The following is a 117,787-nucleotide window of genomic DNA, read 5'->3' on the forward strand; positions in this document are numbered from 1 at the left end:
CTCTGTACACACAGGATAGACAGGGTGTGCTCTGTGTGTGTGCACAAAGGTTCCTTCAAGCGTATTTGCATATACGTGCTACATGCATATGTAGTGTTGATGTGAACGAGGCAGGGAGTCAGGAAGGTGCCAGGGGCTGCCAGCAGCCAAGCCATGCACACCACCCAAGCCCCACCATATTCCACGCTGATTTGCCACGGCTGAAGACTGGGCACAGCCATGCCTCATCACACAGCTAAGCCTCTCCCTGTCATGCTCCAGACACTGTGACCTCTCCCTGGAAACCAAACCCTGCCTCCTGGGACTCTGCCATCTTCAGGTCCTGCCCTGATCACCACCCCTACCTCACCAAAGGACGACCCAGCCTGGGTGGGGGTGGGGGAAATGCTCACTCTTGAGCTTGCCCAGGCTCACGTCTGAGTGGTACTTCCTGCGTTTCAATACGCCCTGCCCTTCTGTTTAGCTCTACCTGCATCTCCCGGTCGTATTCCCACAGGTAGGAGGACGAGCACCTGGACAAGTCTGGCTGGGGGCTCTCAGAACCCGGCCAGGGCTCTCAATCCCCACAGCATAGTTTGGGCTCTCCATCCCCACTGTAGTAGTAGTAAGACAGATCGGTTTCAGGACATTGGCCTATGCGATTGTGAAGTCGGTAAGTGGGAAATTTTCAGGGTGGACCAGTGCCCTGGAGACCGTTTCAGTCAAGTCTCAATGCTTCCAGAGAGGCTGGTCTTCTTTCCCACTAAGATCTTCACCTCACTGGCTGAGGCCCATGCACAGTATAGATGAACGTCCTCTACGTCAGATCTACTGATTGGTGTCTTCAGCTCATCTACAAATACAGAAACATCTAGAGTAAGGGTTGACCAAATACCTGGATAGTGTGGCCCAACCGAGTAGACACAAAAAGTGAACCCTCCCAGTCTGTTCCTGGCATGCAGGACGAAGGTGTCTGGGTTCTGGGTCCTGGGCTCTCTGGCCAAACACTTCCCTGCACTGCCGTTCCGACGGAACCCTTGGTGAGGTTTCCCGAGGGCAGGTCAGCTAGGGGGATGGATGAGCAATCAGGCGTTGTAGACAAGGGAAGGGGTCCCTGTCTTCTTCCACATGCAGCTCTCTTCCGAGAGATGGAAAGGACATTCAAGGAGAAACATTGGTGGCACGTGTGTGGAGTTCAGGATGCAAAAGGAGCCTCTTCTGTTATGTTTATCGTCTAGAAAATTGGTTTCATCACTAAGTTTTTCATGGACTCAGAATCTGATTCTCAGCCAAGCGTGGTGTTTCTTTGTCCTGCTTCTGACTGGGGGCTCTCTCCAATGGCCAGTATTTTAACTTAAATAGCACAGGTAGAAACATACTTGATAGTAATAGCACAACTTGATTAATGGACCAGTTTCTCATAAAATTTATATGGTGGACTTAATTTTTTCTGAAAACTATGTGATATCTCAGCAATTTAGAAACAGAAAAAAAACCCAAGTAGACCCCCACCATTGCAGCACAATGATTTATACTCTTATGTAATTCCTTCCAGTTCTTTTCCATATATATGTTTGTTTGCATAAATTATTACAATATACATTTTTGTATCCTTTGCTATTAACATTCTATCATAAGTACATTTCCGTGTCTTTTGCTGTTACTCTTATGGAGACACAGCATTCCATCCAAAGAATGTACCGTAATTTAATTAACCGATTCCTACGGATGCATGTTGAGCTGGCTTCCCATCCTTTGCTATTATAAATCACACTGCCTTCGTTTGCTTTCCTGGAGGATAAATTTCTAAAGACAGGAGCGCTGAGCCAAAGGACAGGGTATTTTTATGGGTTTTCATGCATAGTATTTTTGTTGGATACGACTGGATTGTGGGCATTTTTCTAAGATTTTTGTTTCTGCTGATGTTTCTTTTGCTCTTTTGGTAATGACCTTGCATTGCCACCTGTAGTTTCCAACACAGACCCCTGCAGCCAGGGCAATACAGAGATAGCCATCACAGCCCCCTGATTCCTCAGTCATCTCTTCTCATAAAAAATGTTCTTTGAGGCTAAAAATGTCCCTGCCTAGTCCCAGCTTGAAAGAGATTTATAGCTTGGAAAATCTGAGTACAATCTCCACAGCCATTTTTCAACCGAGAACGGAAAAAAACACGTTTCACACTTCAAAAGCAATTTGGGATTTATTTTTGGTTCTTTGATAATTCGAGGAGATTTTGCAATGCTTAGCGTCTCATTGCTGCTCAACATAATTGAGGAAGAGTCCCGAGTTAGAAGATTAAGGAACGGTAGCTAGAATTCACAGCAGACGTTGTAGAAGACAGAAATTAATGGTACTATTATCTCTTGAAAAAGCCTTCAATTGTAACTTCTGCTGCACTATTTGGAGTGTCCTGTCGTACATCAGTGGGGCACAGTTAGTTCTGTTTTGTTGGGTGGACTCTGTTGAGTATGTTTGCAGTATAAGGAAGTAGTGTATTTAAAGTCTGGTGTTAGACTTGATGCTAAACTTAAATATGAGAAGGCAGAGGAGTGAATCCTCACTAGGGAAAGTTATTTATTCTTGAAGTCGTGTTTGGGGGACGTCTCTTTTTGTAACTGGCTTCTTTCCCTATGCTTTCAAGGCTCATCCACACAGTAGCTTGCATCGGTTCTTGGTCCTGTTTATTGCTAAATAATATTTCACTGGATTGATACGCCACATTTTATTCCTTCACCAGCTGATAGACATTTGGACTGCTTCCGCTTTTCAGCGATTATGCTCCTATGAATATTCATGGATGAGTCTTGTGTAGATGTATGTTTGCTTTTCTACATAGCTAGGGGTGGAATTACTCTAAGTTTAGCTTTTTAAGAAATCGCCCATATGTTTTTGTGGCTCACATATGGAGATAGATGAGATCATGCTTAGGTGTGGACATGTCAGCGTGGGTGAGGGGAATGACCCAGGATGGGGACAAGAAAGTGAGGTGGCGAGGTCTTTCATCCGAGGAACTCCTCATGTGGGTGGCTTTTCATAATGGATGGTTCGGTTTGGTATTCTCTTCTCTCAGTTTTTAAGTAGATTTGTATAATAGTGAAATTTTAGCAGGAGGTTAATGGTCTGAAAAACGTGGTGTGGTCCATTTATGAACCTTCTGTAATCCTAAATGCCCAACCTACTCGTGAAGACTAGCTTTTGCACTGGAAAACAAATATCACGACTCCACCCCCAACTCTCTCAAATATCTGATTTGAGCCTTTAATGAAAGCAGTTTCTGTACCCGCCTCCGGTTCGATACTCGCTGAAGCTCCAAAAGAACTCATGGAAAATGCATATTATGAAAAAGCTATGCATAGGATTAAAACATTTCTGTGTGTCCCAATAAATGTTTTAATTCCATTTTTCAATGCATGCTTTGCATTTCCATCATGCTCATGGTCATTCTTTGAGAGCCAATGAGGAGAATCACCAAATGTATGATCTCTCCCTGAATTTTGCTGCGTATCTGAAGCTTATAATACAATTGTTTTATTTTAAATGAAATTGCTTTAATAACATGGGGGGCACCGTGTTTGAAGTATTTGTGAAATGGACATTTAATAAATTGGAGGAGATAACTGTAAGCATTTATGTTACCATCCAATGCTTAATTTTTTTACTGCTAAACTTCTGGATATGAACATCTTAGGAATTCAATATTAATCTTGATATTAAACCTATGACAGTTAATTTATATGAATGTTGGCCATGATGATCCTTTGCCTCGTCTTTAGGAGAAAGATGATAGTAGCTTGTGTAATTATATCCCTAGGTGGCACTAACCACAGAATTGAAGGTTTGGCTTCCTCCTGGCAAACAAACCTCGGGTTTTTACTTGACGCTCGTATGGCTCAGTTGTATAATCATGCTACATGTGAAGGGTGGAAATTAGAGTGTAGGGTTGCTGACTTATATTCCATGAGCCGAGTTTTCCTGTGCCAGCCCAGAAAAATCTTACCCTTGCTGAAGTGTTCAGTTTTCTTTTTTCTTTCTTTCTTTCCATTTTTTTTTTTTTTTTGGTGTGGCTTCTACAGACCCTGTGAGTGATCCAGGAGGTAAATTCTGGAACATTCCAGCACAAGGTCTAATTACGAACGTAATGATTGGTGAACATTTTAGAGCAAAAATCTAAATACTAAACCTGGACCTTCTTGCTTTGAAATTAAAAGGTCACTAACCCAATGTCAACAGTTTTAGAGAGTTTGGGTTATATCTGTAAGAAATAATCAAAGCCAGCAAGAAAAAACAAACCCAGAGCATTCCATGGCTTCGAAGTGAAGAAATCCAGTTGTCTTACGTGTTGTACTTGACATGATTTGACATGCTTTTTTTTCAGTCTTTGGTTTTTGAATAATTGCTTCTTGCGGAAAGCCTCTATTTTCTGTACTCTGTGGTTACCATGCTGTACTTGACTTTGAAAAGAGTCAAAGGAACGTATCCTTGTGAGAAATTGCTGCTTTGTGGGGTACAAATGAGAGGTTTCATGATCTTTGAAGCCAGGGAGGCCAAATCTGGCTTAGAGACTCCATCCCCAGGCTGCGGCTTCTGTTCCTCATTGCTCTACTGGATCGAACTGTCCTCTCGTTGGCACTGAAGAGCTAGGGCAGAGGCGGGCTTTGGAGAAGTGCTTTTTCTCATCTGGCTTCAGAAAGCCCTGAGTTCCTGCTGACTGTGGCAGCCCAGAAGGCAGGCAGAATGGCCACTGCCCCAGACCTCCCTAGAACAGGGTCTCTCAAGGACTGCTTCCCCCGAGGGGACTTGTGACATTCACTGTAGACATTTTGACTGTCCCAACTGGCTGGTGTGTGTCTCTGTGTGTGTGTGTGTGTGTACTGTTGCCATTTAGTGGCATTTAGGGCTGTGGCTGGGCTGTGCACAGGCCAGCTCTGCACACAGACAGAACTGGGTGCAGACACGCTGACCTGAAGAGACGACTCCTAATGCCAGGTGCGAATTTCACTGCTGTGCTGTGCACAGGGGCAGAGCAGAAAGAAGAGCCAGCATCTCTCTTCCCGAAAAACGTTCCCTGGAGTTGGCACCTTACGTCTTGGCACTGCTCTTAAGGAGCGAGGCTGGGAGAATGAGAAACACGAAGCGAGCTCCCTACCTGCCAACGGGAACCGCACACGCGGCCGGTGCCACAGAACGTCTGCTTCCCCCTGTACCGCTTAATGCTGCTGGCAGGATCCTACAGGCCCCGACTTATTTTTTTTCCTCCTTTATTTGTCAAATGTTTCATAAGATACTTTTGCCCCAGGTTCACTTTCTTCTTGAAAAAACTGTGTTTTTGGTGAGGAGTGATTCTTTAATCCTTCTTTCTCGGGTGGGAAGTGCTTTGACAGACAGAGAAAGTCATCCAAAGTCACCGTGTCCTCGGGTCTCTGGGGGACCTTCCTGAGGCTGCGCACTTTGGTTTTCCTTAGCCACGCCCATAGGGTGAGGGACTCTTTGTCATCTGGCATCAGCATGGCCATGTAGGGCGGGAATCAACCCTTGTCTGTGAAAAACCTGTGTAACCCAGGATGGCACTGCCATGCCCGAGCCCCTATGCACACCATGGAGTAGCAAATATCCCCATCAGAGATGAGTCCAGGAGACGAGGAGTGCCCGAGGATTTCAGAGAGAGGAACTCTTCCCACCAGAGATGCTCAGCTGCGACTGTGACACTCCTCAATTGTGCGGTAACGCAATTGAAAACAAACTCTTTCTCCCACTTAGAGAATTGGGCCGGGCGCAAAAACAACACAGACAGTCATCAAAACCAACGTCTAAACACCACTTGAGGAAAGGCTGTGCTAGGCACATGCATTTCCAGGTCCTGGAGACTTCCCGGATGTCACTGACTTCCCAGAGAGGCACCCCCAACGCTCACTCACAAGGACTCAACTTGAGGTTCTGGAGCTTGGCCAGGGTCCCCAGTTGGTCACTGAGCAACACGGGTTGTTGACCCCACTCCCTGGCCCTCTCCCAGATGGACCCTTTGGAGTCGCTGCAGTAGAAGGTACAAGTGGAAGAGGAACTGGAAAAGTCTCCCAGGAGGTAGAGGACTTTGGGCAGGGAAGCGAAGAAACATGTTAATTCCATGGCAATGGAGAGCTACTAAAGGCGTCCACATGGGATACAGTGGCCAGATGGGAGATTCACTTGGGAAGAGTAGCTGAGAAGTGAGCCCCAAACGGGGCTGCCTCAGAACCCCTGGAAAACATGCTCAAAAGAGAAATTCCCAGCTCATCACTGTTGGTTTGGCCAATGGATGGCCAAGTGGGACCAAAGTGTCTCCACGTGCTTTGGGCTGAGTCCTGGGTGTCCAGTTCTCTTTCCAGAGTGGGAAGGACTTGGGTGGAGAGAGAGAAGTGGCTGCGAGGTCAGACGAGGGACACTGCCTGGGGTTGGGAGTGACCACCTTGCCTCCAGAGGACATGGGTGGAACTCCAGTGCCTTGATCTTTGCCACAGCCCATCCTCCCACCCCTCTTGGCATTGGTAAGACGTGGACGCCATGGCACAGCTCTGAGATACCATCTGCAGGCTGGAATAAGCTGCCTCTGAGTATGAGCTCCTGGTGGTCTCTGAAGAAAACTGGGACTGGTTTATCAGTGGTGGCACCTGCTCGCCTGGCTTCTCCATATGTGTTGTCCTCTCAGAAGCAATGACAGAGAAGGGGCCCCATCTGTGCTCCTTTCTCTCCACCTGGAGACCTGAACACAAGGCCATCTGAGTTCTGTGCATTGCGTTTGCCTATTCTTCTGTTGGTCCATTTGTTCAATCAGTGTGCGTTGAACGCCTGGGTCTCCCTGTGGTCACAACAGTCATTTGTTTGCTACCCAAAGCCTTCCTTAAGGAGGACAATATTTCTTCTGCCTTTAAAATCCATGCCTCCTTCACCACATGACTCTTTCATGTCCTCTTTCGCCATTGGTTGACATAAACACAAACGTAACCACTAACCAAAGCAATGCTGGTTTTAGATTGGGCTCCAATCTTGGTAGACCTCTGCCACCCTCCAACCTCTCCCAAACGTGGGAATCTTCAGAACGTGACAACATAGGTTGGTTCCCTCTCTTCTATGGCATCTAGAATTAGCTAGGAACCATCAGGCGTCCTGGCCAAGGGGACCATTCATGCATGCAGAACTGGCACGCATCAGTTAGCGGTTGAATAAGGACCACTTAATTGTCTACCTTTTCCCGGCTCAGAAATGGGCTGGATTGACACAAAACACTCAGAATGCCTGCATCGTGTCTGGCTGCTCTCTGTGTGACTTTGTTAAGCTCTTGCTGTGTGTGTGTGCGTGTGTGTGCGTGAGTGTGCACGCGTGTGTGTGTGTCCCTTCTCCTAACCAGGTGGGAAGCTCCTTGAGGGTAGCAGTGCCATCCTTCTCCTGATCTCCCTTTCTCATGGAGCCCAGCACCATTCCCCACTCATCTTAGATGCCCAGTATGTTGCGGATGATTGGGAGAATAATAATTTAAAACTTGGTGCCAGAATGCCCTAAGATCATGCCCAGGAGGGGCTTGACTTCCCCTCTTTAAAATAGCAATAAAAAGCACATTATACATTTTCCCCTTCATCTTCCTGTCTCCTTGGCCAGGAAAGGATGTAGTATTTCTTTGGCGAGACACGTTTGGCCCTGGGGTGCCTGTGGGCGTCAGCTTTCTTGCTACTGCAGTTCTGAATTGGGAGCCAAGGTTATCTCACTGCTCTCTGGGACCTGGCAGCTGGACGGCCCCTCCTCGGCTTCTTCAAAGGAAGCAGCCTCCTCCATGGAGTGGAGATGAGTGGCCTCCTCACGTCCACGTGGGAGACGAGCTTTGGATGCAGAAGGAGGCAGGGTTGACCTCATCTCCTCCGGCAGCCCTCGGCACATCCTCGTCTGTGACCTTGACTGTGACACCTGACAACCTCCAGCCATGTGCCAGGTGGCTTCTTGGGTGCCAGGGAGGCACAGAGGCTGACCCAACCGGGGCTACACTGACTTACGGAAGTCCTCTCCACTGCTAGCCCTGCTGGGTTTTATGGCAATAGAATATCCCTCCCTTTCTAGCTCATTTTTCTTTTATGGCCCTCAGAGGCCTGCACTGAAGTCTTTGGGACTTGAGGACAACTTGACTCAACACCCAAGGACTGGAGTGCGGCTGCGCGTCTCTGTGTCGGACTAAGGACTGCGAACATTCATTATGAGAGTAACACACAGCGTGGGTTGTGCACCAGTCACTGTGTGAGTTACCTTTCATAATCCTCTGAGACAGATGTTATTAAGGTCATTACCATCTAAGAAACTGAGACTCAAAAATTGGATAATCCTTCCTGAGTCACACACCTGGTAAGGGGCCAAGTCAGGATTTGAACCCATGTCAGTCTGACTTGAAGCTCTCGTCCTTTCTGGGCATTTGACTAAAAAACCAGTGAATGCCATAAATACTATGGTGAAGAGAATTCTTAATCTACCAGAGAAAATGAATGCTTCAGCAGTGTAGGAACAAAATTTATTGCTAGCCGATTGATATATTAGTTGCAAATCAGATTACATTTTCCATAAAGCATTTCCTAAAGGAACAGTATGTGGCAGTGATGTTAGCAAAGTATGAATTATTTTAGTGCTTGAGAGTTATTAAACTACTTGTCATTAAAACGAATTACTTATTCGGACTTTCTTCGGCCTTAGACTGGCAGTTTCCTGGAAGTGCTCGGAGGTAGCACTTACTGTCATTTGCTAGTTCTTTGGTCCACAGGAACAATCAGCTTGACTTGCCAATGCGCTAACCTAGCCCTAGCTCTATTCATCAAACGTTCTGAAGGTCGGAGCCCCCGTGTAAGAAGTCACCTTGACTCCTCCCTGTTCTATCGCGTCTACGGGTTTGCTGAGTTTCTGTCTAGGACTCGCCTGGCATGGAGTCTGTGCTCAAGGAGTGTTTGTTGCATCAGTGAAGAAAGGTCCTCATCTGGGACATTAACTAAAAATGTTGAGCAGAACAGGGCTAGCAACACACGGCTCAGGAGGGGCTTTGGTCTTTGTCGTCACCTGGACGCTGGCTGTGTGGCCGTCGGCAATGACCTGCGCATCCTGCAGAATCCTGTGCCCTTGGCCACTTTTAAAGCTCCCTGGGTAAGTCCAGGACAGAATTGTCACCTTCTGGCTGGCGCCATGGCTCACTAGGCTAATTCTCTGCCTGCGGCGCCAGTACCCTGGGTTCTAGTCCTGGTTGGGTCGCCGGATTCTGTCCTGGTTGCTCCTCTTCCAGTCCAGCTCTCTGCTGTGGCCCAGGAAGGCAGTGGAGGATGGCCCAAGTGTTTGGGTCCTGCACCCTCATAGGAGACCAGGAGGAAGCACCTAGCTCCTGGCTTCGGATCAGTGCAGCACGCCAGCCACAGCGGCCATCTAGGGGGTGAACCAACAGCAAAGGAAGACCTTTCTTTCTGTCTCTGGCTCTCACTGTCTAACTCTGCCTGTCAAAAAAATTGTCACCTTCTTCTTTTTAAAAATATTTTATTTATTTATTTGAGAGGTAGAGTTACAGACAGAGAAAGGGAGAGACAGAGAGAAGGGTCTTCCATCACTCCTTTGAGGTTCACTCCTCAAAGGGCCCCAGTGTTGGGAGCTGGGCTGATCTGAAACCAAGAGCCAGGAGCTTCTCCTGGGGCTCCAACGAAGGTGCAGGGGCCCAAGCAATTGAGCCATCTCCTACTGCTTTCCCAGGCCATAGCAGAGAGCTGGATCAGAAGAGGGGCAGCCGGGACAGTAATCATCCCATATAGGATGCCAGTGCTGCAGGCGGCGGCTTAGCCTACTGTGTCACAGCACTGGCCCTGTCCACCCTGTCTTGTTGGTCCCATTGCTCATATCCTTCCTTCCTCCATCCTCATTCCCCTCCTCTCTCCACGCTCTCCCCGCTCTGTGGGAGCCCATCCTCTCACTGGGCTTTGTGACTACAGCTAGGATACCATGGCCCCCCACTCCATCTCTCTTCCAAGTTTCCGAAACAGATTTCCTGAATGTCTTCCGATCGCCAAGCACTGAGGACCGAACGTTTTCCAAGGCAACGTATTATCCCCTCCTACCCTGAACTTGAGCCTCCTTTTGTGTTTTCTGGCTTGGCCAGAGGCATCGCCAAATCTCCTAATCTAGAATTTCATCATTGGCCAGTGTGCCTCTCTACCCTTCATCACCGTCTCGTGAGTCACTCGGTCCTCCTGTGGACTCCATCCCAGGCGTGCCTCACAGACAGCCCTTCGTCCTCCTGGACTGGGTTTCTCATCCTAGTCAAGTCCATCCTCCACCTGGGAGGCTCACGTGACAGCGATGGGTCAGCAGCAGTTGCCAGTCTTAGAGTTCTCCTGACTGGAGGCAGCCCGTGGTTGGCTTTGGGTTTCTGGCAAACTTGTGATTAGAGGAGTTTTGCATCAGGTATTAGATGGGCCAGTGAGGAAGTGCCTGGGATAGACTCCTAGTTAGGCAGGAATTATAGAACTGACCAAGACACAGAAGCAGCCCGCAGATCCTGGGCCGATCTCTGCCCTGCCTCCCACAGTGGTCCTCTGGTCAGCATACAAAAGGCTGGGGAGGGAGAGGAGGCTGCTCAGGGACGCTTGCATCCCTGCTCCCTGGAGCCCGAGCCTTTATCCCTGACTGGGCAAATGTCTTCTTGGTGCAAGACTTGCTTTCTTTTTAGAAGAGCTGCAGTGCCACTGTGCATAACGTGTGAGAGTGCGTATGTGAGTGTGTGAGAGTATGCAAGCGTGTGTATGTCTGGGTGTGTGAGAGAGAGAGCTATTGTTTTAACCAGCAAGTTCACGGTGAGGAAATCCCAACCACACGGCCAGGAAGAGAAAGGCTAGCTTAAAATATGACCAGGATCTCATCTGCTGGCAAAACTCGAGGGACTACTTGCACTGTTCAAGAGAAACGATCAGTGCTCCGCTTAGAATCCTAGGCTCCCTCCCTGTCTCCCACGGGATGGACTGTGATCCTCTGTCCTGAGCTCAAAGCCTGACCGCTGGAGTGTGGCCCACTCTCCAGCCTGGTGTCCTGCCCTCCCTCCCCTGCAGCCACACTGGGTAACAATGGCTCGACTTGGCATTGGAGACATCTCGTCCTTTGAACAGTTTGCTTTCTTCTGCCACCAGGTGCATGCCCACTCCTTGTTCTGCTCAAATGTCAGCCCCGCCCTGAACTTCCCCTGGCTCCTTGTCGGCAGATACGCAGGGTGCCAGCTACCCTTGAATTTCAGATAAGCAGTTTTTTAGTGCATGTCCCAGATAGTGTACTTCTCATACTTACAATCGATCACAACTGGGTGTTCGTACATTGCGCTGTGTCCCCGCCTCTGACAGCCCTTCTGACAGCGTTCCCAGCATGCATTGGTCACAAGGCTCTTACAGCTCCTCTTCTAGTTATTTTGCCAACTGTCTTTCCAGCCAGAATACATATCCCCAGGCACGAGCTATGTCCCTTCACCCACCATTTCTACCATGCTCTCTTTGCCCAGCCACGTACTAACAGCAGGCTACCGAGACAGAAATGGTCAGCGAACTGGCAGACTGGCCCCTGGCCAGCTCCGGTGCACTGCCTGTCTGGTACCGGCCGTGGACACCCCTGCTCATCCTTCTCACCTTGGGTACGCCTGCCCCCCACTACGATGGCAGCGTATGTGGTCTCTTGGCTCACAAAGCCCAGTATGTTTACTATCTGGCTCGTTACAGAAAAAGGTACTGGCCCCTGGTCTAGCGGATCTTACAGTCTCTGCAGAAGGAAGGCAGACATAAACAAATAAAGGTAAATTCATCTTTCCTCCGGAGCGTTCACAGCGATGTGTGGTCTGGCCGTGCCGGTGGGAGACCCAGCTGATCCTCATTTCACAGCCTGGAGAAATGCACCCCTGTAGCCAGCCCTCAGGGGACTCCTCACGCCAAGGTCCACGCACCGCTAACAGCAGCGCCCACCGCCCTGCCTGGTGCATGGTCAGCCCTGAGGAAGGGGTGAATGGCTGGGGAGTGTTCATTGATTGGAACTCCATTCTGTTTTCTTATTTAAAGCCCCTGGCACTGTCGGTGCCATGAAGTCAGGTTTCAGCCTGCAGTCCTGTAAGAGGCCTTGGCGAGACTTGAATGTGCACGTGCACGTCCGGATCACTCCCCTCGCTGTCCCGCAGCGCCATGTCTGACTCATTCTTGGGATGGGTGGGTGGCTGCCTTTTGTCCTTTGTATTTATTTATTTATTTATTTAGATTCATTTACTTGAAAGGCAGAGAGAGAGAGAGAGAGAGAGAGAGAGAGCGAGAGAGCCATTTTTCCCCAAATGGCTACAATTGCCCTGTCTGGGGAAAGCCCAAGCCAGGAGCCAGAAACTCCACGGGGATCCCTCAGCTGGGTGGCGGGGGGCCCAAGGCATTAGTAGGAATGCTGAGTTGGAAGCAGAGCAGCCGGGACTTGAACCTGCACTCTGACTTGGGATGCCAGCCCTGCATCTGCTACGCCACAGTGCTGGCCGCTGCCTCCTGCAAGGAGCAGGAGGGTCCAGTGCCGGGAGCTGTCCTGGGTGGCACCACTCACAGTCACACAGTCACAACAAGCTGGCTGGTTCCTCCACGTCCCCACACTCAGAGAGCCTTCTGTCTTCTTGTGGTGCCATGTGATGGGCCGACAGAAAATAAATAGAAGTGAATTCAACCCATTAGTGTTTGGAAGGCAAATGTTTCCCAGTGAAAATAAAGTCTGAGACTACATGTTGAGACAGATGTTCACACTTGCTACTCTTGTTAGAGCACTTAAGAAAATAAATTCAAGATAAGAGAGGCATGGGTGCTCCCGGGGTCTGTGTGTGTTTCCCGCTCTTGCAAACCCTTTGCATAGCCTTCAGGACCCAAAGGGAATAAAATACTGAAATAATAATCCTGGCCATTCCAGCTGAAGTTTCTTTGGAGACAAATAATTGGGGCCAATGGGATTCTTAGCAATGTGGATTAACTGTGTAGCTGACGACTTTCATTGCCCCCTTTATTTCACACACACACAAGGATCCAGCCGGAGTGTCCTCTCCGTGAGCTGGTGAGAGTGGGAGCCTCGACTCTGCCTCGCGTGGGCAGTCGCGCACGGCCGGTTTGCGCTTGCTGCTCCGGCGGGGACTCGGGCCGCCCCGCAGGCTTGCACAGTCATCTGGACTTTTGACCTGTGATTGACATCAGCTCTCCTAGTCACGCCTCTTCATCTGTGCTCTGAAGTTATCAGTTGCAGACGTGTTTATGGGAGTGATTGTGAAGACTTTTTTTTTTTTTAATTTTTTTGACAGGCAGAGTGGACAGTGAGAGAGAGACAGAGAGAAAGGTCTTCCTTTGCCGTTGGTTCACCCTCCAATGGCTGCCACGGCCGGCGCGCTGATCTGAAGCCAGGAGCCAGGTGCTTCTCCTGGTCTCCCATGGGGTGCAGGGCCCAAGCACCTGGGCCATCCTCCACTGCACTCCCTGGCCACAGCAGAGAGCTGGCCTGGAAGAGGGGCAACCGGGACAGAATCCGGCGCCCCAACCGGGACTAGAACCCGGTGTGCTGGCGCCGCAAGGCGGAGGATTAGCCTAGTGAGCCACGGCGCCGGCCTTGAAGACATATTTTTAAATGGAATGATGCTGCATAAGAAAGTCAGCTTTGGGGGATTTTTTCTTTCTTTTTTAAAGGGAATTCATCTCCCACATTCTTATCAACACTGTTACCTTTTTTTAAAGAAATTTATTTACTTGAAAGACAGAGTCACATACAGACAGGGAGACAGAGAGGGGAGACCTTCCAGCCCCTGGTTCATTCTCTGGATACCAGCACCAGTCAGGTCTGGGCTGGGCTGAAGCCAGGAGCCAGGAATTCCAACTGGGTTTTCCTCGTGGTTGGGCCATCATCGATCCAGGTGCGCTAGCAAGGAGTTGGATTGGAAGCAGAGATGGGACTTGATCCCAGGTGTGCCAAGTGGAGCCTTAACCCCCTGTGCTGCAAGATCCATGCCAAGGGTGTTTAAGTAAATGTGGACTGATTTTTGACAACACCTGGAGAAAAAAAAATGAAGATGAAATACCACTATGCTTACTATCTTTGAATATTTTTAAAAATCCTGTGCTTTATAATCTGTTGGATTCATGTATTTTGTGTTTGCTAAATTAATTTTTTTCCGTTTTACGCTAAGCTTTCCCATGTGGGAAGTTACTCGCTGTTAAAACCCTTCTAGGCCTCATCATCCTGTTTTTGTGTTTGAGTGCTCAACGTGACTTTTTTTTCCTTTCTGTATTTTTGTAATGACTTAATGTTCCTATTTTTGTGCTTCTTCATTTATAGAAGCACACCAGGGAGGGAAACCTGAATTAAAAATTGTCTTCTCATACTTTTTTTTTTTTAGAAAGGAGACTTAGAATTGGTTACTAATTGCACCAGCATGGGGCGTATTAGCAGGGAAGCCCTGTGTAGGTAAATCATTCCAGCGGGCCACATGCATCTCACGTGCAAGTCTGAAGCTGCCGGAGAAAAACACGGATTTTTCTGTCACTATGCCGAGAAGGGATCAGGTGTGGTCGAACATCTCAGACACAAAATAAATACAAAAACCAGCCCCTCATTCAGCTGCTTTTCATGAATAAACCTCCATCCATCATAAATTGCTGGAAAGCTGGCCAGATGTTTGCAGCCCGACTGTCGTCTAGGTCACCCCTGCGGGCCTTGCAATTTAGCTAATTTCACTACTTCAGTAGCTTGCTGTAATTAAAGACTCAGTAGGGTGTGTTTTTAACGCTATTAAGTCATTACGGGGTTTTTAGGGGTCCAGGGATATTCCTCGGTGCTGTACCAAAGGCAACATTCGCCGAGCACAAAGAGACCAGTACAGCTTTTTCAGAACTGGAGGTCCAGGTCCGGGTTATGGAAGGCAGCTCCCTGACATCAGTTATGAGATGGGGGGGGCGGGGAGCTGCCGGGTACACGGTGCCTTCTCTGCCCCTTCCTGGTGGGGAGACTCAACAAGACTGCGCTTGCTAATCAAAGCAGTGCATTCTTTATGCTACAAGTGCCTTTTAAAAGACATGCTAGGTTGGTTTTCTTTTTTTTCTTTTTTTTTTTTTTTTTTGCCTGAGTGCTGAAACCTGTTTCTGAGCCCAATTTACCCAAGTCCTGTGAACAATAAAGGCTCAATAAAGCATTTTCCCCACCTCGCTGGTTTGAACTAGCACACGGACAGGGCTCCACCAATCTTTCAACAGCTCAGTCCTGGGAGTAAAAGGCGCGGCAAATGGAGAAAGACAGGGGCTGAAAGAGAATCTCTGAGCTGAAAACAGAGGAATTAAACCAGCACCCCAGTGCATCTAAGGGACTGAGCAGGGGAGGAAGGCCAACCACTCTGGGCTCTCCCCCGCCCCTGCAGGGGGCCCGGCTCTCCTCGAGCCTCTCCACAAGGCTTTCCCCCAGCACCAGGGAAGAGTGTGCCTGAGGATCTTCCCCCACCCCTGCACCATTGATACTACTTAAGTGCTACCGTTGTGAGCCTTTGGAATTGAAGACAAAACTGGTAAACCAAGACAATGGTTTTAAACCCCCAACTCCCTGTTCCTGCAATCAGGAGAGAATTGGGAGCCAAAAGAAGGTGCCAAGGGACACTCCTGGAGCTACTGCAGGAGCCCCAGCACAAGACTTTAATGGGAGACGACCAGTGAGGTGGTGGTCAGGGCTCAGGACCCTTCTGTGTGGCCTGATGCTTGGGACCCAAACCACTTATTTGCCCAGATCTGGAATGCTTCAGGCACCTTGAGGGAGCCCAGAGGAAAAAAAGCAGAATTGTAAGAGAGTTGTAAAACCCTACTTAGGCTTCAAGGCCAAGGGTACGGTCTGACTTGGTCCCAGACTGACTAATGGTCCCTGACAGCAAGGAAGTATTTGCAAAGCTCAGGCAGCCAGGTGAGGACAATATTGTCTTGTGTCGGCCTGGGAGGGATGCATACCGTGAATTACATCATCAGGCCAGGCAGTGTTCACTGTAGCAATCCAGGCATGCGGCTGGAGGCAAATCCAACTGGACCCTGGACTGGCTTTGGCAAAATCAGGAAATGTTGTCCCATGGGTGCTCGGCCTAGGGCTAAATCCACCTCATGGGCTTGTCATGGGGAGGAGTGGCCTGACGTAATAGAAACCTTGATTTTTGACTTGATCCAATTAGCCAGCCTGGTTTGCTGAGGTCCTTTGGGGACGTGGAGATTCTAGTGACCAGAGGCAATGGAAAGTTCCTGTTTTGAGCTGGAAGTATACCAGATGTTGACTGTAGGACTGGCTGTCACTGTTGATCCCGCTTCACATGAGGATGGCTCCTTGCAGACGTGTGGATTAATCAAAGCCAACTGGCCGTCTCGTCTTCACTAGACAAATAGACCTGGTCCTCTGGTCTAGTCCTTAACCCCATCGAAAATAGCCTTTAAACAAGCTTGACGGAACGCGAGGGTTATGCAACCTTTACTGGGTGCCTACCACGTGTCAGGCGCCAGGCCTGGCGTGGCAGATCACGTGAGGCAGTTTCCTCTCCAACACAGGCTTTGGGACAGCCCGCACGATGTGGCCTTGGCTTGCCTCTCCACCGAGATCTTGTGCCACTCTGTGCCCGCTGTGCTGTAGTCACCCTGGGCCCAGGGCCTTGGTGCATGCTGCCCTTGCTTGGAGCATTCTTGTTCCGGCTCTCCCTGCAGCTGCACTCACCCCAGTCCCTCGAGCAGTCGATTCCCTGCCCGGAGATCTGAGAGACGCAGCAGTAGCTACCAGACCTTAGCCCGTTTCTTCCCTCCAGCCCTCCTCATACTTAGCAACTGTTGCGTGTTGGTCCAGCAGAACACGGTGGCGATGAGCCTGAGTTCTAGGGTCAGACCACAGCGACACAAATCTTGGCTCTGCCACTCCCTGGCTCTGTCTTAGCCTCCATGCCTCAGTTTCTCACTCAGCAAAACGATATTGAAAACAATCGCTTCCTTTTCATGTCGGTTTAATTAAGTCTATTCATTTTTCTCTTAAAACATGAACACATCAAAGAATAGAGACAATGTGTTATTTCACAGGCACTACCCCTAACCCTGGCAGTCTTAAACTATTAAATTTTTATCTTTAAGTGGAGCAATGTACAACTGTAAAATATGAGGGGATTTTTCTTGCCTATAAAATACATAACAATAGCCCAAATATTGGGAAAAGGCAGTTGCTTTCCAAGCTAGCCAAATGTAGCAAGGCTATGAGTGCAAAACATCTGAATTTAGAAGATTCAACTTAATCCCTGAAAAATCAGCCATGTCTAGGGTTTACTAATTTCCTAGTTCTGGGTAATGAGAGGAGACCCGGTGGCTAATGCTTCTGATAACCCTAAGGCACCAAATCTCACCTCAGTTTCCTTATCAAAAGCTGGGGAGGAGAATGGAAACAGAAGCCAGTGATTTTTTTTTTCTTTTAATTAGAAAGTGGTATACAAGAAAGGGAAAAAGTTGTTGAAAATAGATAATTGTTTTGTAAGAAAAGGCATTTAACAATCTCCCTCCAGCGTGGCATCTAGTGGCAAGTAGACGAGTGGTTATACCAGAAACCGGGGTGGGCGAGATGGGCAGAGTTTGGGCACCCGGTCCAGCTGGAGTCAGGAGGCAGGAGTGCCTGTGCTACCGCGCCGTGGGGTGGCTGTGGCAACACTACTGCACTGCATATTTCAACAGAGTGAGAGGAGAGGATTTTGCACATCTGGCCACAGAGAAGGGGTACATGCATGAGGTGATGCATCTACTCTCTACTAGACAACGTACACCTGTGTCCAAACATCAAACCGTACTAAAAATGTACAATTATTATGTGCCATTTAAAAACAATTAACAAAGAAGGCATGTGTTTAGAGTATCACAAAGGCAAATTGTGTGGTGAAAAGTGGTCATTTGGTTAAGAACTGCGTATGGGCCAGTGTTGAGGCACAGTGGGTTAACTGACCAGTTGCAATGCCTGCATCTCATGTTGGAGTCTCAGCTGCTCCACTTTTTTTTTTTTTTTGACAGGCAGAGTGGACAGTGAGAGAGACAGAGACAGAGAGAAAGGTCTTCCTTTGCTGTTGGTTCACCCTCCAATGGCCGCTGCGGCTGGCGCACTGCGCTGATCTGAAGGCAGGAGCCAGGTGCTTCTCCTGGTCTCCCATGGGGTGCAGGGCCCAAGCACTTGGGCCATCCTCCACTGCACTCCCGGGCCACAGCAGAGAGCTGGCCTGGAAGAGGGGCAACCGGGACAGAATCCGGCGCCCCGACTGGGACTAGAACCCGGTGTGCCGGCACTGCAAGGCGGAGGATTAGCCTAGTGAGCTGCGGCGCCGGCCAACTGCTCCACTTCTGGTCCAGCTCTTTGCTCATGTGTCTGGGAAGGCAGTAGGAAATGGCCCATGTACTTGAGCCCCCGCCACCCATGTGGGAGGCCAGAACAGAGTTTCTAGCTCCTGGTTTTGGCCTGACCCACTCTTGGCAGTTGTAGGCATTTGGAGAGTATACTAGCATATAGAAAATCTCTCTCTGTCTCCCCCTGCCTTTTTGCCACTTTGCCCTTTGAATAAATAAATGGATGAATGAATGACTAAATAAATATTAAAAAGAACTAAGTATTAATTGATGTAGTTAGTATGTGATTGGATGGCAGCTGAATATGAAAATATGACCTATTTCTTTTACCTTTAGTTGCATACTTTCAATAATCCATGTTGTGATTCCTGAATTTTGCATTTGTGCTGCATTGTCAGATAATGGGGACACTCTAGCATTCTCTGTCTGTGTCGTTAACTATCCGGTAGCCAGTGTCATTGGCGATCTCTGTTCTGCTGAATTAAGGAGTTTGATTAATTGAGATACCAGCTGTACTCTGCGCAGATGCTAAATATTCAGGGTCTGTACCCAATAAAACTCACAGAACACTACATCTCTGCTGGGCAGAATTCTGTTCTTAACTCAAATTATTTTAGGTGCTTGCAATTTCTTACAGTCAACATGCTGGACACGAGGAATCACGGGTGATGTGCAGTTGTAAGTAGCAATTTCCAGTTGCATCAGGCAAGGCTGTGGCTGCTGAGATTGGATCTAGATTACAGGGTGATGGAGACGTTAGTGCTGAGCAGAGTGACTGCCCATTTTATTCGCATTTTATACAGAAGGGGTTGCAGATGGTGCAGCAACTTGTACAAAGCCATTGTGTGTAAGGGAAAGTGCTGGGTTTGCCCCAGGCAGTCTGGCTCCCTAACTTGGGTCTTTAAACCACCGCACTGGCTGACCTTCCCTTCAGGTGGCCCTGCTGGTTTGGTCAGCACAGTGTGCTGAGGATGGCTGGTGGGTCTCTCTCCACATGTGTACACATGTGTACGCATATGTTTGTGTCGCTCAGACCTTTACCTGTGCAACTAGATTGTCTTCCTCGCCTTCTGGCTAGAAACCCAAGATTGGTTATTAAAGACTTTGGGTTAAATGTTTCTCTCCTCTGGGTGACTTTTTTTCAAATGCACATATCCTTGGATGGGGCCAGTGTGTGGCTTAGCAGTTAAGATTTCCCACATGGGAATACTCCTGTGCCCCCTACCTGGCTCTGGGTCCTGATCCCAGCTTCCTGCAAATGCAGGTCGTGGACAGCCATGGTGATGGCTCAGGTAACTGGGTCACTGCCACCCACGTGAGAGACCTGGACTGGGTTCCCAGCTATCAGCCTGGGCTTGCCCTGGCCTCAGCTGCTGCAGATATTTGGAGATAATCCTGGGAAGAGTAACAACTTGGGAGTTAAAACTTCAAATGCCCCAAGATAATTCATTTTTGAGTCTGACTTCTTCAGTCTATAAAACACTCTTTCAGTCAGAGGTATCTTAAGACCTCAGAAATGCACTTTAAATTCATTAAGCTGAGTTTGATGACAACATTTTAGACCTCCAGTTAAAAAAATAAAACAAATATAAATTACTTAACATTTATTATGGGCTATGAAAGTGTGATCTATAATAAAAGGAATCCAAACAATTGCTTTCAACTCAAAGACAGGTTTGCAAGAATATGAGAAATTATGATGCCTGCCGATTTTCATTGCTAGGTTCTAAGCATTGGTTTTTCATAGAATGATGGCTTCTCTTTACAGTTTTTCAAGTGTTGCAAAGTAAACGCTATTGAAGTGGATCACAGATATGGAACAGTAGGCAAATCACAAGTGTGTAGCTTGATCAACTTCTACAAAGTGAAAAGAGCCATGCAAGCAGTACAGCTCTACATAGCACCCAGATAAAAGAAATACACCAGGAATAACCCCACAGAACTCTGCCTCCATTCCCTTTACAGGAATCCCTGCCCCGAGCCAGTTACACTCACGTTATTAACATCAATTAAAGTTGCTTGCTTTTGAAGTTCTTTAATTAGATTAATATAATAAGTGCTCTTTGGTGTATGGCTTCATTCTTTTTAAAAATATGTATTTACTTATTTTATTGGAGAGAGAGCAAGCAAGCTCCACAAATGCCTACAGCAGCCAGGGCTGAGCCAAAGCCAAGGGCTAAGAACTCTATCCAGGTCTCCCACATGGGCACCGGAGTTCCAAGTACTTGGACCATCACCTGCTACCACTCATAGTGCACACTGGCAGGGAGCTGGAATTGGGAGAAGAGCAGGAACTGGCACCCAAGCACTCTGATATGGGACGGAGGTGTCCCAAGTGGTGTTGTGACCACCTGACCAACGCCAGCCCCAGTAGGATTTCTTTCCAGGGGTGAAATTCATTCATGCGGTAGAGCATTGCGTCATCTGTCCACTACAGTACACTATTCCATTTGGGGTTCAGTGTTCCATATGAGTGGTTTCCAACACATTCATGGAAAACACACCTAACCTATTAGTTCCATTTTCCATGGGAGTTTCTATATGTCATTAATATATAGATATCGTTTCTAATATAGTAAAGGTAGCTTGGTGTTTTGTTATGACCACTTATACCCTTCCGGGTTTTGTTTGTCTGTTCCTGTGTTGTTGTTTAGTTTTTGTTTCTTCTGGTTGTTCTGTTACTGTGAAATATGTGATATTCACAATTACAGTCTCTATTAGAGTATACCGTGGTTGTGGATTTCATGTTTCTTTCTTTAGGCCTATCTGTTTTAGCTGTATATATTTTAAAGCTGTTATTAGATACATACAGATTTAGAATTATATCTTACTTTTGAATAAACATTTTATCATTATGAAATATGCCTTTTTACTCCGGGTTCTAGTCCCGGTTGCTCCTCTTCCAGTCCAGCTCTCTGCTGTGGCCCGGGAGGGCAGTGGAGGATGGCCTAAGTGCTTGGGTCTCTGCACCCGCAGGGGAAACCAGGAAGAAGCACCTGGCTCCTGGCTTTGGATTGGCGCAGCGCCGGCGGTAGCGGCCATTTGGGGAGTGAACCAACGGAAGGAAGACCTTTCTCTCTCTCTCTCTTTTTTTTTTTTTTTTTTTTGACAGGCAGAGTGGATAGTGAGAGAGAGAGACAGAGAGAAAGGTCTTCCTTTTGCCGTTGGTTCACCCTCCAATGGCCGCCACGGCTGGCCCGCTGCGGCCGGCGCACCGCGCTGATCTGAAGGATCAGGAGCCAGGCACTTATCCTGGTCTCCCACGGGGTGCAGGGCCCAAACACTTGGGCCATCCTCCCCTGCACTCCCTGGCCACAGCAGAGAGCTGGCCTGGAAGAGGGGCAACCGGGACAGAATCCGGCTCCCCGACAGGGACTAGAACCCGGTATGCCGGCGCCGCAAGGCAGAGGATTAGCCTACTGAGCCGCGGCGCCGGCCAGAAGAACTTTCTCTCTGTTTTTCTCTCTCACTGTCTATAACTCTACATGTTAAATAAAAAAATTTAGTAAAAAAATACCTTTTTAATGATATTTCTTGACTTAAAGTCAACTTTGTCAGGGCCGGTGCAGTAACGCAGCGGGTTAAAGCCCTGGCCTGAAGCGCTGGCATCCCAAATGGGCGCTGGTTCCAGTCTCAGCTACTCTTCTTCCAATCTAGCTCTCTGCTATGGCCTGGGATAGCAGTGGAAGATGGCCCAAGTCCTTGGGCCCCTGCACCCACATGGGAGACCTGGAAGAAGCTCCTGGCTCCTGGCTCCGAATCAGCACAGCTCTGGCCGTTGTGGCCAACTGGGAAGTGAACCATCAGATGGAAGACCTCTCTCTCTGTCTCTACCTCTCTCTGTAACTCTGTCTTTCAAATAAATAAAATAAATATTAAAAAAATCAATTTTCTCTAATGAGAGTACAGCTAGTTTATTTGGCTGATATTGCATAGTACATTCCATATGTTTTCCCCAAAACTTAATATACATTTATATTCAAGATGTGTGTGTTTGTGTCTTCTTTACCTTGTTGCACCCTTTAATGAAAATTTGTAGACCATTTACATTTAATGTGATTATTGGTGTCTTTGGATTTCTATCTATCTAGCCCTTCATTTATCAATTATTTTATATGTTGCCCATCTATTTCAAGTGTTTTTAGAAACTTTCAAAGCTATGTTCTCCTCTGTTGGCTTACTATTCGTACATTCTTTCCTAACATAGATACTACAACATGCATCTTTGATTATTAGAGTCTAACTGAAGTGTGCAGTTTCCCTCCAGACAAAGCTAGGAACCAGGAGCATCGTGAAACTCCGCTTCGCCCCCTCCCTGCTCTGCGGCCCCGCACCTTCAGTCCACCTGCCTGTGGCTGCCCGGGGATGCTCTCGCGGTGGGGATCCGGGTTCCTCACTTCATGACCCTTCCCGTTTCTCTCCCTGTCTCCCTGCATTGCTGGATTTCCATCTGGGATCATTTTTCTTCCACTCCAAAACACAACAAAAACAGTCTCCTTTAGTATTTCCTTGAATGCAGGTCTGCGAGTGATTAATTCTCTTAACTTTCGTTATTCTAGAAATGTCTTTGTTTTGCTTTCAGGTTTGTTTTCATTCTTATACCTTTTTTAATTGAGGCAGGGTTTACATACAATAAAGAGCACAAGCCTAAAGTTTACAGCTTGATTCACTTTTATGTATTTACACACCTGTTAAACCACCACCCAGATTAAGACAGGGAACATTTCCAGTGTCCAAGAAGCCTTTTTTTTTTTTGTCCATCTGATAATGTGCCCGCCTCCCCGGCCCCCACCAGGTCACCAGGCACTCTGACTTCAGATTCGTGGGTTAGATCAGTTTTTCTTATTTAAGCAATAGAAATATAAATGCAATTATACATCGAATACTCTTGTTCCTCCTTTATGCTGGTTAATAGTGTTGGTGAGACTCGTCTATGTGTGTACAGAAATCGTTTTCAGTTTTTGTTGCTTTAGGGTATTTCACAGAATACTGTTCGGCTGATGGTCGTTTGGGTGTTTTGCAGGTTTTGCTTTTGTAAATAACACTTCTGTAACTATTCTGGCTTATGCTTTTGGAGGACGTGGTGCAACTCTTCTGGGTATAAGCCTGGGAATAAAACTGCTGGGCCATGTGGTATCTGTGCCTTTAGCCACAGCAGGTGCTGTGGAGGCGTCTCCTTGAAGGCACTGCATTTCACTGTCGCCAGCAGTGCCCCACGCCCTCCTCAGCACTGGCTGTTGTTAGTGCTGAATATTTCAGCCTCTCCGGCGAGTGTGTCTGTGTCTCTCTGTACTGCTACTTTGCATTTCGCTAATGATCAATCATGTCAAGCAACTTTGCATGTACTCATGTCTGCCTTTTGTGAGTGCTTTTTTGTCGTGTCTTTTGCCCTTTTAAAAAATTGATTTGTAAGTCTATTTCTTTCTTTTTTTTAAAGATTTGTTTTATTTACTTGAAAGACAGAGTTACATAGAGAGGTAGATCCAGAGACAGAGAGAGAGGTCTTCTATCCACTGGTTCACTTCCTAAATGGCTGCAACGGCCAGAGCTGAGCCAATACGAAGCCAGGAGCCAGGAGCTTCTTCCAGGTCTCCCACGAGGTGCAGGGGCCCACGCACTTGGGCCATCTTCCACTGCTTTCCCAGGCCACAGCAGAGAGCTGGAGAGCTGGGTTGGAAATGGGACTTGAACTGGCTCCCATATGGGATGCTGGCACTGCAGGCTGGGGCTTTAACCCACTGCACCACAGCACCAGCCCTGTAAGTCTGTTTCTTGTTGGATTGTGGTTTTCTTATAATCTGAATACAATTCCTTTGTCACATGTATATATTACAAATATTTTCCTCCAGTAAGTTGCCTTTTTACTCTCTTCATGTTTTGTTTGCATGAAGGGAAACTATTAATTTTAATGAAGTCTAATTTATTTATCTTTCCTGTAGTGGTAGAATTTTTATATCCCGTTTAAGAGAAATGTTTGCTTACTCCAAATCATAATGGATATTTTACGATGTTTTCTTTCAGAAGTTTTACTGTTTTATCTTTTTATTTATTTATTTATTTTACTTGAAAGGCAGAGTGACAGAGAGACAGAGAGACAGAGAGAGATCTTCCATCTGCTGATTCGCTCCCCAAATGGCCACAACAGCTGGGGCTGGGCCAGACTGAAGCCAGGAACCAGGAGCCTCATCTGGGTGTCCCACACAGGTGGCAGGGCCCAAGCACTTGGGCCATCTTCTGTCACCTTTCCAGGTGCATTGGCAGGGAGCTGGATCGGAAGTGGAGCAGCCAGGACTCTAGCCATATGGTGATGCCAGCATTGTGGGAGGTGGCTCAGCAGGCTGTGTCACAATGATGGGCCCCTCTGGATTTGTATTTAGGGTGCAAAGTCCCCTTTTGTCCCCCATGAATGCCACGAGGAGGTGCTGCTCATGGACCACAGCATTGGTTTTCTTCTGCACTGCAGGAGCACCTGTCACAGACCACGAGCTGCTGGAGTGTGTGTCTGCTGTGGTCTGTCTGTCTATCCCTGTACCCATACTTCCCATGCTAAGTGCGGTAACTTTAGGATAAGCCTTGCTGTCCTGCAGTGTAAATCTTTCAAATCTATTATTCAAGTTTGCTTCTAGGCCCTCAACTTATATTGACTTGCATTCCAATATAAAATTAGAATCAGTTTGTTAACTTCAACAAAAATACTTACCGGGATTCATTTGGAACTGACATTTTTAACTATGAAGTTTCCCAATTTATGCACATGGTAGACTCTCTATTTACTGAGGTTTAATTTCAATTAGCAATTTTTAAAATTCTTTTCTTATTAATTTGATTTATTTGAAAGGCAGAAGGCGGAAAGACCCAGATAGACAGAAGTCTCCCATCCACTGATTCATTCCCCAAATATGAGCAAAGCAGAGGCGGGGTCAGGCCAAAGCCAGGAGTCAGGAACTCAATCAAGTCTCACACAGGAGTGGCAGAGACCCAACTACTCCAGCCCTTCCCCACTGCCTCCCAGAACGCACATCCCAGCAGAAAACTGGAATCAAGAACTCAGCTGGGACTCAAACCCACATGCTCTGATACGGGATGTGGGTGTCCTGAACACTGTCTAAATGCCCACCTATGTTGCTAAATGCCCACCTGTGTTAACAAAGTTTTGTAGCTTTCACTGCAGAATTTTTACAAATCTCCTATCTGGCTTATTCTTAAATTTTTACAGCTGGTTTACTCCTTAAATGCCCACAAAAGTCAGTGTGGGACAGGCTGAAGCCCAGAGCCTGGAACTCAGTCTGAGTCTCCCACGTGGACGGCAGGGACCCAAATACTCGAGCCACCACCTGTTGCCTTCCAGGTGCAAACTAGCAGAGGTGGCGTCAGGACTGGAGCCCGGCAGCCTCCTGGGACGTGGCTGCCCAAGCATTGTCCCAGCTGCGGGATCGCATGCCAGCCTCCAGTCCTCACCTTTGGAGAGTATTTTTGCACAGGAAATGCCAGTATGGCGGTTTCCTCCAGCACACTGAAGATTGCGCGCCCTTTTTTCCCCGACTGCCTGTGTTTGTCCTAGGAAGTCAACTGTCTTACCGGTGTATTTTTTCCCCCTTTTCAAAGATATCGTCTTTTCTTTCCCTTTGTGTGCGCTGAGGTTTTCTGTTTGTCTTGGGTTTCTGTTACTTGGCTGCAGTTCGCCCAGGCATGACTTTCCGCTGCATCTACCCTTCCTGGGTGCCTATCTTTTGAGTCTGTGGCTTCATGTTATTTTCCAGGTTTGGAAAATCTTTAGCCGTATCTCTTCAAACACTGCTTCTGACTCATTCTCCTCCCACCCCCTTTCTGGGACGCCCACTGCGTTCGTTTGGTACCTTTCCATCCCATCCCGTGTGCCTGTCCTGTTGGCTTCTCTACTGCCCACCCTGTTTTCTCTCTGGTCTTCATTCTTGGCTGTTTTCCGTTGTTTCTCTGCATACTCTCACTCTTCAGCTGTGTCTACTCTTCCATCAAAGCCCTCGACTGAGTTCTTAGTTTCAGTTAGTTTATATTCTAGAACTTCCACTTTTAAATATATATTCCGGTTCTCTTTCCTTGAACATAATCCATTACAATTATTTGGAAGTCTGTGTCTGATCGTTCTCATATCTGGGTCAGCACGGATCTGCTTTGATTGTGACTGTTTTGTCTCGGTTGACTCTTGGGAGGAGGAGGCCCGTGGAATTGTGCGCAGGCACGTCTGGATGAAGTCTGCAGAAGCTGCGTGTGACGCTGCCTCCTCCAGGAGGAAGGTGCCCCGCCCCGGGCAGGCAGCACAGGAGTGGATTGCTGCGTGCAATCAGGGACCGGGCTCCCGCTGGTTCTTCCCGTTCCTGGGACGCCTCCCCCTGGGGTTCTCAGGTGAACGCGTGAGGTGCTGCTGGGAGCCTCCCCAGCTCGGTGGGCTTGGCATCATCTTCCCACCACCCCGTGAGAGTCAACGGCTCTGGTCTGTTCTTAAGCCCCATTCTATGAGCTTCTCACCTAGGCAACTTAACCAGCAGCTGCCTCTGGGGGAGACAGTTGAAGGGGGCAGGGAGGGGGGTTGCTCGCTCCTCTGCCCCTAGCTCCGCTCCTAGGTCTTGCACCCAAACCCGGGCTGCCTTGGGAGACCCGCGCTCCGCGTTCCGTCTCCGCAGCCCTGAGATCGCCTAACGTCTGCTGGCTGCTCTGCCGCTTAGAGCTTCTTCCCGCTTTGCTTCTAGGCTTCTTGCCTCCCGTCCCAAACTGGCCAGTGCTCCAGCGGGAAAGGAGACGTGCGCAAATTTGGGCTTGCCTCGGAGAACTTCCTGCTCAGGTCCTGGCTATCTTAGCAGTTTTCCAATGCCTGTCTTCCTTCCTTCCTTCCTTCCTTCCTTCCTTTCTTTCTTTCTTTCTTTCTTTCTTTCTTTCTTTCTTTCTTTCTTTCTTTCTTTCTTTCTTTCTTTCTTTCTTTCTTTCTTTCTTTCTTTCTTTCTTTCTTTCTTTCTTTCTTTCTTTCTTTCTTTCTTTCTTTCTTTCTGATTGTTTTATTTATTTGAAAGAGAGAGAGAGGTCTTCAATCTGCTGGTTCACTCCCCAGCTGGCTGCAACGGCTGGAGCTGGGCCGATCTGAAGCCAGGAGCCAGGAGCTTCTTCCAGGTCTCCCACATGGGTGCAGGGGCCCAAGCACTTAGGCCATTTTCTGCTGTTTTCTCGGGCCATTAGCAGGGAGGTGGATAGGCAGTGGAGCAGCTGGACTTGAACCAGCACCTTTATGGGACGCGGGCTCCTCAGGCAGAAGCTTAACCTACTAAGCTACAGCTCCGGCCCCTCTGATGCCTTTAGAGAAATCATTTTATGTTTTATTTCACTTTTCTTGGGGAACACTCCTACGAGCTCTCCTACAAGTTACTCCGCATTTTACCATTTTAACTTTTAATAAACACATGCTACAGACTCTAACTGACCCAAAGAGAGAAGCAAAACAACGTGTAATAAATAGAATGAGCTATGACTACTGTACGTGTGTCGTCTCCTTAGATTTTTAGGCATAACAGCGTCTGGAACGCGCCCATGTAAACCGCCTGTAGTGAGGGCTTGCACCTTATTGTTGCTTGTGTTAAGGTTGAAAAGCCAGGTGGACGTGCTACTTAGCTCTACAGACGACAGACGTTCGGGGTCTGGGAATGCAGGAGGGGCTGGCACCGTGGCTGGAGACTGCATCTCTGTTATGGCCCTACCAGAGGCCAGGCTGTCGTGGTGTGGGCACTGACGTGAATTGCAGATGAACGCCACTGCTTGGGGTCAACATCCTCCTCCTTTCTGTGAGGGGAATAGCTCAGGGGCCCTGCCGGTCACAGCTGTCCACTTTTGCTGTCCTCAGAAGGCAAAGCTCCCTTTCAGATAGCCAACATTGTAAATAACAGTCATAGGGGTGCAGTAGGTTAACCTTCGCCTGTGGTGCCGGCATCCCATCTGGGCGCTGATTCAAGTCTCGGCTACTCCTCTTCTGATCAAGCCCTCTGCTTATGGCCTGGGAAAGCGGTAGAAGATGGCCCAACTGCTTGGACCCCTGCACCTGCATGGGAGACCTGGAAGACGCTCCTGGCTCCTGACCGGATTGGCATAGATCCAGCCATTGTGGCCAACTGGGGAGTGAACTAACAGATGATAGACCTCTCTCTCTGTCTCTCCCTCTCTCTGTCTGTAACTCTGCCTCTCAAATAAATTAATAAAATCTTAAAAAAAAAAAGGTCAAATCAGAGCAGAAAGGGTGGGGGTGTGTCTGTCTGGTTCATTTCACCTGTAGAAAACGCCTCTGTTGGATCTATCAGAGCAAGGAAGAGGCCGATTCCTCACTTTTGGTCCTTTCAATAAATACTACATATTAACCATGGGTGCGCGGAGGGATAATGCAAGGAATCTAAAACATTGTCCAGAGCAGGCTGAGGAACTTCGCACTCCAGGGTGCAGCTAAGACGGGCTCACAGGTCAAACTGCCTGCTCTTCAAGTGTAAGGAATTCTCCTAGAAGGGGAGTACTATGGAAGGTTTGCCCAGCGGGAGAGCTGTGAGGACTGTGATATGCGGAGGGATCCGGGAGGGCTTCCTGGGGGAAGCAGCCCTCCCGGCGATGCCAGTGCCCAGCCGCTCCAGCCACTCCTTCTGCTGGTGGAGTGCGCCTTCCTCTGCTTCACCGTTTCCACCGCTCCTTGCTCCCCATGTCGATTCTGCGGTCTGAACAATGTCTGCCGCTTTAGCATCCCGTGGTTTAGGCCTGCGCAAGTCCCTGTCAGTGCGGTGGATGTTCTGCCGTGTCCTTCCAGGCCTCCTTTCCCATGGGGCACATGTCTTTGCCCTCCGCAAGGAGCTTCACCTGCAAACATGGCCCTACCCTGCACCTCCGCGTCTCCTTGGGGGTCAGCAGTGCCAGGGGCTGAAGGCAAAGGCAAAGGCAAGCAGAGGGAGAATGAGGCCCGGGCACCACTGCTTGGAGCTTTGAAGGGATTTCAATGAATTAGTGGCATTGAGAGAAAATTCTTTTTAATCATTTCCTCCCTTTTTCTTGTTGGCTCTGTGAATTTTTCCAGAAGGCAATGGCCAGAACTTTATGGAAACCAAATGATACTTTACATGAGAGAAATAAAAGACAATTGATTCAGAATATTTATTCATCTCCTCTCTGTAGCTGGGTCGAGAGGGTCCCCCACCCTTTTGTCCTTGGAATCCCGGGGTGGGGGTTGTTATTTAAGGCTGATGTTAATTTGTCAAGTCGCTTAGCCTCAGGAATAGTTCTGTGGATAGGCGAGGGCTCAGCAAGGGAGCACCCTGGACAGAGAGGGAGAGCAGCGTGCGGGGGAGGGGGAGCAGGACGATGAGCCCATGTGGAAAGCAGAGACCAGGAAGGACTCTGCTCCTCTCATCCGCCAAGGCCACAGAGCAGGAATTCGCGTGAGTCAGTTGAGTTGGCTGTTGGAATCCTTGTGTATGACGGTCAGAGACTACTCATGTACCACACCTGGCAGCCAGTGGATGTCTGAAGTCCTGTTCCTTACGTGGAAGAGCTGTTGGGGTAAGGGCTGCCCCCTTCAGGGGATTCGCAAGCCTATTGTCGCCACCCGCTGGGTTTCAGCAGCCTCCCATGGGGGCTTCGGGGACATGATGGAGAATTGGGAGCTCCACCAAGGAGATAACCGAGGGATTCCTGCTCGCGGGTGGAACTCTGCTTGGGGGAGGATTGCCACGGTGCACTTGGTTCAAAGTTGAGCCTTGTCCTCGCTGTGTCCAGCACTTGAACTAGCGCAGAGGAAGGTGTTTGTGGCATCTATGGCGTTAGGGGTCACACACTGATTCTGAGAAGGGCCACATAGGAAGTGTGTCAGGCTTTGCAGGCTGTATGATCTCTGTCGCAACCACTCATCTCCATTTCTGCAGTCAGGAACAGAGGTGACGTGAAAACCAATGAGTAAGCCGTGTTCCAGTAAGTACTCAACAGGAAAAGTGGACATCACATTCACCTGTCATGAGACATTCTCTTCTCTAGATCCTCCCCCTGCAAGCATTTAAAACCATAAAAGCCTGTCTTAGCTTGTAGGCTGGACAAAAGAAGGTAATGGCTGGACTTGGCCTACAAGGTCCAGTTTGTTGCCTCCTAGCATGGAGAGTAGGAGGTGTGCAGGGAATTTTGCTACAGTTAACAGACTCAATATACGCAAGAACCTTCAACAACTTAAATCATGGACCGAATCTAACAAAACAAAGCATGATAAGACTCATTCATTTAGCAAGTACCCATTGGGCATTTACTCTGTGCCAAGCACTAGCCTTTTCATTGGCAGCCCAGTAGGAAGCCATGTAGCCAAGGCTTTGTCCTTGGGAGCTCGTGTTGTCCTGTACTCGGAAGACCTTTAGTCCTCACAGCTCAGCCTGGGCCTGTAAGTCTAACACTGCTCATGAAGACAGAGCGCAAGCTCTACTCTTAGGTTCAGAGGACCAAACCTACAGATAGAGGGTGAGACCCAGAGCCTGTCTGGGGTGTCAGCCGACTCAGTATGAGTCAGTGGTGTGTTGCAGCTGCATCGAAGGTACCCTGATCTGGAGCTGTGGTAAGAGAAATGAAGTGTTTGAGGCCACAAATGTGATCTTCTGCTTCTTCTCTGGGCTGGTCAGGCCCTACCCTGAGGTTGAGGTAGCACTGATGTGAGCCAATAGGTGTCTGTTGAGGGTTTATTCTTATGTTATAGAGTGAGCACTCTGTAGTGGCTCAGGCTGTCCTGTTGTCAAAGGCCCTCCCTTCATGTATGAAGTGATGGGCGGAGAACCAATTGAATTCACAGGGCTCAGAAAAGCACGTGCATTGCAAACTGGCAATGGTTCCTAAGAGCATCTGCGAAAGAGGGTGGCAGTAGGACATAGCTGTGTCCTGCCACCTTGGGTGCCCCAGGACGGCTACTGGCAACAGAATGCTGAGCAGGATTGGTCATGGTTCTACCACTTTTGAGCAATTCCTATTAGTGATGAGAACATTTTAGAAGTAGAGGAGGCTCTACGTTATCTGCTAATGGGATTATTTACTGTTGAGTACTTTCTCATTTTTATAATGCAGTGGACTGAGACATCCATAATTAGGACCCTGAGATATTACAAGCACCATTCGAGGGTAAATAGTGTTTGATATAATCTTGTTATGAAATACATGACACTATGTTTCAGTTGTTTAAAAATGGAACCTTTGATATGATAAATATAACTCTTTATTAACCAGAATGTTTAATTACCAAGCCACCCATCCAGGCTGCAGCTACCTCTGGTCCCAGGTCACTGTTTTCCTTCTGCATGGCTGTAGGAAGTTTTGCTTAAAGAGGTAAATACATCATCTCTTGCCTGCACAGACCTGAGATGCAACATTTCCAACCGTGGATCTTCTGTAGGGACTGGTGAATGCGGGCACTCGGAATCTTGGCCATTTGGGAACTAACATATTCTACCAGTTCTAAGGTATAGGGCCCCCACCCCACCCCTGCCTCACTACTTCTAGAATCACAAAGCTTACAGGTGTTTAACCTCCCTTACAGGTACTCTACCCCCACTTCCCTCCCCTCCCCTCTTTCTCTTCCTCCCTCACCTCCTCCTTCACTCCCTCTCTCCTTCCCTCCTTTCCTTGTCTTTTCCTCTCCTTTCTTATCTTTCACATAAAACTGTATCTTTCAACTAATACCATTTTACACTTGATTTTTTAAAAGAATTTGAAAATGAACCCTCATCTTAATGGTGGTAACTTGGGTTCGCTTCTGTGTATGTGTTGGGAGGTCCTCAGTGGCCAAATCTCCCTCATTCCCTTCCCAAAGCTACCCCTGGTAAAAATAAGAATATTCCTTAATATGGAAAATTGCTGATTTCTCTATCCCCTATAAAATATTAGTAAAAACATCTTTATTTTTATTTACTTGTAACAAGACCTCTAATAAAAAGGAATAGGGTGCTCGCTGGACAAATGCGACTTTAAGAAAAACTCTTGTCCCGATGTCAGCCCACTGCCCCGCCTGTGTTAGAAACCCAGTGGCGCCGCTCCAGCTTGAGACGGTTTGATTTGGGGGTATCTTTGCATTCTTGGTTGAAACGGGCTCCAAACCTCCTTTCTTCATCTGCACACTTCCTCGCAATGCATAAAACAGGCTGGATGCTAGTAACATTTTTATTTTAGATCAAGGTTATTTTTTGGTCAATTGCTAACTCATGGACTCACTGGATCTGAGTTCCCAGCTACTCTTTTCATCTAAATCAAGACCAGAAGGCTCGCTGATTTGCTGGTAAAAGGATTATTCTGCACTCGGTCTGGAGGTAGGGAGACCCATCCTCCCTGTTAGATCTGGGGGAGCGAGCCGCAGGCTCGGTGTGACTGGCGATTTAAATGCTTTCGACACATCTTCCTTCTGGTTTTCATTCTGGGTAGCTCTTTACAGAGTTCAAAGTCTCTCGCTTCCAGGGCCGTAGAAACTCGGTGATATATGACTGTCTCTAAGTTTGTCCTACTTTCTGCTTTTAACAGTAATCAAACCTCATTCCTCAATTTAATTTGGCTAAAAGGGCTTGGATTCTAACATTACAGGCTTTCCTTGTGATGTCAGGGAGATGTTACCCTGCGTTTTTCTGTCTTCGTAATGGAAGGAGTACAGAAAGCCAACAGGCTTTTAGAGAATAGCTCGTTTTCTTTGTATTTTTCTTCATATTTGAAGTCATTTAGTACACTTTAATTATCATCCACTTTCTTTCCTGCATGTTCAGCCCAAAGGTTTGTGTAGGGATAAGTGGAAAGTAAAAGATACACCCATGGAAACTTTCCCTTAACCGCATAGTCTGCAACCTTCAATCACGTTGCTAGATCACATTTCAGTGTCTATTTGGGGAAAAGAGCAGAATCTATAATTTTAACACACCAGTGTGTTGGTTCTTGTACCCCAATTTGTTATGAGGCGGCTTGGCCCTGTTGCAAACACAGCAAACAAAACATGCAATGAGTTAGGATGGAGACACTAGTGTCAGTTTTGATATTGGGGTATAAATACACCATGCCATTTTTTGCATGAATTGTTACTGAATATTTCTTTTTTTTAAACTATAGAAGAATATTTATTTATTTATTTATTTGTGAGGTAGAGTTTCAGAGAGGCAGAGGCAGAGAGAGAATCTTCCATCCACTGGTTCACTCCACAAATGGCTGCAACGGCCAGAGCTGGGTGGATCTGAAGCCAGGAGCCAGGAGCTTCCTCCAGGTCTCCCACGTGGGTGCAGGGGCCCAAGCTCCTGGGCATCTTCTTCTGCTTTCCCAGACCATAGCAGGGAGCTGGATCAGAAGTGGAGCAGCCGGGACACAAATGGCACCCATGTGGGATGCCGACACGGCAGGCAGAGGTTTATCCCAATATGCTACAGTGCTGGCTCTAGTTAGTGAATATTTCTAAGAGGTTTGGGGGAAATCTAAGTTTTCCCCCAAACCCAAAGGCAGACCACCCCTCTACCTTTCCTAAGAGTCTGCTAGTTTCCCTTCTAGGAGGAGATCCCCAGCCTGGAAAGAGCTGGCAGTCAGTTTGGGGACCTTTATTTTTCCCACTGAAGATCTTGCTGGTGTATGTGGAAGCCATTCATTCCCCTTAACCATTCTGCCATGAAGACGATTCTTCCCCGTTGGAAACAGAGGAATCAAATCCCCTCTCCTCCCTCCCTCCCTTCCTCCTCCCTCCCTCTCCCTCCCTCCCCCAGGGTGGCATCGAGGGGCAGGGCAACAGGAGCATACATCCCCAAGCAATTTCTCCCACTATCATGCAAGGGTATAACTTATGAACTCTTTATTTAATTTTCATGCTTAAAATAATTGTTCTCTTCTCACAAAAATAATATTTGTCGTAGAAATAACTAAAAAACCTCAAAGTATAATGAAGACAATAACTGTCTCCAAATTCTCACTTTCCAAATGCTAATGTGTTGCTGTCCCACTTCCATCTTCTTTGTTTTTTCCTTAGTTGAAGTTAATTGGTAAAAAAAATGTATTTTTTGCATTCTGCTCTTTTCACTTGACAAAGTCTTGTCTTTCGTGTGCTATTAAAGCCGTTTATAAATGAGACTTTTGGTGGCCACATGCAAGGCCACTGCCACTCGGTTGTGTCTTCTCAGTCACCACACCATGGCTGGATGTTAACAGTGGATCCAATTCTTAGTTCCATTTTTCAGTTACTGTGTCATGAGCACCTCTGGGACCAAGCTGCTTTGTCAAGATTTTACCTCTGAATCTCAACCTCGTGCAGGAGCTGACGAACGTTTTTGTAAAGGTCCAGGCAGTCAATAATGGACGATTTCGGGTGTGCAGAGCCCCAACAGCCACAGACAGGGATACAAAAACCAATGCACACAGCTGGGTTTCAATAAAACTTTATTTACCAAGGCAGGATTTGACTCTCAGGCCCTGGTTTGCCAACTCTTGTGTTCAATTGCATTCAGAACCTTTTTGAGAATTAGGCAATGAACTACAAAGCCATTGTTTTATTCCCTCCCACTGAGTCTTTTATAATCAATAGGTCCAAAGTCAGCCCGAGGACACAGAATCGTCCTAAGCCCACGGCTCTCCTGGCTACACACCCCAGGGAAACCAACCCCTGATCTCTAGCAACTAAAATTGGTACATCAATTACCCACAGGTCACCTGGCTTCACAGAGAATGCCTGTCCTGGCCCCACCTGAGTGTGTACCTGCGCCTGCGTGGTGGCTCCAGCCAGCCAGGTAACAAGCTCCACAGAAACATTGTGTTGAAACCAGTCTGACGGTCTTCCCAAAGCCAAACCCTCCAGTCCTCAGTGGCCGGGTCCCACGTCCCCAGACCCAGCTCCCGTTGAAGTCCGAAGGGAAAGAATTGACTGAGGTTGGCCGAAGCGCTGACTTCCGGGTTTGCAAGCTCCTGTGCAGCAGCTGCAGGAAGGGCCTCCAAGGGGAGGACCCTGCAGGCTAGTGAGCTGCCCCAAAATTCATGCATGTGAATGTGTGTGCGCGTGTGCACGTGTGCACCACAGCGTCGTGGGGGAGAGTTTCTTGCTCGTGGAAAAATCCAAAGCAAAGTCGGGCATTCATGTATTTCGTCGGTGATGAAGGGCGAATCGTTGGTGTTAACCACCCTCAGTCAGCCACGTTCACCCAAGGTGGGCAGAGAACTTCTGGGTGATGGTGATCTGTTAGGGCCATGCAAAATGTTTCCTAAAATCCCGGGAGGCGGTCCCTGACCCTGCACCCCGGTGAAGCCAACCAGGACATGGAGGAAAAAGCCAGGCCAGGCTTTTCCATTGCAACCCCAGAGGTGATTTTTCGCTTGTATCAAGGTTGTGTCAAGTTCTCTGGCTGAGAGCTTCAACTGATTTCTAATTTATTGTTCATGAGGAGAAGCAAATCTGGGGCTTATTGTATTTTGTCTTGAAGCAGACACTGCAGCAAGGAGCAGGATCGCGGCCCACCCACTCGAGGGGTTGCCAGCGACAGATTTGCTTCTTTATCCTTAAAGTCAGCTGGGGACTTCACAGGGCAGAGGACCAGGGCTGGGGAAGAATGCACACTTCATAAAATGGACGAAGATCAGATTTCCCTCTCGCCGGCCGCCTCCCGCCTGGAATCCTCTTGCTGCCTTCTTGAAACGTCCTGTGATTTATAGAACCCCTTCCTGCGGGCCGAATGCCTTTTGATTAAGAAGTGAACCACAGCTCGGCAACCGCACGCACAGCTGCTGTTTGAATTATCCAGAACGCTCACGGCCATCCTCCCACTTCGCTGTGTGAAGACATGGTCTCCACGCTCAAAGTTGCTCCAGTGCAGGCAGGAACTGGGTGGCCTAACAGCCATCGCTGCCTCGCTTCAGCCTTCTGTGACCCACAGGGTTCCTCCAAGAAGGTCTGTGGGCTTCTGAAATGGGCAGGTGGCGCTCTACGTGGCGAGCTCTGGATTGCTTCCCACCTGCAAGTCCGGTGACTATTTGCAACTGGAATCCTACCGACAGCATCTCAGCTACCTTTAGCATTGTGGTTTTGGGGTGCCCTTGGGGGACTCTATGGCGGACCACGTGCAGGGTCTGGGGTGCAGGTCAGGGTGCAGCAGGGCTGTGTGGATGGCTGAACAACAAAGTGGCAATTACCCCAGTGGCTTGGATTTCAAAGAACCGCGAAAGAGAACGTGATGTCTTCGTGGGTGGAGCACAGGAGAGGAAGGAGGAGACACACTCGTGTGGAACTGGTGGAGCATGTGGGACGTGACCAGGCTACGCCTGGGATGGGGCATGCTCAGGGGTGACCGAGGGCCTCTGTTCTCAGCTCCCTCTGAGTTAGGTCTCGGATGCACCCAGAATTGCCAGTTGGGGGCCCTTCCTCTGAGACTGACAATTTAATGCAAATCCCTGCGGCACCCGGGACGGGGCTCAGACTGAGGCACCCCGTCCAGGAAGATAATAAGGGCACCCCCTGTTAGCCCTGGGCTTGGAAAGCTCAGGGGAGGCAGGTTTTGAGAAAGAGATAGGTGCTAACCCAACCAGGGGACGCCAAACCAGAGCCTGCAGCTGGCGCCCTGCAAGGCTGCCTTGGTGCTATCATCACAGCACAGAGGCTGTGTGGCCCCAAACTAGCAACAGCTGCCCTCTGGCCTGTTCTAGAAAAGGCTTGTCAGCTCTTGCTCCAGCAATAGGGTCCCCGACAGTCGGTCCTCGGGAGAAGAACACGTGTAGCCAGAGCACGTGGAGGCACCGGGCACGGGGCAGGCGGAACACAAGACAAAGAATGTCGGGTTGTTCTTTTGCTTTGTTCCTTTGGAGCGTCTCTCCTTGTGTTTTGCTGTGGGTTGTGGGTTATAGCCAGGGGTGGTGGTTGACAGGTGCGGGCAAATTCATCTCGTCTATTCACTGCCACCCACCGGGCTGTGGTCCAATAAGAAGGAGCCCCATCCGGAACTGGGGCAAAGCCTTGTTAAAACCGCCGGCGGTGACTCACACACTGAAGGCACTGCCCGTGTGTGAGAGCCAACAGGACAGGGCACACCTGGCAGTGGTATCCTCTCGGCCACTCCCCACCAGGCCCCCGCACACCCCCACCTGCCCTGTCTGCAGGGAGAGGCCCAGGGCAGCCTCACTGCAGAACGCAGGGCCCAGGAGCGCTGCCCAGAGGGTCATGCAGGAGCCTGGATAACACAGGCCGGCCCCAGGAGGAGGGTTCTGTGACGTGCCCAGCGACACCCGTCCTGGGGCGGTGACTGCACGACCCTCAGAAGCGGTTCCAGGCCACTCCGATTTTTCCAGTTCCATTTCCTGAAACTCAGCAGAGCCTGTGAGGCAGAACTGGCCCACCTTCTGGGCCCCTGAGCAATCGGGTGGGCCGCTGGGTGCTCTGTGCTTGCTGGGATAAGCGAGGGCCCCGCGCAGGGGCTTCCTCCTCCCTGATTCAGAGCCCTGGTTCCCAAACGGGCAGGTGGGGATGTGATCCCACTGAGCCTCCTGTTCACTGTTCTCGGATTTTTCTCGTTAGATTGTAGAGTGCTTCAGGGTGGAGACAGCAGAGATCATTTTGTAACCCAATAAAGGACTGTGTAGGGGCCGACATTGTGGCCCGTGGGTAAAGCCACCGTGCCGCCTCCAACACCTGCATTCCATATGAGCACCGGTTTGTGTCCCAACTGTTCCGCTCTGATCCAGCTCCCTGCTAATGGGCTGGGGAAAGAGAGGAAAATAATCCAAGTGCTTGGGCCCCTGCATCCACGTGGGAGACCTGGATGAAGCTCTTGGCTCCTGGCTTTGGCCTGGCCCAGAGCTGGCAATTGTGGCCATCTGGTCACTGAAACCGCACTGTGGGGTTTTAGACACAATAGCATTGTCTTCATAGCATCACCTCGCCTGCCTCCTTTCTGGAAAAATCTCAGGGGGTGGAAGGGGGAGTCCTGAGCCATTTTTCCATAGCCCTAGCCTATGATATCTGTGTCCCATGGCACCAGTACATTTTGGGAGTGAGTATACTCACCAGGGAACACTTCTTAGCCCAGTCTCTGGGCTTGTCAGGAACACATCATCTGTCAATCAAATTCTGTCCAGCCCTGCACATGACTTCGTGCAAATCCAAGAGCCCCCTCTTCCTCTTCTTCACATTCCGCTGTGAGTTCCCTTGGCTCAGAGTTCCCATCATCTGCCCCGTAGCTTCCAGTCAGGACAGGTGTCTGGGAGTCCTTCCATGAGTCTGATCTCTGGGACAATGTAGGGTTAACAGGAAGTTCTAAGGGGAGCAACTACTCCTCCCTGAGGTCTCCTCCCCTCTCCTCCCCTCCCTTCCCACCTTCTCTCCCTTTGAAAATATTTACATATTTATTTGAAAGGCAGAGTGATAGGGAGAGAGAGAGAGAGGGAGAGAGAGAATCTTCTATCCACTGATTCACTCCCCAAATGTCCACAACAGAGTCAGGAGCCTGGGACTCCATCTGGGTCTCCCACGTGGGTGCAGGGGCCCAGGCACTGGGGCATCCTCTGCTGCTTTCCCAGGTGCATTAGCAGGGAGCTGCATTGGAAGTGGAGCAGCTGGGACCCTGTGCTCTGGCATGGGATGCTGGTGTTGCAATTGGCAGCTCACCCCAACCCTGCTAAGATCCTTTTCCTGACCTTTAAAAGTTGGAAGGAGTGGAGCTTTTCTTGTCTACAAAATGGAGACTTGAATCCTTGCCTGGCTTGTTCCACCAGACTTTCGAGGGATTAATCTTTCTTGTGAAGCACACTGATGGAAGAGTAAACAAGGGGAACAGAGAAAGATGCATTGAGAGTCCACGGTGATAACGAAGGACGCAAGGGGTCCGGCACTGTGGCGTAGCGGGTAAAACTGCTGCCTGCAGTGCCAGCATCCCACATGGGCGCCGGTTTGAGTCCCAGCTGCTCCACTTCCGGTCTAGCTCTCTCCTATAGCCTGGGAAAGCAGTAGAAGATGGCCTAGGTCCTTGGGCCCCTGCACTCACATGGGAGACTGGGAAGAAGTCCCTGGCTCCTGGCTTCGGATTGGCACAGCTCCAGCAATTGCGGCCAACTGGGGAGTGAACTGGCAGATGGAAGACCTCTCTCTCTATTTCTCTGCCTCTCAAATAAATAAATCTTTGGGGAAAAATAAAGGAAGTGAGGGGTCTGTGAGGGAAAGATCACAGTGGGAGACACAGGTCAAGAGGCAGATTCTGTTCTCTGTGGGTGAGCTGATCATTCCTGGAAATATGTGGCAATAGGGTCAAGTGTAGTTGGGCAGAACAGGTAACAGGTGTTCTTTGGTGCTTTTATTGTCTTGTTATGTGTGTGACACTCTTCAGCTCACACAGAATAAACACATATCCTGGTTATTTAATAACAAAGAAAAGGCCACATACCAAATCAAGGTGAAAAGACAAATAGAAGTGAGACAAATACTTCCCTTTGACAGGTGGCAAAGGCACCACGAAGGGCAGGTCCTGAGGACTAAGGTGAGGGAGTTAAGGGATTAAGGTGAGGGGTTTTGCTGCAATAAGGAACTTTCTAGTTGAGGTCTGGAGCTGAGGTTGCTGTTGAGTCTTGGACCTCTCCCACCACCCATCTTGGTAGCAGTGACTGGGGGACAGGGGACGAGTCAACTACAGGGGGAAGGGGTAAGTCGATGGAGGACCCAGCTGTCCACAGGAAGGTGGGGGTCCAGCCTGTTGGGTGGGGGAGGCTCAAGTGAGCTGCCAAATAGAAGGGGGTCAGAGGGCACCTCTCTCCTAGTTATGTGGTTATGAGTTTTGGAGCAGGGCTCAGAGCCCAGGGAGTGGGGGTGAGTCAGGAGCTGGTGGGGTGGAGCCAGGAGAGAAGACAGCAACAAAGAAGCCAGGCTGCCACCTTGAGCCTCTTCCAGACTTGTGGCTTTCTGAGCCAGCTGGTCATGGAGCAAGGGTCCCTGGGCAGAGAGCATCACGGGCTGGGGGACAACAGACCCTATATCTGGAGAGCCTCTTGGACTTGGGGTTAGCAATCACTGGCCTGATAGAGAGCGGCCTTCTTGGGGCAACTTTTGGTTTTTCAAATAGTTTGGGTCCCTTTTCTTGTTCTATGACCTGGATGATCTTTAAGACAGATAGTTTAGTTACATTTCAACAACCCCCAAACTTCTAAGAAGGAGATGAGTGAGAGCCCCCTGATGTCTTCTTCCTGGTGCACTTACTGTTGAGGACTTGATAAATGACTTCCATGTCACAGTCACATCTCATATTTTCTTCTGGCCTCTGTATCAGCCCTCCCCCCCTCACTCCACCCCAAATCTCCTTTAGAACCTAGTGCACCTGCTTGCTGCTGGAACTGTGGGAGAACTGCCCACGTAGGAACGCAGCTGACTTGCGAAGCTTTCCCTGATAGTCTCGCAGTAACCAGAAACACATTCCATGATCAGGGAGAGAGGCAGAGAGAAAATACAAGCTATGAAATTCATCTCATATTAACAAGGAGGACCTAATAAAGCATTACTTTGAAAAGAGATGGTTGGGCCCAGTTGGGTCAGGAGCCATTCTATCCTCTGGCCCTCATCTGCCCTGCTCTCCCCAGTCTTCTTTCAACCCAAGAGCTGACTTTACCCCTGCAGGGATTTATATTCTCAGGGTGAATTCTAGGGGAGTAATGCCTTCAGCTTGATTTAGCACATGCGATTTTCTTCCATGAGAAGAAATCTTACTCAAAAATATTCTTTCTTCTGAACCTTCCAATTGGGTACTTTTTCCATAGCTCCATCCTGACTTTCAGCCCTTTACCCTCTTGGACTGCAAAGCAGTCTCTTCGAGCCTGGTGTTTGCTGACAGATAGGAGCGACGCCTCCTTGGGTCCCTTGTAGGCTGAGAGATTGCCCACAAATTTAGGCCGAGGAGGTTGAGTTGATCCCTACTGCTCCTAACCAGATTTCTGGTCCTGGATCCACCAGACATTTCCAGGAGGTAGCCCTGCGAGAATAGGAGAGATCCTAGCTCCTCAGACGTGGTGCAGGACAACGGAGTCCTGGAACACTTGAAGAAGGCTGTAGATTTTCTCTTGCCCAGATCACTCCATGAAAGGCAACACCCCCTAGAGCACCCTACGAACACCACCCACTCTGGCCTTGCAGTCCTGTGGCAGGGTGCCACTGCTGGTCCATTCCCACCCTGCTCCCACCACGTGGCTCAGCAGTGTCGTCTCCCAGTGGAGGTAGAAAGACAGGGCTAAACGGGAGGGTGGGGCAGGCCAAAGTCCCACCAGGTCAGGAGCGCAGGTCTGCTGCCTGGTGCACGTGCCTGCCAGGTGCTGCAGCTGCTTTCCACCCTCACCAGCCAGGCTCTGTTTTCCTCCTTCCCTCCCTCCCACCTTTCCCTGCCCCCGCTTCCTCTCTCTCTTGCTTTTTAAAGTATTTATTTGAAAGGCAAGTGACAGAAAGAGAGAGGGAGAGACAGAAAGAGAAAGATCTTCCATCTGCTGGTTTACTCCCCAAATGTACACAACAGCTATGGCTAGGGCCAGACTGAGATATATGTGCACACACACACACACAGGCACGCACCCATATCCATAAAAATCCATATATGTGTGTGTGTGTTCTATTATACTGTAGTGTAATCTCTCTCTCACTGTCCACTATCATATTGTAGTGTATTGTTCCTAGGGCCATGAGATCAAATCAAACATAGGAGACAGTGTTGTAATCAAGATAGTTGGTAAACTGTCTTGAGACGCATGGGGCTATTGCCAGTGAAATGAAGCATACTCTTTTATAGTCAACATGTTTTCTAATAAATAGGAGTATACTCTCAATTAGTGATAAAAGAGAAGTACAGTAAATACATAAACCAGTAACATAGTCATTTGTTGTTGACATAGTCATTTGTTGTTGCTATCAAACACCTTGTATTATACATATTTTATGTGCTATACTTTTATACGACTGGTGGTGCAATAGGTGTGTTCACACCAGCCTGCACACAAACACAAGAATAACCCTACTGTGATGTCCTGTGATGTTATGACAGCTATGCTGTCCCTGGGTAACAGGAAGTTTTCATCTCCATTATAATCTCATGGAACCATTGCCATGCAGGTGGCCTATCATTGGCTAAAATACCATCAGGCAGTGCATGACTATAATTAAAATGATGACAAATGCTATGAGGGCAAATATAGGAAGCAGTGAAAGAAAACACAGGGAATCTATGTGGACTGGGCAGTCAGGACAGGCCTCTGTAGAGACTGAGAAGTGGGCACACCGGGGAGAACACTGCAAGCAGAGGGAATGGCACATGCAAAAGGCTGGAAGTGGGCCAGTGTGTGATGCAGCCAAACTCAAGGGAACCAGTGGGTCTGGGGCAGGGCTTCTTCGGGAGGAAAGTGGGGTGAAGGGAGCTTGGAGAGAGAGGCATGGGTCAGATCAGGCAAAGCCTGGGGAGCAACTCTATTGTTTGCCACCAAAATCTTTGGTACTTACTGTTTCAAAGGGCGAATCCTACTTTCCCATCCGCTAAGTGCGGCCTGTACTTCATCACGAGAATACGGTACGAGGGATGGCATGTGCTGCTTGAAGTTGGGACGGAAAACACTGCAGCAGCATCTTGTCCTGCAGCACCGGCAACAGAGGCCAGCTGCCATGCTGTGAGACACTCAAGGAGTCCCAGGACAAGGGCCACATGGCTGAGACATGCCGCCCGACAGCTATGGGAGGGTGCCATGCGGGAAGCAGATCAGACAATGCCCTGACTGCCACCTTGTGAGAGACCCAAAGCCAAAACCAGCCTGCTGAGCCCCTCCTGAACTCTTGAGCCACAAGGACTAGAAGAAAGCAAGTAATTGCTGGAAGCTGTGAAGTTTTGGGGGTAACCGGTTATGCAGCAAGAGATAACTGATGCAGCTTGGTAGGCTGCGGTAAGGAACTTCAAGGTATGTGAGTGCAAGGGGAGTTCCTGAAGAGTTTTGAGCAAGGCACGTACATACTCAGGTTTATTCTCTGGAAGGGTCACCCTGGCTGCTGCACGGAGGAGGGTCTGGAGATAACAAAGGTCAGAAATGAGCACTTCTGAGGCTGAGTCGGTCAGAATGCAACTGGCTCTAAGAGCCTGGAAGTCTCAACCCAAACGGGTTTCCACACTGAGGACATTTATTATCTCGTCTTTTTAGAAGCCTGCTTGTAGGGCGACACTCGAGGTAGATAATTCAGTGGTTCACCCACGTCATTAGGATCCTAATATTTTTTTGTCTTCACCCTGTCTGTCTTGGGTTGCTGGCTTTGTCTCAGGCTAACTTTTCTCATGGGGGCAACATGTCTGTCATGGTTCCAGCTGTCACATCAGAAATGACCCAGTCCAGCTGAAACAAAGGCTATGTCTCCCTAAATATCTCCTTAGCAGTGTGGGAGGCTTTCCCAGAAACTCTCGGCGTGTTCCCACCCACGCATCATGATTGGAATGGCATCATACACTCGTGGCTAACAGATCCTTGGAAAGGACGGGCTCAGGCTACATAGGCTACATGGAGTAGGATCGTGGCAGCAGATGGAAAGAAGAAGGTGGGTTTGAGATGTATTTTGTAGAGAAACAAGGGGAGGTAAGGGAATCTTGCACAGCATTTAGGGTCTGGGCTTGAGCAAATTGGGACATGGAAGTACTTTTCTAGAACAAGAAGCTGAAGGTGGCAGCTTTGTGTGATGGGAGAGGTAAAGACTTGGCTGTTTCTATGGGCAGGGCTCATCTGGCTGAAGTTGTTAATTCCTATCATATCCTTGAAGGAGACACTCCTTGGTTTCAGAGATGCATTCACTAGTGATAAACGTCTATGTCACAGCAAACTCACCAGGGAGGACAGTTACAGGGAGGCCTTTCTAACTCAACCATAAAGGCCCCAGTGACTTTCCAGCAAGGCTTACTTTAATGATCCCTGTTAAAGACGTTAATTGATAATGTAAAATTGTAGCATGGGTTTCAATCAGTGTCCTTGGGTGACTTCTCGGTGGCGAATACTTTTGTTAACTCTCCCAGCAGCCAGACGCATTGTCTTACAACTTCCATGAATAATAATGATACCAGCACTCACCTTCAGGTTATATTTTCTATTTTTAAAGCTCTTTGCCACATTAATGGATGGATCCATAAATATATAAAAGCCTGATCACATTATCATATACTTACATTCTTTTAAATACAGTTAGGAACAAAACCCCACGTGATAACTTATCTGACAAGTTTCCTGAATACCCACTGTGGGAAGGCTCTGAGACTTTAGTTATGACGGATGATCAATAAACATTGTTGACCATTAAATGAATAGACTTGGACTTATTTAGCTAAGGAAGTGATAATGGAAGTCGAAACTCCATGAAAAATGGCATTTTCCCTTTTTGCCATAATTTCCATCTCTAGAAAGAGGGACTATCACACTGGTCCTTGAGTCCTAAGATTTTCTAGGAAAACAGAAAGAGCCTGGAGCTGATTGGGTCTCATTGGGCGAAAGGTCCTTTTCTATGTAGGGGTAAAATGTGGTTTTCACCCAGGGTAGAACCTTTAGATCAGCGTGAGACTTGGAGGTCCTCAGAAGGAGTCCCAGAGCCAGAACAGAACTGAAGGGAAGGGTGTGCTCGGCTGGTAGTTCCATGCTGAGGTCTGCAGAGCAGCGGGATCCCCTCTGCCATGCTGAAATTGTTTTAAATGTAATTAAATTTTCTTGAATTCATTCCTTACAGTGAGAAATAATGCGGTAACTTATTTGTTTTTGTTTTCACTGTCTATTTCCTACTGAGACATTGAAACTGGTCCAGAGAATGAACTTAGGGCATGTTGGTTGTCTCAGTGGATGAAAGCCACCGCACCATTCCCCATCCTCATCCACTTGAAGTTTTTCTGTCTTCAGCTTTCCTTTTCCTGGATCCAAGTTTCCTGGATATTACATAGTAAAATCTTGGTTGGGACATAATCTTTTAAAGTTGACAATTAAGATCCATTCTGGACTGCAAGATCCAGGGACTGAATGTTGTTCGAGGGGCTTGTGAAAAAGCTTATGGGAAAAGTGGAATTAAAAGATAAGTCTATTTTGGTGCAAAACTACTACTTTTATACCCACGCATAGTTTTCCCATTACATGTGTCTTTCATGGACTATTTGAAGGCTGCTTAAAACCAGTCTCCCAAGCTTGGATAAAAGGAGTTCTTTAGAAACTGGTTGATCAAGATATCAGGCATGCAGACACTCAGGGAGAGCCCTTCCTCCACCCGCATCTCCAATAACAGTAGAGCTCCAAGGCCTAGGAGGAGAAGTGTGTACCTCTTTACTGAAATAAAACTCACCAGCCACAGGAGGCTGACTCACATCTAGGCAGAGGTATTCAGCTCCAGAGTGATGTGGCTTTGTGTGTGACTGAATAGTGTCATAAAATTGTCAGTTGTGCATGTGGCTTGGAACTGAAGTTTGCTGCCAGTTCACACCCTTGGGACATGCCCAATGGAGTTGGCTTTGTGTATTTTTAAGAAAAACCAACAACCAAAAAAAGATGCAGAAAATGTTAAGTAATACCATGTGCTCTCCACCCATTAAGGATGAGAACAGGCGCTAATGGCAAGGAGGTGGCTGGGTGGACACAGTTGGAGGCAAGAGCTAAGGATGGTTTATTGCTGCAAGATTCTGGTTGCTTTGCTCTTGAAGCTGTGTGAAATGAATCAGGATAAATGTGATCAAAATGAAGAAGATGCTTTTGTTATCAAGCATCTTTGGGATGGTTTGGCTCACTTTTCTGCATTCAGTGGAAGACAGCGTTTGCACTGTTTCCGAGGGTGCATTAAGCTCATACAGTATGTGTACTTGATGGCTTGTCTGGAACTCAGCACAGTCTCCAATACCAAAATTGTCAGCAAACTGGCAAGGTCAAAACGCCATGTTGAGATCCCAGGGATCTCACTCTGTAGAGACATCTACTGGAGCAAGAGCCAGGGTGGAGCATTGTAGTTATCCAGGCTAATAACTAAGCCAAGTTATCTTATGTTGGGGAGCACTCAGAAAACTGACAAAAAGACTTCAGAGATATCTTAAATTTTTTTTGCAACTTATTTTAGACTTTAAGGAAAGTTGCAAAAATAATGGTTTCAATATATCCCTCAACTAGCTTTTCCTTAAGTTAGCATATTATATAACTATAGTATAGTTATCAGAATAAGATTCTGTTCTATGAAGGTACTTAAAATATTCATGGAAATATGAAATTCAAATGTAGGAGTTGGGGGTAGTTGTTTCCATGAAGCAGGTTAAGCTGCTCCTCAGGATGCCCTTGTCCCTATTAAAGTGCTTGAGATGTAGTCCCACCTCCACTTCCAGTTGAGCTTCCTCCTCATGTGCACCCTGGGGGGCAGCATGTGATGGCTCAAGTACTTGAGTCCCTGTCACCCACGTGGAGACCAGATAGAGTTCCTGGTTCCTGGCTTCAGCCTGGCTCAGCCCTAGCTGTTGGCATTTGGGGAAGTGAACCAGTCTCTCTCTCTCTCTCTCTCTCTCTCTCTCTCTCTCTCTCTCTCCCTTTCAAAGACATTTTCTTTATTTTATTTATTTGAAAGGCAGAGTTAGAGAGAGAGAAGGGGAGACAAGAGACAGAAGGAGAAATCTTCCACCCGCTGGTTCACTCCCCAAATGGTCACAATGGCTGGAGCTGAGCTGATCCAAAGCCAGGAGCCAGGAGCATTTTCCTGGTCTCCCACTTGGGTGGGGCCATCTTCTGCTGCTTTCCCAGGCACATTAGCAAGGAGCTGGATTGAAAGTAGAGCAGCCAGGTCACGAACTGGTGCCTATATGGGATGCCAGCATCACTGGTGGCGGCTTAGCCTGCTATGTCATAATGCTGGCCCTGTAAAGCACCCTCATTTTAACAAAGCTAAAAGATATTTTTTTAATTTCACCAGTTTTCCCACTGGTGTCCAGATCCATGTTACATTTCATTGTTATTTTTCCTCAGTCTCTTCTATTTTGTGACAGGACCTTAGTCTTCTCTTCATTCCCTTGACACTTCTGAAGTTTACTGATCAGTTATTTTGTCAGCTATTTTCTCCTGATTGCAACGAGGCTATGCACATTCGACAAGAACATTATGGAACGGATGCCATGTTCTTAGTGCATCATATCAGAGTTCCTGATGTCAATGTGTTTGGTTACTGGTGATGTTGACCTTGACCTTGGGGTTAAGGTGGCTCCTGTCAGTTTTCTTCCCTGTAAAGACAATATCATTTCCTTAGCAGGTAATAAATGTCTTGAGGGAGTCTTCGCTACTAAGCAAGTTCTGTTTTACTTCTAGTTTTACCTGCCAATTTTTGTCTGCAGAAATTTTTACTGTGGGTTGTGATCACCTGTTAATACCATGCAGTTTCCTATTCCCCTTTTCCTGCTACACTTGTTATCTGGAATTCTAGTGTAAGGAACAACCATCTTTCTCCTCCATTATGAGATTTAGTAATATAAGTAAGCAATATTGACTCAAGACTCTTTGTTTTATTTTAATGCTATCATGATTTGTGGCTCAAATCATCCCAGTTTTGGCCATCAGGGGTTCTTCACCCTGGATGTATGCTCCTTCAGCATTTTTCAAGAACTCCCTGATTTCCCAGCACCACAGTTGTTCTCTGTTCAACTTGTATTCTACTGGCTCCAGCCCTGGAATCACTGGGTGATTCAAAAGGGAATAACTGTGGGGCACCAGGCTATCATTTTCATATTGAATTTCAGGTCCAGTTCATTTGGAAATCAATGAACCTGAAGGAGACTAGAGGGCTTATCACTTGGTACCCGAAGTCTATCATGGCAAGTCAACAGATTATATGAATGGTTTACGTGAAAGCTTGGACCAAGTTGTGAAGATTGAAGATATATTTTACAACCCAGGTGAAAGAGAGGGCCCGGGGCATGGAGAAACAGCAGCTGACTGTCTGGAAACCTGGCCTTTCTACCCACTATGGTCTGTGTGTCCTCAATCAAGTCACACGGCAACGCTCTGCTGAATATGTGACTCACAGACTGACTGTGGAATCATACGAGCCTCACATGAAAACGCTTTATAAACTGCACAATGTTATAAAAATGTGAGGTGTTAGTGTTACGGCTTCTATAAACACTTATTCATCATGATCACGATGGAGTTAGAACGGACCTAAAAGCTCATCCTATTTAACACCTGTGTTTTACAGGAGGTGAAGGGGAGCCCCAGACATGTGAAGTAATTTGCCCAAGGCTCTGGGTGGCAGAACTGATGAGAACCACGGTCTTCTAGCCCTCACCAGGTGTTCCCTTCATTACAACCTCACCAATTCAGCAATTTTTTTTCATCACCAGACCCTGGAGGAGCTATTATGTTTTTTTTTTTTTTTTTAAAGAAAATACCTAATTCTAAAATAGAACTCAGGTAGACTAGAAAAATAGAAAGTTTTACCTTCAGAAATGTTTCTTTTTTTCCCTGTGCTCATTTCCACTGTTATACTTGGCTCTTTAATTAGGACAGGGCTAATGCATTTCTGCACCAACCAGCACGCGATAAGGTATCTGTGTTCTCAGAAAATTGCTATCTGAACCTGGCCCTGGGAAGTGAGTCTAGTTGTGCTGCTGTTGGGGACTCCTACACACTGTGGCCATGATGAAGTGAGGCCAGACAGCTGCATGTTTGGAAATATTTAGATAATTGCCTGCCTACATGGTTCCTCTGTTTTGATCCCAGATGTTTGAAATCACAGAGATGGGTCACCCTGTCTAGAGTACAGAAAAAGAGGGTTTTATTTTTACATCCTTTATTCTCACAGTATCTCAGAGCAGAGCTAAGGAAATACTGGTTGAGAAGGGATGAGCATTCAGCGACCTGAGTTTCATGGTGTCCTGATTCTCAGGTTTGCCCTGAGAAGGGGTGGAGAGCACTTTATTGAGACTGGGTGCTCAGTACCCTTCTTCCCGCTGGGCAGTAGCATTCTCATCCACTGGAGATTTGGACAGATGTTTCATGATGTCAACCAGATGTGGCATTTGCCATGGTTTGAACGTCCCCCCGTGACTCAGGTTGAAATTTAATCTTCATTGTAGAGTATTAAGGGGTGGGATCTTGTGACTGGGTCACGAGGGCAGGACCTTCGTGAGTGGATTGATCTGCTCATGGGTTAGCAGGTGAACGGCTTATCTCATGAGTAGGCCCTATTACAAAAGCCAATGCAGCTTGGTCTCTTGCCATGTGATGTCCTGGCTCATCCTGAGACTCTGCAGAGCCCTTCCAGGAGGAAGGCCCTTCCAGGAGGAAGGCCCTCCCCGGATGCAGCCTCTCTGTCTTGGAAGTCTCATCCTCTAAACCCATGACCTGAATAACCTTTATCTTTCTGAGTTACCCAGGCTTGGGTGTTTTGTTACAGCAACACAAAATGGACAAAAATAACATCCTATCTCTGTGGATGGTAATTGTGCAGGACAAATCATGATCTGATCTGGATCCCAGGACTTTATGATCAGTGAACCAGTAAGTTTCTCCTTTGAATATATCAATTCAGGTCCTTGTCTCGGGGACTGTCTGTCCTACCTGACTATGATGCAGGCCTGGGCATCACCCTTCAAGGTGATCAGGTAATGCGTAATGAGTAAGTTAGTCCATGGATAAATATAGAATGGGTCTGAGTCTAGTTTCAGCCTTTTCTTTCAGTGGTCATTTATCAGGATACGAGAGAAAAATGGAGGACAGAATGGTTTATTTCTGAATTATCAGTGAGCAGACACATAACTCAAAAGAATAAAAGGAAGACAGGCGAAGTGTCTGAATAATTCACCAACTGTATAATTAGCTTGAATGGTGCATTACCAGAAATTCCACTGCTCAGGATCCCTTTGTTCATCCAATAGCTACAATCTGTCTCATTCCATTACATCAACTTTGTAATGAGAAGGGAAGGAAGAAAAAAATCAGTCCTCATTTGGGAACGCTCTGCTGCACCCTGGACACGAGGTTGTGTGGCAAGGCCAGCAGGGGCACAACCTCTGAGGTCCCCCTGGGGCTACTGCTTACAAGATCCTGCACTTGGGTTAATGCCTTACTGTCACCGACTTGAAGTTCTTAGTAATTTTCATTGTTTAAAAAAATTTATTTTCATTTTATTTGAAAGGCAGGCAGAGAGAGAGCTTCCACCTGCTGGTTCACTCCCCAAATACCTACAACAGCCTGGGCTGGGCCGGGCCAAAGCCAGGAGCCCAGAACTCCATGCAGGTCTCCCACATGGGTGGCAGGAACCCGAGGACTTGAGCCATCATCTGCTGCCTCCCAGAATGCCCATCAGATGGAAGCTAGGGAGCCAGGACTGGAATCAGATTTTCCAACATGGGACACGCATATCCCTAGTGGTGTCTTAACTGCTGCGCTGAATGCCTACTCCAGTAATTTTTGAGCAGTGATTCCACCATTCACTTGGAAGGTCTGCATGTTTTCTCTCTGTTGACCCTCACATCTGCCCAAGGACCTTGTGGCATTCCCCTTCTCTCCAGAAAGAGGACACGGATGTGACACTGGCCCAAGGTGACACAGCCAAGCTAGGATTCGGGCTCAGCTGTGATGGGCTCAAGAGCCTCTGAGCTTGCCCCTGCCTCCTGCGCTCACACACAGGTAACAAGGAGAAGAACTGCACTCAGGAGGCCACATCCGGTGCTGGGGAGATAAGCAAAGAGAGCGTGAGACTGGGTGAATCTGAGGATTCTCAAGCACTGGATGCATTTTCCTTGGGCTGGAAACTGCTCAAGGTCTTCCCATCCATTCGTCTGGATGTTGTGTTGAGGGCCTGCTATTGAACAAGCACTCACATGCATCAACTCCTCCAACAGGTACTCATGGCACCTCGGCTCTGTCCCAAGCCCTGCTCGAGGCCGTGAGAAGGGGGCAATGAATAAGATAGGCAAGATGTCAGCTTTCCTAGAAATCAGGGTCCTGTGTGTGTGTCAGGGTTGGTGGAGAACAGAGTGAGTTGGCCACAAACGGGACAGTTTAGGGTGTGATCAGTAAAATGAACGTAATACACGGGGTGTTTAACCAAGACAAAGTGAGTAGGGACCCCCTAACAAGGAGAGGATGTCGAAGCTGAGATCTGAAGAATTCAGCCATGCGGGAAACCGGATTTTACACATCTTTCTGGGAGAGGCAGGGGCTGGTCTCTGGGACTTTGGGGCTGTGAGGAATTCAGCGTGCTGTGTTCGTCCATGCCTGGCTCTCAGAGGCAGCCGCTGTTACCCTCATTTGCAGATGAGGAAACGGACACATGGAGAGGTCAAGGAATTTGCCAGCATCGCAGCAGGAGACTGAGAATTAAATTCTGCTGCAGAGCACCACGGTGTCGTCGGTCCTTCCACTCCAGCCTCCCTGGGGCAACAGTCCCATGAAGGAATCTGTTTTAGATGGCGACAGCTCTGGACGGGACACAGGAATCTGAGTAGAGACATCTCTGGCCACACAAACATTTATTACAAATTTGCAACACATTTTCCAGTCTTCTTTTTCTACTTTTTTTTTCTGCAGTGAAATTTGTATTTTAGGGGACCTGGAGATCCTAGTAGAAGTTGTAGTTTGAATTGGGCTGGAATGGGTGTGAGCTAAAGCGTATGTCCAGTGGACAAACATCCCACGTCCCCTGAGTTCAGCTGCTCCTTATTTTGAAGCTGGGAGTTGGAGTGTCCTGGGAGATGAGGATCTCAGCCCCCAAAGGTTGGCCAAGGTCCGTCTGGAAGCAGATGCAGCCAGCAGCACTGATGAGGGGGGTGGGCGCACGGCCACCACGGCTTTGCGCCAGATCCTCAGTGAGCCCTGCCCAGGAAGCTGGAGGAGGCTGCTGGCAGGTGTGACCCTGCCCATGTTTAAGCGAGAGGAAAAGCCACTGCCACAACTCCATCCTGCTCTGCGCCTTGGAGAAGAAATCTTCGCATTCACTGCTTGGCCTGAAAAGACCAGCTGGGTTTTTAAATGGGTAAAACAATAATTATGGGTATTTACGTCTAAGACGCATTCCCTAAGGTGGCAAATATTAGCAGTCACCACAGAAGATAAGGAGATGATCTAGAACTCCATTGTGACCCTGGGATGTAGCTAAGTGCATGAAAATTTGCATTTCTGCTTGTTTCAAACCACAAATTTCATTGCATTATAGGTGTTACGTTTAATTATTGGGTCAGACCACTGCTTTATTGCTTTTGGTTGTAAGATTTATTAAATAAAGCATGATTAAGATGTGATTTTTAAAGTTAGCTATAAAGACTCATATGTCATAAAGTTAGAATGGATTTCAGTATCTAAAAATAGCCATTTTAGATAGTTTCAGCAAAGTCATCATATTTGGTATTTTAAATTGCAATGCTGGGCTAATGACCATATCCCAAAGCTGCCACTCACCACTTTTGGTGTAGCCAAAGTACAGGAAGGAGCTCTAGAAGTGGGTAAGAGGATGTCTGGCAGGAAGCAGTCCATCTGTCCGTAGATGAGCATTAATTAAAAATAGCAAACATACCTGCAAATACGTGGTCCAGTTTACATTTCCTGCAGACTCGGAGGGCTTTGTGTCCACCCAGATTTCCAGTTGGATGATCTGTTATGAACCCATGGCCTCTTTTTAGGACAGTGCATTGCTTGAGGGTGTATTTAGACTTTCTCGATGTTTCCTACCCTTCTGGAGGAGGGGGCGTGACGTCAAGAACGTACTTTACTGACGTGTTTGATCATCTCCCACCTGCCAACTCCACTGCTGTCTTCATCATTGTTACTGTCAGGTTTGCCTTGCATGGCAGGGGCTCGTCATGGTGGCAGGGAGAGTTGGCAGAACTCCCACCTCAGTTCTCTGTGCCCAGCTGGGGTCTGACTCTGGCCAGGTTAGAAGTGATGCCTCCAGGGGCAGCCGGCGGGTTCCTTTCCCTCTCTCCTTCCTCTTGTAGCCTGAACACTTTATTTGCTGTGTCCCAAGTCCCAAGATGCGAGCCAGTTCTGCGGATGGTGTCACGGTGATGTCCTGGCAAACCAGCACTACCTCCTGAACCGAGTTTGCAGTAATTGCACTTGGTTAGAATTACACACCAGACTTAGCACGTGGGCAAGAGACCTGTGTCGGTTCAGGCTTGTGCAGCATCTAGTTGCTAATTTTCACACACGAGATGAGGCTCACTCCCTCCCAATACCCACGCACGTGCAATACCGTATCCCACATCAAGGGGCAGCTGACAGCACCAGGGCATCCTTGGGCACACAGGGTCACAGTAGAGCTCCCAAACCGGGCCCCTGGCAGAAACAGCAAAGTTCTGCTGAGCTTTCAGGAAGCAAATTGGCAACAATAACAAATTGGGTCAAAAATAAATTTTCCTGCACGTCTCTGCAAGTTGCTTTCTTTCCTTTCGTGGGGAAACGGGAGAATTTGCAATAAAAAATGAGGGCTCTTCGTTTCAGCAGCGTTTAAACACACACCTGCTCTGTAATTGTTCAGGCCGTGAAAACACCATGCTCAGCAACCCCAGTCCCAACTCTGAAATTCCCACGGGCTTTGTGCCTTTGTGGAGTGGCCCAGTTCCTTCCCTTTGGAGGATCACAGCGGGAGCCTGAATGACGCCCAAGGTGATTCTTTCCCACGAGCTCTGCTGTGGTTGCAAGAGCCCGGATTTAGCCGCGTGGCACGGGATAAAGGCCATTTGTCGGCACCCACATGTTGATAGCACCCACCGCTTTCTGCTCCGGAGACATCCGTTTTCATGAATTTAATCGTGCCCTTCTGCTTTGCAAGCTAAAGCCCAGGCGGGGACATGATGGGAGGAGAGGGCAGAGGGTGGTTTCCTTGTTTCTGGGTCAGTGGACGATGCCTTCCCTTTGCCATGCCTGGCAGGCAGCTTTGGTGGAGGCTGGGTGAGCGCTGACGTATCTGGTAACTTGAGGAAGAGATGGCGCAATCAGCTATCTGCCCCACTACTGCCCAGCGAGCTGTGTGCCCAGAGTGGCCATCTTGAATTGATTGCTCCCAGCGCCGCAGTCGGCAGCAAGCTCCGTGCCAGTCCAGCGTGCCAGCAGATGGCTCCAAATGAGGTCATTGTTTTGACAGTTTCACAAAAGAACCCCAAACAGCCTGGACAAAGCCTCACACGTGTTGGATGGCCCCAAACAGTCGTGCGATGAGAAATGAGCTTGGAACCAAAGCTTTGGGAAATGTGAAACCCCGGGGAGGGTGTCTCTGTCTCAGCCCCCCCGTGGAAGCCCCGAGCAAGGCTGCAGAAGGTCAGCCCCGTGTGGCCCCAGTCCCAGCGTGTCCTCCGGCCTGGGTGTCGGGCCTGCCTGGGTGGCACAGATGATCTGATTAGGGGAAGACAATGATTTCCAGGCTCGGGGATTGCACGCCTCTTGGCGGTCTGGATGCTGATGCTGGAGACACACAGCTGGACTGCCCGCTGGGACCCCTTATCACCACGTGGGGACATCCGCCAGGCACCGCTCTCCCTCTGAGCTCTCTGGGAGGATGAGTGCTGCGTTTTCACTTCCAGAGCGCGTGCCCCCACGGAAGAGGCCCTTGATGGTTATACTTAAGCCGTCAGTGCTGGCCAGCCTCCCTGATGAGCCCCTCGGGGTCATGCCTGAACCAGGGATGTTTCTCAGATCCGTGAGCCTACTGGACTTGGGGCCAGATGTGGTCACCTCGTCTTCCTCCAGCTTAATGTGGTAGAAAGACATGGTGCCAGGGGCCAGTGATACGGGGCAGCAGTTAAGCTGCCGCTTGTGAGGCTGCCATCCCCTATCACAGCAGCGGTTCGAGTCCCAGGCACTCCACCTCCGATCCAGCCCTTGCACCTGAGACTGTAGTGGAAGACCCAGATGGAGTTCCAGACTCCTGGCTTTTGCTGGCCCAGCCCCAGCCGTTGCAGCAATTTGGAGAGTGAATGAATAGATGGAAGAGAACTCTCTTTCTCTCTTTTGCCCACCGTCTCTATAACTCTGCCTTTCACATCAATCAATCAATCAATCTTAAAAATGAGAAGAAGAGGCATGGGGTTGAAGCACGTTTCCTGCCCTCACGTTCTAATTCCAGAAACTCGTGGAGGCAGAAAACCAGACCGAGTCCCAGGTTTCCTAGGGTTGCAGTGACAAATCCTCGCAAAGGGAACAGCTGAACACCACGGAAAGTGAGTCTCTGAGACCAAGGTGTAGGCAGAACCGGTTCGGGCCTGCGGCCTCCGGGGACAGTGGCTTTACCCTGGTCGCTGCCGGCTCCCTCCTGGCTGTGGCCGGCTGCTCACGGGCCTTGGCTTCCCGCGCTTACCGTAGCCTCGTTCCGACCTCTGCGTCCCCCTGCCCACGGCGTCTCCCCTGTGTCTCTGTGTCCCACGTCATGTGGTCTCGGAAGAACACAAGGAAGGAATGGAGCCCACCCCGCCCTGCGGACATCTTAGCTGACGATATCTGCAGCCTCCCCTGGTTCCAAAGAAGGTCGCGGGCACAGCTGCCAGGGGTAAGCACAGCAGGGACTTTAACCTCTTCTGGGGAGCTCGGCACGAACCACTCCGGCCGGCCATCGCCCGCCATCCGGGTACTTCGGGCAGAGCCGGAAGTCTGCGGGCCGGCCATCGCCCGCCATCCGGGTACCTCGGGCAGAGCCGGAAGTCCGCGGGCCGGCCATCGCCCGCCATCCGGGTACCTCGGGCAGAGCCGGAAGTCCGCGGGCCGGCCATCGCCCGCCATCCGGGTACCTCGGGCAGAGCCGGAAGTCCGCGGGCCGAGCTTCCTCTTCCGGGGAGGACACTGACCACCAGGGTCCGGTCGCGCTCTCTGGTCGGAGGACCCCGTTCCTCGGGGCAGTCGTAGCTGAGATAACAGCCAGAGGTGGGACTCGGTTTTGAGGTCAGATTTCCCGTGCTTTCCAGATGGGGCCGGGTTGCGGAAGTGAGCCTGCAACTGAACATCGCTAAGACACAGGGACGGTTTACTTGTAAGCCGGCGCACGACTGTTTTTCGTCGGCCTGCGGGGAACCGCGGGCTCAGAGAAGGGCTCCGAGGCTGTGCAGAGAGGCGAGCGGGAACCACGCAGGCGCCGGGCCCGCGACCTGGCCTGGGAGGCAGCTAGGGGCTGAGGGCCGTGGGCGGGCCCTGCCTGAGGCCCCGGGTGCTCTCAGTCCTTGTTTGCCTCTCTGCTCGGTGCAGGGGTGTCCACCGCCTCGTTTTTCTTACTCCTTTTCACAGCCTCGCGATGCTGGAGCCCCACCGGAAATCTCGCCCGGGGATGGCTTGTCACGCAGTCGGCGTTCGGCCACGCCCCTGCCTTTATTCTAGGAACTTCTACCGACGGTGCAGTGAGCCAGGCCCTGTGTGTCAGGTGCCACCGACATGAAAACGAGGATGACACCGGCCCCTCCCTCCGTGCAAGGAACCCGTGTCCAAAGGAGTGCAGCCTGCGGAGGGCAGGGATGGGGGCCTGCCCAGCCCGGGGGCCCCAGGAGGACTTCCCGGCGGAGATGACGATGGCGTGAAGGGAAGAAGGAGCAGCTGTCAACTGATTGGACGGGTGAGGTGTCCCCTGCGGAGGGGAGAGTGAGCAGGAGCAGACAGGAAGCGCGCTGTGGGGTGTGCGGCTGGGTGGGGTCGGGGTGACTCCTGCGCTAGTGATGGCGGTTGGTGGAGGCAGGGATGGAGTTGCAAACACGCCTTCTCCCACCGCGTGTGCCCCCTAGATGTTAAACTCGGTGGTCTGGAGAGCGGGGCTACACCCAGCTGGGTGATTTTTCTCACTCTCCCTGTAGCTTGTGTACAGCAGGAAAGGTTCAGATCCTTGTTCGCAGGCTTTCGTGGTGTGCAGATGCTGGAGGAATGGTGCTGGTTTGTCATCTGACATCACTGCGAGAGAGATCAGGGACAGTGGCAGGTGTGACGCCTTTACAGGTGGGGGGAGGGGCTTTGTGCCAGCGGCCAGGCCGGCAGACCACACGTGGCTTCCCCTGTGTGTGGCTGTGGTGCGGGGAGGTTCCGGCACAGGGACTCTGCTAGGTAGGCTAAGCCTTGCTCATCCCCTTACCTGGGTTTTGACCATCACGTTGGCCTAGGGAGAAGCGGAAGCTTCTAACCCTCCCCAAGTTGCACTGCGGAGGTTTGATCTGGTCTTGCCCTGTCTGGTCGGGCATCCCCTCCCTTGCAGAAACCTTGGCTACGCCCCCAGGCCCTGTGGGACTCCCCTCCTCCCCCCACACACACTTCCTCCAGGATTCCCTCCAGAATCCTCGGAGCACAAAGGAATGGGCATGCCCCGTGTTTGGAATTCGCTGTGGTTTGTTTGCAGTAATAATCACAACCCTTGGCCATGGCAGGGCTGCTGAGAGCTCGGGCCCAGAGGTGACTGCAGTGAGTGTGTGCACCCCCCCACCAGTGTCCACCTGTGATGGACGTGAACGTGAACCCTGAGCTCTCCCAGGCAGTGAGTGTAACTGTTGATGGCTGTGGCAGCTTGCTGTGAACCTAGCGCCATGTGCAGGCGGCTGCTTCCAGCCCGTGACTGAGTTTGGTGGGGATACTGAGACTGAGGAATGTAGGACCCCAGGGTGGGACCCCACGGTGGCCCTGACTTCCTGATACCTGGAACTGTGCAGCAGGTTAAGATCCCTGGACCCCGCCTGCCTTCCTGCCCTGACCCTCCACCGACAGACCGGGCGTGATCATTTCACTGGCTTGCCCAGCCTCCGCCTCTTTCCCCACCCCAGGAGCTTTCTAGAACAGCTACTCCTCTCTCTGTGTCCACTTCTCAAGTACCCAAACAGACAACTCCCCACCTAACAAACCGGCAAGGAGGGATTGTTCTGCCTGTTTCCTGGGGCTCGTGCCTCGTGGAGAGCGGTCCCCCTGCTCAGCTGTTCTTCCTCCAGACTCGGGGTCTCGCAGCGTCTTTGTTGCCTTTGCCTATCCAGTTTCTGGAGCAGTGGTTGCTGAATAATTACTCCCCCCAAAGGGATGCATCCACATGTGCATCACTGGGTTCGTTGGGACCCCAGTGCCCCAGGAAGCCTGCTTTGTCCTTCCCGCCCCCAGCGACTTGCCCACCTCTGGCCTCCTGTCGCTGTGCGGTCCGTGTGATGGTAGAGCCGGGCGGGCAGCGGCGTTCCCTGCTGCATGCAGCCTGTGTGTTGTCGTCCTAGGATGAGCGAAGTCTGTCCAGATCTGACTGGCAGGGCTGGTGGCCGTGCTCTCCCCACACACTCTGCACAGCTGGAGACCCCCAGCTGCCATGTGACAAGGACTCTGTGCTCGGTTTCCCAGCACTGCTGTCTGCCCCCAGATCTGTACTCAGACACCAGATGAACACTGTATCTTGTAAAATTTGCTGGGGGCTGGCTAAAGGAAAAGGCGTTCGAAGGGCCTCTGTGGGGTCCAGTGATGAGCAGAGAGGTGGAGACACCTGCGCCCAGAATCAGGCTGCCGTGGGACAGGGGCCAGCTCTGCCTTGCTCACAGGCGTGTCCCTGGGTGACCAGCATAGCGCCCAGCCAAGAGTCAACAATCATTATGAATCCATCTTCATATGCTAAGTAAGTTGTTCATTAATCTTTATCTGTGGAGGATGTGAGTGATTGCCAGAGCTCAGGAGGTCTTGAAGAACCTGTGCTATGTGGGTAGGCACCCCCCTTGGCCTCCAGGACTGAGCCGAATGCCCCTGCACCATGGCGCCACTCTTGGTGACTTTGGTCACTTTTTCCCAGGCCACTCACCTGTGTCTCCATGAATGGTTCAGACGGGAGCACTGACCCACGTAGTTAAAAATCATTAACCTCCTGATCTTATTTAGAGGAAGCATTGGAGTAGAGTTTTGCTAAAAACTCATCAGGAAGACAAATTTTTTAAAATTATCATCTATTTAACTAAAAGGCAGAGTTCCAGAGAGAGATCTCCCATCTGTTGGTTCACTCTCCAACTGGCTGCAGTGGCCAGGGCTGAACCAGGCTGGAGCCAGGAGCTTCTTCCAGGTCTCTCACATGGGTACAAGGACTTGGGCCATCTTCTGCCGCTTTTCCAGGCACATCTGCAGGGAGCTGGAACAGAAATGGAGCAGCCAATAAATGAACCACATGGAATGCCAGCATTGTAGGCAGCGGGTTTACGTGCTACATCAGATTCCCAGACCCCAAGATATGTTTTATTTTATTTTTTTATTTATTTATTTTTTTGACAGGCAGAGTGGACAGTGAGAGAGAGAGACAGAGAGGAAGGTCTTCTTTTCCATTGGTTTACCCCCTCAATGGCCGGCGCGGCTGGCGCACTGTGGCCGGCACACTGCACTGATCCGAAGGCAGGAGCCAGGTGCTTCTCCTGGTCTCGCATGCGGGTGCAGGGCCCAAGCACTTGGGCCATCCTCCACTGCACTCCTGGGCCACAGCAGAGAGCTGGCCTGGAAGGGGGGCAACTGGGACAGAATCCGGCGCCCCAACCGGGACTAGAACCCAGTGTGCCGGTGCCGCCTATTGAGCCGCGGCGCCGGCCCCCAAGATATGTTTTAGAGAGAGGAGTGCCTTCATATGAAATGGCACTGGTGGAAGTCATGGAAGAGTGTGAAGTGCCTCCCATGGCAGCCACGTGGTGCCACTCCTGCTGCTGGGTAAGAACGGTTGCAGCTGCTTCATCAGTCATACGACCATCATCCCCGCTTCACAGATAGAGAAAACTGAGGGCAGAAACCCCTAGAAAGGGTCAATACAAGCATATTAGCCCATCCCTTTCCGGCTGCAAAGTTCAAACAACTCTCAACATACTCTACAGAAGCTATGAGTCTTTATGGAATTCAAGGATGGTGGGGCTGCCACCTAGCTGATTTCTTTAGGATTTTCTGCTGCTACATGAAGTCCTTCCCAGGCTGCAGCATTGAATATAGAGGCTGGGAACATCGTGGTCCATGCTTTTGTTGACAGAAGAGCCCTGCTTCATGTTTTTTCTTTTATTCAAGTTCCCTGGCCACTCAAGCCTGGGCTGTAGTTTTACAGTGACAGTCAACATAGACATTTAATATGCCCTTGGTCACTGAGTATTTCCACTCACACTCGGAGTCCTATAGGCTCTCTTTGCTCCTGGAAGGGATGGTTTTAGTTAAACACATTCTGCTCAAGAGACCAGCACACAGTAGGAGGTGTTGCCTTCTCCCATCTGTGAGTGCAGGTGGGGAATCCCACCGCTGCAGGTGCTTGGGGAGGACCCCACCCTTCCTGACCACAAGTGCACCGAGGTCATCTGCAGCTTAAAGAGCCAGCTTTCTAAGTGAAGTCATCCACTGACACGCCTCCCAGCTCAGTGGTATAGGCTGGAAAGTTGAGACAGACGTGAAGCTCTTCCACAGAGCTTTGGGTGTAGCGGGGGCAGCCACACCCACTAGCCGGGTCTCCGTCAGTTTAGGCTGGTCGAGGAAACGCAACCAGTCTAGGTGTGTGGGGGGTGGAGGGCTTCAGTCTGAGGGCAGGGCTTGTTGAGTGTTCTAAGAGCTGGGGTTGCCCTTCAGAAATGAGGGGAGCTAAAGCCAGAAGACTGGGGAGGCAGATGCTGAGGACCCCACGTTTCTCTAAAGCTGTCGTCCTCCCGTGGGAGGACAGGCAGAGTGGACAGTGAGAGAGGACAGTCTGCAGTGGCGGAATGGGTGCTCCCTAAGCTCTGGCTGAGGAGCCAGCGTGGAGTCAGCGAGTGCTCACGTGTCCACTGAAGTCACCTCCAGAGGAGGCCTCCACTGCAAGTCCACACTGCAGGTCTCATCGGCAAGGGCAAGGGATTCTGGGAAGTGTAGCTTCCCAAGCCTTAGATGGGTAGAGGCTGCTGCCACGGTGACAAGAGACCATTCAGCAGGAGGCCTTCAAGTTGGCCTCTTACTCCTCCACTGGCAAACCTGACTCCCAGACAGCAGGTCTGAGAGCACCTTCCTGCTCCTGCCTTTCCGCCTCCGGCCCATGGTCTCCTGGGAGCCCTCGTTGCCTTCCTTTCTTCCTGATCCTGCCCCTGGGGGGGGAGCCGTGCTGCCCTTGGTCTTGGCTGAGCTCTCAGCTGTGGGCTGATTTGCTCGGGGCTGCCATCAGGTTGCAGTTCGAGGGACCATGCGTGTCTTCGGGGTGGGTGGGTGGTGCGTCACAGCACGCCGAGTGTTCCTCAGGAAGGCCAGTTCCCTTCTTGCCTGTGGCAGGTACTTGGTGTTTCCATCCATCCCGGATCCACTCGCCCCTCTCCAGGGTGTGGCAGCTCCATTCTCCTTGGATACCTTGCCGCTCCTATTTCCTATCCGTGTGTCGTGAGCTTGGCTGGGTTGACCACTAATTTGTTCCTGTCCTGCCCACCCTTCCCTCTGCTTCAGGGGTGGTCACGTGACCTGGGCTTGTTTCCAGGCTCTCTGGTCACCGTGAAGAGCACAGGCTCAGATGGGTCCACATGGAGACTGTGGGCGCTGTGGGAAAGAGGAGCTCTTGCTTGCTGGGGTGACCAAGGTGGGGGACGTAGGCCTGGAGACAGCAGAGGCCTCTTCGTCTCTAAGAATAGAGAACTTGGCCAAAATGAAGTTGGGGCTGGAAGGAAAGTTCTGATAATATCTGATAACATGTGGGGCCACAGTAGAGTCTGTGGCATCTAAGGCTTCCAGACATCCGTGCCCCGGGTTCAACCCTCATTCTCGGCGCTCAGTCCCGTAGATTCTGGAACCAAGAGAATGATGTTCTGAGAAAGTCAAAGAGGGGACTTAAGATTCAGAGCAATGTTGCTAAAGGCTGTGTCAGGACAAGGGCAGGAGCAGGTCTAGAAGCTGATCAGGACCCCAAGTCCGAGCGCCACGGATCTCCCATGCCCTTGAACCTTTCAGTATCTTCCTTGTTTGTGGCTTACAATCTTTATAAACACCTACTTTAATAAAACTAGGCTTACCTCAAACCTTAGAATTTAAGATATGCAAAATATGTTCAATATTCTTTGCTTTAATAATTAACGGTATAAGAACATTCCAAGAAGTGACCCCACATGTAGTAAGATAGTGTTGGATATCCTCTATGATTAAATGGCCTTTATGTGCTTAAAACACAAGGTCTGGGCCGGCGCCGTGGCTCACTTGGTTAATCCTCCGCCTACGGCGCCGGCGTCCCTAATGGATGCCAGGTTCTAGTCCCAGTTGCTCCTCTTCCAAGCCAGCTCTCTGCTGTGGCCTGGGAGGGCAGTGGAGGATGGCCTGAGTGCTTGGACCCCTGTACCCGCATGGGAGACCAGGAAGAAACACCTGGCTCCTGGCTTTGGATCGGCGCAGCGCCCGGCTGTAGAAGCCATTTGGGGAGTGAACCAACGGAAGGAAGACCTCTCTCTCTGTCTCTTTCTCACTGTCTGTAACTCTACCTGTCAAATAAGAAAATAAAAAAAAAAAAAACACAAGGTCTTACTAATGTTTAAAGTAGTCAAGAAAGATTTATTTCAGTTATGGGGCTATGGTAGGCTTGGTGATTTGTCCTGTGAATATCGTCACCATTTATTACTGTGTTTCTATTAAAATTGTATTTCTAGTAACAAGTGAATTTTTAGAATACATAAACTTTTAAACGTTCAATATCAAGAAACTGTTCTCCCTTCCTAAGAACTGTCTAATGTGTAAAATACATTTGAATGGAACTTTCTGGAAGAATTTTACATGTTCTTTTGGTTATTAAAATAAGGAATTTTTTAGTTTAGCATAAAAGACTTAATCTGTGTGTGCTAAGTGTTCAAAGTTCAAGTTCAATGTTAAAAATGAGCCAACTGTGCAGGAAAGCCTACATGAGCATGTTGTTGACATATGGTAACGTCCAGTGTGTGGTCCGAGGTGAGGCTTGTGTGCTGGACAGACCCCACAGAGCAGTGATGGGTGTGGTCAACTACACGGTCCAATCACAGCAAGGGGCTTTGCTGTTGAGCCAAATGCTGAGGACATGGACATGTTGGAGCAGTCTGGAGGAGAGCAGGGGGCTGCTGGGTCATGGGAATCCATGAAAGATAGCTGAAGGGCCCAGGAATGTTTAGTCTGGGACGTGCAGGGCTGGAAGGAGACACACGGTCATCCAGGGGGCCAGGAGTCCCCTTGCTCCGAGTGCTTCTCAGGGCAGAACAAAGCCCAGGAGTGGCCTGGGGAGCAAGGCAGAGTGGAAGTTTGGGGGAGATCACGTTGCAGGAGTTGGCCTGATCTCACGTCCGAGACACTCAGTGGCACGGGCAGGAGACCTCCAGCTCCGGGGGGCCATGCTTAGGTTAGGATCCTGCTTGAGAGATGCGACACCCTGGGTAGAGTCCTCATTTGTAGATTAGGACAGTGACGGCATCTGTCATGTAGGGGTCACTGCAGGGTTGGTGGAATGGAGATGGAGTTGAAGAGTATGACATGGTGAGCACAGGGATGGTATACCACACAGTGCCACGCACAGGAGGCAAAAGTGTGCAATTAGTTGTTTGTTGACTGACTAATGGACTGAATGGATGGATGGATGAAAGAAATGAATGGATCATGCCTAAGATCTTATCTCTCTTTGAGTTTGGTGTCTTGTCAAACACAGAAGCAGTTGTTTTCTCTTTGGTGTACATCAGCTTTGTTTCAAGGGCTTTAAGATATAAGTGCATGTGTGTGCATATGTATGCATGTACATATATATGTACCTATATATGGGGGTATTTGTGTAGTTTTTCCTGTATATGGAAAGTACAGGAAAAAATAAACACACACATGTGTTTATCTTAAAACCCACAAAAATATGTATAAAGTATATCTACATATGTAAGTATATATGTACATATACAAGTATATGCCTATATGTGTATATATTTTATATATAAGTGTGTATATACATACATACATATGGAAAGTATAGGAAATTCTTTGAAAAATCGTGGTCTCACCCTTGAGAAATAACCACTGGTAACGTGTCCTTCCAGGTCTGTTTTCATACATCCCTCTGCGTAGTTGGATCACACTAGGTACAGACTTTGTGTCTCAGGTGAGTTTGGTTTGTGTCTTTGGCTCAGCACCACATGATAATGTGATTACTGTTTGAGGTGGTTTTTAGTGTTTGCTTGTTCGTTGGCCACTTCAGCCCTGGCCACTCCTAGAGCCCCTGCACTGTGGTGAGATCTAGAAATAGAGGCGAATTGAGAGGCCCTTGGGCTCCACTTGGCACCACAGGTGGCGTAGGCGTTGGGAGCATAACTGGATGCTGAACAACTAAAAACCCCGGTGCTTTCCGACTCCAGGGAAGTGCTTGCCCCAAATGTGCCTTACCCAGAGTTACCCCGTGCTGCCTCCTACCCTGGCACTAGAAAAGTGTCCCCAGATAACCAGTTCCTCTGCCTCCGACACGGCTTGGCCCTCTCCCGTACCCGCCCGCCTTGCTGGGAGCCGCCGCTGCACACACTGAGCTACCAGACGCATTCCCAGACGCTGCTTAATTACATCCTTTAATCATTAGCCGCTGCATTTGCATCGCTCCCTAATGCTCTGTGCCACAGTCACTCGGGGGAGATGCCAGCTGCCTGTCTACCCAAATTACCGCCTCAATTAGCGTTCTATCAGATTTAGGAAAGGTGGAATTCTGATTTTTTTTTTTAACACACTAGCATTTAGCTTTGTTACGAGGCAAGTCTTTGAGCCTGGAAAATATCTTTTGTCTAAATTGTTGTTAAACCTAGATTTGAGATGGAGCTCAAATACAGACTTGGCTTAATCAAACTCGCTGACGAGAGTGGCATCGTCCAAGGGTGCTGGAAAGTGGTACCTTTCTAGCTCTGTTTCAGTCGCAAACCCTGTGCTTCCTTCAGGCCCCATGTGTGCTGTGTGTGTGGCTCCGGGGGCAAAGAAGCATTGAAGACACAGAAGTGCATTTGCACGGGGTCACAAGTGGCTGAGGACCTCCTCATTCCCCTTGCCTAGCTCTCGGTTTCCTCATCTCTAACGTCGGCCTGCTGCTCTAAGGGGGTGTGAGGATCAGACGAGGCGGTCAGAGGTCCGTGCTGCATAAGGAGCCCTGGGCGTGAGAGGGGCAACTGGCAAGAAGTGTGGAGGCCAGGCAGGGACCAGAACCCCGCCTCCCTCGCCCGCCTGTGGCTCAGCAGGCAGGGGCATGGGAAAGGTGGGGCTGGTGTCAGAATCTGTATCTTGCCAATGAGGAGACATCCTTGGACCCCCACCAGGCCTCCCCAGCGCCCTCAGCTCCACGCCCACCCTCGTGTGCCCAGTAAAGAGTTTCAAAGCAAAACACAAAGTGAGGCTTGTGCGTGCCAGGTCTGCCAGCCTGGTTCTGTCCTCTCTGCCCCTGCGAAGCCAGGAGGCTGAGACCTGGGGCTCCCTGGGTGCTCCTAGCAGTGTCTCTGTCCTGCTCTCTGCCTCCTGGGCCTCTTCAGAGCCCCCTGCAGTCGTAGCCAGGGCTGCCTGCCCAGTGCCCAGGATGTGGTGGTGGCAGGTGAACAGGGCCCTTGCACCGGGGAGCAGAGGAGACACTGGGCAGCACCCAGCACAGGTGCAGTCCTCAGCAATACAGAAGGATTGTGAACTTCACTTGCCTTTACTTCCTTGCCGTTCTGCCCTCTGAAGCCGGGCCTGGCTGTCCTGTCTACACGGCAGACTCCCAGCCCCGGCTGCCTTTGTGGCTCCGCCCATTGGATGTCCTGTCTCGCACTCAGGTTGCATCTCCTTGTTCATTCTCTGGCACTTTCCCTCCTGCCTTCCCCAGAACGCGGGCTCCATGAGGCTGTGTCCTCTGCTGGGTACTCAGCCCTGGGCTTGGAGGGGCTCAGTAAGTATTTGTTGTACATAGATGAATATGAGCAACTTCTAGAATCTTCCAAAATCGGTAAGTGATAGAGTCTGCCTTAAAGGCCTTTTATTCACACAAAACCACTTAATTGGGGGGTGACTGGCCTCCAGGTAAGACGACGAGGGAGCAGTCGCTCAGGCTTGCTCTGCACCCGTCGTAGGAGACGGGGCCTGTTTGTTCTGCAGACATCTCGGGAGTGCTGTCTGTGTGTCAGGTACTGTGTTGGGCCCCTGAGATTTGACGGAAATGAATTGGTCATGTCTCCACTGCCCGACTGCTGGGTGGGACGGACAGGTCAGCAGACGTTAGAGCAGAGTGTGCAGTAACTGAGGGCGTTCCAGCTGCGAAGGACGTCTAGGAAAGGAATCAAATAACTGACCCTGGAGGGGTCGGGGAAGGGTTTTCCAGAGGGGACAAAGAGGACTCCAGACATCTGGGTAAACGGAGGAAGGCACAAAGACCTGATGTCATCAAAGGGCCGGACCGCTATGTGTGGCGGTGCAGGCTGTGCACTGCACTACTCTAGGGGTGTATGTGTGGGGGGCATTCACAATGCAGTCCTGAGAGAGGACAAGGCAGGTTCAGAGAATGGAGAGAAATGCAGAGGAGCCTGAAGGAGGGGCGGATGCTACAGGAGGGAACTGGCCCGCGCAGGGGCCACGCACCTGAGCGCAGCAGGAGGTGAGGGGCCTGGTACCGCTGAGGAGCCGGAAGTGGACGCTCTGCAGCAGAGGGCTGATGCGGCAGCAACCAGAGAGGAGAGGGCTCAGCGTTGATGGAGGAGGGGGAGTGGGCTGGGGGCTGGGGCTGGGAGAGAATCAGCACATTTCCCCAAGCTGGAGGAGCACCTGCAGAGAGCAGGCGAGCGCACCTGTGGGCAGGTGGGGGCATTACGTGGAGAAGGCCGAGGTCAGGGCTGTGGGCTTCCAGGCTGGAGTTGGTACAAGGATGACAGAGCAGTACCCACAGAGGAGAGCGGAGCAAGTTTCAGAAGGTGCCTCTGTGGTCCCCAGTCCAGTGCTGCAGCAAATGACCTGGAATGGGGACTGAGAACAGACCTTGGCACTGTCCGTATGGGGCCCTCTGGGGGAGGGTTGGGGGGAGTGGGGGTCAGGCTGGGAGGAGCTGAGAATCGCTGCTTCTGGCCCAGCTGCAAGACCTCCTCACTGGTTAGAGGCGGAGGCCCCCACGCTTTGCCTTTCTTCCCTCCCTGTGCCCTGGCATCCCCGGGGGTGGGAATGCATCAGTCACGATTCTATCACTCAGCCATTCATCCCTCACAGAATGCATCAGTCCCCATGTGCCCGGCTGTCGCGGGACGCCACCAAACAAGACTCAGGAGAGTCACCGTGGCTCTGCAGACAGGTCCCACCCTCAGTCCACCTGGCACCATCGTAAGCTGCTGTCCCAGCCGTGCTTCTGGCCATCCTTCACCAAACAGCTGCCTCCTCCCATCACAGAAGCCTCCAAGAATAGGAGCAGTGTCCCCAGCACTGGCCTGGCAGCAGGTGACTCCTACACGAGTTTTCCAGCGTCAGTGATGTAGAGATGGCCAGGTTCATTCTGTCACAGCATGCATTTGCCAGTCCATTCCATGAAAACAGAATGAATAGATGTGTCATTTTCTTGTCTGAAAGCCAGACTGGAGATGAACTTGGGCATCAGACTCCTTACGGCAGTCGGCCGAGTCAGTCATCTCTCTTCTCCCCCAGGACGCTGGCGGCGAGGAAACCAGTTCAGTAGGGTTCTGTGTCTGCGATGAAGGCGTGTTTGACTTGCAAGCTTCTTTGTTTCTTTCCAGGGTTCATGTATCTTCAGCGTGGGCTCAGATTTGTCCTCCTTAAGCACCAGGGCAGCTCGGAGAGAAAGGCAAACCCCTGACAAGACAGTGACCTGGTTTTAATGAAAGCATTTCACAGGACTTCATTCTCTTCAGTCCTTTACCTTAATTCGGCACTTTGACAGTGGACACACACCAGGAAGCAAAGTGGGGCGGGTGTGTGTGTGTGCGCGCGCGCAGATGAAACCAAAGGACTGTTTCAAAGCAGGTGTCCGGCCACCTTCGATTGCTGCTGCCTCCCCGGCCACAGCCGCCACGAGGTGGCAAAGCCAGGGACAAGCCAGGTCAACACAGAACCTTGAAAGGGGAACACGCGTGGAGCGGAATTCCTCCTGCAGCCCACGATGGCGTGGATCTGGCGAAGCCATTTCCCACGGTTTCCCAGGTAGGGAAGACAGACAAGGATCCCGGCTGCCGCCGAGGAAGATGGAGGGGCCGCCGTGGGGCGTCGGAGCTCGAGGCGGCAGTTCTGTGAACACGTCCTGGTCTGTCACACACACTCCACGTGCGGTGCCTCCCCGTGATGAACTGGAGGGGTGGTCTGGGGCCATCTGCAACCTCCTGGTGCTGAAATCCCCATCGTTCTCCTGGCGGCTCGCCTCCCAGGCGCACGCACACGTGCCGGCCCGGCCTCACCGGCCACCGCACCTGCCTGGTGGGATTTGTCTTCCCCCGCCTCATGTGTTATCGGTTCTGTGTGTCGCTGGGCGCCGCTGATGTGAGCTTCTCATCGCCCAGTAGATCCTGAAGGCCTCGGCTGGGCTGCAGACGCCGAGCCGCTCAATCACACTGTCGTGGGCCAAGACTTCAAAGGGACACTTTCCAGGGACAGCCCCCACGTTCATAAAGGGCGCGCTCCCCAGAGAGCCCCAGCCTGATACTGCTGGTGACCAGAATTCTGGCCTCAGTGAAGTAATTTATTTCCTCTTCACAACAAGTAAACAACCCGAAAAAATGCCGGCTTCTTACTGTACATAGTAACGTTGTGTTTTTTAGGATTGATGGAAAGTGATCATTTGTTGGGTACTTGTTGGTCCAACCACCAGGTTTCTGTAATTCAGTCACAGTGGATTGGCCTTGGGAACAGCTGGGTCCTGTCTTGATGGGTGTACCTGCAACTAAGGACTGGAATGGCGGATACAGGTCCTCATTGCCTGACGGTACTTGATTCTTGGAAGAGAAATACCACAGTGGAACAAATGAAAAACTATGAAAGTAGCTCTTTTATTTTGCAGTAAGCAACATGTGGGTTACAGTTCAATCAAGTGCAGATTTCTTAATCTGAACTAAGAATCTATCAACTGTGGAGACATTTAAAACATGATTTTTTTTCTGACAAAATTGTGATACAGAAACAATATCTTGGGGCCGGTGTTGTGGCATAGCAAGGAAAGCCGCTGGCTACAATGCCGTCATCCCATATGGACGCTGGTTTGAGTCCCAGCCTCTCCACTTCTAATCCAGCTCTCTGCTGTGGCCTGGGAAAGCAGTAGAAGATGGCCCAAGTGCTTGGTCCTGCACCCAGATGGGAGACCCAGATGAAACTCCTGGCTTTGGATTGGCACAGCTCCTGCCATTGCGACCATCTGGGGAGTGAACCAGCAGATGGAAGACCTCTCTCTCTCTCTCTGTCTGCCTCTCCTTCTCTCTCTGTGTAACTCTGACTTTCAAATAAATAAATAAATCTTTAGAAAAAAAACAGTATTTTTCACATATGACTTTCAAAGCATTAGACACCAAGAAGATTATTTTTTAAAAGTCTGTTTATCTGAAAAACAGAGATAGAGAGAAAGTCTTCCATCTGCTGGTTCGCCCCCAAATGCCTGCAATAATTGGAGCTGGCCAGGCTGAAGTCAGGAGCCCACAGCTCCAACCAGGTCTCCCACGTGAGCGACAGGGACCCAACTACTTGAGCTGTCACCTGCTGCCTCCCAGGATGTGCATTTGCAGGAAGCTGGATTGGAAGCGGAGCCAGGACTCGATCCATGCTCTGATACGGGATGCAAGCCCCCCTAGGCGGCACCTTTAAGATTTATTTATTTATTTGAAAGAGTTACACAGAGAGAAGGAGAGGTGGAGAGAGAAAGAAAGAGAGAGAGGTCTTGTGTCCACTGGTTCACTCCCCAATTGGCCGCAATGGCTCAAGCCATGCTGATTTGAAGACAGGAGCTGGGAGCTTCCTCCGGGTCTCCCACATGGGTGCAGGGGCCCAAGGCCTTGGGCCATCTTTCACCACTTTCCCAGACCACAGCAGAGAGCTGGATCGGAAGTGATGCAGCCGGGACTCAAACTGGCACCCATATGGGATGCCAGCACTGCAGGTGGCAGCTTTACCACTGTGCCACCACGTCAGCCCCCCAGGTAGCATCTTTTTTTTTTTTTTTTTTTTTTTTTGACAGGCAGAGTGGACAATAAGAGAGAGAGACAGAGAGAAAGGTCTTCCTTTGCTGTTGGTTCACCCTCCAATGGCCACCCCGGCCGGCGCGCTGCGGCCGGCGCACTGCGCTGATCCAATGGCAGGAGCCAGGTACTTATCCTAGTCTCCCATGGGGTGCAGGGCCCAAGTACTTGGGCCATACTCCACTGTACTCCCTGGCCACAGCAGAGAGCTGGCCTGGAAGAGGGGCAACTGGGACAGAATCCAGCAGCCCGACCGGGACTAGAACCTGGTGTGCCAGCGCCGCAAGGCAGAGGATTAGCCTAGTGAGCCGTGGCACCGGCCCCAGGTAGCATCTTAACTGCTGCATCAGACACCCAACCCAAGAAGGTCATTCTGGCCCAGACCTCGGCGGTCAGTTCCGTTTCTTCCTGCATCACCTTCACCATCTGTGTCTCCTGCTTCTAGCATTGCCCACGGTGCTGTCCTTTGGAGGGTGTTGTTTCTTCCTTGTGAATGGGTTCTGTCCTACTATTTCCTTAGGAGGGTCTGTGGCTCTGATCTGGGCTGTTCTGATTTACTAACGATGTTGTCATTACGTACAAGTGATGATGTGAAGGTAGATGTCTTCTAATTCTGTCAACAGTCCATTTTGTCAGCTCATTTGTGAATAATTTTATATCCTGGTAGCCCTTCCTGACCTATGACATGTCATAGCAGAGAGATTTAAGGGCCAGTGTCTTCCCCTGATGGAATGTAAGCCCCAGGAGGGGCTGTGCTCCCTGCTGAGTGACGCAGAGGCACATGTTCTGGCTTTGGAGGAAAAGATGTGACTGCTTGTATTTGTGTCACTCTAGATCTTCTGAGTCCCGTGACATCCCTTGTCCACACTGGCTTCCACCTTCCCTGCAAGGCCAGGGTTGATGGGCCCATTTTCCAGATGAGCTGCAGAAGGTAGAAGGGCCTCACCCAAAGATGCATGCTGGCCTGGGATTCCACTGTGGTCTCAGCTGAGGAGTATCGAGGAAGCTCGGGTGAACAGTGGGGTTCTAGGTGAAGGAAATTAGCTGGGGCTGCATCGAGGGATGGCAAATGCAAACAGAGCCACAGACACAGAGTTCCAGAATGGGGAACAAGAACGCTGAGCTTGCTATGCGATTTTCGTATTTCACAGAAAAATTGACGCGCGGCTGGGACCCCGGGCCCTTATCTTGACTCTCCCCACTGCATTCATCCCGTTGTGCCTGGCCTTTATCTCCGGCAACACAGCCCGACAAACCCTTGCAGTGAGATGGAAAACAGTCTTTTCATCCTGCCGTCCCTGCTCTGCCAGATAAGCATCCAGATAGGGCTCACAGCACCTTGCGCAGTGCTGCACGCACGGCAAGTGGTTTTTGGCAGTAAAAACCTCCAATGTGGAAAGAACTTAGAAAAAATATATATCTTTTGAATTGTTATTTTTCCCGAGGTCTTAAAGGAAGAAAGGAAGTTTACTTAGAGGCGAGTGCTTTTCCATAGGCCCGCGTCGCTGGCGATCGGGCCTGGAGAGCTGTCTTCCAATGACGACTGGCCCCAGACGTCTTGAAAATCGCTTTTGACCTGGGAAGCTAGCTCCAGGAAGCCACTGTTGATCTATTTAAATGGATCCAGCTGGGTGGCTCTGATGTATTGATCCAGAGGATGTGGTAGGGAGTCCCGGGGACACAATACTTGAAGTCGATCCAATGCATTTTGAATGAAAGTTTATTTGATTGCTGCTTCTGTGACAGGGCCCAGGACTGAGCTGCTGCTGTGGGCCCAGCGACTGCGGGGGCAGGCTTCTCCTGGAAGGCGCCCTTGTCAAGCGTGGCTGCCTGTCATACCTCAGGCTGGAAGCCGTTCCCTTGAGCGTCCCTGGGTGCTGGATACCCCAACGAAAGCCCACAGCCCCTCCTTGCCAGCCCCGGTCAGAAGGCTGCCGCAGACCGGGTCTCCTCCCCTGGCTGCAGACAGCTGTCATTCCCCTCGCCCGCCCCAGCTGCTGGGGCTCAGGCCTGTGCCGATGCCGCGGAGGCTGCTACAGGAGGCCCATCAGAGGCCCAGGCCAAGCAGCCGTGCCGAGAGCGAGCCCTGGGCTGAGCAGCTGGGGCGGGACTGTGCGAGCCAGCTCTGTCCGCTCAGGCCAGGCGACCTGGCTCTGAGCAGCGTCAGCAGCCTCCCCTCGCTCTGCGCCATGGGGAACCTCAGGGAACGCAGAGGGCCAAACCTTCTCTTTCATTTCTGCCAAAAAACTCAGCCCCCTTTGGAAAGTCCACTGAGATGCGATCAGTATGAGGGGCTCTGGTGCTCATGAGCCAAGAACAAGTTGAGGGAAAGCAGAGCCGCGAGGGAGGCAAATAATTGACAAAGACACAAATGGTCTTTGTGCAGCTCCGAGGAAGTCAAGCCAGGAAGCCGCTCCCCAGGAGCTGCGCGGAGCCGGAGCACCGCCCAGACCCCTCTGTCCAACCTTCCATGCTAGAATAACCCTTAGCAAGGGAGCGAGGCCCTCATGCATGGCAGTCTGCGAGGAGTTTAGGGGCATGGACCTTCAGAGGTGTGATAAAGCCCGTGATCTCGTGTCTTCCGAGTGCTGGGCTCTGGTTCGAAGGGCCCTGTTACAAAGAACCACCATCATCCATCGAAGGGAAATTGATGAAGCTCCCTTGGCAAAATGCCCGCGTTGGTCCTAAGCCACCATCGAAACACAGTGGAGCATGAAGTATGGCACTCAAGCCTAGATCTGGCCAGGCAGGAGAATTCAGCCGAGATCCAAGTCCCGCTCCGGTGACCCCATTGTGCGATTGGCTTTAGTTAGACCTGTTTCTCTTGGCGTACCTTGGTTTCTCAGCCTTCCACTGTTGCATCCATTGAAAAGGAATTTTGGGAGGTTATGTTGCTCATGATCCTTTCATCTAGGCTGGAACAGTTACTTTTGGGTGACATTTATTGAATTTTGAACCCGTGCTGTGCCAGATGCTGGAGTCATTGCTATTTTCTTAGGACCGTGGAGGCCATTTGAGAGGGTAGGGATGGACATGTAGGCACACAGTTGGAAGGTCGAGCAGTAAATGCTATCGTAGATCTATGGCCAGTCCTGGAAGATCCCCGTCTCCCTTCTTTTCTCAAATTCTCTAGCCAAGGAGATGGTTACTCTCTTCCAAGGGGATGCGTGCAAGCCTAAGAGCAGGTTCTCTGGGCCTCGTAGGTACAGGACTCACTCCCGCAGCTCCAGCAGATGGGTTCATGGCAAGAAGCAGTTTATCACGAGGCCAATGCACTTTCTGCTCTGCTCTCTTCCCATTGTCTTTGCCACAGGGGACCAGGTGAGAAGATACGGGTGAATGCCTGGAACCCACCCCGCCCATAGTTCACCTGGTTGTCCACTGCTTGTCCCGCGGAGTTCTGCCTCCACCAGGTCCAGTGCCCGTAAGTGCTCGTGTTAGTTTTATCTTTTCTCGCCATACCCTGAAGGAAGTGCTTGAGTTGCTGAAAGGAAAAACAGATTTCCTGGTTGCACTGATCTGCATGGAATTTCATGGTCAGACTTGTGGCAGTTTGTTTTCCTTCTCTTCCTGCCATGTTGCCTGCAGCCCAGCGCGAAACCCTGCTGAGATACCACCAGCATTCCTACCCTTGGCTGCGATAGGAAAGAAGTTCTCCAGGCACGTCCCCCCAGGAGATGGATCGTAGGCAGAACCAGGAACTGCGTGGCCGCAGAGCAGAGCCCGTTCTGACTCCTGGCTGCCTCTGCATGGGCATTTGTTGACATTTCCAGAGTTGTGCTGGGCTGGACCTGGAGTGATTCAGCGCTCTTTTTGCTTCCAGATTACTGGCGGTATCGATGGTATTGCAGGACGAGGGGGGGAAAACACGTCCAGTGTGACACTGGAAGCCTACCCGAGCACGGGGTCCCCCTCTGAGCTCCCAGAGGTTGCATCTGCAGGCCTCTCAGTAAGCTGTACGGGGTTCTGAGTAGCTGGATCGTTGGCAGGGCCTGGCAGATCCGTGATTTCCTCATACCTCTGCGTCCTCACAAGCCAGTCTTCCTCGAGCAGGTTTTGTGGGGCTTTATTTGGTTGTTTCCTCAACAAAAATCCTAAATGTTATTTCTGAAGAGAGTATAAGATTGTTGCAACTTCCCCATGGAAATCGGAGAAGCCTGGCTTAATTGACACCAGCAAAACACTTGGCACCGGGGTTGCAGCTTCAGCGAGGAGTGAAGGAAAAGCTAGTTTCCACTGTAAAAATTTCATTTTTGGTGAATGGTCCAATTCATACAAAGAGTCAGAAGCTAGGATTCCAGGGGGCTGACTCCATCTTGGGTTTTAATTGATTGAGATCTAATCAATTAAATAATTTAATTTAATTTTTCTCCTGCTTAGAGATGTTTGATTGTAAAACTTTTTATGTAAGAAAAATGTCACAAATCTTTCTAGTGCTGCTTCTCTAAAGAGGCAGTTGAAAGTGCCGTGCAAGCATTTGAATGCTCACCGTTTTACGAGGTGGAATAGTTTAGAACATTAGTTATTACCAAGGCTAATTAGCTATCATTGGGTCAACTATAAAGCAAGTTCAGAGGCTACCCTACTTACTGGGGAAACAAATCTTTGGCAAAATAAAGTGTTCTGGACGGTGATTTGAAGGCTGAAAACTGCTCTGGCCCTGCTCAGGTTCAGCTGGAGAACTCACAGTTCTGTGTGTGTGAGATGCTGGGTCTCCACAGAAGACTTCACTTCAGTAAGGGATTCGCTTAAAAATAGAAAATAGAGAGTGTGCTCTCACGTCTCCCTCCTTCTGCAGTTTTTGTCATCTGATTTCTTTCCCCAGTCACATATACCATTTTTTAAAAGCTTGAGGAGCCTTCAAAAACTTAATGGAAAATGTACTTTATGAAAAAACTATGCATGGGTTTCAAAAGATTTGTACACTAAAGTAACTTTATCTTTTAATTCCATTTTTGAAGTATCTTCATATGCCTCCTCTCCCCCCACACCGCCACTCTCTATAATACCCAGCCCTTTGAGCCTGGTTGCATGGCTTGGGCAACATGGCCTGGCTCACACGGCGTGGGAGGATGCAGCATGCAAGCCTTGTCGTGCAGGCAGGAAGGCGGGCTGGGCTTGCTCTGTGTGTGTAGAGGGTACCTTGCTTACGGGAGTGCTAGTGTTCAAGAGAAGGAGGAGCAAGAATTTCCCCTCACAGAGAGATCACCATTACCTGACACACACATTCACTGGAAAATTATGATTCCTTTTTTTTTTTCAGTTAACTTTGATTTTTAATTGTATGTATCTCATAAATACAACATTAGAAACATGGTAATTCTGCTCACCCACTCTCCCACCTCTCTTTCTACTCCCTCTCCTGTTTAGTCCGGAAAAGAAAAAGAAAAAAAAGACAAAAGAAAAGAAGAAAACTGTTCCTCAGTAGTGTAGACACTGGCTGCTCAACGTGGCTGCTTCTTGAAGATGGTTTTGCGTTTTCACTCTTCCTCCTTTCCTTTCTTTCCTCCCCTTCTTTCCTTTTAGAAACTGAATTATCTTCAAAGAACCCAAGGATGATACATCTTTTGTGAGCTTTTAGACATAACTATAACTTATGAGACATCATAATATCCTCCATTTAATACTCTAAAAGGAAGTGATTCTTGAGAACAAGTTTTACTATTAAGTCTCACGATACAACTATTTGAGGACAGAGGTCCTGCATAGGAAGTTAGTGCACAGTGACTCTTGTTTATTTAACAAACAACACTCAGGTATGACATCAGTGATCACCCAAGGCTCTTGACATGAGCTGCCTTGGCTTTGGAAGCCTTTTGGATCCACTAGCTCCACAAGGTCATAAGCCAAGTGGAAGTTCTCTCCTCCCTTCAGAGAAAAGTCCATCCTTCTTTGATGGCCACTTTTTTCCACTGGGGTCTCACCCACAGAGGTCCTTTATGTAGAATATTTTTTGCCAGAGTGTCTTGGCTGTCCATGCCTGAAATGCTCCCCTGGGCTTTTCAGCCAGACCAGAATGCCTTAAGGGTTGATCTGAGGTTGGAATGTTACTTAAAGGGGTTGTCCTTCTATGAGTCTGCCATATGGACTGCTTCCCATTGAACTATGACTCTTAAGAACCATGCACCATATAGCAAAGACTTCTGACCTCCTATAGCTGTATCCTTTGGCAGAGTCCTACTTATCCCCCAAACACAGTCTTTTCTTTTTGAGAATTGTCCTCAAAATTGATGGCCTTGAAATCAACCTTATTGGCTAGTACAGTGGAGTTTGCATGTTCCCCACACAAGGAGATAAATGTCAAAGATGATGGATAAACCTGATCTGATTCTTATACATTGTATACAGTGCACCCCATAAATACATGTAATTACTATGTTAATTAAAAATTAAATCATCTTTATTGGGGACAGAGCCCTGTGTTGAGCACTGGGTTTTTGTATATCCAGCACAAATCAGGAGAAACAGTAGTGCTGGACTAATGTGGGTATTAGCTGAGGTAATGAAATTTTAAGCAAAAATACAGATGCTGATTTCCTCTGGGCCTCATTAACTGATTCTAACAAACTTACATTGAAAAAAAAAAAGAGTTCATTCATTCAATCCTTGCTTGTTGAACCTGTTCCCTGGGTGGGCAGATACCTCTCATCTTCTCTCTCTTACTGTTCTTTAATTAAAAATGTTTGACTCTTAGCCAGTATTACCCATTGCTTTAGGATAGTTGTCTCATGTCATTCACTCAAATGAAAATGCAGCTATTGGGTCTTTAAAGGGGCTGTATCTAAAATCCGGCTCCTGGGATTTGCTTGGATTCTGTCACATTTGGGAGGTTGATCAAAGCCTGCAGTAATCTGGGGCGATTTTGAGAATGCAAGCTATGCGGCACATTATTGACACTGGTCAAATTAGCCGACTCCTTGCCAGGTGGCCCCTAACTTTCTGAAACACTGACACCAGCTTCCTTTTGTTGTTTTTAAAGAGGTCGGGACTTCACGGGGCACACGTGCTGCATAACTGCCCTGAACAACAGCTACCTCTCAAGCACAGCTTATGTCATCCCTTTTTCTCAGAAACAGCCACACATACAAGCTAATTTTTTTTCTTTTTCTGTGATAGTAACCATGCTGCCAGACTCCAGGGGCGCCAAATAGATTGAGCTAACCAAAACACAGGACACACTCTAGGAGCCCACAAGAGTGTCAAAGACAACACCATTCTCTTTGTTTCCCACCACTGTGTTCTTATTGATGGCTTGCTTTAATTTTCTTGCTTGTAAAATAGCACTGGCAAGACAAGCGCCTATTGGAAATGTGGGGAGGGAGGCAAGGTTTCCAAGGGAGATGGGAGATTGTGAAAGCACAACGCACAGAGTGGCCGGGCGGCTCTGCAGTGCGCAGCCGTGCACCAAGTGTTTTCAATATCAACCCGACGTTTCAACACATTTCAGTGTATTCTACACTACATGCCATTATTAGTCATTTCAGAACAGCTTGAAAAATTGCACAAAGTTCAGGGGATGACCCAGTCACTTTAGACTAATGATCTAGCTGGAGAAACTCCTCCCCACCTCTCTCTCTCATGTGAGAACCTGACTGTGCTTTATAAATTTGACTGTTAATCCTCACGGATTCCTTGCCTGGCTGACATGTTTTCCAGTGTTTCAGATCTCCCCTCCCTTCCTCCCTCCCTCTCTTTCCCTTTGAAATCAGTGTGCAGTACGAAGGCCCACGTTTCGGAGAATGAACACAGTCCATTCTAATACGATCACTAAGGCACTCTGCAGAAGAGTGCACCACTTTGAACAGGCGATGTGAAGCAGATGTGGCTTCACAGCAACATTTGAAAACGTGCATTGGATGTGACATCTTTTCACATTTCAGGAATCGCCAGCACAGTGGATTGTTTAAAGTATATGAAGTGAGATTTAGCAGCTGGGGAGCACTTGTTTATCTACTCCATAATGTTAAATCCCAATAAATGTTTTGAACAACGAACTGGTATGTAACACCACCAGAGAACTCTATTAAATGAAACTCGCTAGACCTCATGGCACAGCTGAGTTTTGTCATATCAAAGGATTATGGGCCACATGTTAATCCAGGATAACGTTTAATCACGTAATTGTTACAGCCGTATTTCAGAAGTTGTCAACTTTAGTATGCAGCTTTATTGTTTGCATCATAGTGAGATAGGCCATGTAGCTGAAAGCAGGGCCAGTCCAAGAGCCTTGGGTTATGGGTTAGAACTACTTGGTTTGTCCAAATGCATCTGTTGAGGGGAAGAATCAGAAGCCTCCTTGGTGTTTTCTGATGAGAGTGGTCTGCTTGGTTGACCAGATGCCCGTTCTTCATCTTGTGGGCTTGCTCTGTTATGAGTCAGGCTTTCTGTGGTGTCATGAGTCCTTTGTTGGGTTTCCATCCTGCTGGTGGACTTACCTCAGTTGGTTCCTGAGGGCTCCTGTGGCAGTGGCCATTCATCTTGTCTATCTTACTTTCCCTGAATCTGTGTGCAAATCTCCCCCCCCCCCCACACACACACCCCCGGTGCCCACTGAAAGGGTCTTCTAAAAGTTCATGGGAAATGCACATTATGGGAAAACTATGCATGGATCTCAAATATTTTTTTTTGCACCAAAATAAGCTTTTTTTTTTTAAAGATTTGTTTATTTGAAAGATAGAATTACAGAGAGAGAGAAAAGGAGAGACAGAGAGAGATCTTCCATCTGCTGGTTCATTCCCCAAATGGCTGCAGTGGCTGGGGTTGGGCCAGACAGGAGCCAGGAGCTTCATCTGGGTCTCCTGCATGGGTATAGGGGACCAGAGACTTGGACCATCTTCTGTTGCTTTCCCAGGTACTTTAACAGGGAGCTGGATCAGAAGTGGAGCTGCTGGGACTCGAACTGGCTCCCATATGGGATGCCAGTGTTGCAGGCCATGGCTTAACCCGCTGTACCATAGCACTGGCCCCAATAAGCTTCTTTTGATTTCACTTCTCCATGAACTCTTTGAAATAACGTCGTGTAGGATGTAGGCATGATACTTCAAAACTTGGTTGAGAGAAACAAAACAATAACCAGTGTCCATGGCAGGTATGACGCTGTGGTCACAAAAGCTGAGATGTGGCTTCTTTGCTTTTCTGCCTTCAGGTTTATCTCGCTTACCCCGGGTTTTGCCCAAGGAGGTGGGGGAGCTGGTATGGAGTAGGCTGGTGGGCATGTCAGGCCCGTGAGGCCGTCTCTCCACCTTGGTATGTGCGTGTGCCTTCCTTGCTTGGGCTGTCTCTCAGCTGAGCTGCAGCCCTTGTTCCCTGAGCCATGTTCCCCCTGGCAAGGCTGCCTCGAGCCTCTGTTGCTTTCATCTTTACACTGGCAGGAATCATTTTACAATGTGTGGGGGTGGGGGTGGGGGTGGATACAAAGTTTGTAAGGCTGAGTACCATCTACCTAGAAACGCCATGCCTCCATTTCTTTCCTTCTGGGCCATTCCCAAGAAGTGGGTCACAGGTGTCCCCTGCTCTCGGATGCCTCCAGTTTCACTGGGAATTGAGTCCTTCCTGGGATGTGACGGGGAGACTGGGAGTTGGGGGGTCAGGTCTTTATCCTGAGTCCTGATTTGTACCCTTTTGCCCAACTCCACTCACTTCCAGGGAGCCCTTTGCCTTCCTGAGGGGATTGTCCTGAGGCTGCTTCACATCCCTACTCCTGCCCCCTGCTCTGATGATCTAAGCGTCTGAGCGGAAAGCAGAGTCTGAGGGAGGGGAAGGAATTCTGGGGCAGAGCGTTGGACAATATTTCAGAACATGAAATGATCATGTGGATTGTTTCGGAGCCAGGCCTCTGTTGACAAATACCATGTTATCTCGGTTTCACAACTTCTAAAGTGACCATCTTTGGCCCTTTCCCCCTTACTAACCAGAGAGAATGTAAGTGCAGAGAGGTGAAATAGCTTGTCCAACAGCCAAGAGTCGGAGCATGCCCAGAGTCAGATGTGATCCAGGTGATTTTAACTTCCCCAGGTGATTCTACGTTCAGCCAGGGTGCAAAACCATAGCCCAAAGTTGAGCTCCACAAATACACAGGGTCTTCAAAACTGCATATTCATAGAAAATGCATATTTTCAAACAACCATGCTTGGGTTTCAGTAATGTTTTGCACCAAAATAAGCTTTTATTTGAGTTCTGGTTTTTGATGAACTTTTTGTGATTTGCAGATGGAGGTGGGATTTGATCCTGGGCACTCTGGTGTGGGATGCTGTGCCCTAAGCGGCCACTTCTTCTTCAGCATCACAACACCTATTGGATTTATTCATTTTTTAAAGAAATTTACTTGAAAGACTGATAGACAGGGTTGGTGGGGGGTGGGCATTGTGGTGCAGTGAACTAAGCCACCTTTTATGACGATGGCGTCCCATGTCAAGTCTTGGCCGCTCTGCTTCCAATCCAGCTTCTTGCTAATGCACCTGGGAAAGCAGAGGAAGATGGTTCAAGCACTTGGGCTGCTGCTACCCATGTGGGACAGTCAGACGGAGTTACTGCCATCATGGCTTCAGCCTGGCCCAGTCCCAGCAATCACTGCCTTTTGGGGAGTGAACAAGTGAATGGAAGACATCTCTGTCCCTCTCTCAATGTCACTTCGTCTTTCTTTCTTTCTTTCTTTCTTTCTTTCTTTCTTTCTTTCTTTCTTTTTTTTTTTTTTTTGACAGGCAGAGTGGACAGTGAGAGAGAGAGACAGAGAGAAAGGTCTTCCTTTTGCCGTTGGTTCACCCTCCAATGGCTGCCGCGGCCGGCGCGCTGTGGCCGGCGCACCGCGCTGATCCGATGGCAGGAGCCAGGAGCCAGGTACTTCTCCTGGTCTCCCAGGGGGTGCAGGGCCCAAGCACCTGGGCCATCCTCCACTGCACTCCCTGGCCACAGCAGAGGGCTGGCCTGGAAGAGGGGCAACCGGGACAGAATCCGGAGCCCCGACCGGGACTAGAACCTGGTGTGCCGGTGCCGCTAGGCGGAGGATTAGCCTAGTGAGCCGCGGCGCCGGCCTCGTCTTTCATATAAATAAATAAATAATAAGTTTTGGGAGAGAGAGAGATGTCTGCAATCCAGGGCTGGGTCAGGCTGAAGCCAGGAGCCCAGGACTCCATCTGGGTCTCCCACATGGGTGGCAGGGACATAAGCACGTGAGCCATCATCATCTGCCTCCCTGGATACACAGTGCAGAAGCGGCATCAGAAGTGGAGGTGGGACTTCATGACAGGCCCTTCGATGTGGGATGCGGGCGTCTAGAGAGGTGACTTAGCCCGCTGCACCCCCGACAGTGGCCTCTGGATGTCAGATGTCTTTGCGTGACTCCCAGATGTTCAGAGGTCATCTTAGCATCCAATGGGAAAGAAGCTTCCCACGTAAACATTTAGCTTTTGATGTGAGCTCCCCAGGGAGGGCGCTGAGGCACAGCTCTCCGTGTTGTTGAATACAAACGTTCTTTAGGACATCTTCCGGGGGAGCGGGGGAAGTGAAAGGGCTGTTTCTACCACTGCCAAGGAAACTCATAACTGCTCTTCCAGCAGGACTAATTTCATAGCAGGCCGGAGAAGCCAGTAAAGGCCTTAAAGGGCTGAACCTCTTTCATTTTCACTCGAAGGCCTCCCTCAATTGTAGCCCTTGCTAAAAGTTAAGCCGGGAAGCGTCCCGGAGGAGAAGTTCCGGCTTCCCTTCCAGCCTGGGCTGGTCATGAATGGCGATTATCTGACCATAATGTGAATCATATGTGCGGCCCTTGTTCTGTGCCCTACTCAAGATTATTTTTCCCCTTTTAAATCGAGCAAAAGAGTCATTGGCTTCAAGACAGAGCCTGCTCATGGAAAGACCCAGTGCTGGAAACGCTGGGGTGTTGCATGCCCTCCGACTGCACTCCAGGCCCACAAATCCCAGCACAGAGAGCGAGGGGCTCCAGGGGAACACCCTGATGGGCGGGGTCATCCGCCACCAGCCTCCCGGGACTCAGGAATGAATGCGTTTCCAAACCCTGAGCTGAACTGGTCAGAAATCGCAAATGCAGGTGAAAGAAAGTTGAGCACCTTGCTTGTGTCCTCGTGTCCGGGATTCACTTCATCACACATACATGTTCTTGGTGATGCCTTTTTCTCTGAACTGCTGAACCGACAACCAACAACCCAAGTGTCTCTAGGAATATGTCTCCGCCTCTTGGCACCCATGCTGTGTGGGCAATGTGTGCAGGTGTTTGGTTGATGTGTGTGAGGGTTTTCTCTGTGTTTGGCATCTTTATTTATTTATTTATTTATTTATTTATTTTTGTTCAAAAGGCAGAGCAACATCTGCTGGTTCACTCCCCAGATGCTTGCAATGGTCGAGAGCCAGGAACGCCTTCTGCGTCTCCCACAGGAATGGCAGGGGCCCAAGCATGGGGCCATCTCTTGCTGCTTCCCAGGTGCACTTGCAGGAAGCTGGATCAGAAGCAGAGCAGCCAGGACTTGAACCCGGATGCCAGTGTCACAAGCAGTGGCATAACCCATCATGTCACAGTGCCGGCCCCAGGCAGTGATCTTAGGAAACCTCCAGACCCCTTGAGTCTCCCTCTCCCTCTATGTAAAATGGGAGACAGTCCCTACTCCACAGGGCTATTGTGAGGTTCCCGGGTGTGTGTGAGTGTGAGTGTGTAATTTGTGGAGCACCGTAGAGATGCTCGTGATTGCTGTTATCAGAGGTGATGGGGGGGCAGGGCTGAGAACCACCAAGGAAACCTAAATGTGCCTGGAAGAGGGCTGTGTGAGGGAAAAGCCCCAGTCCCTCCCTGCTCCGCCTGGGCCTGCGGCCGCTAGGGGACCGGTGGTTACTCACCTCCCACGCTTCCCTGTTTGTCGACCTTTGAGATTTCCCTGTGATTCTCACCCACATGCACCTGATTTCTCGAAAGAGTCTGCAGTGCTCTAGCATTTTAAAGACCCTGTCCTCAAAGTATAATTTTTATCCTGCGTTGCCAGAGGCGATTGTTCCTTCCCACGGGGTTGCCAGTGTAGTCCAGATGGGACTTTCTAGAACTTGCTTCCAGTGGTGTTTTGTGTTTCCCAACAGCTTAGTCAGCCCAGGGCCCTCCCCAGCTGCCCGCGTCCTGTCTCTGCGTTGTGTGTTCGTGTGAGATGTGTTTATTTGGATGTGCCTCTGCTCATTGTCCTCATGTGTTTATATCATTGAATCAACAGAGCAGGAGTTAGGGAATGGCTTTTGGACGGGATCTTAGACTGCTGCATTGTGTAATCAGATATTGTTGTCAAGTCCAAGGTTACATTTTGGATTCACCTAAGTGGCAAAGTATTTCCCTGACAGCCTGCTCCAGTGAGCACGCGCAGCTGTCACCGGCAATGACAATGTCTCTGGTCATCCTTTCCCGTACTAGGTGGGACACGCCCTCCTGTGCTGTGGGAGGGGAGGAGGGACAAACAGAGGGGCAACCACGGAGCAACAGCGAAAGCCTGGCAGGCACCGTTCAGGAATGCAGGGCTGCCTGACTTGGAGTTTCTCGGTTTCTCGGCTGGCGAGTCAGGCCAAATTAGGTTATGGCTGTGGTTTCTGGAAACAGGAGCTGAGGGAATGGATGGAGGAGGTCCGTGGAGGCAGAGCAGCAGGAGTTACAGGGCAGCTTCCGAAGGCACCAAGGGACCGCCTGGGGCACCCCTGCGAGGGCAGGGCTCTCTGCCTTCCCCCTCAGAGGGGACTCCTAGGATCTGGAACCGCTGAGAGCTGTCCAGGGGCAGGGTGGGTACCAGAAGGGCCCTGGCTGGTCCTGGGCATGCCTTTGCCTCATCTAAATGGGGTCGGCGAGGGTTGGCTGCTCAGAGACTCGCCCGCGTTGAGCACCCAGCTCCTCCTTTCGGGGCTCCTGATGACACCTGGAAGCAGGAGGCAGCCATGACGAGGCAGGGCCCTTGGGTGCTCTCCCTCAGTGTTCTGACAGCGTCAGCTTGGCCTCAGATGGCACTGCTGCTGGGTCCGTTTGAAGAAGGGGAGAGGCGCCAGGGTGAGAGTACCAGGTCTACCTGGGGTGGCCTCGGGGGGCGTGGCCGCATCTCCGATCACCAGGGCACCTCAGGAGACGTCAGATTTCCTTTCCTCGTGTGTTACGGCACACGCCGGCTGTCTCCAGGCTCTCTAACATCCCTGGCGGAAAGCCCGTGTGTAATCTCCAGGATTTTCCACCATGAATTCCAGTGCCCTTTGGATAAGCAGAGGCCCGGGGACTCAGCAGAACCAGTTCAGCCCTTAATTCCTCCACTGTGGAGTCAGCAGTAACCACCACAACCTTGGGCCGTTGGTGAGGGCTTTTGGGGGAAAAAAATCTGCTGTAGCACAACGGATACATTCCAAAGAAAGAGCGAGCACGCCTGGGTCGTGTTTGTTTTTACAAAGAGAGCTCTGATTCTGTTAAAGAATGACAGCCCAGGCATCTGTAACCTACAAGGAACATTTCTGTGCCTTGTTCCAACCAAACTTCTCCAGCAGAATTTCATGTCATTTGCCCTCCCTCCCCCGCCCCGGCCACAAACAAAAAAAAAGAGAGAGAGAAAACCTCGCTTCCAGGATAAGAAGCCGAGTTTCAGCAAAGAATAATAATCTCTCGGCAACTGAATTATGAGTAATGGAGAAGTGGTTTGTGCTCTCGGATTCCGCAGTGCACCGCAGCCTGGGGGACGCCAGGCCTGGGAGGCTGAGTGTGGGCTTGAGGCTGCACCCTGTTCTCTAGGTGGCTCCCCCGGCGTGCGAGTGTCAGCAGGCATTTGGGTGTGGATCCTGGTGGCTGCGCCAGGGCCCCAAGCACCTGCAAGGAAGACAAAGCTTCCAGTCCTTGGGATGGGTGTGTGGAAGAGTGTGATGTGTGACTGCCCCTGTCCAGCTGGGCCTTTTGCACACACACTTAGCTAAAGGCACTTCTTCTCGATCAAAGAAACGCTCGGCTGTGACTGCGGACGGGGCTCAGGAGGAGACCACGTGATGCTGAAATGGGGAGGGAGGAGGCAGGCACCCCATTTGTTCTTGTGTTTCAGAGTGGTTTTGATGGAGTCTGCAGGTGAGCCTACCAGCTACCCCCATGCAGGGCACTGTTGTAAGTGCTGATGGCCCCCAGGTCTTTATGCTGTTGATGGCTAAGGTCCACGTGCATGCAGTGAGCTGGTGGAGGCAGAATTTGAATCCAGGCCTCCACTAATCATGTTCTGGAGACCCTGATGTTGGTGACAAGAAAACTAAGTGTCCTAGAGCCCAGTGGAATTGCCTCCTGTCTGCCTTGAGAGCCCTCCACTGAGGGGAAAGGAGTCTCCCTCTTGGTAGGGCACACATCTGGGCAGAGTGCGTTTCTGAGCCTTTTCATTTCCATTTGGCCTCTTTTGTTAGCCTTGATTTTCTTGGCCTCCTTGGAGGCCCGCTAGCTCAGCCTGGCGGAACCTGGCCAGGTTGGAGTTAGCCAGGGCTGGGCCCCTAGCATGGCCCCTCCAGCAGAAAAGGAGCAGCCTGGAAAATGTGCTCTGGGCGCCATGTTGTCTTCTCCCCACTTCCAACTTTTGAACCAGTTATTAAGGGAAGTGTTTTTCCCCTTGCTTTCCTGGGACGGTATGGTCTTAAAAACTACAAACAGTGCAGAAGCCAGGAGGCCGAGGGCCAAACATCATCCCCCACAGGACACCCCGGATGAAGCCCAAGGGCGTCTCTTTTCCAGATGATGTCAAATGCTCCATTGTCATTCACGTGGACTCCGTGACAAGGAAACCCCTGCTTGAATGACCTGAAGTGGTAGCTTTGGGGAACGAATGATAGGGAATGAATGATGCCGTTAGTGCACACAGGTGATACAAATCCTGGACATTTACAAGGGCAGGGGCCAGAAGGATTCCCTCCCACACTGGAACACGCTTGTGTCAGTTTCCCTCACTGGAAGCACACCCATGCAAAGACTGTTTTTTCCTTTTGTAAAAGTTCTTACATTTCATCACATATTACTAACTTTTGTGATACTGAAGTCCTCATAGAGCCAGGTCTCCCATTTAGGAGTAACATGCTATGGGGCAATGAGCTTGTGTGACAGCCCCCGGCACATCCTCAAAACCCTGCACCAGGCTAATGTTTGTTGAGCACCTGCTGGGTTTCAGGCCCTGTGACAAAGCAGCCGACTCATGTTGTCAATCCAGGCCATCAGCTGTCAGTCAGTTTTTGGAATATTGGTGCATAAGCAAAAATTCGAGCTGGAAGCTAGCGAAAGAACAGATGAACGAGGAGCCAAGGAAATCACGGGAAAGGAGTAATGAGGGGGAGAAGCCCCACCAGGCGTGGAAACATACTAGAAAACCACTGTTACCCAAACAGGCTGGTGTTGGCACAGGGTATGAAGAGCCCGACTGACGGGCCTGGGGAGAAATCCAGAGACACGTCCCTTCGCACACAGGAGCTTGCGTGGGAGAAGGCGACACCTCAGATCGGCGGAGGAGCGAGCGGACTTCTTGGCAAGTGGCACTGCGGTGAGGAGACAGCTACCAGGATAAACAAAGGGGATCTTGGGTTAAGTCTCGAGAAAATAAGAGATTTGAATATGAAAACCAAAATGGTAAAAATATTAAGACCAGTTGTTCCCTAACCTTGAAGAGAGTGAAATTTTCCAAACTGTGACTCAAATCCATTCACAGTAAATGAAAAGATTGATAAATTTGCTTGTATTAAGATAAAACACCTTTGTATGGAAAAAAATCACCAAATAAAAAGAACAACAAAAAAACCTACCATGAGTAAGAGAAGACAGACGACCAAGGAGGAAATATATGTGCAACCGTGTTGGAGATGAGGGTTACCAGTCTTAATGTATAGAAACACTCCTAAAAGCAGAAGAGAAAAATTCCAACAATTCTGTAGACAGACAGATTAGAAATATAAACAGACAGTTGACAGAAATCCAAATCTCTCTTAACAGGATGAAAAGATGCTGGATTTCATTCATAATAAGATAGATGTAAAATAAAAACTAAGGCAAAGTGATATTTCTCATCTATTGGATGCCGGAATCCAAAAGTTAGACAGCATACTCTATTGGCAAAACTGGGGAACAGGCACACTGGTTTGCTGCTGGTAGCAGTGTGAACCGGTGCCACCCCTGGGCTAGGCGTGGGCCCTTCTAGCAAAAGTCCACGTGCCTTGTGTAACCCAGCAATTCCAAGTCCAGGACTCTACAAGACAGCCTGGCAAAAATATTTGAAAAAACCGATGCACAAGGCTCGTGTTAACAAGAGCAAATGGCAGGAAAGAACCTCGGTGTCCATGAAGAGAGAACTGACTGAACAGAGCACAGGACATCCACGCAGCAGAACGTGGAAGGGAGTGGGCGTGACCCTGGCCTTGCTGCAGAGCGACCACCAGGGTACGTGAGTGAGCAAAGACGGTGAACTATCTTCTGTGATTTATCAAAGGGGCTGTATGTCTGTAATTTGCTTGTATTAAGGGAACACTGGAAAAATATACCGTATATTTAAAAGATGACCCCTCTAGGGGGGGAAAGGACTAGGAAGGGACAGATCTGGAAGTTAGACCTATCAAATATGTTTTGTTTTGTGGATTTGACTCTGGATTCATGCAAATGTTTTACATAAATATAGAACCAAAATTAAAAAGAAATCTTTAAAACTTGGAAATGAATTGAAACAAGTACACCTAACTGTGGATTGAAATGGTGGCATAAGAACAAAGGGAGGAACACCTTCAGGTGACTTTTAACTGTGATCTGGACTGTGTGTCCCTGGTGAGGATACACCATGAAGACAGTGAGAGCTGTGAAAAACCTTACCCTGTGTTCCTCAGTCTGTCCTTGGGAAAGAGCATTTTTTAGCATGAATATTGGGACAGATGTAAGATAACTTACATCAAAGTGGTCTTGATTGTGAATTAGGAGTAGCAGAAAGGGAGTTGTTGTTGTTGTTGTTGTTGTTGTTTCGATCTCTGACCACTCAAAAGCCTCAGAATGACCAAATCGGTGGTAGCAAGGAGAAAACAGCTCACACCCAGACTGTGGTTTTGCTAAATGGAATCCAATCTCTTGGCAAGATGGCTGATCCCATGTCTGGAAGGGAGTCAGCCAGCTTAGCCTGGGGCAGCTTGCGTGCCTGAAAGCCAGGAAGCTATCAAGACGAGAAGGGACATGTCCAGGAGGCTCAGGAGCCAGCTTGCAAAAGCTCCCACAGGGCAAATATTTTAACATCAATAAAGATAATAACTCCAGAATGGATTGAAACCGTCAACTGTGTGTGAATCCGTGAGTTGCAAATGGTGCTAGAAAAATCACTGGGCAGTTTTGGAGAATGCGAGGGAGCCACTGAGTTTCCAAATTGGTAAATAAAGGAGAGAAAAATGCATTCAAAGAAACAAAAACGTTAACTGAGAGGAACCTTCTTGTTTGGCAGCAGGACGGCTAATGAGGAGGGCTGATGGGAGGGCGGAAGCCAGCGAGAACGCGGCCCGGGCTGCTGAAGCCCTGGCGGGACCGGAACCCGCAGAGAGCGCCGTTCTGCAAATCCTGATGAATGAACAGATCCGGCAATGAGCATCCATCCATGGCTGCAAACACAGCAAGAAAAGAAACAGCCCACCTGGTAGGAGAACACAGTTCTACCCATGATGCCGTCCTCCCCGCCTAGCCCCGCCCCAGCCCCCAACCTCCAATCCAGCTTGGATTTGATGGGGGCTCCAGACCCAACTGTCACTTACGGGCTGGATAGGGGCCGGAGAAACAGGTTAATTCCTTCGGGATGCAATCAGCACAGTGCAGGCTGTGTGAAATGCCACGGGACAAATGACCCAGTTTCCTCAACCAGAAACTTCAAGGATAGCAAAAAAAGACATGAGGAAGAACTCGTAGATTCAAAAAGACTTGGGAGATTCACCCGGGCCCATGGCGTGGGCCTCATTTGAATCCTTGTTGGAACAAGCTTGCGAAATGTGTCAGAGGATCAAGGGAATGTAAGCACTAGATGGGGACTGGGTCCCGCAGTTCTGAGGGTTTCCTAGCGCTCCTCTTTTTTTACAGGTGATAATGTTCTTGAAGAATTTTTAATCATCCTTATCTTGCAGCTGTGCCTGTCAGGGTGTGTATAAATGAATTGATGTGATAGCTGAGATCGACTTCAGGATAAGATGGGGTTTGGGGAGAGAACTATATGGATCTAGATAAAACAGGATTGGCCATAAGCTGGCAATTTTTGAAGCTGGTGAAGGTACCTAAGTTCCATGAAATCACTTGTTCTACTTTTCTAGACATTAAAATTTTCCATAAAAAAAGTTAAAAGTGGAGGGGAGGCTTTATAATTCATAGTCCGCACCGAAAATAACTGTGAACTTTCAAATTCCCTAGAGAGCTGATGGGACTCTGGCCTTTTTTTTTTTTTTTGATATTCAAGAATCTATTCCCATTCACCTTATTTGTTATCACAATGATTAAAAAAGAAAATAGCAAGCAAATAACCCACAGCTTGTCTGGGTGCTGATTCTGAAAAGGTGATTTCAGCACATTTAAAAAGTTTCCTTCTCATTTAAAACTTGGAATTGTCAGTGCTAAAAATGGGCAGCAAACTAACCGCCATAGAAGACCGATGGCAATCCCTGGCCCCCTCCCCCGCGCCCATCTGCTTGGTTCACTGTGCCAGGGAGTATTATCCTTTTAATTCTCCAACTGCCATCGATAAGATTAATAATTGTCAGTATTTCAGCTGTGAAATGCATGTTAGCTATTCTTTGGGTTGAGCTCGTTTTGAAGTTGAGGATTACACAAAGATTCCGTCGCCCTGTAAATACAAACGTATTATTTGTGGGAAATGGCCTGAAACTCAGTCGTTTTCAGGCTGATTATTGTGAAGTTCAAAGCCAGGAGGAACATCTCCAGATTGCACTAGGTTCCCGAGGAGCCGTGGGAGGCAGGCGCTGGGGGCTTCCAGCTTCCCGGTGATGTGCACCCTGGGAGGCAGCAGGGGATGGCTCAAGTGGCTGGGTCCCTGCCACCCACATTCAGGGCTGCCAGCTTCCACCTGGCTCAGCTCAGGCTCTTGTGGGCCTTCGGGGAATGAACCAGCGGAGGGAAGCTCTCTCTGTCTCTCAAATGAAAACAAGCAAACAAACAAAGATCATAGTTTCAGAGACAGCATAAACTCCCTGGCTGAGTCCAGCAAGAGAGGCTGTTTGATGCGAAATTCTCCCTCAGCTCACTCGCCAAACCAAGATTTGTGTGGCATTAACAACCCATGAAGCCATGCACCCAACACTGTGGGAAACCATTTAGGAAAAGGCCGGGACCGCGTTGTGGTCAGCGCTTAGTGGAAGGAATACGACAGCCCAGCACTTTACGGTTGGTTAGGACTTCGTGTGGTTCTGAGGAAGGGACCTGAGGTTGCCCGTGGGCCGCTGGCCTCCATGCGGGCAGCTGCAGGGAGGGCTCTCAGGACAGGCTGCGTCTGAGGTGGCTTGCCGGGTTGGTGGGATTCCGGTGGTCGGAGCTGGTTGTGCGTCTGTGCACGTGCGCACGCTCATGCATGGGCATGTACTTAGCCAACTGTCTGGGAGACAGGATGAGCCTGGTGGTGAGAGAAGCAGCATAAACAAAAGGCTAGCAGCAGGAATCGGGGCCGGTGTCTGGAGAGCAGGGGAAAGTTTGTTTATACCTGGCTGCATCCATCCCTGGGATTTTTAGAGGCAAGTCCTTGTCCAGCAGGCTCCCCTGGGTCTGCTACGGTTTCTCAGAAGAGCCCACCCGTTATTTTCCATTGTAATGGAAAAGTTCTTCCAAAGAGTTTGTAAGGATAATTTCTATACCGTGATATAGTGAAATAATTAGATTGAGCATGATCAAGGAATATAATTTGTTTTTCTGGGTCTCTTAGTTGTTGGCTTCTTGAATCGTTGATTATTTTAAGAGAATTCATTGTCAGAGCTTGGAGAACAGATGAATTTGTATTGGACTAATTTAATTACAAGATCTTTATTTACTTTACAGAGGAGATGCCTTCTGGGGATTCCTATAAATAGCCAGTTTCCCTCATTGTGTTTACAATGTAGTTTCTTTTGCTAAAGCTTGGTTTACACTGAATGTTCAGGTCTAAATGTGTGGCGTGAGGCACACTGGAGCAGCAGCCCGAAAGTGAACAATGCGCTTTTGTCTGTGTTCACACATTCACAAGAGGTCGTTGTTCAGCGCCTGCACCAGTGGTCTCCAGGTTTGCTGTTTGGGGTACACATGCCAATCCCTTGGGGAAGGAAATAGTAGAACTTATATTTGCAGTTATTTTTAGGAGAAAGAAAGTAATGTTACTGATATTTAATATATGGATTTTTGACGGTAGTACATGTGGATAATTTTAAAGTAAATATACATATATCAGGGTTGTGTGTTCCCAAAGGTTGTTTTTGGCTGGCTTGCATTCTGGCTGGCAAGGACCCGGGGCATTTTATATCTGCAATCAGCCTTGAGTGTGGGCTAGCTTACTCTCCCAGTCTTTAGACGAAGCCACGGGAGCCATGGAAGGATTTTGAGCAGGGGAGAGGCTCGATGAGAAGTGACCTTTTAGCAGATCTCTTGGGCTACTGTGTGCAGAATGGATTGTAGCGGGGAAGAGTGGAAGTGGGAGATGGGTGGAGACCTGTCCAGAGCTGGCTCGCCCCCTCGCCCCTTCCTCTGCCCTTGTTCTTCCTTTTGTCTTTCCCTCCCTCCCTCCCCCTTCCCTACTATCTTTCTTTCCTTTCTTCCTTCTTTCAACAGAACATTTCACTAATTTGGGAGGAGTAAAGGAACTAACTCAACAGTTAGCGTAACAGCTAAGATTTATTGAGCTCTTCCTAGGAGCCGAGACCTGATTTAATACTTGAAAGAGGTTCGGTGGATGGCAAGCTAACAGTAACCCAGTGTGTCGCACTATAAATAGTCCCATTTTACAGATGAGAAAACTGAGATTTTGAGAAAGGCTGAAGAGAATATTCTCAAATTCATGGAGCTTGCAAACTGTGAGCCTGGAAACTAAGCCCCACTGGGTGACTCCAGAGCCCACAGAATAAAAAAAAAAGCCCAAAAGCAAACCCTTCTAAGTGCACCTGTGCTGCCCTTTAGTACTTGCTCACCTGAAGACATTTCACGGCAGCAGGCTAAGGAGGAACTCCTGGCACAGTCGTCCCCTCAGGACACAGGCCTGGGTTCTGGCGAGAAGAGACTGAGCTGTGTTCCTCTTCGTACCCTCAGTGACTCCCATACGGTTGGTGCTCCGTGAGCATCCGCGCACAGCAAGTCCGAGCGCCTCGCCTCTTTCCTTCCACTCCACAGACCCTAGAGAGCAGTGGCAAAAAGGGCTTGGAATTTATTTCGACTGCGGAAACGCTAAAGCTGAGGCATGTGGCAGTGTGCCCGCACCGTCTTCAGTCACTGCCCAGGACCCGGCCGTCTCCCTGGGTGCATCTCGATGAAACCTTATCAGGAAGCCGTTCAAAACGCACTTGTCAGCAAGATCAAATTCCCCCCTGTGCTTAGGAGCATGAAAACCAAGTCCCAGCGGGACACAAGGATCTCACTTGTTCCCGCGGCAGGTGGAATTTCCTGGCTTTTCCTGCCTGTTCTCTGTCACCGTCGTTGGGGCACAGAGGCCGGTGCACAGGAGTGCAGGTATGTAGCTGAGGCTTAGCTCAGTGGATGAGTTCCAGTCAGCCATGCTGGAGGAAGGGAAGGTGGGTAGGGGCTTCTGTAGCCCCCCGTCTCGGGATTTGTGGCCCTACCTGCTCTCTAGTCTCGAGGGCGTGTCAACCAGGATCCCCCAGAACAGTCACTGGGGTGATGTGTCTGTTCATTGACTCTTTAATTTCTTAAGCCACTCAATAGCTATTTAAATTTTTGAAAAATATATTTCTCTTATTAATTTCGGAGGCAGAGAGAGTGAGAGAGCAAACACGCACAGCTGATTTCCCACCTGCTGTTTCACTCCCCTGGATACCCACAAAGGCCCCTATTTGTGCCAGGGCTTGGAGTTAGGAGCTCAATGCAGGTCCTCCACGTGGGTGACGGGGACCCAACTGCTTGAGCCATCACCGGCTGCCTCCCAGGGTCCATGTTAGCAGGGAGCCGGAGTCAGGAGTGGAGCCGGGACTTGAATCCACTTAATCTGCTGTGACATGTGGATGTCTTAACTGGGGTCCTAACCACAAGACCAAATGGCCACCCTTCAACGGCTGTTTTTATGGAGAGGTTGCATGGGTTAAGAAATATATTAAGGAATTAGCTGAGACATCGGGCTCCTCATAGGCCTCACTGCAACATGGTGTCAGTGTGGTTCGCCAGGATCTGACCTTTGTGCCAGTGTTGTGGCAGTGTATTAGGCAAGAGGGATCCAGTTACAGCTCAAGATTTCTCAAGGGATAGAGACTCTAACTTGATGACAAGGGGTGACAAGCCATTGGGCCCAAGGCACAGTTTACAGTACATTATCAGGGGGAAAGGTTATATCTTGGTAGAAAAAAATTCGCATTTTTTGGAACTGCTGCAGCCAGGAGTGCAGAGCAGTTGCTGGTGTGCAGATCTGAGTGCTAGTCTTGACTCTGCCAATGACATCCTTTATGCCTGGAGCCCAGTGGGCACCATGTCGAGAGCCACACTAAGCAAAACTTTGGGCAAGGTGATAACTTCCCTGGGTCTCATTTTCTGGGTCCATAAAGGTGTAAATGCGGATCACATGATTTGAGGTTCCATTTCAGCTTTAGTGATTTATGACTGTTTCTCTTTGTAGGAAAACACGTGGAGGACAGAGTTAGATTAAGCAGAATTTGATTGAGTCAGCATATCATAGATCCAATGACTAACGCCTTCCTTTCATCAGTGACTTTATAAATGGTTGAGGAATCTCAAGAACACCAAAGTTCCCAACAAGGACGCCCAGGTTGCTGTGGCTGAGATTGGCTGTGTCCACACGAGCTGAGGGTGAGGATCAGACTCCCTGAGTTTGAGTCCTGGCTCGGACACTGAATCCCATGTCCTCAGGCCAATGTCTCCAGTTTACGGGAGGCGGTGATAACAATACACGTTTCCTCGTATCCTCACTGGAGGGGTTGAATGCAAGTCCTGTTGAGGCCCTTGGCCCAAGGCCTAGCACGGGGCAGAGGCCAAGCGCATGTTTGGGGGAACAGATAAAGGACATGTTCACTGTTTACCCAACATTTTCCTGAAGACTTTGCCAAACAGTTCAGATGATAGCATTCTCCAGCCGTTCAAGGACAGAGAGGAGCACCTCAGGTTATCTTTCGTGGGTGCTGTGCACTCAAGCCACCTGTATTCCTTTGCTCTCAGACCGAAGTCACCAGATTTGGATGTGGCTTTCCTGACTGCAGGGAGGGACTGCACTGATGTGCTGCTGGGATCATTCCAGGCTGCCAGCCATTTGCTCTTTCTCATTACCGACCCACACGCTGGCATCTGGTTAGGTGCCTATCTTCTGTGAGTTTCCCAGTGTTCGCCCACTGCAGGAACTAATCAAACCTGCTGAGATGGAGTTTCTGGAGCAGCACCTGGGGTGACACCTTGTGGCCAGAAGTCTAGTGAGATGTCCTTGACCCCACGGGAAGACAGTGAGACCGCGTGCCCTCTGACCCTCTCTCTGCCCTCCTGAAGGGAAAGCCTCCCCCTGGGACTGCAGCGTTGGGAGGGCTCCGGGCGATCTCACCCCACACTGGCCCTGGGTAGGCAGATGTCGAACTTAGCAGTGTACAGTAAGTGCAGCAGGATCTCTGCTTCGTGCACGGTTGTAATCTCTGTGAGCTGGTTGGTGCTAAGCCAAGGGACTTGCATTCTATGGTAATTATGCAATGAATACAGAGAATGCGAGATATTAAACAAGACAGCACACAGAAAGAAAGGATTCAAATGGTGTAGCAGTGGTTTGGAATCCATGACTTGAAGCTGTCTCTTACATCCCTCATCCCATTTAATCCTCACAAGTCCTGCCATGGGGATTTAAGATGAAAATATCCTTGTTTAAGAATGAGGGGTCTGAAGGCCAGGGGCTTGGAAGCACCCCTAAACTCTCCTGGTTAATGAAGGGCCGAACAGGAGCCCAGCCCCAAATCTTCGATGTGGTGCTGAGGTCTCTCTGTCTTTGCACTACAGTGCTGGGGTTTTCATGAGTGCAGATGTGTCTTAAAGTACGCTGGGAATGGGGGTGGTGTTTGTGAATTCTACAAAAACATCAGAGGGGTCGGTGGTGTTGACAATATACCACAGCCTGCAACCCCGGCATCCCCATATTGGAACAGCCAGAGCTGATCCAGGAGCTTCTTCCAGGTCTCCCATGTGGGTGCAGGGCTCAAGCACTTGGGCCATCCTCCACTGCTTTTCCAGGCACATTAGTAGGGAGCTGGATCAGAAGTGGAGCAGCCGAGACTCAAACTGACGCCCATATGGGATGCCGGTGCTATAGGCCAGGGCTTTAACTTGCTATGCCACCGTGCTGACCCCTCTGCCTACTCTTTGTAGATTGATCTCAACGCAGCATGGGTCTCTGCCGAATTTCTCCTTCTCAGGGATGTCTGGCCTTTAAAACTAATCTGTGCGTGAAAATTTCCTGAGAAATTAAAAAAAAAAATCACTCCAGGCCTTCAGAATCTCTGACAGTAGGGCTCAGAAGTCTGTCTTCCAAAATCTCCCCAGGTGGTCATGGTGACTGTGGGGTTCGCGCTCACTGGTACTGAGCAGTGGGGTTTGCTCTGCTGGGCTTGGAGCACAATGCCTAGTCAGGCAATGTTTTCATCTGCCTCCATCTGAGGTTTGCAAACTGTTAAAAACTTGGTGCGTAGTGTGAGATGTATTTTACACACCGACCCAGTAAATAATATGTGTATGTGTAAATGGAAATAAACACTTTATGCAATAATACCTACCTATAAAGAAAATGCACTCATATTTTTTTTCCTTTTTGTTCTCTCATTTGTTCATTAAAAAGAAATTGACCAAACCCACTAATTAGCTTTGTAGCCCACTCGTGGGTGTTGACCCACAGTTTGAAAAGAGGTTTCCTAGACTGCACCTCTGCTGTCCTGGCATTTCCTGTACTCACTCTGGTTTCAGGCCTCAGTTTCTGTCGCTCCCCCTCTTCATGGAGGAACGACACTAAGCCCTGCCTAGGCTTCATATCCGAGTCACGGCACCATTATGTCGCTCCCCGTCTTCGTGGAGGAACGACACAGGACCCTGCGTTGTTCTTTCGTCTGCTCGGCCCTCCCCGGGTTTGCTGCTGGTTCTTCCTGGGTTGGCTACTATCCCTTCCACCTCCGTGGAAGGGCAGTTCCCCCTGGCCACATTCCCCACTTCCGCAGGGGAGCGGCACACCGCGGGCCGGCTCTCTGGGGGGCTGCACAGGTGTTCCTTCAGCTAGATGTTCCCCTTAGATGTTCCTGGTGCATGCCGTCTCTCTCCTCCTTTATAGTCCTCCTCCACCAATCCCAACTCTGCTACCCACACGCCGAGCACGCTGCTCTCCTCCAACCAGGAGCAGGTCCTACAGTTCCTTGGTTGAACTGGAGGCAGCTGTGTAGAAGCCTCTTTCTTCTCTCCCAGCGCCATATTGTGGGAGAGCAGATGCATAGAATAAGTCTTAATTCCAGTAACAATATAGTCCGAGTTGCTCCCCACAGTGGGAGAGCAGATGCATAGAATAAGTCTTAATTCCAGTAACAGTATAGTCCGAGTTGCTCCCCACAAGTTTCCTTTTCTGGAAAAGGAGGTCAGTGTGTCAGGTGACCTCCAAACCCTGGGGTTGGGTCCACTTGTTGACGGATCAGTGTCTCCTCCACTGGTCTCTGCTGCTTCCCTGGAGTAACGTGTTTCACTTTCCAGTTCTTCATTGGGTTCTTCTCTGTGCCTCTCCAAGTATCCTATGCCCCTCTTAAACTAGGAGGCCAGAGTTGGCTCCAACAAATGTAGATTATACCAGTTATAATTCAGTAAAATCCATCATCACTTTTGTTGGCTGTTGGCTCTGTTTGAAGCATTAATAAAAAAAGGTTAAAGAAACACCAGTGTGTATAAGCAATGTTCTCCTCATCATTCAATCATTCAACAAGTATTTATTGAGTGCTTGCTAAGCGTGCATTGGTCTGTGTATGTTGGTAAATAGAAAACTCTTGAAGAACCACCTCCCACCCCCAGTTTTTTGTTATTGGCAACTGTTACTGTCTTTATCACAAGTGGAGAGGAGAGAACAAATGAGGGCAGATGGAGGTCACTACATCGTGATCTACTGGTGTAAGAGTCGTCTCTGGAGGGGTAAGCTTGCATTTGTATTAAGTCAGTTGGGAGAGACAGTCTCCAGTTTGTCTATCAGTAAAGATGACCTCACAAACGTTCCCCAGTTCCAATGCCAGGATCCTTTTAACTACAAGTGACAGAAATCCAAGTCACACTGGCTTACAGGAACCTGGAGATTTTTAGCTTACACCACTGAAGAGCTCAGGGTGCAGTGCCCGGGGCAAGAACGTGGTTTCCTCCCCTGCCGTGGTTTGTTTCTCCCTGGAGTTGGCTGCACTGTCTTGTCCTCAGAAGCTCCACACTCTGTCCTCAAGGGGATGACCCTAGATCTCACGTCCTCTGGACCACAGTCCAGTGCGCCGGGGAGAATCGTGGACCGTCAGGGCGGGCAGACAGAGCAGGTCTGGGTCATCGTGTTTTGGAACAGGAAGAGGCCTAGTCCAGGGTCCTCAGTTTACAAGGTGGACAATGGAACTCTGAACCGAGACGTGGCTTCTACAAGGCCCTCCCACCAATCTTACCAGTGTGACTTTGATTTTGGCTTTGGGATACCTCTTAAATCTGTCAGCCATTCATTCATTTAACAAATATGTAATAAGAACCTATGAAGTACCAGCTATTTTCCTAGGTACTTGGGATACATCCATGATCAACACCAAGATCCCTGCCCCTGCTGTGTTCTCATTCTAGCTGAGTTAATTAAATTGGGAAGGGCTTAAGAAAGATGCAAAGTTATGTAATGTGGTCTGGACAGGCCTTATTGTGGAAATGATAGTTGAGCAAGCACTTGAATGTGGTTGTGGGGTTGGCCAACTAGGTGCCTTGTGGGAGAGCATGGCAGGGAGAGAAAAGAGCCATTCAGAGGCCCTGTGGTGGGTGTGTGCCTGGCTTATTTGAAGAAAAGCAATAAGGTCGGTGTGAATGGAGTGGAGTGAGAAAGAGGGAAGACAGGACACGGAGGGCAGGGAGGTAAGAGAAGGGAAATCATAGAGGACTTTAGTTTTTACTCTTTTGTAAACAGGGACCCTCTGGAGGATTTGAGTGGGCGAGTGCCATCATCTGACATTTATGAGCGACAATGCTGGCTGTTTTCATGGAACTTGTAGGCAAAAATAGGAGAGAGGTGGGGACTAGCACTCGGCATTTCACGTAACAGGATACTTGCATCCCACACTCGAGTTCCTGGGTCCCATTATTCACCCCGACTCCTGACTCCAGCTTCCTGCTGATGCAGATCCTAGGAGGCAGCAGGTGATGGCCAAAGTACTTGGGTCACTGCCACCAATGGAAGACAGAAATTACATTACTCGCTCCTGGTTCCTGGCTGTAGCCCCAGCACAGCCCTGACCATTGCGGACATTTGAGGGTAAGAATCAGCAGATGGGGACTCTGTCTATATCTCTCTTTCAATTAAATAAATAAAAAAGAAACAGAGGGATGACCTAGGGGCTATGATGATAATTAAGGCCAAAGTCAAAGTTGATTCAAACCAGCAGTGGTGCAATAGTAAGAAGTGGTCAGGTTCCGGGTATGTTTTTGAAGGCTGAGCTGACAAGGTCTTATGGCAGATTGGACATAGAAATGTGAGAGAAAGGGGAGCATCAAGGATGATGTCGAAGGTTTTGTCTGGCTCAAATAAAGACACAGTTGCCATCCCCTGAAGTGGGGAGGACTGAGTGTGGAAGTGACTTGGTAGAGAGATGAAGGGACAGGGGTTCAGTTCGGGGCATGCTACATTTGTGATGTCTATCAGACCTCCAAGTGGAAGAATTGAGGAGGCAGTTGGAAGATAAGATCTGGAGTGCCGAAGATGAGTCTTCAGGCGTACTATGGAAACAGTCCTAACATACGGTGTTTAAAACCAGAGGCTCGATGAGAGCCCTGATAAAGTAGCCACGGAGACAGCCGAGAAGCAGGCCGAGGACTGAGTCCAGGGGAACTCTGACCTGAGGGCAGGAGAAAAGGAAGAACCGTGAAAGGAGCCTGAGGTGGGGGAGATACCAAGGGGCTGTGGTAACGGGATGCGAGAGAAAAGGTGTGCCGTGGAAGAGTGACGGACTGGCTCAGAGGCTGTGTGTGGACCAGGTAAGAATGGAGAACTGAGAAGAGAGCCATCAGTCGGATTAGCCGATGCCGGGAGGACTTTAACCAGAGCAGCGTGGGTGAAAAATGGAGCAGAGTAATCGGAATGGATTTAAGGAAGCACGGAAAAGACGATTTGGAGATGGCAGGTTGACGAAAACAATAATCACGTACTTGCTCTTGGGCTTGCAAATTGGTAGCGCTCCCCCAGGGACTGCGGCCCTCTGTTTCACGTGGTAGAAGTGCCCTAGCGATGGTCTGGGACTAGAGGAGCACCTTCCAAGATGGCTCACTCACAGTGCTGGCGAGTTGGCGCAGGCGGTCACCTGGGAGGCCAGCTGGGGCCGTTTGGCAGGATTCTTCCTCCTTCAGGGTAGCTTCTACACAAGGCTGGTGGGGCTTCCTCCTAGCACGGAGGCTGGGTTCCAACAGGGAAACAGCTTTTAGTGCCTGGGTGTTTAAACCCAAGAATGTCACTCCTGTTGGTCTTGGTCAGAGCGGTCAGTGAAGCGGCCCTGCTCTAAGAGGGACTCATGCCCTACCTCCTGGAGGAAGGAGCGTTGAGTGCATATGGGGTGAGCGTGGGTGTATCGGCGTCCGGAGCCATCTGTACAGATTAACCGCACGTGTAGACACAGAACTGAGAGCAATAAGATGTCTGGGCAGGAAAACCCACCGAGGGGACAGGTCATCGGAAGTGTGGGAGGACCGCAGAGATGTGGAAGGGCGTTTGCCTCTAGGCCCGTCAGAGAATGACCACCCAGTCCATCAGGCCCACCGTAGGCTGTATTTACTTGTGTGTTTTCTCATTTCTGTTCCCAGCATCTTACCCTGGTCCCTCTTTTTCCTCCGTCAGGTTCAGAAAATACGTAAGTGGTCTCTCCTTTTGTTCCAACACACTGCTTCCCAGGTGGACTGCCCACGCTTGGCCTTGGAAGCCATAGCGCTATCCTTTGGACTTGATCAAAGAACCAGGGGGCACGAAGAACACTGTTTCCTGCAGGGGTAAACACTTAAAGTCGGCTTAACGCTTTCCAAGCCCACGCCATCGTCCAAGAAACTGGACAGAGGGCTACTTGCGATGAAGGTGGAATATTCCAGGGCAGGAGTTGGCCAACAACGGCCCAAAGGCCAAATCTAGCCTATTGCCTGTTTTTGAACAGTCCACCAGCAAATGTTTGGGGCAAAAATAATATTTTGTGCCCCATGTCAGTGCCGATGACTGAAGTTTTATTTATGTCTTGTGTGTGGCTGCTTTCATGGTACGAAGTCTTGAAACAGACTGCATGACTGCCCCGTCCAACAGAAACAGCCAGCCACCTCCTGCTCTTAGGCATTTGTCAGCATGGCTTTGACTCAGTAACATCACTCACAACCCTGATTCATTACCAGCGTTCTAGAAGAACACGGCACGACTCCAGCTAACACATGGTTGGTTGGTGCCATCGGGCACTGCCAGGAATTCTGCATCTCCCTGCCGGGTGAGAACCCTGCCCCTTGGGATGCTGAAGACCACCGAGCCGGACCGAGCGTGCAGTCACCAAGATGTGCAAATGGCCACCTTCCTCCCAAAATGCAGTTTTGTTTTGTTTTGTTTTTTTTAGTCTTTCTCCCCCAAATTTCTAAGCTGCGGACACTTGGAACCTGTTCTTGGCTGGAGACTGTTCAGAGGAATGAGCAGCAGCACGTCTCGGGCTGTTTTGTGGATCTGCTGCTCGTGGCGGTGGTTCTCAGCCACACAGTCGTGTCACGCTTCCTGCCCTGAAGTTTGCCCCTGCTCGTGAGTCGACAGATTCTCTGAGCAGTGTTTGTGAAACCCTGCCTGCCGCGTGAAAGGCAGCAAGGAACGGCGAAAGGAATACAAGTGGGAGGGCCAGAGAGATGTGGGTTCCACCTCCTGCTCGCTCACTTCCTAGCTGAATGCTGGGTGATCGTACTGTCTTCATAAACTGTCGAGCACCCGTCTGTGTGAACTGCTACTGTAAGGTCCACATAGGTGTGTGTGTCCTGTTTCTGTGGGCTGTTTCAGTATCTGTGCAAGCACACACACACACACACCTACTGCCAATGCTGGGAATTGAACCAAAGGAATTTTAACTTTGAACTATTTCCTTCTTGGTTGAATGAATCACTGCCCATTACCTTGATGATACAATAGCATAAAAATGCCAATGAAAGGTTTCAATGGATCATTAACTCTTTGGCTATGATTTTCCTGTCTTGCTACTGGGCTTTTCATTAATTTTTAAATTAGGGAAATATTTAGAAGGCAATAACCAAGAGAACAAAACTGCTCTGTTGGTCCCATGGCAGTCCTGGGGGTGGGGGTGGGGGGCGGGAGACCTGACAGGGAAGGTGGAGTTGCTTCTGCAGGTGCCTACACAGGGCTGTGCTGGAGGCCTGGCCCTCCCCAGAAGGCCCTGGCTGCAGCAGGAGCTCGCAGACACAGCCGCAGAGCCGACCCCAGGGGCAGGGTTCTAAGTGCCGGTTTTCAGCATCCGTCTCCGTGTAGGCTCTGCTCTTCTGCTCGCCCCATTTGGGCCTCAGTGGAGGCCAGTCTTTGTCCAAAGCTGAGCTCTCCGCCCAGGCACATCACTACTGAGTGAGCTGAGCTTCAGCCCTCACCTCTGACTCTGGAGAGAACTTTGTAGAAGGCAAATCTGAGCCTGTCTCTTTGTCGTCTGAAATTCTTGCCTGGCTGCGGCATTTTCTTTGGTAATTCCATTGTTATTTTAAAGTTACACATTAACGTTGGTTTTTTAAGAAGACAAATAGTAGTAGCAGTTTATAAGGAAAAGCAGCAGCGGCCCTGTCCTTACCCCCACCCCTCTCCCCGGGAGGCCTTCTCTGCTCTCTCACGGTCTCTTTGCACATTTTCCGATGCACACTGGTACTCCGTGGACGGCAAAATGATTACCTCGGAGATGGCTGTGCCTGATCCCCGGGGTCCGGGACGCCATGGCGAAGCGGGAGATGCCCCAGGGATTCTGGGGCAGTGCAGTCCCAGGGGACTTGGGAGTGGGAGCTCCGAGGAGGTGGAGATGAGGAGAGAGGCCTGATCCTGCGCTGCCACCTCTGGGAAGGGAGAGCAGAGGCCATGAGGCAGAGGATGCGCGTCGCCCAGGAGCTCAGAGCAGGGCAACGGCCTCTCCTGCCCGCATCCCCCAGGAGGACACCTGGCGGGACAGGCCTCACTGCTCACCCACGAAGCACTCCAGCCAGCCTGTGTAGTGCCCAGCTGCTAAGTTTTTGGTAATTCGGTGTAGCAATGATAGAAAAAGAAGGCACACGTCCAGCCCTTGTTGCTTTTCTTCTTAGTGGTAGGGATTATCTGTTGGCCAGCTGTTCTTCCAAGGGGAGATTTAGCCCACACGTGTCCCCTCCCCACAGTTTGTCCACTTCTCACACCTTCCCCGATGGTTGCATCATCATTGTTCCGTTAGGGTCTCCAATCTGCGATGTGTTCACGGTCCTAACACGGATGCTGAGCTGAGTCGTGGCGGGGTACACTGATCATCTCTTTGCTTGTCCAGCCTTTTCATTTCCTGGCGCTAACGATTATCGTATCTGCCGGCTTGGCTCTCTGGAGGTCAGCGCTAATACATCCTCTGGGGTTCCACCCGACGTGGACAGATCTGTCCATGTGCCAGAGCTCTGCGGTCGGCCTCTTGTCCCTCGCTGCTTCTGTCACCCTCTACTCCTGTCCCCAGCCTGGGCTGTCTGCTGTCCAGGCCTGCAACATGGTGCTCCTGCATGTCTTTCATCAACCATGCTGGGGACGCGTCTCCCACGGTGGGGCCTCTGCTTTGTGGACCCCATTTCTTCTCCCTGGTTTGTACTCTCCTGTTGTCGTTATTGTTGTAGTTACTGTGGAGCCCTTGCTTACAGCTTCCTGGGAAAGGGATGCGTGAGAGGAGCGTTTGTGAGAATTTGTGCATCGAAAGCTGTCTACCCTCAAAGTTGATCAAAAGGTTATAAATGAAATATCAGGTTGAAAATCATCTTTCCTCAGATTTTTTCTTTCTTTTTTTTTAAAAAAAGATTTTATTTATTTATTTGAGAGGTGGAGTTACAGACAGTGAGAGAGAGAAACAGAGAGAAAGGTCCTCCATCCGCTGGTTCACTCCCCAAATGGCCGCAATGGCCGGAGCTGCGCCAATCCGAAGCCAGGAACCAGGTGCTTCCTCCCAGTCTCCCCCATGGGTGCAGGGGCCCAAGCGCTTGGGCCATCTTCCACTGCCTTCCCAGGCCACAGCAGAGAGCTGGGCTGGAAGAAGAGCAGCCGGGACTAGAACCTGGTGCCCATATGGGACGCCAGCACTGCAGGTGGAGGATTAACCAAGTGAGCCATGGCGCCAGGACCCCAGATTTTTTTTTTTTTCAATCAGAGAAGCACACACACAGAGACACAGAGAAAGAGTGAGCGAGCGAGCGATGCTGCGGCTGGGCTGGGCCAGGCGAAAGCCTGGAGCTGGGGATTCGGTGCAGGCCCCTACAGGAGTGGTGAGGGCTCAGTGACTTCACCCGCCTCCCACGGCCGCGTTAGCGAGAGCCAGAGCTCAGTCCACTGCAAACTCTCCAGAGGGCTGGGACGAGGGCGTCTAGCCTGCCATCTTAACCCCCAGGCCGGTGCCTGCCACCTTAACCGCGAGGCCGAACGCCTGCCCTTCGGCTCAGCATTCCGAAGGCCTTGCTCTGCTGTCGCATAGCTGGCGAGTCTGCTGCCTGAGGTCTGAACAGCTTCTTGCTTGCATTCCCGTCTTCCCGTTCTCCAGGACTTGGGACTTCCTGGAATTGCGCTCGCATGTGCTTTTCTCCGTCTCCCACCTCTCTCAGTCGTCCTCCTTTTCCCTCAACTCTACCTTCTGAAATTTTTATTGAATTGCTCGCCTCTGTCCTCTGAGTTTTAACAAGGCTTTTTCATTGTTCTTGTTTTACGATGACTCCTCTTTTATAACCTGGGATTCTTACTTCGTGGGTAGAATAACTTGTCTCAACTTCCTGCGGCTGGTAATTACGGTGCCCTTTTTGGTAAACAGTGCTTTGAGTTCCCACATGTTGAGTTTTTAGTGTTGTTTGCTCACAGGTTTCCCTGAAGTTTATGGAATCCCCGAGTGTGTACATTTAAGAGTGGGGCGTGTGTGACTGTGAGTGTGTTGTCTATTTGTGCGCTCACCGCGGGCTGATCCAGCTCCTGCACTTGGGGGCCCTAGCCCTCAGCCCTTCTGGATTGTTCCGCCGCTCTGGCCTGCCTTCCGGAGAGCTGCCTTTCTGTCTTCTACGGAGGCAAGAGCATCGCCATCGGATGTCCTCAGTGCTGAGTGATGGGATGCCGCCCACTGTGTGACTTCCAGTTGGGTTTTTTATAGCCAGGATGTGACAGCTCCACACACACGTCTTCCCCCGATCGTGTTACCATGCATGTGCCTCAGACGCCTCTGCCTGCAACCCTGGGCGCCTGGAGAATGTCCCACGGCTCACTGGAGTGCTCTGTGCTGTGGGCCGAGTTGCCACGTCTCCCTGCAGCCCAGGAGAGCCCTTGGCCAGAGGCTCTCAGGGTGGGAGTTTGGGACCCACAGTCTTGACTTGGGATGGGCAGCACTGAAGCTTCGCTTCGCTTTAGAGGGCTGTGGGCTTTGCCGACATTCCCCGGTGTCTGGCTTCCTCCCTTGGTCCTGGTCCTGATTCCCAAGCTTCCTGACTTGCCTGCCCGGAAGCTTTGCGGTAGTTCTTGCCTTCATCTCAGAGACTTTTCCAGGAGCTAATCGAGGCCATCCCATTTTCTCCCTGGGACTCCCACCTGAAACCGCTCTGCAAGACTCCGGGTCCCAGTGCATGACAGCCTAAAAGAGAAGGAAAGTTAGACTCAGACTGGAGCTCACTGGAAGGCAGAGTTCAGGTCACCAGAGACCTCCTCCGTGAGCAGTGAGCTCACATCCCTGCAGGTGTACAAGCAGCGACCAAATACCCACATGTGAGGTGTTGGGGGACACAGATTCAAACCATTCATGGAGATGCTGACCCCAGGTTTTGTGGCATCAGTGTTTTATTTTATTTACTTTGTAAATTCTTTTTTAAAGATTCATTTTATTTGAAAGAGTTACAGAGGGAGCAGGACACACACACACACACACACACACCCCACACACATCTTCCATCCCTTGATTCATTCCTCAAATGGCTGCAACAGGCTGAGCCAGGCCAAAGCCAGGAGGCTGAAACTCCATCCAGGTCTCCTGCTTGGGTGGCAGGGGCCCCAGGACTTGGGCCACCTGCTGCTGCCTCTTCAGGGGCATTAGCAGGGAGCTGGATCAGAAGTGGAGCAGCTGCAACTTGAACATGTGCTTTTAGGGGATGCTGGTGTTACAGGCGGCGTAGCTTAACTTGATGTGCCACAATGCCAGCCACCATGTCAGCATTTTAACACAGGGCCGCCTTGATACAGTCGTATTCGTCAAGTAGTAGAACACCGAACTGGGAAAAAACCATGTTTGGCTCTGCTGTGTTTGGTTCCCACGTGGTGCTGTCTTGGCTTTGTGAACTGAATGGGGGCCCGCAGGATTTTCTGAGAGGCACTCACGCGCGCCTTTCCCACCAGCAATTAGGGCTTGATTAAAAGAGCCCCCAAACAACCGCAGCGCAAAGGCACTGCCCGTCTCTGCTTTGTGTGTGATGTGTTCTTGGCATTTCTCTGCCTTACTTTGGCGACTGAGAGTGCAAGTCAGAATGAAGCCTTCACACGCTTCCAGGGTCACGTGCCTGGAGCTCATTGTTCCTGCGATCTGTCTGCCGTGTCAGGGCAGCGCGCACACACAGAACCGAGTCTGCTGATTCAACCCCCTGTGCCATCTGCAGCTTCATAACCCAGACGGGGCACTGTTTTCAGCCATGAAGACAGAGCCCTGGTGATTTTATTTCATATTTTACAAAAACTACAGCCCTGCCCCTGTCCCTGAAGACTGAGACTTGAGACTCAAGGTCAGGGCAGGCATCCTGTAGTCTCAGTGACGCCAGCTCCCAGTGTTCTGCTTTTGAGACGGTTCAGCAGGAGCAGTACCTGTGCCAGCAGCGGAAGGTATTGGGTGCTTGGTACTTAGGTCCTTGAGCTAAAAAACCCACAAATAATCTAAATAATACTTTGAACCTTTTAAGGGACAAGAGGTTTGTATTTCAGAAAATAATTTTTTTTTTTTTTGCAAACAAGCAAGCAAGCAGTGAGCAAAGAAGCGAAGGGCCCATCAGTCTGGGAGCCTCGGCAGGCGTCGAGGCCGGGAGCCTGGCCTGGTCTCCACGCGAGGCTCTGACTCTGGAGCTCCACGCAGCACAGGTGTCCGAGGTGTGCAGACCCCACCGTGGGTCTGCCCGATCCTCCCTCCTGCCATCCGCTCCCCTGCAGCATAGGCAGGAGCTGTGCTTGGCGTCTAACCTGTCGGATAGGGAAGGGTGCCCGGGGCGCTCCTGTGAGTGCTGCGGCTCGCTGCTGTGAGTCATGGTACCCTGAACTGTGCAGACCTGAGCTAGCTGCTCTCCTTGTGGCCTTGACGAAGTCAGTGGAGGCACTGCAGGCAGCCTCTACGGGGCACGTGTGCCAGGGGTCTCTGGGACCTGAAGGCGACCCCCAGCCAGCAGCCAGCAAAAAGCCAGGGCCTTGGCCACTCAGATGCAGGATACATGTTCTGCCAGCAACCGGAGCCAACTTGGCAGCGGGCTCTTCACCAAGCAGGCGTCCAGACGAGAGCCAGGCCCGGTTGTTGCCTCCCTCCAAGGCAGCTCTGCGGGCCACAAGCAGAATCCAGAGAAGCCTTGTAGACTGCTAACCCACAGAAGCGGAGGCGAAAGCCGTGCGTTGCTCTAAGTGACTAAGCTTACGGCTTACAGCTCAGCTCTCCGTGCAGCAGAGGAAACCAGTGTACCTCTCTGGTTTGATCCCCTGTTGTCTGAGAAGTTGGTTTCAGACTCTTGTACTCTGTCTTCTCCTTATTTCACATCAGATTGTTTTTAGCAGAGGATCTTGGGACCAGAAAAAGTGGGAACAGCAGCTGTGAACTCCTTTCACCTCCTGCCCCATCACCTCCAGACGCATCCTTAGCTCCTCCCACCCTGCCCTGCTCTTCTCCACTCCTCCCTGGACTCCTTGTTACCTTCTCTCGCCCTTGTATCTTCAGTTATTGCCTCTCCTTCCTCCTCTCCAAAACACACACGACAGACCAGCAGAGCTTCTGACCTTGCCGCTGGCCTCGATGCACCTCTTCTCATTCCCTTTGCTGTGGAATTCTCTGGGAGTGGACTCCACATACCTCCCCTGCAGCCTGGCTTGTGTTCACCCCTCCGTGCTGGGGCCTCCTTAGGTCCCCAGCTTCGATGTGTGTGGTGTGTGGTGTGTGGTGTGTGGTGTGTGTGTGTGTGTGTGAGTGTGTGTGTGAGCGTGTGTGAGCCATCGGTTCCCTTAGCCAAATTCTCGCTTCAAACCTTACCCTGGCTGGGAGCTCTGAGTCCCCGGAAGCTGCCAATCATTGCCTCCCGAGCCCTCCCCCAGCACCCAGGAGACCCCTTGTGCCTGGGGTTTGGTCTCAGTTTCCTTCGTAGCTTTCCCTTCAGCCTTGCAGGATAAGAGAAGTTTATTTGTGATGGATCAGGGAACTTGGGCTCTGAAATGTAATCTGCTGCATTTCTCCGATACGGCTCCTCCTTATGGAAATTTTTGTGGGTGATTGATCAATTCATAATGACCTACTCCGAATCCCGTGAGGTTATTAAGAGATTTCCCCCTAATATATCGTCTAATTTCTGTCTTCTGCTAATAAGAAACCCTTCATTAAAGTGAGTGAAAAAATTGCGAATGATTCTTCCTATTTTTCTGATCTCACAAGGGAGGAGGAGTGATTTGCTGGGGAGGGGGATAGAAGGGCCACGTAGGAAACTGGAGTGAACAGAAGTGGACGGCGCTGGCGTTTGCCTGCGGATGGAGCCCTTGTGGCTGACTGTGCCGTGTTCGCCGACTCTCCTGCTGGTACACACTCAGCTCTGTTTACAAAATTACTAATATTTTAATATTTTGGTCATCATAGAAATTTAACCCAAGTGCTTAGGCCTATATAATTTTCGCACTTAATCAGATTTTATTAATAAGCAAACATTCCTCCATGACTGACTACATAAATGCCATTCAGCCCATCAGTTCCAAGTTTCGTGTTATCTGTTCCAAGTTATGATGATCCAAAGAGCTGGAGGTGATGGGCAGAGGCAGGATTCGAACCCAGGCAATGCAGTCTGTGTTTGGCTCATGGCTTCCTTCCTTCCCTTGGGGACAGGGGAAGCCCACACGTCCCAGCATTCCTGGGAGTGAGTGTCTACCTCTGTGACTTCGTTCTGGCCAAGAAAGGCGGGGGAAGTGACGTGAGCCACTTGCAGGGAGGGTCCTTGGAGACGCCGCGTGCGATCTGCTGGACTCGCCTCCTGCAGTGACGCTGGAAGCCGCAGACCCACGATGGAGCCCCTGGATCTCTGAGTCGCCACCTGCAGGAGACGTGATCCTGGACGATTTCCAAGCCTCTCTGAACTTTGCAAAATGAGAAATAAGTTTGTGTTGCGTTAGTAGGGAGAGATCTCTGTTTCAGCGTTTACAATTGCTTTTGATCGATGTGGTATTGTAGTCAACATTTGTGTACGAGTCAGACATTCTCTTTGGTGAGGCCACCTTTGAGCAGAGATTGGAATGATGTGAGGCCAGGAGCCCTGCTAGTGTCGGGGAGGAGTGTTGCCTGCAGAGGGGACAGGAAATAGGAGTGTGTTCCAGGTGACTGAGGAATTCCTAGGAGGTCGTGATGCCTGGGACTGAGCGGGGATGGGGAGAGCAGGACAGGATGAAGGCAGGTGGGGGCCGGTCACCCAGGAGTCTTCAGGCCACACAGACAGCCTTGCATTCAAGGAAGGCTCTTCTCAGACAACGGGAGATGCAGCCAAAGGGACTGCGCTGGAGAAACACGTCCTGGGAGCCACAAAACAGGTGTGGGGGCCACAGTTTGGCACAGTGGTTAAGACACCACTTGGGACACCCACACCCTACGCTGGACAGAGAGCCTGCGCCGCAGTCCTAGCTCTACTTGCAGTTCTGACTTCCTAATGCGCACGCTGAGAGGCAGCAGGTGGTGGCTCGAGTGCTTGGGTAGACCTGGATTCAGCTCCTGGCTCTCATGCATTCGGGGAGGGACTCGTGAACCCGAGATCCCTCTCACCTTCTCTGTCTCTCAAATAAAATGATTAGAAATGTTTACAGACGGACCTTTCATGATGGTACGGGCTCTGATAGCAATGATGCACATGAAGAGTCTGAGTAAAATTATTTAATGAAAATACCTGTGGCTTTTTTATTTGGAGTACATCCATGCAGCTAAATGTACACACTCATTGCCAGAGTTCCCATCTGAACATAATGTCACCTGCTTAGTTCATATCTGAATTTATATCTATATAAAAAACTTATTATAAATATATTTAGAGCTTAGAGGTCTAATTATATTTTCCTGTATTATAAAATGTTAAATATTGATTTAATATTTTCAATAAGCAAAGGGAAATGCCTTATAGTACAATTATCATTTATTCAGACACATACAACAAGTATTTACACAAAGCTAAAAATGTACTGTACTGATTTTGAAACAACTAATTAATACACAAGCAAAAGCTTGCAGACATTTTGATCTGACAAAAGATGAAGCAATGGGCTCTGATTCCTTTATCTTTCAGGCAAGGGAATGGAAGTCTGTGCAGGGGAGGCCATAACAGAGAGTTGGATCGGAAGTGGAGCAGCCAGGACTTGAACCGGCGCCCATATGGGATGCCAGCGCTGCAGGTGGTGGCTTTATCTGCTGTGCCACAGTGCCGGCCCCCCAGTACATCATTTTGTTAATTGCTATTTTAAGTTTTTAAAACCTTCTTTTGAGAGGCAGAGAGACAGAGCCAGACAGACAGAACCCTCATCCACTGACCCACTCTAAATTCCTGCGATGGCTGGGGGTGGGACAGGCTGAAATCGGCACACTGGCAGGGCACACATTAGCAGGAAGTCGGAACTGGTAGCAGTGCAGGACTCAAGCCCAGGCACTCCTCTGTGGAATGTGGGTACCCCAACTGGCAGCTGAATTGCCAGGCCTGTAGTAGTGCAGTAACCGCACCACACAGCCGATGTCCAGAGCTGCTCACCTGGTCTGACCCAATGGTGTCCTCTTGGACCAGCAGCTCTCCATGCCCCATCCTCCACGCCTCCGCCAGCACCTGGAAATCACCTGCTGCTCTTCCCTGCTGTTAGTTCAACTTCTTAAAACTCCACGTGGAAGTGAGATTGTGCAATATTTGTCCTTCTGTTCCTGGATTATTTCCCTTAGCACCATGTCTTCCAAGTGCATCCTTGTCACGGCTGAGGGGATGTCCTCCTGTTAAAGGCTGTTAGTACTGCATTGTATACATGAGGGTGCATGGAAAAGTTCCTGGAAAACAAATTTAAAAATTAGCTTATCATGGTGCAGAATAATGTGAAAGTCATTTGTGGAGGAGTGTTTAAAAAGTCCATGGGAAATTCTTACTATGAAAAAATTATGCTTGTTTTGATTCTTTTGAGAAACATCTGTGCTATTTTCCATGATTTCTGCACGAATGTATATTCCTACCAGTAGGAACAAGGGTTCCCTCTTCTCCCATCTTCACCAACTCCTGCTATATTTTTCCTGGCATATTTTGGGTATTAATTCCTTATCAGATATATTTAAAGTTGACAATTACTTTTCACACTCTGTAGACAATCTCTTCATTCTGTTGATTGTTTCCTTGCTGTGCACAAGCCTTTGAGTGTGATGCAACCCCGCTTGCCCGTTGCTTTTGTTGCCTGTTCTCCTAATGCCGTATCCAAAGAGGCATTGCCCAGACCATCTTAGGAAGCTTTTTCTCTGTGTTTTCTTCTAGCAGTTTCATGCTTTCAGATCTTAAGTGTCTGGTCCTTTTTGAGTTGATTTTTTTAAAGCTGATGTGAGATAAGAGATCCAGTTTTCTCAACACTGTTTATTAAAGAGAGAGTCCTTTCCCCGTTGTGTGTTCTTGACACCTTTGTCAAGGATCAGCAGGCTGTAAATGTGTGGATTTATTTCTTGGCTCCCCATGTGCCATTGGTCTATATGCCTGTTTTCATATCAGTACCATCTTGTTTTGATTACTGTAACTTTGTAATGTATTTGATTTCAAAATATAGAGGTTCTTCAAGAAGTTCATGGGAAATGAAATTAAAATAAGTTTATGTTAGGGCAAGAAATTTGAAACCCATGCATTATTTTTTCATACTACACATTCCCATAAACAAGTAGTGTGATACCTCTAGCTTTCTTCTTTTTGCTCATTGATGCTTTGGCTTTTTTAAAATTTTTGTGATTTTATGCAAATTTTAAGATTATATTTATATTTACATGAAATTTGTCATTGGAATTTTGATAGAGATTGAACTGTGGATCACTTTAGATAGTATGGATATTTTAACAATATTAATTGTTCTAAGCCACGAACATGGGATCTTTCCATTGAGAAAAATGAAAATGGCAAAACAATATAGCAAAAGCAGTTCTCAAAGGGCAGTTTACAGAGATAAATGCCTAACACTAAGAAAAAAGAAAGGTTTTTAAAAATAAAAAAGAGAGGCTGGCACTGTGGCGTAATAGGCCAGGGCTCCACTTGTGATGTTGTCATCCCATTTGGGCCCAGGTTCCAATCCCGGCTACTTTTCCTCCAATCCAGTGCCCTACTGGTGTTCTGGGAAAGCAGTGGAAAATGGCCAAAGTGTTTGGGCCCTGTACCCACATGGGAGACCCGGAGAAAGCTCCTGGCTCCTGGCTTTGGATTGGCTCAAGTCTGGCCATTTCGACCATCTGAGGAGTGACCAGCAGATGGAAGACCTCTCTCTATATATATCTCCTTCTTTCTATCTGTAACTACCTCTCAAATAAATGAATAGCCTTTTAAAAATTAAAAAAAAAGGAAAAAGGAAAAAGATTTCAAATAAGTGACCTCACATTATACCTCCAAGAACCAGAAAAGAAAATCAAGCTAAGCCCATAGTCAGCAGAAGGAAGGAAATAATAAAGAATGGAACAGAAATATATGAAATAGAGGACAGAAAATAGTAGAAAAGACCAATGAGATGGAGTTTGCTTTTTGAAAAGAGACAAAGTTGACAAATCTCTAGCTAGAATAAGAAAAAGAATATAAAAAAATTAAAGAAAAATGACCATAAAAGACTAATATGAACATTCATATACCAAAAAGTTACATAACCTGGAAAAAACAAATTTCTAGAAACATGTAACTACCGAGACTGAATCATGAAGACATAGAAACTATGACTAAATCAATAATCTCCAAGGAGATTGAGTCAGTCATCAAAATAAAAAACTTCCCACAGATGTTAATTTGCAAGTTGGGATGCCCACATCCCACATCAGAGTACCTGGGCTTGACTTCCAGCTCCACTCCCGATTCCAACTTCTTGCCTTCCTGGGAAGTGCAGTGATGGCTCCCATGGTTGGGTTCCTGCTACCCACGTGGGAGACTTGGGTTGAGTTCCTACCTTCTGCCCTCAGCTTAGCTGTCACAGGCATTTGGGGAGTGAACTGGTGAATAGGAGCACTAGTCTCTCCCCCCGCCCCTGCTTTTAAAATAAACAAATTATGAGGCCAGCATTGTGGTGTAGTGGATAAAGCTGTCTCATGCAATGCCAGCATCCCATATGGCTGCCAGTTCATGTCCTGGCTGCTCTACTTCCAATCTGGCTCCCTGCTCAGGGCCTGGAAAAGCAGTGGAAGATGGCCCAAATGTTTTATGTCCCTGACACCCATGTGGGAGACCTGGATGAAGCTCTTGGTTCCAGGGTTCAGTTCAGCTCAGCACTGGTCATTGTGGCCATCTGGGGAGTGAACCGGCAGGTGGAAAACTCTCTCTCTCTCTTTCCCCCTCCCTCTGTCTCTGTCTCTCCCTCTCTCTCTGACTATCAAATAAATAGATAAATCTTTTAAAATAAAATTAAAGAAGGAAAAAAACCACCTTCCATGAGCAGACGGCTTCACTGCTGAATTCTACTGAATGTTAGGGAGTAATGGATGCCCATCCTTCTCAAACTCTTCCAAAAAATTAAAGGGGGGTGAACACTTCCAAATTCATTTTAGAAAGTCAGCATTGTCCCGACATAAAAGCCAGACAGGAATACTACAAGAAAAGAAAATTATGGGCCAATACCTCTGATGAAGACAGATGCAAAAATCCTCCAAAAATAGTAGCAAGTTGAATCCAATAGCATGTTGAAAGGATCACTCGCTGTGGTCAAGTAGGACTTCTCTCTGGGCTGCAAGGAGAGTGTAACATGCAAATCAGTGCATGTGAGGTGGCACGTCAACAGAATGAAGGCTAACAATCACATGAGCATCTCAGTAGACCCAGAAAAGCACTGAACAAGATTCAGCATCCTTTCTTGATAAAAACTCTCAACAAATTAGTTGAAGAATAAGAAGTATGCTCAGCAGAGCAAAGCCCCCAGCCAACACCACAATCAGTATTGAAAAGTTGGAAGCATTTTCCGTAAGATCGGGAACAAGACAAGGACCCCTTCTCTATACTTCTGTTCAGTGTTGTACCAGAGATGTGAGCCAGAGAAGTTCTGCAGAAAAAGAAAGGAGGCAGGTGGGGAGGGAAGAAGTTAAATGGTCTCTGTTGACAGACGATGTGAACTTACACATAGAAAATCCTAAAACTTTCCACTGAAAACTATTAGAACCAATAGTCAAATTCAGTAACATTGCAGATCCCTCAGTGAGCATACAAATATCATTTTTATTTATTAATTTTTTTAGTTTTATAAAAATAAATGTTATTAAGTTAATGTTAGTAAGTTTTATTTTTTTAGAAAACTTTAATAAATACAAATTTCAAAAGTACAACTTTTGGATTATAGCAGTTTTTCCCCCCACAACCACCCTCCCACCTGCAAACCATCCCATCTCCTACTCCCTGCCATCCCATTTGTCATTAAGATTCATTTTTAATTATCTTTATATACAGAAGATCAACTTATTTTATACCAAGTAAAGATTTCAACAGATTACACCCACACAGACACACAAAGTATAAAGTGCTGTTTGAAAATCGGTTTTACCATTAATTCTCATAGTACAACACATTAAGGACAGAGGTCCTACATGGGGAGTAAGTGCACAGTGACTCCTGTTGTTGATTTAACAATTGACACTCTTATTTATGACATCAGTAATCACCCGAGGCTCTTGTCATGAGCTACCAAGGCTATAGAACCCTCTTGAGTTCACAAACTCCAACCTTATTTAGACAAGGCCATAATCAAAGTGGAAGTTCTCTCCTCCCTTCAGAGAAAGGTACCTCCTTCTTTGATGGCCCATTCTTTCCACTGGGATCATTCACAGAGATCTTTCATTTAGGTCATTTTTTGCCACAGTGTCTTGGCTTTCCATACCTGAGAAACTCTCATGGGCTTTTTAGCCAGATCCGAATGCCTTAAGGGCTGATTCTGAGGCCAGAGTGCTATTTAGGACATCCGCCATTCTATGAGTCTGCTGTGTATCTCGCTTCCCATGTTGGGTTGTCCTCTCCTTTTTAATTCTATTAATTATCATTAGCAGACACTGGTCTTATTTATGTGATCCCTTTGACACTTAATCCTATCTTTATGATCAGGATCACTAGCCATCAGGGAAATGCAAATCAAAACCACAATGAGGTTTCACCTCACCCTGGTTAGAATGGCTTACATACAGAAATCAACTAACAACACATGCTGACGAGGTTGTGGGGAAAAAGGCACACTAATCCACTGTTGGTGGGAATGCAAACTGGTAAAGCCACCATGGAAGACAGTTTGGAGATTCCTAAGAAACCTGAATATAGCCCTACCACATGACCCAGCCATCCCACTCCTCGGAATTTACCCAAGGGAAATTAAATTGGCAAATAAAAGAGCTATCTACCGGGCCGATGCTGTGGCGCAGCGGGTTAAAGTCCTGGCCTGAAGCGCCAGCATCCCATATGGGTGCCGGTTCTAGTCCCCACTGCTTCTCTTCTGATCCAGCTCTCTGCTATGGCCTGGGATAGCAGTATAGGATGGCCCATGTCCTTGGGCCCCTGAGCCCACATGGGAGACACAGAAGAAGCTCCTGGCTTCGAATCGGCACAGCTCCAGCTGTTGCAGCCATCTGGGGAGTGAACCAGCAAATGGAAGACCTCTCTCTCTGTTTCTACCTCTCTCTGTAACTCTTTCAAATAAATAAAATAAATCTTTAAAAAGAAGGGCTATCTGCACCTCAGTGTTTATTGCAGCTCAATTCACAACAGCTAAGACCTGGAATCAACCTAAATGCCCATCAGGAGACTTGTTAAGACATAAAGAAATTATGGGCTATGTACTATATGGAATACTACACAGCGGTAAAAAAAATGAAATCTGGTCATTTGCAACAAAATGGAGGAATCTAGAAAACATCATGCTGAGTGAAATAAGCCAGTCCCAAAGGGACAAATATCATATGTTCTCCCTGATCTGTGACAACTAACTGAGCACCTAATAGGAAACTTGTAGGAGTGACACTGACACTATGAGAAACAGTGACCTGATCAGCCCTTGTCCTGACTGTTGAGGAACAGCTTACTCTTTTATTCTTTTCAGTATTTTATTTTTCTACTTACTACCATTGGTTGAACTCTTTAATTAACACACAATTATTCTTAGGTGTTTGAAGTTAACTGAAAATTGATCCCTGTTAAAAATAAGGTGGGGATACGAGAGGGAGGAGATATACTGTTTGGCACATGCTCACTCTGACTTATCCCTAATGGTAGAGCTAGAAACGTGCCATGGGACTCCAAATCCCATTAAGGTGGCATGTACCAGTGCCATCTTACTAGTTAAAGCAGCATTGTTATACATTAACAATGAGTGGCCGGAAGAAGCAATTGAGAAAACCATCCCTTTGACGATAGCATCAAAACTGAATACTCAGGGGTCAGCTTCTGCCAGGTGAAAGGTCCACACGCTGTGTCTGTGGCACACGGAGCAGACGCTGAAGACCCAAGTCGGGGGGAGGACGCTCCGTGTTCCCCTGGTCAGCTGCTGCTGCCTCCATTTGTCCACTGTTGCCTAGCACCTGCTTTGTGCAGGAGGCGGCGTCTGCCTGCAGGGCCTGCGCGGGTCTTGGCCATTGTGCCTGCTGCTCTGGGCCCTGCCTGGCAAAGGCCCTCCAGACACGGTGGTTGCATCTGGCAGAAAGTGCTTCGAGGCCACGAAACCAAGGAATTTAAGGCCGAGCGTCTATGCTTAGATGTCAGGCCTCCAGGACATCACGGCCCCCGCTGTCCCCTGCACCTTCTTGTGCAGGAGGGAGCTGGGCGGCGTCCACAATGCAGGGTTGTGTTCATCTGGATCAGCTGCCTCCCTGACTCCAGCCTTATCTCCCAACAGGACACCCTCCTGCGCGCATCACTGAGTCACCGGGGTCGCCAGCTCCACTCCTCAATCGGGCTCTGTTCAGCTGTGACCCGAGGTGGGAGCAGAGGAGCCGCTGGCCAGCTTGGCCTTTCCACCTGAGTGGCTGCGATACGAGGGCCCCGCCTGGCGCCCCGGCCCCGCACGCCGGCATGAAAGGCCCTTCTTGTGCAGTGGGCGGCCAAGTGTGAGATGGGCTCCGAGGTGCTTCTCGTGTGGCCATCCAGGCGCTCCATCTGCATTTTATTAGCCAAGTTAAGGGTAACCTGATAGGCAGATGTTCCGGCCTGGGAGTACGGCCCATGCCCCTTCATCTCCGTGTTTACAAATAATTAAAATGGAAATCACTTTCATGCCTAAACCTCACCTGCTCTCTTGAACACTGTGATATGCAGTTTGGCGAGCAGCTCGATTTATTTCTTAGACAGAAAGGAAACCCCTGAGCGTTGGATCGTGTGCTTGTCACATTTCTTTCTAGATGCATCTGGTT

At 49.5% G+C, this 117,787-nt stretch overlaps 1 long non-coding RNA gene across 2 annotated transcripts; it reads left to right on the forward strand.

The window, feature by feature from the left end:
* The first annotated feature begins 49,633 nt into the window (after positions 1-49,633).
* On the forward strand, positions 49,634-101,894 carry LOC138845469 (uncharacterized). 2 transcript variants are annotated; one of them, XR_011382753.2, is made up of 3 exons: positions 49,634-56,210; positions 56,568-56,889; positions 100,612-101,894. It is a non-coding gene; the product is annotated as an uncharacterized LOC138845469 (long non-coding RNA). The 2 variants fall into 2 exon arrangements; XR_016221493.1 differs by lacking the exon at positions 100,612-101,894 and adding an exon at positions 67,943-74,610.
* The last annotated feature ends 15,893 nt before the right edge of the window (positions 101,895-117,787 follow it).

The sequence above is a fragment of the Oryctolagus cuniculus genome, chromosome 15 (genome assembly GCF_051225735.1).
Source record: "Oryctolagus cuniculus isolate XC-2025 breed Fujian yellow rabbit chromosome 15, ASM5122573v1, whole genome shotgun sequence".
Lineage (NCBI taxonomy): Eukaryota > Metazoa > Chordata > Mammalia > Lagomorpha > Leporidae > Oryctolagus > Oryctolagus cuniculus.